This window comes from Diplotaxodon limnothrissa, linkage group LG16 (genome assembly GCF_057381915.1).
Source record: "Diplotaxodon limnothrissa isolate DT_005_m linkage group LG16, D_limnothrissa_male_GT1.1, whole genome shotgun sequence".
Taxonomy (NCBI): domain Eukaryota; kingdom Metazoa; phylum Chordata; class Actinopteri; order Cichliformes; family Cichlidae; genus Diplotaxodon; species Diplotaxodon limnothrissa.
In genome coordinates this window covers 21,656,594-21,758,841 of record NC_140611.1, presented here as the reverse complement: position 1 = coordinate 21,758,841, position 102,248 = coordinate 21,656,594, and the positions used below count along the sequence as shown (strand labels likewise).

At 39.9% G+C, this 102,248-nt stretch overlaps 7 protein-coding genes and 2 pseudogenes across 11 annotated transcripts in view; 7 read left to right on the top strand and 2 right to left on the bottom strand.

Annotated features, from left to right (window-relative positions):
• Positions 1 to 291: 291 nt before the first annotated feature.
• On the top strand, positions 292 to 3,387 carry LOC146616145 (toll-like receptor 8 pseudogene; annotated as a pseudogene).
• A 2,715-nt stretch (positions 3,388 to 6,102) lies between these two features.
• Positions 6,103 to 9,201, top strand: LOC146616144 (toll-like receptor 8 pseudogene; annotated as a pseudogene).
• Positions 9,202 to 10,064: 863 nt separating this feature from the next.
• tmsb4x (thymosin beta 4 X-linked) lies at positions 10,065 to 11,088 on the top strand. 3 transcript variants are annotated; one of them, XM_085375297.1, is made up of 3 exons: positions 10,065 to 10,121; positions 10,551 to 10,664; positions 10,751 to 11,088. In XM_085375297.1, exons 2-3 carry the CDS (start codon positions 10,565 to 10,567, stop codon positions 10,780 to 10,782), a joined length of 132 nt encoding a protein of 43 aa, XP_085231423.1. In that variant the 5' UTR covers positions 10,065 to 10,121; positions 10,551 to 10,564; the 3' UTR covers positions 10,783 to 11,088. The 3 variants fall into 3 exon arrangements, with proteins under 3 accessions (XP_085231423.1, XP_085231425.1, XP_085231424.1); XM_085375299.1 differs by having other exon boundaries at positions 10,074 to 10,106; XM_085375298.1 differs by having other exon boundaries at positions 10,079 to 10,125.
• Positions 11,089 to 22,811: 11,723 nt separating this feature from the next.
• Positions 22,812 to 33,282, top strand: egfl6 (EGF-like-domain, multiple 6). The gene is made up of 14 exons (XM_085375296.1): positions 22,812 to 22,883; positions 22,989 to 23,167; positions 25,874 to 25,980; positions 26,325 to 26,417; positions 26,564 to 26,683; positions 26,788 to 26,907; positions 29,025 to 29,159; positions 29,241 to 29,363; positions 29,817 to 29,879; positions 30,357 to 30,605; positions 31,945 to 32,019; positions 32,278 to 32,373; positions 32,468 to 32,730; positions 32,920 to 33,282. Exons 2-14 carry the CDS (start codon positions 23,094 to 23,096, stop codon positions 33,019 to 33,021), a joined length of 1,620 nt encoding a protein of 539 aa, XP_085231422.1. The 5' UTR covers positions 22,812 to 22,883; positions 22,989 to 23,093; the 3' UTR covers positions 33,022 to 33,282.
• Positions 33,283 to 34,264: 982 nt separating this feature from the next.
• rab9a (RAB9A, member RAS oncogene family) lies at positions 34,265 to 36,356 on the top strand. Its single transcript, XM_085373927.1, has 3 exons — positions 34,265 to 34,421; positions 34,761 to 34,881; positions 34,990 to 36,356. The coding sequence occupies exon 3, from the start codon at positions 35,031 to 35,033 to the stop codon at positions 35,637 to 35,639; it is 609 nt and encodes a 202-aa protein (XP_085230053.1). The 5' UTR covers positions 34,265 to 34,421; positions 34,761 to 34,881; positions 34,990 to 35,030; the 3' UTR covers positions 35,640 to 36,356.
• A 488-nt stretch (positions 36,357 to 36,844) lies between these two features.
• On the bottom strand, positions 36,845 to 38,564 carry trappc2 (trafficking protein particle complex subunit 2). Its single transcript, XM_085374393.1, has 5 exons — positions 38,529 to 38,564; positions 38,166 to 38,302; positions 37,728 to 37,872; positions 37,138 to 37,223; positions 36,845 to 37,040 (listed from the first exon to the last, which is right to left on the bottom strand). Exons 2-5 carry the CDS (start codon positions 38,256 to 38,258, stop codon positions 36,942 to 36,944), a joined length of 423 nt encoding a protein of 140 aa, XP_085230519.1. The 5' UTR covers positions 38,259 to 38,302; positions 38,529 to 38,564; the 3' UTR covers positions 36,845 to 36,941.
• A 207-nt stretch (positions 38,565 to 38,771) lies between these two features.
• Positions 38,772 to 47,718, top strand: ofd1 (OFD1 centriole and centriolar satellite protein). The gene is made up of 23 exons (XM_085374151.1): positions 38,772 to 38,826; positions 38,989 to 39,104; positions 40,075 to 40,278; positions 40,357 to 40,425; positions 40,523 to 40,550; positions 40,641 to 40,736; positions 40,830 to 40,966; positions 41,065 to 41,238; positions 41,615 to 41,721; positions 41,824 to 41,943; positions 42,363 to 42,436; positions 42,521 to 42,612; positions 42,783 to 42,972; positions 43,701 to 43,831; positions 43,971 to 44,082; positions 44,480 to 45,190; positions 45,385 to 45,541; positions 45,642 to 45,733; positions 46,472 to 46,591; positions 46,785 to 46,939; positions 47,060 to 47,233; positions 47,328 to 47,398; positions 47,673 to 47,718. The coding sequence occupies exons 2-23, from the start codon at positions 39,009 to 39,011 to the stop codon at positions 47,716 to 47,718; spliced, it is 3,156 nt and encodes a 1,051-aa protein (XP_085230277.1). The 5' UTR covers positions 38,772 to 38,826; positions 38,989 to 39,008.
• Positions 47,719 to 47,951: 233 nt separating this feature from the next.
• gpm6bb (glycoprotein M6Bb) lies at positions 47,952 to 77,021 on the bottom strand. 2 transcript variants are annotated; one of them, XM_085374096.1, is made up of 7 exons: positions 76,906 to 77,021; positions 54,192 to 54,378; positions 53,326 to 53,482; positions 53,067 to 53,235; positions 52,381 to 52,454; positions 52,200 to 52,265; positions 47,952 to 49,963 (listed from the first exon to the last, which is right to left on the bottom strand). In XM_085374096.1, the coding sequence occupies exons 1-7, from the start codon at positions 76,907 to 76,909 to the stop codon at positions 49,814 to 49,816; spliced, it is 807 nt and encodes a 268-aa protein (XP_085230222.1). In that variant the 5' UTR covers positions 76,910 to 77,021; the 3' UTR covers positions 47,952 to 49,813. The 2 variants fall into 2 exon arrangements, with proteins under 2 accessions (XP_085230222.1, XP_085230223.1); XM_085374097.1 differs by lacking the exon at positions 47,952 to 49,963 and adding an exon at positions 49,972 to 51,787.
• A 22,965-nt stretch (positions 77,022 to 99,986) lies between these two features.
• glra2 (glycine receptor, alpha 2) overlaps positions 99,987 to 102,248 on the top strand; it is a 10,281-nt gene continuing 8,019 nt past the window's right edge. Inside the window, exons 1-2 of one of the 2 annotated variants that reach the window (XM_085375210.1) lie at positions 99,987 to 100,072; positions 100,693 to 100,814. In XM_085375210.1, the coding sequence (XP_085231336.1) occupies positions 99,987 to 100,072; positions 100,693 to 100,814 (208 nt within the window). The remainder of the gene's footprint in view (positions 100,073 to 100,692; positions 100,815 to 102,248) is intronic. The other variant, XM_085375211.1, reaches the window with a different exon arrangement.

The window sequence follows — 102,248 nt, the reverse complement described above, 5'->3', positions numbered from 1 at the left end:
GTTAAATTTAGCAGAAGAAAAAAAATTATTGCTTGGCAACAGACACCCAGTTTTGCTCCATGACTATGTGCTGTTCTAGTGTGGGCAGTACCTTATAATGACTGAGTAGGTAATGTTAATGAAAACAGAGTGTTGGAGAGTTGGTAGAATAACACAGGAGGTCCTGCAGCGGCCTGAGCCTATAGTAGCTTAATTAAGTGATGATTCAGGGTCAGTCCAAATAATTTTACCAAAAACAGAAGCATAAGGTTATTTCATATAAGGGATTTCATCAATTCTCCACAGATTACCAAATGCTGGATGCTGTTGTTCTGTCTCTGTTGCCATCATGAGATCCTGCCGGCTGCATGTAAACCCACCTGGATGACACGGCAGTTTCCTTGTGATGTCATATCCACCAATACCTCTGAGGTCAAATTTGACTGTAAAGGGCGTCATCTAGAGAAAGTACCAGAAGGAATAACCAGTAATGCCACGGATCTAGACTTATCTGAAAATTTTATTAAGCGTATTAAAGCTGATTCACTTTCTAATCTGCTGAAATTGACTCAGCTCAATCTCAACTTTGCAAACAAGCCCAAGAATGGTTATGGCTGCAGAAAATTGAACATTTCTGCAAATGCTTTCAAAAATCTCACAAAAATCAAGCAACTGGAACTGAGCGGCAACTGTCTGACTGAAATTCCACGCAATCTCCCCCACAGTGTGGAAAAACTTGACCTAAACATTAACAAGATTAGTTTGGATGAATTGAACAACAGTTTTATTGGCTTAAAAAACATAACAAACCTGTTACTATCTAAAAACTGCTACTTCTGGAATCCCTGTGGGAAGTCTGTTGCTATTATGGAAAAACCCTTTCAAATACTGGACAAACTGCAGGTTCTTGACTTGTCTTACAACAACTTAACACACATTCCTAAAGGACTACCCCAGTCAATTACAATTTTAGGTCTGGATTCCAACAAAATAGAGAACATATCTAAAGATGATTTCCAGGGGTTGCTAATTTTAAAAGTCCTTGATATACAAGGCAACTGTCCAAGATGTCACAATGCTCCGTACCCTTGTGTTCCTTGCCCTAACGGTTCTATTGACATACATCCTGATGCATTTCAAAGACTGACACAGCTTGAGACACTGAACCTGGGAGGAAACTCACTAAATTACCTTGATCCCTCTTGGTTTCAAAGTCTAAAGAATCTTAAAGAATTATTTGTGGCATTTAACTTTTTACAAAAAGCTGTAACTGGTAAGGACACACCAGTTAAAGCTTTCAGTTATCTTCACAGGCTAGAAAAACTTGACATGTCTTTCAATTATGCTCTCGGATTGTACCCAGAAAAATTAACACTTTCAAAAGACTTTTCACAGCTCAGGTCACTGAAAACTTTGCATTTGGAGGCTTTGGTATTCCAGAGAATTGGACCAGACACACTCACGCCTTTACGCAATCTAAAAAATTTATCTGCTTTGAATTTAGGCACTAACTTCATTATTTATAGCAACTCTACTTTATTCACCAATTTCTCCCACTTAAAAATGATTTATCTAGCCGAAAACAGGTTATATCCCACAACAATAGAAAGTCCACCAACTCTAACAGACAGATACAACCAGAATTCAGACCTTTCTATTTCACCGTCAATAACAGCTACTCCAAAAGACTTTAGCTACGAGATATCACACAGCCTAATAAAGCAAGAGTGCTTTGACTCTGGACGAGTGCTCATCCTCAGCTCAAATAATCTGTTCTTCATTTCTCCAAAGCTATTTGAGGGATATGGAAATATTTCATGTCTCAACCTCTCAGGAAATGGATTTTCACAGGCACTTAATGGCACAGAATTCAAGATGTTGCCTAATCTGACATATCTGGATTTATCTTTCAATAAGGTCGATATGGCCTATAACAACGCCTTCAAAGAACTAAAGAAATTACAAGTACTAGACCTCAGTTACAATCCACACTACTTTAAAGCATTTGGGGTAACGCTTAATTTAAATTTTACACAAAATCTACCTGTGCTAAGAGTCCTTAATATGAGTCATAATGAGATTTCCACACTGACAACAAAAGAGATGTATAGCAAATCATTAGCAGAACTTATATTTACACACAATAATTTAGGGAAACTTTGGAAAGACAGGGATAGCACATACAAGAAACTTTTCACTAATCTCTCTAATTTGACAATTTTAGATATATCCTTTAATGGCATTGCAAAGATTCCAGAAGATGTTTATGAATATTTGCCACGTAACCTCACCACACTGCGCATAAGTCATAACTGCCTCAGCGATTTTAGCTGGGACAAACTGCCTTTCCACCAACTACAGAGTTTAGACCTGAGCTACAATTCTCTGTCTACTTTAACAACTATTAACTCAAACATCACACAAACTCTGACTTTCCTTGACCTGAGTCATAATCACATTTCCCAAGTGCACAATGGTTTTTTACAGAGTTTGAAAAGCCTCAGGACTCTCAGCCTTAGAAACAACAAACTTACTATTGTCAATCGAACTACCTTCAAATCAGGACCTGAATTTCAGACTTTGTTCCTACAAGGAAATCCATTTGAGTGTACTTGTGATTCCATAGACTTTATTTTATGGATTGAACAGAGTGATGTAAAGATCCCAAGACTCACCACTCAGGTGACATGTAACACACCAGTGAACCAGAGGAACAAAATACTGATACGTTTTAACATTAGTCAGTGTGTAAATGCGGAACAGGCAAAGCAGATCTACGCTCTAACAACTTCTATCATTATTCTTTTCATGATTGTTTCAACAGTTGCTCACTTATTTTACTGGGATGCTTCCTATGTCCTACACTATATGAAAGCTAAGCTGAAAGGGTACAGATCCTTGAACTCGCCAGATACTATTTACGATGTCTTTGTGACATATGATACAAAAGACCCACACGTCTCTGAATGGGTGATGAGCAATCTGCGGGTGCAACTGGAGGAAGAGGGAGACAAGATACATCCACTGTGTCTGGAAGAGAGGGACTGGCCCCCAGGAGTCCCACTGGTGGACAACCTCACCCAGAGCATCCAGTACAGTCGCAAGACTCTGTTTGTCTTAACAAAGGGCTACGTTAAGACCGGTGCTTTCAAGCTAGCAATGTATCTGGCCCACCAAAGACTGCTGGATGAAAATGTGGATGTGATAGTACTGCTAATGCTGGAGCCTGTCCTGCAGCATTCTCACTTTCTGCGCTTGAGGAAGCGACTGTGCGAGAGCAGTGTTGTAGAGTGGCCGCGAACAGCAGCCGCAGAGCCCTGGTTTTGGCAAAACCTGCAAAGTGTCATAAGAGTAGATAATCAAGTGATGTACAACAAGACCTATTCAAAATACTTCACCACCAAATGAAGAAGGATAATAACATGAGCTTGTTATATAACCAGTGCTTTTATATATCATTTCTTGTTTGGTCTTTTTAAAGTGTTTCTTCTTTGACTGAACTGTTTTTAAGAACTAATTTTCTTATAGTTGTTGAGTTATTGACTTATTCAAAATGCTTCACCACCAAGTGAAGAAGGATAATCATCACTTATCTGCCTGGGACTGATTTGTAATTCTAGTCTGCAGACAATAACATGGTCCTGCTTTAAAATCACTGTTCTTTAGAGCAATGCTTATTTGGTTCTTTTAAACGATTTCTTCTTTGTCTGAATCTAATAAGAAAACAATAAAAACCAAATTTTCTTATATTTGCTGAGAAAGCATAATAAATCTTGTGTAATCTGTCTGCAGTGCATTAATAAAAAAATAAAATAAAATGTGTGGCGTTTTGCAGATGTAGCTTTTCAAGGTTCAAGGTTCTTTATTTGTCACATGCATAGTTATACAAGTATAACACACAGTGAAATGTAGCCTGACACGCTCCTCGACATGTGCAAAAATTGGGGGGGGGGGGGTGTAGAGGAAGAACATTGTATATATATATATATATATATATATATATATATATATATATATACACATACATATATATATACATATAGTATATACACTGGGTGAATGTGCAGTAGTAGCAGCATTTTATACTCTAGTCTCTGGTTTCTGTGTTAGAAAACATCTGTGCTGAGTGACACCAGTACCAGGTTTAACAGTTAACAAAAGAGAAATTTAGTACAAAAGTGACAGATCCTAAATTGCAGTCCATTATTAAAAATCCATATCGACACAGTATGTGTAATATAACTTGCATGCTTTCATCTGTTATTTCACATTTGGAAATTTTTGAGATTGTCCGTAAGGTGGTGCAAGTGACACAGTTTTAATACAGTGCATTTTGCAAATTAGCCCTAAATTCAGTGTCCCACTCAAAAATAAATCAGTGTGTGAGGCCATATATTACTAATGTCATATTAATGTCTAAGAAATATGTCATTTTTAAACTCCATATTACTTCACATAATCTGAAGAACTGACTGGCACTATGCACTGTTGCTGTGTTTACTGGCATTCCAGTGTTCATCTTGGCTGACAAATAAACTGGCATTTTTGAAGGAGGGAAATGAAAAAGATGCAGTTCTTCAATTAACGGGCTACTTCCCTCACACAGCTTATCATGTAGTTTTAACAGGGTGTTTCTTTTTTATTTGTCTTGAAGGGAACAAACAGGGTCATCTGTAACGAAATCATTAATAAAAGACAAGAAACTTTCAAGTCTTACAATTGAGAAAAAAAATTGAAGCACACTAGCATAATTTTCCAAATTGTCATTCAGGGATCAATATAGTGGAGAAAAAATGGTGAGTTTTATTTTGTTTCTGTTCTTTATATTAACTTACATTTTTACATTTTATTAAATTTCTGATTACCTTTATATGCTATAATTTCTTTTATCTGTATTATTTTTGATTATTTTTCTAGTTTCAGGATTTTGGTGACAAAATGTTTCATAGATTTATTTGATTCTAAAAACCTGTACAGTTGACTTAATTTACTTTGGAAATGGCCTTTGGTATTTGGGTTTTTTTGGTATTTGGTATTTGTTGGACAATTACATTAAAATGTACATTAAAAATTACTCACAAATTACACAAACTGTTCAGTAATTTTAATATTTAATATTTTTCCCAAGTGTGACAAAAAACAGGAACAGTCTTTCCAGCTACAATTTGATTTACGATTTATTGGCACCTGCTGGGTAGAAGTGATGCCATACTTACATACAATTTTCTTCAAGCTTACTTTGTAACATCAATGGGCCTCATTCACTTACACTATATATCCACAAATCTTTTATTCCACTGTATTTTTTGTGATTAAACCTGTTTGCACTTGAACAGCTTTAAAACTGCCCAACAGCAAGCGTTCAAACAAAAGAGTTGTTGTTTTCTTTTGGCCATCCAGATCTCCAAATCATCATGAGCCAAAAAAGAAATGCCTTTTATCACAGTTAAATAAATAACAATTAAAAATAAACTGCATATAATGAATGTGGAATGCGAGTCGGCTTCATATTTTATTTCAAACAAATACTATAATATATAATAGGCATCTTATTTTATCTTATCAATATGTTTTCTCTCAAAACATCTCTGTAGTTCTTGGATGTCATGACTTACAGTCTAATTGGGCCAAGAACATCTTTTGCTGCAGTGAGTGTATAATCTGGGGCTCACAGATCAAAATATTAGTCTGAACCTTGAAGTAATTTAGAAAGGCACAAACTCAACAAAATTAGAGCAAGAACCCAAACAAGCAGACAAGACTCTATGACCAAGGACTAGGTAAAGGAGGGAGGGTAAACTAGGCTAAAGAAGCAGCAGCCATTTGCTGCTACTGTACTGCTTGAGGACTGAGTGGAAGGGAGAAATATGGAGAGGCCACAAAACAACAAACAGGACAAGAGAAAATACTGAGAAAGAGTAGAGACAAACTTTATGCATGCAGAAATGCAAGGCTAATAAATAAATGGGAAGTGAAAACAATGTAATCAAGGAGAAGCGCTAGTATGGCACGAGGGGTCCTGGAGTAGCTTAACTGATTCAGGGTCAGTCCAAATAATATGACCAAAAACAAAAGCTTTAAATTATTTCAGTTAACTGATTTCATCATTTTTCACAGATTACCAAATGCTGGATGCTGTTGTTCTGTCTGTGTTGCCATGATGAGGTCCAGCTGGCTGCACATAAACCCTTCTGGATGACACGGCAGTTTCCTTGTGATGTCATATCCAACAATGCTTCAAATACGGTCAAATTTGACTGTAAAGGCCGCCATCTAGAGGAAGTACCAAAAGGTATAACTACTAATGCCACTGATCTAGACTTGTCAGAAAATGTCATTAGGAGTATTAAAGCTGATTCACTCTCTAATCTGCTGAATCTGGCACATCTGAATCTCAACTGGGCAAACAACACCAAGACTGATTATGGATGCCGAGCACTGAAGATCGCTGAAAATGCTTTCAAAAATCTGACAAAACTGAAGCAACTACGACTGAGCGGCAACTGTCTGACTGAAATTCCACGCAATCTCCCCCACAGTGTGGAAAGACTTGAGCTAAACATTAACAAAGTTAATATGGATAAACTGAACAATAGCTTTATTGGCTTGCAAAACATGAAAATGCTGTTGTTATCTAAAAACTGCTACTTCCGCAACCCTTGTGGGAAGTCTGTCGCTATCAGCGAAAACACTTTTGCACTACTGAAAAAACTGAAATACCTGGACTTGTCTTATAACAACTTAACCCATGTTCCTAAAGGACTACCCCAGTCAATTACAATCTTACGTCTGGATACCAACAAAATAGAGAACATATATAAAGATGATTTTCAAGGGTTAGAAAATGTCAAATTCCTTGATATACAAGGCAACTGTCCAAGATGTCACAATGCTCCGTACCCTTGTGTTCCTTGCCCTAACGGTTCTATTGACATACATCCTGATGCATTTCAAAGACTGACACAGCTGGAGACACTGAACCTGGGAGGAAACTCACTAAATTACCTTGATCCCTCTTGGTTTCAAACGCTAACGAATCTTACACAATTGTTTCTGGAATTTAACTTTTTACAAAAAGCCGTAACTGGTGAGGACACATCGGTTAAAGCTTTCAGTTATCTTCACAGGCTAGAAAAACTTGACCTGTCTTTCAATTATGCTATCGGATTGTACCTAGAAAAATTAACACTTTCAAAAGACTTTTCACAGCTCAGGTCACTGAAAAGTTTGCATTTGAATGCTTTGGTATTCCAAAGTATTGGACCAGACACACTCACACCTCTGTACAATCTGAAAAATCTGTCTCATTTGTACTTAAGCACTAACTTCATTATTCACTCTGACCCTACCGTGTTCAGCAAGCTTTCCCACTTAAGAATGATATATCTCGGCGAAAACAGGTTATATCCCACTACAGTAGAAAGTCTACCAACTCTAAGAGACAGAAATAATGAGAATTCAGAAGTTTCTATGTCACCATTCGTAAAACTCACTCCAAAAGACTCAATTTATGAAGTACTACACAGGAATACAAAGCAAGAATGCGCCAATTCTGGACGAGTGCTCATCCTCAGCTCAAATAATCTGTTCTTCATTTCTCCAAAGCAGTTTGTGGGCTATGGAAATATTTCATGTCTCAACCTCTCCAGAAATGGATTTTCACAGGCACTTAATGGCACAGAGTTCAAGATGTTGCCTAATCTGACATATCTGGACTTATCCTTCAATAGGGTTGATCTGGCCTATAACAACGCCTTCAAAGAACTAAAGAAATTACAAGTACTAGACCTCAGTTACAATTCACACTACTTTGAAGCATTTGGGGTAATGCTTAATTTAAATTTTACACAAAATCTACCTGTGCTAAGAGTCCTTAATATGAGTCATAATGAGATTTCCACACTGACAACAAAAGAGATGTATAGCAAATCATTAGCAGAACTTATATTTGCACAAAATCATCTAGGGAAACTTTGGAAAGACAGGGATAGCTCATACAAGAAACTTTTCACTAATCTCTCTAATTTGACAATTTTAGATATATCCTTTAATGGCATTGCAAAGATTCCAGATGATGTTTATGAATATTTGCCACATAACCTCACCACACTGCGCATAAGTCATAACTCACTCAGTGATGTTAATTGGGACAAACTGCCTTTCCATCAACTTCAAATTTTGGACCTAAGTTACAATTCTCTGTCTACTTTAACAACTATTAACTCAAACATCACACAAACTTTGACTTTCCTTGACCTGAGTCATAATCACATTTTCCATGCAGACAATTGTTTTTTAAAGAGTCTAAAAAGCCTCACGACTCTAAGCCTGAGTAACAACAAATTGACTATTGTCAATGAAACTACCTTCAAATCAGGACCTGCAAACCTGACTCTGTTCCTACAAGGAAATCCATTCGAGTGTACTTGTGATTCCATAGACTTTATTTTATGGATTGAACAGAATGATGTAAAGATCCCAAGACTGACCACTCAGGTGACATGTAACACACCAGTGAACTTAAAGGGACAAGGATTGATACATTTTAGCATTCATCAGTGTATAAATCCCAGTCAGGCATTTCAGATCTACACTCTAACAACTTCTATCATTATTCTTTTCATGGTTGTTTCAACAGTTGCTCACTTATTTTACTGGGATGCTTCCTATGTCCTACACTATATGAAAGCTAAGCTGAAAGGGTACAGATCCTTGAACTCGCCAGATACTATTTATGATGTCTTTGTGACATATGATACAAAAGACCCACACGTCTCTGAGTGGGTGATGAGCAATCTGCGGGTGCAACTGGAGGAAGAGGGAGACAAGATACATCCACTGTGTCTGGAAGAGAGGGACTGGCCCCCAGGAGTCCCACTGGTGGACAACCTCACCCAGAGCATCCAGTACAGTCGCAAGACTCTGTTTGTCTTAACAAAGGGCTACGTTAAGACCGGTGCTTTCAAGCTAGCAATGTATCTGGCCCACCAAAGACTGCTGGATGAAAATGTGGATGTGATAGTACTGCTAATGCTGGAGCCTGTCCTGCAGCATTCTCACTTTCTGCGCTTGAGGAAGCGACTGTGCGAGAGCAGTGTTGTAGAGTGGCCGCGAACAGCAGCCGCAGAGCCCTGGTTTTGGCAAAACCTGCAAAGTGTCATAAGAGTAGATAATCAAATGATGTACAACAAGACCTATTCAAAATACTTCACCACCAAGTGAAGGTGGTCTTGTTTTAAAACTATTGATTTATGCATCATTGCTTGCTTGGTTCTTTTAAAACTTCTCTCGACTTATAAACAAAGAAACTACAAAACTTATTTGCTAATAATTGCTGAGAGAGCACAGCCTACCGAATATTTGTAAATGTGAAACTGTTATGTGCTGTATATTATCAAATAAAGCCTTTTCAAAATGTGTTCCATTTTGTGGATGTAAATTTTGGCAGACTACCATTTGGTTTTTGTATAAGAAAATAAATATTTTATGGGTTACAAGTTGAACTTATGCACAGCCTACTCTTTCATTTGGGTTTTTACTGACATTTTAGGACTTAGTAATTACTGTTTAGGGGGAAAAAACAACAACAAAAATACAAATTCTTGAAGCCAGGGAATCTGCTACACCACGTTTGGTTAGTACCTACTTTGTCCATACGGTGTCACCACTGATTCAGTTTTAATGGGAGTGCCGTTTGCAAATAAACCCTCAAGTCATTGTTCCACTAACTGTCGGCTACATTTATTTTTCCTTACAAGAGCAAACAAGGCGCTGTAGTGATGCAGACACCTTTTGTAGAGTTCGGAGAAAATCAATAAACGACGTTAATTAAGCTAATGGCACACAGCTGTTGCTAATGGCCACTCGATTTGAATGAATGTTCTGAGGTGTTTGTTTGTTTTTTGTTTTTTTTACTTGCGCTATGGTTTCGGGATATCAGCGTTTGTTTTCAAGACTATATATAAGATTAAAAAATGTTCACTTTTTCTTTTTTTATCGTTTGTATCGAAGCAGCCTTGTCGTGACGTCAGAGGCTCATTTGCATACGGTATTGTATTTATTGTGTGATTGAGGCTGACGTTAGCACTCTGCTCCTGCAACAACCGGACGCGCAGCCTGTGATTTCTGTGAGTCGTGCTCTTGTAAGTAAGTTCCCTTTTTTTTTGTTTCTTGTTAAAGTTGACCGGCGCTTAAATTTAGCTTGATGTGCCCTTATTTCCTCTGGTTTCAGTTTCTTGGCTCAATGACTACATCATGACGTTTAACAAAGTAAAAGTGTAAATGACCTAAGCTGCGGAATTTATGAGCATACTGCTTTGTGGGGGTTTTTTTTATTATTATTTTAAACACGAATTTGTAGAACGCCTGTTTAAAATTAAAGTTCACTGTGGAGTGCATTCGGCGTAGCAGCATCCGTACTTGAAAGTGTTGTGTGCATCGAGATCGCTAGCGACTGTATGAGTCCGGGGGGGGGGCGGTATTCAAATTCTCAATGCCTTGAAATTTAACTGTCTGACTACACATGCTCGGGTGTGCTGATTAGCCTAATAAGAAGGGTCTCTTTGTTTTAGAACCTTCTGCAAACATGTCTGACAAGCCTGACGTCACTGAGGTTACAACCTTTGACAAAACCAAGCTGAAGAAGACCGAGACTCAAGAGAAAAACCCACTGCCAACCAAAGAAGGTAGGTACTACACCGTCTGACTTTAATCCAGAGCATGTCTGCTATGCTGGAACTCTGAGACCCTAACCTTCTACCTCCTGTTGCAGTCATCGAACAGGAGAAGGCAGAGTCATCATGAAGACCAGGCCTCCTACGTGCTGTACATTTGACAAGCTTCGTCTCTATCAAAATGCATTTCAAGTTTCATAACCTACTTGAGAAATGGCTGTACAACTCACACTATTCACTTGGCTTGACCCTCTGTACAGTATGGCAGTGTGGCTTTATGTCACCTTTAGGATCTGGTCATCTGTGTGCATCAATGAGCAGGGGGGAAACAACTGACAAATCTGCACTTGGCAATTTGTAGCCCTACTCCGGTCACCTGTAATGCTCACAAGCAAGCTGTTGTAAAACCTGAAATGCGCAAGATTTGTTTAATATGCACAATAAAAAAAATGTAAATTTCACGTGCATGTGGTGTTTTGGTTTTTGGGGGGGGTGGCGGTGTAACTTTTGCTCAGCCTTGGGAGCTAACATTGAATGCCCTTTTATCCTGAGCAGGTTTGACTGGATGGAAGCTCTCTATAGGCGTTTCAGCTTGTCTGCTAGCTAAACTGAATCTGTACCAACAGTTGGAACTAAAGCTTGATCAGCCGGTTCCTTTTGAGCACCGGTCCAACAGAAGCTGGTAATATATTGGCTCTGTCTCTTTATTTATTATTATTTTTTTTAATTTAATTGTGCATCTTAAGCACTGCAGAAATTGTATGTCATCCCAGTGGGCTTCAAAAACACAACTTTACAATGCAGAACTTTTCGGAAGCCTTCGTCAACATCCAAAAAAGCCAGTTATTCAACCTTGTGGTCTGTAAAGGTGTTGTGCAAAACATTGCTGCCCTATCTGCCACAATTGTACTCAAGACTAGTCCTACATAGTTCACTTTTTTGGTTTTTCTACCTTGCAGCTGCACTAGGCCCCTGTGTTAAAGTATGCAATAACGCATCCAAAGCCACTAGCTGATGGACTAGTTCCTTTAAAATGCCAGTTTGGAATAAGAGCCATGGCTCTCTATTTTGTGACATGCAATTGAAACTGTCCAGTTATTTACACCTGCAGATGCAAAACTCTAAACTTGTAGGTCCAGTTACTAATCTCTACCTTGCAAGAGAAGTTTAATACCGGTCTGTGCGAAATGGGTGTTTGAAATGAAGCTGCTGCGCCTTGAGGTGCACATGAAAAAGAAAGCTTTAGGATCTAACAAATTCTACATTTAGCTGGAAACCATATTCAAGAACCCTTAATCATGGTGACGGTGTTTAATGTGTTAAACCACAGTACTGGTGCGGCAGGTGTATTTGGAGATTGTCACCTCCAAAAAATGTAAAGGTGTTTTTTTTTGTTTTTTTTTTGTTTTTGTTTTTTTTTTTTTTCTCAAATTAACTGAACTAAAACAAAAAGGAACTAATTATGCTGTTTACACACATCAGTTGTCTCTTATGTTTGGAAAGTGGTTACATAATGCAATGTGTCTACAGACCATAACAGCTGTGCTGAAACAACAATAGGCTTTGCTGGGGGATTGGCACAAGTTCATCCGCTTTCCCATAAGGCCATATTCAGGCTACATTTGTTTTTAATAAGGGAACAGGACATGTTAGTTTATTTTGTATTTGCTGTTTTTAAGGAGCTCATGTAGACATTTGTGATGCCAGGCCCTCCTCTTCACCATCTACCATCTGTATGTGCAGTCTGGTCTGACAAGAACTCTGTGTCCTATAATAGTGTGTACTGTGAGACAGACCATATAGAATTTATGGATTTCAAGACAATACTCTGTCACTGGACTGTTTCATGTTTTTCTTTTTTTAAACTTTCTTAGACAGACAAAAGTACTTTATAGCGATAAATTGTAAGGGTTTAGCACTAGATCGAATGTTGGAAAAATACAAAATGTGTCCGTTTAATAAGGAAAGCACCATATTTATGCGATAAAAATCTAAGTCTTTCTATATTTTTACTAATTCTGCCTTTATGGTTCTGGTTTCCATGACGGTGTCTGACAAGTTGAGACCTGACGAAGTCTTTGAAAAGGAATGCAAGTGACATGAAATGGCTGATTGAGTTGAACTTGGCGTAAGAGACCAAACTGCCATCTGCCACTGTTGTGATGGACACCCTCTGAAATGGCTGTGACTCAGGGGTAACTGACAAAGAACACAGATATCCCTGAGACTGCTTATAGCTGCATACTGTACATAATGTGCTAGGAGGATGAGACCACTCTGACAGTGTTCCTGCTCCAGTAGCTGTATTGTACAGTGCCAACGACTGTATTGTACTGTTGGACTGAGTGGATATGAATAACTCGACAAAAGATATGCAGGATTGTACAGAATACACAAAAAATAAGCACATCTTGCCCTTGTCTCATATAGCTGGAAAACATAGTATCATGAAAGGGAAAAAAAAAATCTGTTTTATAAAGATCACATTTTTTTTCCTATTTTATTATGAACTGTGAAGTCTACTTTCAGACAAATATGTTGTATTTATGCTTATTTTACAACTAAGCAGCCAATTCCATTATCAGTGCAGTCAGAGTTGAATGACTTTATTTTTGTGTGTAACTGATGCACACATTTGTCTCAAATGATTCCTTTGATACATTTTAAGAGACGCAGTGTATGCTGCTGTCCTTTGTAAGTCTATATAGGCTGATGAACCTCGAAGTAATGGCATGGGAATAATCACACCTCAGACAGTTACTAAACAATGAGACATCACAAGGGAAATAAAGCAAACCCCATGAAATCATTTTACTTGTCTGAACAGTGGACTGGTTTAATTTTTGGAATTTAGGCAAAGCACTTAGCTTTTACTTTAAAAAATATTTTTCAGTGAATATATAATATTAAAACCAATGTAACACAAAAACAACACAAATAATGAACACCCCTTATTTGTATCACTTAGGGAATTATCACCTAGGTCCCATTGTGTTTTTAAGAGGAAATGCTAAAATAGTGAAACAAGCCTGTTCCTATAAGTTTTATTTTTACATTCAGGAGGAAGTGACAGAATTTCAGCTGTATGGTGAGACTTGTTTCTGTGTTTCTGCTGCTCACAAAAAAACCAGTCAGGTTTAAGACTGAACTTCTACTTTTCTCTGTGTTTCCATGGCAGCAGATGAGATTTTCCACTGTGGATCAAACAGTGTTGTTCAAAGCTCTAAATCTATTAAATTCTCAAGAGGAACTAATTTTTGAAAAGTATTGCTTGATCAGTGCAAGCAATTGTGATTTCAGGAATTATCTTGTTCATGTATGATGGTTTTGCTCTATGTGTTGTTTTTCACACTACCCAAGCTTTATTTTACCTTTCTGTTTTTTGCATTAATATCAGAACTGAAAATAAATGACCACACCTGGAGGTTTTTATTGTGGTGTACCAATAGGTTATAAAGGATATTCCTGTAGGAAATGAATGCCCAGCTAGGAATATAATGAGTCGACTCTGTTGAGAACAGCTGCTACGGACAGCAGACATAAAACAAGACAAACTCAACTCCACAGTGAAATATTTTCTGTTGTGTTCACAGCAAACGCTCGACTATCTTCCTTCAGGCGATGATGTAAAAATGTGTCTACATGCCACAGCATGTCTCTCATGTTAAGACACAGCCTTGCAGTTTTTTAGGGCTTCAGGTATGAAGCAAAGCGTAAACACTGTTTAGCACAGTTTAGCACAGTTTACCGTTGCGCTCTTATGTAATACATTACCTACGTACACTGCTGTCAATATATAATTGTGTTGTATTCCACCAGATGAAGAAACAAACATGATTTATTTCGGAATAATGATAAAACCTATTAGCAGTCAGGAAGACAAGCTTACAGGCAATAAAACTGTTTATTATTGTCAGTATGGCACAAAGTAAAAAGAAGGGTTTGGAAAAGTCAGCCATAAAGTGATATTATGAGCATATTAAGAGTTAGCCATTATTTAAAGTAATTTAGATAGTCCCACAGTAGCACCAACCTAGTATTGTTTTTTGAATTATCATGGATGTCTTTCTCTTCTGGCAGAATACAGATACTGGCAAACACAGCAGATAACACCAAAGTATCTGAATTGTTTGATTCATTTTCTTATACTGTTATTTAATATCAGAAAATCTACCAGTATAACCGACAGAAGACGTTTTTATTTCATTTTTACCATTGACTATACAAAGCCGAAGCTGGGACAAAAGAGTTTGGTCATCTGCCTCGTTGTGTTGTCAATTCAGAACGCATAAAAGAGGGGACAATTCTTCTTTGTCTTCTTTTTTATACCCGTGGTGGGAAAAAGCAGTTGTGTGAAAGGTAGACACAAAAGCTGAGGGTGTGAGCTGACCGAGGCAGTGACACACAATAATGGTTCTTGTGCGTGACAAAGACACCCACAGAAGCAGTCTTGTGCTATAGCTGTAATCAAGAGAAGATATCTGTCTGCACATCGAACAAAATAATTGATTAACAATGTTGTGGAAATAGCTAAAATATCTTGCAGAATTTTAGAGGAAGGTCAGGAAAAAGAACGACTTTTTACTCATTTATTTGAAATCCTTTTGAAATAGAGCACATAAAATGGCAAAGAGTTAAAAAAGGGTATTGGGATAGTTTACAATTTCTTATAGGCTTTCTATCATTAGTTTGAGTGTATGTACATGATTAGTGAAGCACACAGACTCCGTAACTGAGTGCAGGTAGTTCAAATGTTGCAAAAATATTAACTGACATTATATTTAAAGATTCTACAAACAATTAAAATATACAGGTGGGAGGAATGGAAAGGAACACTTATTGATAGCACGAGTGAGTAATCATATGACACAGCAAAATTAAAAATCATCAGAGGAAAACCTAGAGGTTTCTCCTTTATCAACAAGAACAAACTAACAATAGTATCACTATTCCAACCCCCAGTGCCTTACCCATCCCCTGACCCCTGAGATCAACTCATTTCTCTACTAGTTCAACAGGCCTGTGTACAGATATCAACCAACAGTTTACAAAGCAACGACATCATATGACAAATGTATGCTCAAAATAAGGAACAGGAAGTTGAAATTAACCTGCTGGCAGTTAATACATCCAGCAGCCTATTTTAAAGTACTGAGGTCAAGAGCTGTCAAACCAATGATAGATCAAAAGCTGTCAATCCAACTGGTGAACAAGCAAACAAAAACCCCCTTCAAAACAGTTAACATTTTATTTAATTGTATAAGTGGTTTCAACCGTCTTCCCCACAACTGCATTCTAAATGCTGCTAATATAGACATCTGTAAAGTAACTTCTGGTAGATAAGTAACTTCTAAAACAGATGTAAAACATCAACACTAAAATGACCACAATATATTAATTTGTTATTTCAGAACATTTAAAGATAAATACAAATGTTTTAGGCTGAGCTGCACAAAGAAAACATAAAACCAGCTCTAACTAACTAGTGACTATGCTAGCTTGCAGAATAGTGTCTGCAAACAGATTTGGTGCAGAGATGTAGGGAGTGTAGAAGTGATTCAATGTGACATGTGCATGCAACCCTGCAGCTGTAGGAGAGTCAGCCTCTTGTGCATAGTAGCTCACCAGATGTGAGTCTGTCACTTCAAATGTCGCCGCATTCAGCGGCACTATCCTCGTGGTAAATGCTTATAAACAGAAAGATTTCACTGTGGTGCCAGTTGTGACTTTAGCCCCACCAGCCCTATGTGACATAAGCAGAATAAATGAACAAGGTGAGGGTTTAGGCTACTATGATAACTGTAATCAAGCTAACTTGTGGTTACAAAATCATGTGCAACATCTGAGACAGGAAGTGAGAGGACTAAGTATAGAGTGAATGCCAGTTTGCATGTTTTTAAAGAGGGAGACAGAAGTTTTGCAGCACCAATAGTGGGATGTAAGCAGAGGAAGTGAGTGTTTTTGTTCAAGGGGCAAAAAAACACAACAAAAAGCAGTTGTAGTCCAGATGTCTGCAGATGTGTGGCCCGTCATGGACCAGCTACTTGATAACACATAAAAAAGCAGAGTAAGTCCCCTGAGCTCCACATACCAACTTCTACGTCTTACACAGTAAATTAAGCTTCTGTAACTTACATTGTAGCTTTTTTAACTGGTGAGATTCGCATTTCTCTGAAATGGTTCAAAGTATGCTTCTGGAAACCTGCAAGGCACCTGTTATTTTGTGTCTGTGGTGACATTTGATACTGGCCAAGCAATCGCACTTTAGGTGGCAAAGAAAGATCACCATCGAAGACAGAAACGTCTTACCATACCCAAACTGTTAAATCTCCTTCGCATCCCACGTTGGGCAATTTATAGCTGTGTTAAAGTAGCTCAATTGTGAATTTGTCTGAGTTTCAAAGGTGTGTGACAGGATGTGGTTAAAGAGCTGCAGCACCAAACTGAGGAAGCAAAACTCCACAGTTGAGTTAACTGAGCTGATGGGCTTAAAGCATAAATACACTAATATAGTGTTGGAATAAAACATAAGCTTCAACTGACCTGATTCCTCTTTGCTGAACTTTGTAATTATTGTTTGTAAAACAGGTCAGTAGCTATAAAGTATTATAATTTTTAAAAATGTGCTTGTTTGCAACTTCGACATGGGCTGTGAACACTTCTGTTCTCTGTTCACACGAGGTTTAAGACAGAGGCATGTGCAGTGACTTAAAGCCATTTAAAGTGATGCCATCAGGATGTTTACTGTGTGCACTTCTATTTTATACTCTCTACCATGTCACAAACTGCCCCAAATGTCAGACAGTCATAAAACTATTATGTCCAGGTCAGTGGATCATACCAGGAAGTACAATGATCTGTGAAAAGTAAAGTCAAAGTTGATAACTCATTAGCAAAAGCTCAAATGTTTGGAAATTCAGACAGCATCTCTGAGGAATGTGCAAAGTGTTCCTATAGCGGATGCACAGTAAAGTGGCTAAATGCCTGGATCGATATATTGATTTTTCAAAAAGCCTCACAGCTGTTTTAACATTTGTGACCATGTCATATACACACACAAACTCTCAGGAAGTTTAATGTATAAAGTACATATAAAGTACAGCTATGTAGAAGTTATAACAGCTTGTTGAGAAACAAGGCATCTGAGGCCATGGCATTCAGATTTGGTCTAGTTTAATCTCCCCTTAATTAATATGGATAAGCTCTGGTTGTGTGTGTGTGTGTGTGTGTGTGTGTGTGTGTGTGTGTGTGTGTGTGTGTGTGTGTGTGTGTGTGTTTTTGAGTGTACAGCTCAAAGTGGGTCTGAGGAAGCTGTCAAGACAAAGCAGGGTTTAAGTTTTTGCGCTGTAATTTCCGACCTCTGCTATTTATGACAATGTCTCTCTTCCTTTTTTCTCTGTTTCTAGTGGCCTGTTTCCACGTCACGCTGTGCACCCCTGCAGAGGAATCTGCATTTACATAGAGTAACATACAAGCCTCACCTCTTTCTGCACATATATCGAGCACTATTAAAACATTTACCACTTAAATGCTTAAACGGCTAAAAAAAAAAAAGGGAATGAATGAAGTCTGCATCAAATGAATGTGTGTAACAATTATATTATATACAAGCCCCCAAAACTATAATTATAAGTGTGCTTAAAAAAAAAGAAAAGATCCATGACTGGATTTTTATTATCCCTGTCTTTTCTGCATACGTACAGCAACAGCTTTAGAGCTCATTCTAACCAGAAACAGGAAATGAAATCTGGTTGTTTTCATTTTCATAGACTTTTGCTGATAGCAACAAAAGTCTGTAATAACAGCACAGCCATTTTTAAGGTATTATCAGTGGCCCTACCATAGTGCAGGAACATTACAGCTTTTGTACAAAGACATAGCAGGAGGTAAAAGTGATACTGCAGCATGTCCTATCATGTTAGGCATGCAGTTTACATAATCACTACACCAAGGTGAGGCTGTTGTCTTCTTAGGGTACATAGTTGTGTAATTATATCCAGCACAAACCTCCACAGTTAAAAGGAATAAAGGAGAGCTTTAAACTCTGACCTTTAGGGTCAAATGATTTAACAGTAAATTAACTTCTTACTAGCTTCAAAGAATAATGCAAAAAATGGATATAGTACAAATCCGTATTATCTTGACAAGAGGTAACTATCATATTAACATGTGCCTTTGACTCCATATGTCTCATATTACAAAGAGAAAACAGCAAGTATGACCTAGTTTTGTCAATGGAGTAATGTTTAGGGATTTTTGCTTAGAAAAATCTGTTGTCAGGGGTATCACAAAAATAAATAAATAAACACAGCAAATGCATGAGTTATTTTAAAGTATCGAATTATTATTTTAGAAGGTTAGAAAAGGCAGTTTAAAACAGTGTTAAAATATAGTTACATGGCAGGAAGTGCAAGAGGAAAGTTCCCCATTAAGTAACCACAGATTTTGAAGAACAACTCAAAAGAACATAATGCAGCTTCTGCAGGCACAGTACAGGTACATACAGTTTTCATTCTAATGTTGTATGTGGAGTCGGCATCTGCCAAGGAGTGAGAAACACTGAGAAATGAATTTCCTACATGTCTGGCAATATGCAAAGCACCTCCATCAGGTCTGCAAAAGACTGTGGCAGACTTACTATTCCACTGCAATGTTCTGAACAGGCAATCCCATTAATAAATTATGGTAAGTCGCACACACTGACCCTCTTGAGACATCTGGTGCTACCCATCAAGCCAGCCTGAGAGCATGGCACAGCTGCGTCTGCTCCTGCATTACCGCTAAAAGGAGAACAGGAGGTGTCCAGCTGAGGTCAATACTTGCATTTACCTCATCCTGCTAATCAAATTGAGGTGCATGAGTGAAAGTGTCTCCCAGACAGCTTGAATTCCCTAGGGTCTGTCTGTCTAGTTGTACTGGGTTCAAACTCCCTTAACATCAGTTCATTGTTTATTCTATATGCAGCCATCATTTTAGGGGGAACACCTGCACCTAAGATCTTCTGTCTGCAAGTAAAAGGAGATTTCTGTCAGGTCGCAAAACAAACAGTGCCATTAAATTACAGCTGCAGCAACAAAATATCAGAGGTGGAAGTTTCTTTGACTAAATGTTTGAGTTTCTTAAGCTACTAGTTGGAATGTGACCATCAGCAATACCTCCTAGATTTGTTGTATTAGGTTTCTACTCATGCAAGGTGATACTTTATGCACAAGCTCAGTATTAAGTTTCAAATTTATCACACTAGCCCTGCGAATAATAGGTTCTCTAATCAGAACTCTACACAGCCTGTCAAAATGATTTCTCAAGATCGCTTCGTTTACTGCAGGGGGAAGTAACAGTTCCCTTCCTGAACCGTGGCAGAACTTCACAAGTTATCAGATTTGATGAGTTTTAGAGAGACCACACTATAAAGTAAGCAGCTAATTAAGCTATTTTAAAAGGAAGCAAATGTTTGTTTTTAAACATGACTCATATATAGACTCTGGCCAAATCTGGACAACAGCGCTCAAAGATGTATTACCTCAAACTACATTAGCGCTGTGGCAGCGGCCCATTTCTACAGCAGTTAGTATTGTCTGCAGTGCATTCATTGCTCATGGCATCTTCCACTCAAGGCAGGATGTGGTTGTGTACACACATCACTTTCAAAATAACTCTTCAACAGCCTTGTCTCTCCTTTTATAGTAAAGGCCGTGCTTATTGCACCATAGCCCACAGTGAGGGACTCACTGGATGAAATGTGCGTGCCCACATAGAAGCAGCTGATTTTCTCTAAAAGTGGCATGTATCTTACAGGCAGAGGGTCAAACAGGGGTTTGTTATGCCCTGTACTAACAGCACTAAAAACTTCTAATGAGAGGGGAGTGCTGGCCTGAGAGGTTTTTAGGAAGTTGGGAGGTGCACTTCCTGAAAATCACCGATGCTGAAACAAGGTTCTGCATTGCATGAAGCAAGATTACAGAACCACTTTTAAAACACTAAGAGACAAACACATAAACAAAGACAATATGTAAAAATAATTCAGGTCTTTATTTTCTGTGCATGATCTAACACATGCGTTTGAAATGATCAAATTAATGATATGCTGCAGAGATGGTCCTGTTATTAGTAAGAGGGAAAGATGAAACTCCTGATCAACCGATAACTGTCCCTTTTTTTTTAAAACTGCCTTAACTTTGTATAATGCATCTTACTTCATTCCAAATCATATACAAACAGAGACTTTAGGTAATGGTTAAAAAACAAAGGAACACAGATAACGCATTTTAACTTTCTGATTACAACAGTAGACATAGGAACTTGTCATCTTTTTTCAGTTCCTGCTTCTTTATATTAGTAACTGGCTCCACCTTCTGGTAAAACCTGTGTACCTGAAGAAAGGTTTCAATTTTATATCCTATAAATAATATTGTCTATACTTGTAATTTTTTTAAAAAAGGAAAAAAAATAGCCAGTGTTTGCAGGCCTTATAGTAGTTTAGTATAATTTCAATAGCATAAATGCGCTGTTATTATGTAACAGCGTGGTGTGTTTTATTTACCAAACACAAATGAAGCATTTTATGTGTTTTTGTTTTTTCTCTCTCTCCTGTGTTTTTCATGATAAATATATTCACATCCAGCTTTTCAGAGAAGTGTTTAAAATTTCAGCCCCTAAACTTCCACTAGATTAATTTGGTGTCTTGGGCTAAACTTCAGAGTTTTTGCCAAGACAGGTGAGGGCGCTGTTGTCACGGAAATGCCCGCTTTATCAAATTAAACACAGAGTCAACAGAACAGCACCAAAGAAATAGCACTAATGTCCTGTATAGCACGCATGGCCTACATGCCTGACATGTGAGTCACATTTAGAGTCACATTTCACACTACAAATGAAAGGCAGTGTGTGTGTGAGAGTGTGTGTTATTGGACAAGGTCTAATCATTAACTACTGTATCCACTGGAGCAAACTGCCAGGTCTTCTACTCTAAGCAGTCAGTTCCAGATTGTAACTGATCATCCATCAAGCTTATTCATCATACTTGGACTGAACTTTGTGGAATTGATCACAATCAGGGGACGCCATCAGTGTGCCAAATTTCAAGCCTTTTTTTTTTCCCTATACAGCAATAAAGAAGAAGACTGTTGAAGAAGAAGAAGAAGAAGAATGATAAATGATGAGGAATGATGAAGAATATGTATGAAAAACTGTACTGGTTCCTATCCAGCATTGCTACTTGGCCTCTTGTTAATCTTGCGTATCCTCTACTCTGTAATGGATTGTTGTTTACATAGATATGTCTATGTTAAACAGCCACGCTTACCATGAATGTTTATTATTTTCATAATAAATCTATGCAACAACTGGAGAGTCCAGACTGAATTTATTTTACCCTTCTCTCTATGCAAGCTAAACGAGCTATAACATCTATTTAGCAAGCTGAAACGTTTCTCCCTCCTGACATGAGTACCAAATGTCTGGAAAAATAATCACAGGCTTCTATTGTTCGACCACAGTATTTAACTGCACACTTCCTTCTCATCTGAAAGCTATTTCCATTGCAATTTTCAAATCATGTTAAACCTCTTTCCCCGATGTGACTCTGAGCAAAAATCTAAAGTGTAAATAAAGCAGATTTTGGATTTACAAGAAAAACAAACCCCCTCAAATGAATTTCAACAACAAATGTAAACTAAAGCCTGAAGCTCCAAAAGGAACAAGACCTTTTCATTTCCAAGCAAGCAGACGAGCAGGACCAGATGTTAGAGCGTACCCTGAGAGTGTGCAAACTCATTAAACACTTTTATGGCTGAACTTGAAATAAACGTGTGTGAGAGAGCAAAGCTTTATGTGCTACCTGAGAGCAAGACACCAAAGGGTACAGAGCTGCTAAGCACAAGCCTGTGCATGTCTGAGTTTGACAGTTATTTGATACAGTTGATTATTAAATAAAACAGAATCATAAAAAGCAGCTAATGCACGTAAAATTCATCAAGGAAAAGAAAAATAAAGTTCATTTGATTTTCTTTTCTTTTTTTTCATTTGAGCTTCTGCAGGGTTTGAGTAAAGAAAGGATTACCCCTTAACATTTTCCCCACCCCCCTTACAAACCCACTCCTACCTCCAGAAGTCACCACCTCATCCGTCTCAGTCCAGTGTCATTTCACAGTGACAGCCAACCTCTGGAATTTCAGTGCAGAAGAAAGAGAAGCAAATCATGGGGCACAGAGTATAGCAACAGCATTGAAAAGAGTATGACAGAGATATTTTTTCCCTAGAGGAGATTTTGACTTTGCACTCTGGAAATACATGAAATCTGGTGTGTCTTGTGAAAAACTGAGACTTGTTTCTGTCTAGGCAATTTAATGAGCGTAATCCCCCTGGGAGGAATAGTCAGAACGCAGAGCAACCAAAGTCAGCCCCGTGGGAAACAAGGCGTTACGGCTGCTCACTGTGACAGACATGCAGCCACTTACTTTGGTCGGTGCTCTTTTTCTCCTGCTCCACATCTCTGCTGGTAGCACAGACGCCTATAGGTAAGTCAATCAAGTCGAGCAACAGGCCGTGTGATGTTGTATGGTGTGCTTCTACTCTGAAAAATCTGCAGCAGGTGAAAACTTTGCTAAGTCAAGATTCAAAAATAAGTTAAAGTATGATGTCAGACAGATGTTTACGTACCAAAGAATTCCAATCACATTTCAGGAAGGCTGAATGCCAAAAATAACACAGCAATGTTAATTATAGTATCGGATAATATACAATTCAACCTGCTTCCTCTTAAAAAAGGTGGAATCTCTAACAACTGGAATATTAGTTTCTCCACACACTGTTATTTTAAGTGGGGCTTAAGGAATAACATAAATCCCTCTATTTTGCAGTGTAGAATATACATAAACCTTTAACAGTCGAAACTGTTATTTTGAAAATATGTACACACAACCTTGCCCCTGCTAACAGAAGACTAAGAGAGTGCAACTTCTAAATATGGCACAGCAACTGTTAATAACTGAAGAGCACCTGTCTCTCTTAGGAGGCCGTCTCCTGTGGGCTATTCTGGTTGATTTCTATAAAGACACGGATTCCTCTTGTCCTGCCTGGGATTTAAGCGTTTGGCTGTCAGCCTAAAAGCAAAGCTAACGATGCTGAAAGGTGCAGTCAGATTTGAATGCAAGATTCTGCTATTTTTGGAATCACTTGCTCAACTAAGTTATGGTAGAAATGTTAATCGAATTTACAAGTTAAAATGTACACATGCAATGTAATCTATATGTACCACAGGTTATTTTGAGCACACCGCTGACTCTTTAACCACAAGTCAGAATAACCTTCCAGTTGATATGCATCAGCCTCCAGAAACAAGACAAAGATCAAAGCCGATTTTTAAAAGGAGGAAATATAGTGTGAGGGTGCCAGTGTCTGATTAGTATGTTTTTCTCCATCTGTAGCCTACATCCTGTCAGCTGGCTGTTGCACCATGGGGAGCCCAGCTTCTAGTGCTAAGCAAGCCTTGTGAGGAGACACTTTATTTAGGTTGCTTGTTGTTTGGACCATAATTAAAAGTGGATGCCAGAATGCCTGCAATTGAGACATCTCAGTTAGTGTTAGTGCTTCCTGACATGAGATTTTGTTTAAAGGCTTAATTTGCTTTATATATATATATATATATGTCAGTAATTTGCACCAGAGGTACACTTCAACTGTGAGAGACAGAATGTGAAAAAAAAAATCCATGAATCCACATGGTAGGATTTGTAAAGAATTTATTCGTAAATCAGGGTGGAAAATAAGTATTTGGTCAATAACAAAAATACAACTCAATACTTTGTAACATAACCTTTGTTGGCAATAACAGAGGTCAAACGTTTACTATAGGTCTTTACCAGGTTTGCACACACAGTAGCTGGTATTTTGGCCCATTCCTCCATGCAGATCTTCTCGAGAGCAGTGATGTTTTGGGGCTGTCGCCGAGCAACACGGACTTTCAACTCCCGCCACAGATTTTCTATGGGGTTGAGGTCTGGAGACTGGCTAGGCCACTCCAGGACTTTCAAATGCTTCTTACGGAGCCACTCCTTTGTTGCCCGGGCGGTGTGTTTTGGATCATTGTCATGTTGGAAGACCCAGCCTAGTTTCATCTTCAAAGTTCTCACTGATGGAAGGAGGTTTTGGCTCAAAATCTCACGATACATGGCCCCATTCATTCTGTCCTTAACACGGATCAGTCGTCCTGTCCCCTTGGCAGAAAAACAGCCCCATAGCATGATGTTTCCACCCCCATGCTTCACAGTAGGTATGGTGTTCTTGGGATGCAACTCAGTATTCTTCTTCCTCCAAACACGACGAGTTGAGTTTATACCAAAAAGTTCTACTTTGGTTTCATCTGACCACATGACATTCTCCCAATCCTCTGCTGTATCATCCATGTGCTCTCTGGCAAACTTCAGATGGGCCTGGACATGCACTGGCTTCAGCAGCGGGACACGTCTGGCACTGCGGGATTTGATTCCCTGCCGTTGTAGTGTGTTACTGATGGTGACCTTTGTTACTTTGGTCCCAGCTCTCTGCAGGTCATTCACCAGGTCCCCCCGTGTGGTTCTGGGATCTTTGCTCACCGTTCTCATGATCATTTTGACCCCACGGGATGAGATCTTGCGTGGAGCCCCAGATCGAGGGAGATTATCAGTGGTCTTGTATGTCTTCCATTTTCTGATGATTGCTCCCACAGTTGATTTTTTCACACCAAGCTGCTTGCCTATTGTAGATTCACTCTTCCCAGTCTGGTGCAGGTCTACAATACTTTTCCTGGTGTCCTTCGAAAGCTCTTTGGTCTTGGCCATGGCGGAGTTTGGAGTCTGACTGTTTGAGGCTGTGGACAGGTGTCTTTTATACAGATGATGAGTTCAAACAGGTGCCATTCATACAGGTAACGAGTGGGGGACAGAAAAGCTTCTTACAGAAGACGTTACAGGTCTGTGAGAGCCAGAGGTTTTCCTTGTTTGAGGTGACCAAATACTTATTTTCCACCCTGATTTACGAATAAATTCTTTACAAATCCTACCATGTGAATTCATGGATTTTTTTTTCACATTCTGTCTCTCACAGTTGAAGTGTACCTCTGGTGCAAATTACTGACCTCTGTCATCATTTTAAGTGGGGGAACTTGCACAATCGGTGGCTGACTAAATACTTTTTTGCCCCACTGTATATATCTTACCTTTGACTTCTCTTTTTCCTCTGCAAAGGCACTACAGGCAAGTCCTTACTGGAAACCAACCAGGTGTGTGTCGCTATGGTAGGAGACTGGAGTGTTGCTATGGCTGGAGGAAAAACAGTAAAGGGCAGTGTGAGGGTAAGAACAGTATGCATTCAAAGGCCAGTTTATAATCAGTAAGATAAAAATCATTAAGGCACTTAAAAAGCAAGCAGGCTGAGACATTTAAACTAACACGAAAAGCTTTCTCAATAAACAAATATTTAGAGAGAACAAGCTTTACTGCCAAAAAACTGTATCCTGACTATTGTTAGTCTTTTCATGGGGGATATTTTTCTAACCCCCAAAAATGTGGAGGAAATTACATTCTAGATTTAAAAACCTTGCCTGTACAATAGAAATTTGTGGTTTTGACTGCAATCCATCATTTTCCACCACTGATATTTCTGGTGGTATTTTCTTCATCTTAAATGTTTTACCAGCCCAGTGTGAGCACGGGTGCAAGCACGGAGAGTGCGTTGGCCCCAACAAATGCAAGTGTTTTCCAGGATACTCCGGAAAGACATGTAATCAAGGTGGGTATTTGAGGTCATTAAATAATGTCTGGAAAGCAAACCGGGTACACAGACTAATTTATGGAAGGATTCACTTTTCCAGAAAGAAAATGTTTATCTGCTCGATTGATTGCTTTACAAAAAGTAAAGATCTTTCTTATTCTTAGACCTGAATGAGTGCGGCCTGAAACCTCGTCCATGTGAGCATCGCTGCATGAACACCTATGGGAGTTACAAATGCTACTGTCTCAACGGATACACCTTAATGGCCGACGGATCCTGTGCCAGTGAGTCCCAATGTGGATACATACACTGAGTGGAAATGCAGAGAACAGCTGCATATCAGGATGCATATCTGATAATTTGTGTTATTTTGTGTTTGGACATGTAGATTCTAGGACCTGTGCACTTGCTCACTGTCAGTATGGCTGTGAGGAAGTACAAGGAGAGATTCAATGCCTCTGCCCATCTGCAGGGCTGCAACTGGGGCAGGATGGAAGAACTTGTGTAGGTGAGCGGTAACAGATCATACGTGCAGAAAAATGAATGTTTTAAGAAGTTAGTCTTATACAAACAATGTGTTATATGAGGCAACAGCCTTTATATGAAATAAGAAACACAGAGACTCTTTCTATGTCACACAGATTGAAGGTAACTGCATACTGGACACACTGTGTGAGGATTATATTACATGGTTTTGGCATGTTTTGCTTGTAAATCAACTGAATGCAATTTAGTTATATATCTTCCAACAAAACTGCTTGAGCTGTGGCTGCACCAGTCTGTCATGATCACACAGGGGAGGTCATATACAAGTTCAGCGGCATTAAATTTCACGACTGCCACGAATGCAACACATTCAGAAACAGATTTACAACAAAAACATACTTTTTATTCCAAAAGCAGCCAAATTCTATTTTTACCACATGTACTGTACAAAAAATGAATTCTGATGAGACACATTTATCCTGATTGTATTCAATGTGACATTCCATATACTTTATAGACCCCAACTGGCTTTAGGTCCACACTTTCAGTTGCTAACCACAAATATAGTAGAAACATTTTAAGCCATAGCAGTAAAAGACAATCATTTGTCAAATGTAAGCAAAAGCAGAATAGAATTGCAAATAATTTGCAGAATGTCTATGCCCTATATTTGATTAAACATAGGGTATAAAAAATCTAATGTAAAACATTTTGCTTTTAGTTCAATTTTGCACACTTGCCTGAATTTTGGGGAATGAGGTTTTACATTAATTACTATTACAATTTAAAATAAAACCCTTCTTGTGCATATGTCCTGTTATGTTGAGCTGTTAATAATTATATGCTTATTCACCACAGACTGCTGCTTAGCTGCTTGCTGAGCTCCTAATCAAACACAATTCAGCAATGCTACAAGGCTTTGAGAGTTCCTATTTACGATTATCAAAATGATAAAGCCCCAAAAACAGTAACTAAATCTATAGAAATAACTGGTAACACACCCCTGGCAAAGCAAATAGCGAAGAGGAAGTGTTATTGACCAGAAGGTACTGGATATGACTGCATGTGAAAAGGTTTTCGAAGGACTCTATGCAGCTTTGAAAAACTAAGTATGCCCCATTATTAAGTGGCTTTTTTCATATGATTTTAGCAATCTCTCACATCATTGTGGAGAAATTTGCTACTCTTCTTTGCAATGTTGCTTCTGTTTTTGCACTGATCTCTTAAGATCACTCAAAATTTCATGTAGATTGACTTTAAATGGGCCATTGCAACACGTTGATTCTTTTCTGTTTCAGACGTTTTGTTGTAGATTTGCTGCTGTGCTAAGGATCACTGTCCCGTTGCATGACCCAGTTTTAGCTAATCTTTAGCTGTCGGCAGATGCCCTCACCTTTGACTCTAGAATACTTTGGTATACAGTGGAGTTCATGGTCAACTCAATGATTGCCTTTTGCCCAGGGCAAATGATTGCAAAAAATCCCAAGTCATCACCCCTCCACCATTGTGCTTAGCAGTTGGTATGGAGTCTTTGAGCTTGTATGCTATGGTTAGGTTTCATGAAAAATAGCACTATGCATTATAACCAAATATGTTCACTTTTGTCTGATCTGTCCAAATAAGATTATTCCAGATGTCTTGTGGTTTGTTTTAAACCTAAACTGTGCTGCCATGTTCTTTTTAGAGAGAAGGTGTTTTTTCTTGGCAGCCATCCCAAACAAGCCATATCTATTTAGTCTTTTTCTCATTTTAATGTTATGAACTTTAACATTTAACATGCTCAGTGAGACCTGTAGCTCTTGGGTGTTTTGCAGTTTCTCCTACATTGAACCATCTGATCTTGGGGTAAATTTGCTTGAACATCCACTCTTAAGAAAACAGGGGCATTCTGTTAACACACACACCTGAATGGTCCAGACCAGCAAACTGCTAAACCATCTGCTTTTATATCAGTGGTCACATTTAGTGATGAACAATTAATTAAGTGCATTTGATTAACAGCCTTTGGCTGCTAGTTACCCTCTTGATTTTTATGGAATCGGTAAGGGTGTACTTAGTTTTTTCACAAGACTACAGAACTCTTGATAATTATAAAAAACATGGGCTCTTTATTTTTTCTCCTGCTTTGTTTCTCTTTAGATATTGATGAGTGTGTAACTGGGAAGAACCTCTGCCCATACAACAGACAATGTGTGAACACCTTTGGCAGCTACTACTGCAAGTGTCAGGAAGGCTACGATCTGAAATATGTCAACGGCAAATATGACTGTGTAGGTAAGGTATACATGATCATTAAGGGGAGTCATCTCCTCACTTCAATTCCTAAAGGTACAAATAGGCTTCTTCCAATTCCAGACCTTGATGAGTGTGCAGCCGGCACCCACAAGTGCAGCCACCACGCTGTCTGTGTGAACACTCAAGGATCCTACAGGTGCAGGTGCAAGTCTGGCTTCAGAGGCAATGGCTTTGAATGCTCTGGTGAGATCCGAGATTCGCTGCAGAGAATTACGAATAAAATAATTTTAGCAAAGCCTTTCATTTCTACTGAGATTTGTCAAATTAAGGCATTCACGCTTGATTTAAAAAACAGACGAGGGTAATCAGTCAGGTAGGTCAGGAGAAGTTTTACAGCCACATATTTCATTTGGACTCTTTAAACATCTGCAAACAGCAGTCCTGCCAAGGCTAGTTTCCTGCCTTCAGACTCCCCTCCTCTTCACAGATGTTAACACCAGAGAGGCACAGATTGAAAACACACCTGTGTAAATACGACACTGCATTGTAGCTAGCCAACTGAAAAAGGAGAAATAAAGATAGTGCTGTACTCTTTGAACCAGACCCAGATAATAACAGGTGAAATCTCATGCAGCCAAATAACAAAAAAGAGGTCAGGGCTTTCTGCGTAAATGAAAATGCCTTTATTTTCTGTAGTTAAGCCGTTTTATCAGAGTTCGTGGGATGGAGAAAAAGGCAGTGCAGATGATTCCCTGAATGGTGAGATTGTATAGAATCCAAGACTCTGTTTCTGCTATTCACTCCCTGCCCTGCAACCCCATTCACTCATCCCTTCCTCTTGTCTATATATAAGAGCACCTCCCCCACCTCTCTCCCCTGCTCATGGCTGAAAATGTATGTCCATAGCACCCGCAGTCTGAGACCTTAAATCCTCAGCATGGCCTTATACAGTAAATTGCTTGAGCATTTAAGAAACTAATTTAAGCTATGCCCGCTTATGTCTTATCTGCATGCAGTAGGAGGATCTGTTGTCTTAGCATGTTAGTTTGTTACAGCTCTGCTCCTGTGGAAAGCATATTATCAATGGCCTGGTAAGTCAATGCAGGGAAATAATAAATAAGAACTGCATCTGCAAAATACATGACAAACAAGAAAGACATCTGAAGTCAAATACTATGTTTGTCAGTCATGATTGCAGAGCCATATGTCTATTCTGATTCCTCTTCCTGCCTGCAGCCATCCCAGACTCCCAGGTGAAGCCTAGGATTCTGGGAGGTAAACTGACTGACGAGGACATCAAAAATGTAATCCTCGAACCAGTCGCAACGCCACCTCCCAACATCCCCCTGCAACCTTTTGACTATGACGGGGAGGTCTATGTTGGCACTACGACTAAAGGAACGCAAGAGGAGGGATTTCCTGAGGAAGAAGAGGAAGAGGTGGAAGAGGAAGACAACCAGCTCAATCCAAGAGGAGACGTTTTCAGTAAGGGGCATATTGTTTGGCAGCGCTATGATAAATGAGTTCCACTATTCTGGGTGGTCTGCAAAGTAAGTAGTAACCATAAACAGACTAAACAAACTCAGTGTGATTCAAAAGAGACTGTCCCCTCATGTTTACATGACATCTGAATGTAATTATGGATTTTCAGCTGAAATAACTGTCTGAAAGGGCAGCTCTGGATTAAGGCCTTGACCAAAGAAGAAAAGGGGGTGTTGCTTCAGATCTGCTGTTAACCTCAAACCCAGAGTTATCCCAGTCTCACTGACTTATCTATAAAGGATCAAAGGCACTATGATGATTATACTGGTATAAATAAAATAAATTGTCAACTTAATTTTTTTTCTCAAAATCCTTGAATTCTTACTTACTCTGCTATATTAAACTATTGGTCACAACAGACTGAATGTAAATTCCCAATAATAACCCAACACTGTAAAATCAAGACTTACCAGCTTACATTTAAAACCTTCAAATCCCCATGAATGAGGTTGTCTTTCACTGATAATCTTGAATTTTATGGAAAGATCAGAGCCTGTGTAAGAACTCAGAAAGCAAGAGGAGACAGGCCCCAAGACATCCATCACCTCCAGGGAGGAATGTTAGTCTGCTGGCATGTGAGAGCCCAAGGATACAACTCATCCTGGGCCTGCTTCCCCATCCCTCAGGTGGAGGGGGAGGCGGGATGGGAATTTACAAAGCCCCTAAACCTTTTATTATGTTTTCCCCAAAACAGCTGTTGTGCAAACAGACTTGCCTCCTTGTAGGAAGGTCTGTCATCAGCACTCTAGACTTCTCTAAAACAGGCCTACTCTGACTGAGCAGCTTCAATAATCCCAGCTGTCACTCATCAGACTGTCTGTGGCTGCATTTCATGGGGGTGATTTTCTGCTAGAGCTTTAAATTGCTTGGAGGGGATATATGCTAAAGTTGTAGCTCCATTTTATGGTATGAGTGACAGCAGGGCAGGTCTTTACCTGTTGGTTAAAAACCCCTTTCTACCTGTCATCTTGAAAAATCTCTTTGCTGTATTATTTATGCATTAAGTTCTTTCCATTGCATATTTTTTAAGAGTAGTATCAGAGTTGTGTCAGTTTTTGCACTCATTATCTTAGTCTAGTTCGAGTCTAATACAAAATCCATCAGGAAATCACGCCATCAGCTAAAGTTGAAAGGTATAATCTAAATGAATTTAGGATTTAGAGCAAAACTTTTGAACCAATGAATACCAGTTTAACTTAGGCATGCCTAATAGCTGAAAGCTTAAATGTGTATATTAAGATGAATTCACTCCATTTTTTTTTTATTTAATCTCTAAACACAGTATCAGAGGACTTTGAGTCAGTGTTCGGACCAGCCACAGAAGTCGAAGAGATCCACATAGCGCCAGCTCAAGAAGGTAATCAAAAAGTGTGTTCATGTTTCATTGTTCCCAGGAAGTTGATTTTGTTCATCACATTGCGTTTTCATTGAGAGAAAAGTTTTGTCAATAATTCAAGTGACTTCTTTAGTCTCAAGACCAAAGTCGTCCAGATGAACAGAATTAATTTTCTGGGATTTCCTTACCTGGATGATTTAGCATATATTAAGACGTGTTATTGTTGTATAATCGCTACTCAGCTAATTTAAAAATGTGTTCCTAACATTTACTTTCTAGAGTATTTCATGGATTGCAACTTTGACAAAGGGGCGTGCGAATGGATCCAAGACAAGTCTGATGACATGGACTGGAGTGTAGCATACCATGACAATGGTAACGACCTGATGAATGTTACTTTTTCAAAGGAGAGGTATTCATTTTTGTGCATTCAGATACTGTAACTTACATCAGCTACAAACCTTCTCAGGTGGTGAGTACTACATGGCTTTGAGCGGGCTTGTAGGGGAGCAAGAGGATGTGGCCAGGTTGAAACTGCTTCTTGGTGACCGGTCCCAGTATGGCAGCCTCTGCCTTACCTTTGACTACCGTGTGGTTGGCCCTGATGTGGGCACGCTCAGGGTACTGCTGGACAACAATGTTTACCCAGTATGGGAGCAGAGTCAGAGCAGGGAGCAGGGCTGGCAGACTGAGTTTCTCACAGTAACCTGGAAGGAGAAGGCCCCAGAGTCTGTAAGTCATTTACACACATTTTAGAACATTATATTTAAAATCTTCTTCAATACTTGTGGCTAGCTATGATGGGATCTTGGCCTAAAAAGTAAATTCCTTTGATGTTCTGAAAAGGCAGCCATCACATTACTAATTTACTACTCAGATCAACAACCTTAATGTACAACTGTATGTCGGTTTGTGTTTCAGGCTATCTTTGAAGTTCAGCGCGGGAAAGGTCTTGGAGGTGAGATTGGGCTGGACACTGTTGTGCTGACATCAGGAACGTGTCAAGAGGATCCAGTCTTTTAAGAACATATGCCTTGACATTTATCCATGTTATGGTGTGTTTCTTGTGGATTTTTTCCCATTATTCCCTCAGTGCAGACACACAGTCTACAGGGAACAATACATAAACTAAGTGCAGAGAAATTCATGTCATCACAAAGCTGCTACATAGAAGCACCCTGCTATAGTTTTTTTGTGATTTTCAAAATCATCTTTTATGGTACAGATAACTCAGATCTCAGGAAAAGGTGAAAATGCTAACTTTGTTAGTCTGGTCCAACAGTATTGTGCTTAAACCTTTGTTATGTTTGCAACAATGCATTTCTGAAGTTAATAGTTAAAAAGTTAATAGTCCACAATATGTAATGTGAATTGTTAGGTTAATTATATCTGCAATTTTAATTGATCAACGTTTTTGAAGGCTGTTTAGTTTAAACAATTAAAAAAAAACTATCAGTGCATACAATTGTGTAAGATTTGCTGTATTATTATACCATGTTATTACATTAAATGTTTTTTTCTAACTTCCTATCATTTATTTTTTTCCATGTACAGATTCCATAATGATGATTATTTTACAGTACCAAATGTTCAAAAGGTTTTGAGCTGCAACTAATTTCTTTACAGTTTGCTTCAGGCTCTGGCTACTTTTTTAAAACAAATTTTAAGTCCAGACCTTGTACCTAACCATTTTTAATCAGTTACAAAAACACATCATCTACTCCCATATATTTAGTTACATCTATGAAACGGACAACGCTAACACGGATTAACGAGCATACAATATAATTTTAACAAAGTTATTCCCAAAGAACTATTATCACAAAATCCGGCATAACCCAGCAGGGGGTGTAGTGTCCTTAAAAAAATGCACATTTTCCTAGTAAAATATAAAGAAACGAGAGCCCCAAACTCCTATTATCTACTGCAGGTTTCTACAAACTGGGTAAAAGTATTGTGTGGTAACAGATGACAGCTACATGTGGCCCTCTGTTGGTGTAGCTTAACTACTGCAAAGATGTTGCGGTTAACTACCGTAAAATAAAGCGATGTTACGGCTTACTAATCTCACTCAAATAAAGCAAAAACACGAATGACTTTAAAGTCTGTGATATTTTGAACATTAAGAGTCATGTGTACGCTGTGATAAAATATTAATGTACATGTTGTATAAGTAGTGGTGGCCTGAGAGCGTATCTCGGCGCTCGTTGGTTGTTTCGTCCTGACCAGATCACATGACCCGACGTTACCAGCTTGTTAGCAGCTAGCTACGTTAGCGCCAGACTTTACCAGGAAACGGAGAGCCCTGACGTTACCTCCAGACACGCCAAGGGAAGGAGCTGCCAAACAGATGTATTAAGATCATTTAAGTTATCTGGTGGCTTATTATTTTTATTCAACAGCTGCCTGGATCTAACTGTGAGGTACGTGACTTACACTCTTATCTGCATGAAAACCAGGCTAGCTGATCTGGTACCCTACATTAACCTAACTCCAGCTGTTATCTTGTTTTCCTTCTTCACGATAGCCAGCTCAGCTAACTAGCTAACTGGCCGGTAGTACCAACTTGGTGACTCTGTTATGTTACAGCACGTTAAAATATGTTTCGTATTGTGTACCATGTAACTACAAGCTAAACTTTAATACCTTGTTTGCATCTTAATGTAACGTTATCGCATGTTTGGTGGCAGATAATACGTTATTGCAGTGTACCTGCTGTCCCGGGCCAACAGAAAAACTGAGCTCTTATCTCTGTATTACAGCTAGCTGAACGCTACCTGAATGGCCTGACTCTTCAACATTAAAGAAATGAGCATGTGACCAGGGACTGGGATTTAACAGCACATGATCCAGACCAGTGGATGAGCTCAAAATCAACCTAGGGTGAGAACAATATGTTTTCAATACCACACTTCTTCTTGCTGCAACTTTTTTTGTGTGTGTAATGGTGTACAAATACTAACAGTATCCATCACACACTCTTTCTACTAGGTAAACTATTTCAAAAGTGGTGGATTTGGGAGTAAATAGCCATGACAACAAAGACATCCTTGTTGAAAGTCATTCTGCTCGGTGACGGTGGTGTAGGAAAGAGTTCCATCATGAATCGCTACGTGACCAACAAGTTTGATGCACACCTTTTCCACACCATCGGGGTTGAGTTCCTCAACAAGGACCTGGAGGTAGATGGCCACCAGGTTACCCTCCAGATCTGGGACACAGCTGGCCAGGAGCGCTTCCGCAGCCTGAGGACTCCTTTCTATCGTGGCTCTGATTGCTGTCTGCTCACCTTCAGTGTTGATGATAACCAGAGTTTTCTGAACTTGGGCAACTGGAAGAAGGAGTTCATCTACTATGCGGATGTCAAGGAGCCGGAGAAGTTCCCGTTCGTAGTACTGGGCAACAAAGTGGATGTGACGGAGAGGCAGGTGTCTACCGAGGAGGCGCAGCAGTGGTGCAAGGAGAATGGTGACTACCCCTATTATGAGACCAGTGCCAAGGATGCCATCAATGTAGCAGTGGCCTTTGAGGAGGCAGTGCGTAGAGTGTTGGCAGTGGATGAAAGAACGGACCACCTCATCCCTACAGACACAGTCAAGCTTCACAGAAAGCCTCGCTCCACTGCCACTTGCTGTTCGTAACACCCAGGAGTTATCACCAACATGAATTCACTATTAGGCCCATTAAATGAGGATGTAGGTGTACAGTTCTGTAGTAACATCTTATTTAAACAAATTACGCTACTGTTATACTGTTGATGGTTTGATAATGCAAAGTGTTGGATTTGTTTGGGGGAGAAAAACAATGAAAAAACACTAAATTAATGCTAGTGGCATTACAAATACAATTAAAAGCACTTGACTCAACACTGCCAAAGGCCATTAAGTCAGGCTTACGGGAAAAAAAACAAAACATTTTGTGTTGACCCAAGACAACTTATAGTTATAAATTAGAGTATTTTTCAAAAGGTTAAATGATTCCATTTTTTTTTTATTTGTTTAGATATGTGCAACCTGGAGAGTGCAATTACTGTAGGGCCTCTACACTCCACTCCCTAATATTGAAATGCAGAATGGTGACATGATAGTAATGAAATAACTGCAGAATTGAAATAACATATATCTACCAATAAACTTATTTCTGAAAATTATGAGGTAGCTAAGGAAATTCTTTGTATGACTAACAAATGGAAGCTTGTTATTAATGCACATTTAGGTCTTGTTTGTGCACATTCTGCATTGTGGATAGATTATGGCTGTGTGTTGAAAGCAATGAGGGATGAATTAATTCCCTGAAATATTAAAACAGATTTAACATGCATGGCATTTGGAATATTTCTGTTTCTGGAAACTTTTGTATTTTGTAAGCTCTTTTTATCATTGGAAAAAAACATGAATCTAACTATAAGCAGAATAAATAATGGAGTAGTGACATTTTTTTTCATTGATGGGATTATTTAGCTAATGAATGCACTTATTTTTTAAATATATTTTCAAGTTGAAAGTCTCCCCATAGTTATTTAAAACTGTGAACCATATGTTTAAGTGTCTTTTTTTTTTCTTTCAAAGTTGTACTACTGGCATGCCAAGTGATGAATAAACCCCCTGAAAATTGCCTGTTATGCATGTTTTGTAGACTGGAATCTAGCTGATAAATCAGTTTAATATTTCCTGTGAACGTATTGGACTATGCTCTGCAGTAACTCACAGATATTTTCTTTCTGGATATTTTTGCAGTGCACATGAAATTTGAAGCCATAATGTTACACAAAGCAGCCACATCCACTCTATTAAAAAAACAAAACAAACACGCACAATGCAAAACACTGTTTATACAAATCCACTTTTGTTCTGAACACATTGAAGATTTTTAAAGAAGAACAGAAACAACTGTATTAACTATATACAACATAAAGACACTATTGAAATTTTTGTGTGAAGTGATTAACTCAGGAGATGCTTCTTCCCAAGGAACTGGACTTTCCTCTCAAAAGCAGTTGAGCGGATGGGCGCGTTGATTTCATAGAATGGATTCATTGCAAACTGAAAGACAGAGCAGGATAAGATCAAATGCTAAAAGCAAAATATACCAAATGTCACATCATGCTAAGATATTCTTATCACCTGGATAACGACTTACCTTGATGTATAAATCATAGACGTCGTTAAAAAAGTTTTTGATTCCATCTTCTTGTCGCATGTCGTGCAGCATGATGAATCTTATATGTGTTGCAAATAGTTAAAGAAAAGGAAGACATGCCCATACACTGAATCTGCCCGGAAACAATGATAACAAACTCATTAAGTCCCAAAATAATCACACTGGTGGCCCTGATTTCCATATTTATATTACATGTTAGATCATAGCTTTAAATCCCAATGATTTAAATGAATTAACATGTTTTTTAAGATGTAGATTAATAGAAGATTCAAAACTTGTGCTTGATTTTGGTTATTCAACTTGCTGTTTCGATTACAAATACTGTGTATAAACTACACCACTGAAATGAGATTATTTAACAAACTTACCCCTTTCATAAGTGTACAGCCCTTTGTTTTCAGCTGGGAGTTGTCTGAAGGTGCTATATAAATAAATTGCTTGCTCGCTTGCTATCAGTCTAAAAACAGTAATATCTTAATTAATGCTGAGCAAAGAAAAAATGTGTTTTCATCGGGCAACTGACACAGCATCAGGAAATAATTATCACATGAAACAGAACAAAAGGATATGTCCTGCAGTGACAAATGCAGAAACAAACCACTCGTTGAATTTGTCCACAGTTTTCAAGTACATATTGTTGGACAGCCACATATTTTCATCCACCAAATCCAGGGCTGCATGTGCAATGAACTGGTTTAGGTGACGATGATCATCCTGTAAGTATGATGTAAGTAAATGTAAGTAAGAACAGTTGTTTCATGATTTAATTAAGAGGGGGGCAATTATTTTTTTCCACATAGGGCCAGGTGGGTTTGATTAACTTTCTTTTTTCCCTTTAATAAACAAATTAATCGTTTAAAACTGCATTTTGAATTTACTCAGATTAGCTTTGTCTAACATTGAAACCTGTTTGATTATTTGAAATGTGTAAGTGTGTCAAATACACAAATAGAGACAAATACTGCGCTGTAGCTCAGTAATTGAGTGATTAAATTAAGCGAGGTTACCTTTGATTCGGGCTTCCCAGCTGGCAGGAACTCCATCTCAAACACAGGATTGTCATGATGACCAACCATGACAAAGTAAAAGCTTCCAGACATCGTCTTCTCCTCTCAGCAAAGATAAACTGATCTGAAATTAATCCCTCCACAACGAAATAAGCAAACTTATAAGTAGAAAATAGTGACAGCGTAACCTAAAATGACTGTAAACCCTCTGGATAGCAAGTTAGCACTAACCGCGGAGCTCCACGGATGCTTAAAGAAACTACATGACTATTGTAAGACCAAGATAAGCATTATATGAATAGAAACAATAGAAAGGTATGTCATATATCTGTTTTTAAAGGAATAAAACCGGTGTTTGTTTACCTGTTAGTTGCGTTTCCTGGATCGCAAGAACAGCAGTCGCAAAATGATGACATAATAAAGTAGCGAAACTTTTTTGTACTAAATCTTTTAAATGATAATTATTTTCTAACGCACTTTTAGAAACAATGCTATATGAAACACTGAATGCATATAATTAAATTATAATAAATACATTTTTGGTTTTTCGACGTGACGTCATAATTATGCGCATGCACGGAACCAAGCTTTTCCGTTGACGGTGGATTTAAATGTTTCAAGAACAAGAAAAGAGACGCGAAGGTTTGTGGTCGTCAGGCAGGTGAGTATTCTTCTTCTTAAGATACACATGGTGCACATGTTGCGAAGATAGAGGAATACAATTTTGATAACAACCAATAATACTTGGGAAAGTTTTTGAAAGCGAAGGTTTTTATTCTCACACTCGTCGTCCAATTGTCTGCTTCTGTTTGTTTTATGTCAGGTCTCGCAAAGATCCCAGCTATGTCCTCCTCTAAGGAAGATGCGTTATCCCCTGACGAGCTGAGGAAAAGACTCTATCAGACTTTTAAAAGTAAAGGAGTTCTTGATACACTCAAGGTAAGCAATGTTAATAACGGTGCTGTTATTATTATACATTGCTGTGAAAAAGTATTTGCCTTTCTCGATTTCTTTCACATCACCATGGAGGACTTATAGTGCACTCTTATTTGCACAATTGTTAAATTCATCCACATTGAAAGGTTTTTAAGCATTTATGGACTGTTTACGGTTATGTCAAAGCAATTAGAATTTAACATTCATCTGGCATTATTTTGAGGCATCCAGAGGTGGACTTCCTGGCAGGTTTCTCATCATCGTCCTGCTGCATAACCCAGGTGTGCTTGAACTTCAGGGCATAAACTGATGGCCAGACATTTTCCTTCAGGACTTTCTAGATCATAGACCATTACACTACCACCACCATGTCTGTTGGTATGATGTTCTTTTTATGAAATGCTGTGTTAGTTTTAAGCCAGATGTAATGGGACTCAAACCTTCCAAAAAGTGAAACTTTCGTCTCATTATTCCGCTTTCTCCAAAAGTCTTGAGGATCATCAATACGTTTTTTTGGCAAATGTGAGCTGAGCCTTTTGCTCAGTGGTTTTCTCCTTGGAACTCAGTGACATCTTGAATGAGTTGTCATTTTGCTTTTAGAGTAATTCTGGTAGGCTGGGCATTCTTCAGAAAGGTCACCACTTTTTATAGCTCTAACAATTGGATAGTGAGACTGGCTTTAGTAGTGGTGATGTAACTCTTTCCACACTGATAGCGTGTTGCATGATGTGTTGCTTTTTGGGATCTTTTAGCTTACTTCACTTTGTGAGACAGCTTCTGTTTGAGTGATTACTTGATTCAACAGGTCTGCCAGTAATCAGCCAGGGTGTGGATAGTGAAATTGAGCTCGACTTTACAAAAAAAGGTGTTAAATTACAGTTAATCAAAGGGGCCAAATACTTTTTCACAGCACTGTAGCAATGTTCAGTGTTTGGTCTTCATCCTTCTCTTTGACTATTCGGATCTTATTTAGGCACAGCTGCGAAATCAGCTCATCCAGGAGTTAAAGTACCCAGCTTTGGCAGGCCAAGAACCAGTTCCCAGGCCAGCACATGTGAAACATGAACCCATTTTAGTTTCAGCCTGTAACAGCATAGTGGCAGATCATCTCCAGAACTCTGGGTATGAGTACACACTTTCTGTGTTCTATCCTGAAAGCGGATTATCTAAAGACAAGGTGTGTATGACTTTTTATGTACATGTAGCTTGAGGTGTCAAGAAGATGGAGATGAAGGTCTCTGATCTACTTTTACAGGTTTTTACAAAAGAAGACCTTCTTCAGCTTCTTAAAATACGCCCTGAATCAAACCTTTACAAGTCATTGGTATTTATAATTATTTTGAACCTCGAACATCTTTTTGATATAAGTATTAAGACATAGTGTAATTACTAATAAAAGCGCCATTATTATTTTCTTACAGTCTTCAAATAAAGAAAACCATGATAGGGGTATGTACAGTGTCCTGTTCCTTCTACTTCTAATAAAACTGCTTTTGTTCGAGAGTCTCTCCAGTGATTTATTATGTCTTTATTTACCAGGGTTCCTGATCAGCCTTCTAACACAGCTAACAGATCATTATACTCGGAACCTGTGCCACGATGCCGACACTCAGACAAGTTATGGAGAGTCTCTTGGTATGAACTGATGTCTGACGGTGACTGGCCTTTTTATATTCATGCCCTCCAACAAAGAGTTTTAATGTGTTCTCCCTGTCTTTCCATTCACAGTAGAGAAGATGAAAACAATAGATCGGGAATACGAGGGTTTGGGGTACAATGAGGACAAAGTGTTTCCATTACAGTCAAAACTGTCTGCGTATAGAAAAGACATTGAAGTGCAGATGGAAACAGAAATGAACTTAAAGGTACACACTCGTAACAAACATGGTTTATTTGGTCACATAGTTTTCCTCCAGGTTGGGTCGCCTCAATGTTGTCTTTTTTTCTTCATCTTCTTTTGTAGATAGAACATTTTAAAGAAGTTGAAATTGCCAAGGTGAGGATGGAAGAAAAATCCAAATTTCATAAAGAATTTGAAAGGCTGAAGCAGGAGCTGGAGAGGACTTATGAAATGAAGACAAAGGCCCTGATGGAGCGAGAGAAAAATGCTATTGATCGGTTGCAAAAACAGCAAGAGGTAAATGGCTGCTACAATGAGGTGCTCTTTTTCTCATATAAACCTTGAACATGTAATGTAAGATTTCAAAGGTCTGACACCCAGATGAATATTTTACTAATAATATCACCTTAAAGTTCTGGTGTCAGTTTGAGGATTCTGGCCTTCTTACCTAACTTTCTTTTACTGGCTATCACTTGATCTTTTTAAATTGTTCTCAGTCCTCAAACCTTGCTGCTCATTTCCTGAGCTGTATGTATGATTTGGCATCAGGCTTCTATATCCCACTGCAATTTGATTATGGGTGGTTCTGAGCATTACAGTTTACATTCAAATTATTTCTCCTTAAATTTAAGATAGACTAATTATCTCTTATTTCCACTTCGCTTCTCTATAGATTGAAGAAAAGAACTTATACATTGAGAGACAGTCAGTGCTGAAGGAAATTGAAACACTACGTAGCAGAGAAAATGATCTGAGGATGAGAAGAGAAGCCTTCGAAAAGTAAGAATTTTTTATGACTATTTATCTGAGTGAAATGATGCTGCACTCTTCCATTGTGGTCACAGGTTCATAGTTATTGCTGTTGTCTTTTTATGGTAATAGGACTTGTCAAATCCATGAGGAGAAGATCAAGACAGCTGAAGAGCTGCTGAGGAGGAGAGAACTGGCTGTGAAAACCATGGAGGACACGTATGACCAGAAGCTGAAGAATGAACTTTCCAGGTACTTGCTGTCAGTACTGTGTGTATACTATACAGTATACATTATCATCATTATCTGTGACATAAAAATCAATACAGTAATCCTGTTGGTGAATTTCAAATATTTTCCTGCTAAATAAAGCAGTAAATATATCTCAATGACACTGAGTTAATTAATGTACCAACCTTTATTTAACTTAAGTGATTTTCTTTTTATCAAAAGAATAGAGCTATCAGCAGCAACAGCAATTAATAGAGTAACATACACAAGAGGACTTTACCATGTATTTGACAGAGGACAACATTGCTTTTGCAAATCTGTAGTTGATCACTAGGTCGAGTATTTGCTTTGTGTAATGTAGAAAGAACAACAAGTCACATTGTCTTGTACTGTTTAGTTTTAGTCCTGCTTTTAAATGTCTCATCTTGTCTTTAAATCAGGTATCAGCTTGAACTAAAGGAGGACTACATCAAGAGAACAGAAAAGCTCACAGAAAGTGAGAACAGAAACAAAGGCAAGTATGTCAGTCAGTGAAGGATTTATGACCAATTTTCTGTTGCCTGTGCTTTGTCTGCTTTCACATCTTTGTATTTTTCAGTGGAAACTGTCCGTATCCAAAAGGAGTCAGCTGCAATTAATGCCAAATTGGAGGACCACAGTAAAACGTGCTCAGAGCTGAAGCGGCTGCAGGTAAAGACCCAAATCCATCCATCCTTGTTAACTTCACCCTTTTCAGTGGACGTGAGGCAAAATGATAAATAATTATATTAGCATTCAGTTTAATTCTGTGATAAATGCATGCCATCCAGTGCGATTCGGTTCCCATGCTTTTAATATCCCTCGCGGGATTGTTTTTCCAGATCGAGTTAGACACAGCACAGCAGCAGATTTCTCTGCTGACTCAACAGAAGGAGCTGTTAAGGGAAAGAATGGAGAGCATGAGTGACTACCCCCGCTTAACAAAAGAGAAAGCAGAGCTGCAGGGGCAGCTGCAGCTGCTAAAGAAACAGCTGGAGGAGGCCCAAGAGGAGAAACGGCTTCTTCATGCAGGTAGAGAGTGGTGGTTGCTCTCGAGTGTCTACCAGGAGAGTGTCCCTATTCAGTTAAAAACATGAAAAACACAATCAGGCATACTCTGTTTATAATAATGCACATCTGATTATCTTATAGCCTGGGACTATATAACCAGATTTATTGTGTCTAAAATGCAATCCTAGTTTTGGTAAGTCTGAATATTTGCAGTCTTTGCCATAAGCGAGGTTCTTGAAGTTCCTGTGTTGCATTCAGAGTGCATGAGTATAGGCTCATTGTGAACTGTGTAAGGTGCAGTGTACTGTGAAGCATTTTTGGTAGTCTTATCCCACTGCCTCTGGCTGAGCTGAGTCTTCTTGAATGTGTCTCGCCTGCCAAAGTAGGGCCTCTGTGTCTTGTTTGTAGCTTTGCAGACAGCCAATGAGGAAAGGGGGATGAGTGAATGGGAGCAGAGACAGAGGTCCTTTTACCCATGGCAAAGAAAATCTTACCTCTCTCTGAGGCTTACAGTATTCATCTTGTCTAAAGATGGGGCAAAGGAGCAGTGGGCCTCTCTCCTCAATGCTAACAAAAGGCAGTGACATGATAATGGGCCCCATGTGCTGTAATGTCATGCTGGTCAAGAACTGCTCCATACAAAACCAGATGCTTTTTCATCTGACAGTTTTCCCACTGAAGACAAATGCATTGGGGGAAATGAGCTGTACTTTTATGTTATGTTTTAAGTCGTATATATCCTGTCTCAGATTTGGGCAAACCATCCAAAGAGCAACTATCCTTGCAGTTGGAGCTTCAGAGGCTACAGAGTGCTCGCAGATTGGATGCGGAAGAATTTGACAACCAGAAACAGGTGCTGCAGGCACAGCTCCAGAGTGAGGTCAGCTACATCACAGCTCCTTGCTGTGGGAAACAATTTTTCTTCACCTTGAAGAATTTGTGTTCGCAGTATGCCCTCAAATCTCTGGTTATCAAAAAATATACATGTCGTTCACTTTTGTGTCCATTTTTTTCTGCAGATGGAGCAATGTGCCCAGTTCAAAGCTCAGCTGATAGAGTGTAAAGAGAAATCCCAGTGGATGGCTAACCATGTTGAGGACATTAAAATGCAGCTTCACCAAACTCAGCAAGGTACACTTTGATGTGGCATCCCTGTTAATGTGGCTAATCACATCAGATGATCTTGCTTTAAGTACAGTTGACTTTATTTTTGCTTTTCATAAGCAGGCTTGCTTTCTTTTCTAGCTCATACAGTTCTGTACACAGTTACACATTGCACATATTGATTCATCCTTTTATTTGTATTTTTGATGGTCTTTATAGAAAACTGAGTAAAAGCAAGAAAGAAATCAACACTCTAGTCTTAACTGCCTATTTCTGGTGTAGCCCCATGTAATTATTTCTAATTAGCTTTGGGGGGGTTTTCTGATTTTTCATGGTGGATTGTATTCTGTAGTAGTACTCAACATTCATCGTGTTTGCCTTTCCCCTTTCTCTTCCTTTTGTGCGACTCATGTGATCCCGGCAGCTCTTGAAAATGAAGTGCTGCGTAATCCCAAACCATCTCTTGTTGATCGCTCTGTACTAGAGCTCGGCGCTGACAAGCTGGTTCCTCCTGACATCTATGTGGACAGAACTCTGCTGAGGGCCAGGGTGGGTTATGATGTTTGTGAAATAGATGGCAATCTGGGAGGAAGCAAATCGCCTTGGAGTGATGTACCAGATTCTGATTTGGAGTTGGTAGCTGAAGCTAAGACTCGGATCAAGGAGCTGCAGAGGGAGGCTGAGACTTTAGAGGAAGCTTACAGGAACTACCAGCAGAGGGCAGTGCGCTCCACCATCTCACACATGCTTCCCCCAAGACCTCTTTCCCCACAACAACCACATCCTTCTCATTTCCCTGACTCTCCTCTTAGAAAACACGACCCTCTCCGTTCACACAGTCACTTAGCCCACAAACCAAAGATCTCACACAGACCACTGTCTCCTCAGTCTATCCAATCCCCCTCCAATGGCACCAGAAAGACTTTACCATCTGCACAATCAAGAGTTACCTTCTCAGAAGATCATAACCAGCCACAGGCCACATGTTTTGTTGACCACAGTCTCTATTCGCTGACCGAGCCTTTGTTCCTAAAAAATGGAAACGCTCCAGATGAAAGCTTGGCTCTATCCAAGCACCCATCCCCTACAACACAATCTTCCTTCAAGAATAATCTTCAAAGAGAGCTTACAGAAGGTAATATGTCAAAAAACTGAATAATGATTTATGTTCTCAGTGCTTATATGCTGCACACATGCATGTAAACTGTATATTTTCTATGGAAATTATTTGAAAATTCAGGTCAGTCTGTCCAGATCTTTACACATCAGTCTCTGAGCACGTTTCTACCTCAGATGTGTTTTTTAATATTAAGTCCTTCCTTCTGTTAGGGCCAGTCGTGTCTGCAGTCCTGCTTCCACAGCTGTCGTCTGACAGGCAGCTCTCTCCTGCCCTCCACAATGAGGTGGTGACCTCAGAGGACTTGTCCTCCGAGCTCAGTCCACCTCGCAGTCCTCAGCTCAGGAGCACAGCACGCGACCATTCCAGGTATCATCTGGCATCACTTTCAAGGACAGTGCAGTGTTTCGCATACATTTTATGATGAGACAGTGAATACCAATGCCTATGTTGCCACTGTGTCCTTCAGTCCACCAAAGCTACAGCAAGTCTTCTCCAGCTCAGAGTCTTCCCCACAGCCTGAGAAGATAAGCCTTGAAGATCTCACTGGAGGATTATCAGGTACTCAGTGTTGTTCATTGTTGTTAGTTGATTTTTGTTTAGTATTTTCCCCTTATTGTTTAAAGCATAATCAAATAGAATGTGGTCATGTATTTCTGAAGCCAATGTTTGCAGTGTACGTGACTCATACAACCGACTTTGAGCTTCAGCAGTCTGGTCGCGTCATTGCTGTTGAGGAAGAGGTTCTGGGCCATAAATTGTGATCAAAGGGGAACTTTTAAACTGTTAGAACATAAAGTTCTTTTATAGTAGTGCTTCATGCTGTTTGACTAGCTACAAGACATTCAGTGGAGATGACAAGTTCCCTGGGGATCTATTGTAGAAGTATAGCTCTCCTCTTATACTGGAAAATCTTCACTGTATCCCAGGATAAACACTCATAGTTTATGTGCTGTTTATTTTAATTCCATGACTGCTGTGCATGATGCGAATGCTGAAAAGTGTGCTGTGTGATTAATTTCTGTTTGCTCCATCTGTCACTAGAATATATTTCTAGAAAATGATTAACTATATGTTGATAGTGTTTAATCACTAATGTAACAAAATGTGTAATGTATCCAGTATGGAGGCCTAGAATTTTTGGATGGCTGTTTTTTAATGAGTGTGTGACTGGCCTTTCAGTGGCCCTGCACAATGGTGAAGATGAAGGACCGCTGATTATGTATTCTGTGCTGGTCCTCTGGCCCTGTTGCATTATGGTGGGGCATAAAAGATCTCTTTGTGCATGTCTCCCTCCAGAGCCCGGCCACATTCCAGAGCTTCTCCTGGACACTGCTGTCCCTCTCTCCGAGGAGGCCCCTGCTGGCCCCCACCCACAAGACCTCCCAAAAGACCTAATAGACTCACAGGGCCAAACGGGTGAGTCTTAGTTCTCTCATCAACGATTCATAATCTTTCTTGACTTCCAATGACAATACAAGCCTTTTTTTTTACTGTACATCATAAGTCAAACTGTAAAAATCAGTTGGCTCATTTTGCCGCCAATTTTCAGTAAACTGCTCTTTAAACCCAAAGGATCAAATTGACAAAGGATGACTCATGTTATTTCTAGAACTCCCACAAAGTTTGGTTGAATCTGAAAAGGAAGAAGATGAAGAACAAAGGTGGGAAAGAGAGCGGAAAGAAAGGGAAGAAAAAAGACAAAGGGAGCAGGAAGAAGCCAGAGAGAGAGAGCTGCAAGAACTTGAGCGACTAGAGAAAGAGATGGTAATGATTATCTTAGACCCACTTCCTGCAGAAATCCTTTTTATAAGCTAAACTATCTAAACTTCTCATAAAGGCGACCTTAAATGAATGTTTAATGTGATAACATCCCATTCTAATCAGCTTTTGCAAGAGGTGGAAAATCCAAAACAGGAAGAAGAAGAAGAAGAAGAAACCGGGGTTAAGAAAGGAGTAGATGAAGAAATCAGTGGAGAGAAATATGAGTCTAAAAGTGAAAATCCACTGGACAAATACATGAAGATGGTCTTGGAAGCAAGAGGGAAGCAACATGCACAGGTAAGTTGCATCCATGTTTGTCTGAGGCTTCTGTACAAATGAAACAGGAGACTCTATGCAGACTGGAGTTCTTTGGGATTGTTTTTTTCTACAGAGCTCTCGAAGAGAAGAGGCAGAATATGCAAGCCCAGAGGCCAAGAGTTTGACTGAGGATAAAGAAGACAGGTAAATTAAAACCGTTGACTTGGCTAGACAAACTATTTCCGCTTTCTAATTCAAAAGCTGTGCAGGACTTTAATACATACATAAGCCTCTTTCAATAACATTTAATTGCTTTTGTGGTTTATCATGGTCGTACTTTATACTTGAGGGGTTTTTTTTTTTTTTTGTTCTGGATTCATGTTGTTAATTTTAAACTGTTTTACTTTTTTTTTTTTTTTTTTTTTATTTTTAACTCTGTCCCTCGAGGCTTTCACTAATAAACTCAATTTTGTTTCAGCATTGCAGCATATTCACACAAGGATGAAGATGATGATTTTTGGTGAGCTGACCATCAGTTTGTGGCATCATAATCTGAAGTGTATAAAAACAGATATTTCAAGAATTTACTTATCAGTCCTACATGTTTTCTTTTTTGTATGAAATTCAAATAAATGCATTTTTTAAATCTGTATACCAATCAATTCTATCATGCAAAGAACAAAAGCACCACAATTGGAAGAACGTTTTTAAAAAAAAACATTTTTATTTATTTTCATAAAAACAGTCAACAGGCCGGTGAAGTTGTTTCATAAAGGGGTTTCCAGTCAGACAGGATGGTTTTTGTTTGTTTTCTTTTAACTGATTACTGTCCTCCTGGTGATTGATAGATAGCCTTGTATTTACTTTTTTGGTTCATTTAACAGGAAACACAACATACAAAGACAAGATGTGGCGTACATTACCTTCATGTACATCTGTCATCTATCCGCTCGACCACACCTATTGCCAGTCCTACATAAAGCACTGTAGGGTCTGTACCACTGTATCAAACAGATACTGTTTAACACTGGCATTCATACTTTGGCTGAATTTACCATTTATAATTTTATACAACTGTTTAAAGGACTGTTGTTGTGGCTAATTGTTGCTTGACAGTTGGAAAGTTAAGTATCAGTTAATCATGAGGAAGCCCTTGACATACATAGAAAATACAGGCATACTATCAGGCAACAAAACAATAAAGTATACTTCTCAAGTGATTAAAAGAACCTAAAAAAAAGATCTATAACTAATGTGCTACATAGCTTTATATTCTGTTAGAAAAACAGGAAATGGGCAAACACTGCCAACTACTGAAGTCAGTGTACATAACTGTACATCACAGGTCACCACAGAAGTGGTCGTCTTTATACAACAAAGTAACATCTCGAATTATCCCTGTAACTCAGCTAATAAAGATTACAAGTTGTTATTTTAACATTGTGAAAATTGCACATTAATATACAATTATAGAAAATTGTGAAAAAAGGTAAGAAATGAAAAAATTTGACCTGTAATAAATTTAACTGAACTTCTTCAGTTCTGTTTTCAAATTGTAACAAACACATGTGACATAGTTATGCTTATCAATAGGATTTCCGTTAAATCAAGTCATTTTTGATCATATTGTGCATGTTGCAGATAATCACTGCTATATTATTAGCCATCACAACTCTTCATTGGCAATTACTGATGTTTTTGTTTTTTCCCTCCTATGTGCCTAAATGAATACGTACAGGTCAGAGTAAGTTTTTCTTGTAGCATTATCCAAAGTCTATAGTACTGTGAATCAGTTGAACTGTTGTGCATGTGTGGGGGTGTAGCTACACAAACCTATCTACTATATCTTTGAGACATCTTTTTACAACTGGAATTGGTTTATTTTACACCTTGCAATGGGAATTGTTTGTCCATAGGCTCTAGTGCTCACCTGAGGTAGAGGTAATGTAGGCTATGACTTAAGTAGCTGTACAGGAAAAATCCATAACTAATGAACAACATTCAGACAATCACCAACTGAGATGGAAATGCAAGTAAATTCATAATCATCAAGGATTATAGATTTATAGTGCATGTATTACCAACTATTTTATAAAAGAATCTGGTTTACTTTCCCTAAAAAGGTCAGTATGGTGTGATGCACAACTCTGGATGTAAGGCTGTTCATTTGTATAATACATCTGCAAAACAGAACAAAAACCAAAATGTTTCATCTTCCTTAGCTGAAAACTAAAGAAGGATCGAGCAAGACTGTGAAACACTGGTGTGCTGTGTAGGAATAGTGCAATGTCACAAGCTTCACCAGCAAAAAATACAACAAAGGTTATAAAAACACACGAACATCAGAACTCAGATCACTCTTCCCTACAGAAAATGAAAAATAAAAATTAGCATGAATGAAACTTCACAGAGCAGTTGTGAAACAATTAGTGCAGAAAGCAACACTGATGCATTAGTCTGTTAGGAGCCTGGTTAGTACTGCACAGTGTCAGTTGGCATGTTATTTTAGCTGAGAGTCGCCTTGGTCCAGAGGGCCCACAGTGGTTGGCCACAGTGTCTGTTATTGTAAGTATGTGTGCTTATGTATGTGTGCGTGTGGATTGTAAGCTTGAAATATCCTTATGTGTAGGAATTGAGGCATTCCTTTGAGCGTGAGGTGATGTCCTGCAGCTCCCGCTCTTCCTTCATTTTGATGTCGTGGTAGGCATGCATATGACTGGCATCCTTAAGGTAGGCCCAGTTTGCTGAGAGAATCATGAGGAAGTGGATCTGGAAGAGAAGGGTGAGGTGGATGGCCGGTGAGCATGTCAAAGATGCAAAGCAAGCTACAGGAGTCAGAGCTACAGTACGTACATTACGGACATACACGAACGTAAAGTTATGCTTTTTTTTTTAACAAAAAAAGGACACTGTGGAAAAAGAAATGTTACGGGTATTGTAACAGTGCTGTTACAATCATTACTAATACTCGGCGTTATTACCTCGCTACACACAATACTACAGAAATGACACTTAAAAGATGAGGTGATGAGTGGAGGAAGATAGCGAGAGGCTGTACATGCAAAATGAGCAGAGCTGTAAAAGCTTAGGTTAGTGCAAAGCACAAGATTCTGAAATTTGCAAATCTGAGCTGTAGGATATATAATAAATAGACCAGGTGGGGATTCTTTTTGTAAACAAAGATTGTTTATTTTATAAAGAAAGTAAAAGCTACAGTCTTTGAAAAACTTAGGAGAAATTTAAATATATGAAATATGGAGTATAAGTAACTATAAACAGATCAAAGTATCTGAAAACTGTAAGCATGCAGGCTCAGTGTTAAGATAAAAACAAATGGCTCTTTAATGGCACTTTGAGAAAGAATAAAGGAAAATGTATGAAACAAAACGCCAACTTCGTAGCTGGGGTAATATCAGGATCAGCTCTCATAGAAAAAAAAAATACTGTACTCTAAAATAGGATCATTTCTCTTTTTATAAAATACATGGAATTAATCCGAGTAATAGGGCCTCATGCAGATCTATATGCACGGTACTGGCCTAACCCTTTATTTCTGCTACTTTCCATATGTGCAGTTACTTTGAATTCTACAATACACAGCTGGTTGTGGTAATACTCATCAGCATAACACATTGAATAAAACATTTTAGTTCAGTTTAGAATCTAACTCATGACCCAAAAAATTAATAATACTGAAGGTTTTCCGTGTTTCACACATCGGTTCTGAAAGATTTTAAGGCTAAGCAAATAAACCAAAGAAATACAAGGACAAGGCACTTTTGCCGCCATCACAGCTCATTTTACAGATTGTTTGTACTAAAATCCATCCACACCAAAATGCTAATCTGTCAATCAAAAAATATTAAGCCTGAGAACACCTTCAATATTCGTCATCAGATGCCCACGTGTTGTACGTCTATATGAGCCACGTGCAGTCTAGTGTATTTATCAGATCTCAGAATGGCAGCTTTTTTAAAACCTGCACACTTGTTTTACAAGTGTCTCAGGAGTTGAAGCTCGCCAGCTAATGGAAGGTGAATAACTGCATTCTTAATGCTGCGTGTGTGTCTTTTTTTTTTTAATCTAACTTACTCATGTGGTTTGTGCAGGCCAAAACCACCTTCACAAATTACAAATATAAATAACACTATTGTGGATTTCTAGCTGCGCACATTTCTATTTAAAAAAAATAAAATAAAATAAATTCTGCTGGTGACATATTTCAATAAGTAAGTATAAAGGAAAGCAGAACAAACCAGTCAACTAAACACCATCATCCCACTCTGAAGACAACTCTCATCAGGTGTCCTCAGACGAGCATTATCCCTGGATACCAAATGCTAAGAGAAGTATACAGTCAGCTATTTACATGTCTTGTGATTACTAATGGAGAGATGTTGATTTTTTTCTATTCTCAGATTTTGTTGTTTTTTTTTTTAGTTCAACTGTTGTCAGTGGCAACGGTGTCTACTCAGCACAGCCTTGAATGGTGCACTGTGTTCCTAAAACGGTTTAAAACTTAGTGCAGCAGTCTTCTCGACTCTTAAACTTCAAAACAGCAAAGTTATAAGTAGTAGCCATCATGTAGATCAGCTGGTGGAAGAGAACAGAAAAGGTGGTAAGAGTACATGCCAGTGACCTCCTCGTCACTAATATTGTGACAAGTTAGTAAAGTGGCCAGTAAGTTTGCAGCAGTAAAATGTTAAAGATCATGAAGTATAATTTTATAGAATTCTAACAGTTTTTTTTAAAGTGTCATTTCTAAAAAAGAATCCTAATCATGGCACAAAAAAGCAACTGTTCAAAATAGGGTCATGTCCATCTAAGCTGAGGGTAAACAGCAAAATGAAGTTGGAGCTTTGGAAAAGACTATGTTATCATCATTGGTTTGGCTACATTAACCATATGGGAATGAGAAGAAAAGCACTGGACACATGACCTGCTAATACAAACCATGTGAAGATGGACTAAAACGTGAGGATGGAGAGACCAAACGGAAGCTTACCAGAGCGATGACAGTGGCTCCTGCCCCGGCGCACGCTACGATGTACAGGTGATAAGACAGGTAGAACTGAAAAAAGACAGGCAGCGTTAACAGTGTTTAGTCTTCAATAAACAGAATCCTATGTCACCCTGCTCTGTGTGCCACTTCCGGGATGAGTGATGTTTGCACAAGCACGCCTTACCTCATTGGTGTTGCAGATGTCACCTAGCGTTGATCCACAGGCCTTGCCTGGTGTGGCATTCCACGGGATAATTCCTGTTGTCATAAAATTAAAAAGCACCTTTACACCTGCAACCAATAGTAGCCTTGTCTCATGCAAATCATGATCAAACCTAAGAAACACAACGCCGAGCTGCAGTACTACTAAGCTGATAACAATTCAGTGTTTCAGAGACATGCTCAACTTTAAACATGAGGATTTCCTCACCATCATAAGAACTGCAAAGACAGCAGTCATTAGGCTCAACTTGTGCACTTAACGTTATAATGGAAACATATTATAACCCTGGGGGTAACCTACCTAAAATTATATATAAATTATATAGTTATCATGTGCCATTTGAGAGTATGTATAAGTAGGCTATATTATTTTATGCATTTATTTGTCTATTAGTCTGAACTTTGTAGACTAAAACAAAAATAATAAATTTGGCTCATTTTTTATCAGTACTGTCCTCTTACCTTTTTCATGTAAATAACTGCATAAATGAACCTTGTAGGACCTTTTAAATGATAATGAGGCCCCACACAGACCTGATTTTCTTATAAGGAGTAACAGTGGTGTGTATAATACGGTATTGGTCTGTATACTAACAGGAAGCTATTCACTGAGTATCTCAATGAAGAAAAACAGTACTGTTCTCTCACCATACTGACGGGCATCCACGCAGATGGAATCAATGTTTGTGAAGTTGGCCATTGGAGACTTCATGGCAGCACAGGTAGACCACATGTTGTAGAAGAGGAAGACGGGCACAGCAGAGAAGCCAAACACACCAAGCCATGCCACACCCAGGATGTATGTGAGGAACACAAACTAAAGACACAGGAATGTCACAGTGTCATTAAACCTTTTTTAAAGTGTGCTCTATTTAAAAAAAAAAAAAAAAGTGTGGTATTTACATACCATTCCACTGATGCATCGTCCACAGATGGTGGTCTTGAACTCGCTGTGCAGTTCCTTGACTGCGCTAGTTGTATAGAAACCCTCAGCAAGCAGAATGATCCCATAGAGGAAGAAAAATGAAGCAATGCCGTAGATGATATACTGCATCAGCTGTATTCTGTTAAAGGAAATATTACATATGAGTTTATTTGTGCCAATAAAGCTGGGATAAGTTTCAAAACGTTGGCCAAAACCGGCCTTTAAAAAAAAAGAAAAAAAAGAAAAGAAGCTAAAAATAGTTCCATACAATGCATATGCATGTATTCTATACAGAGAAGGTTCATCTTTATTGTTGTGACAGACAGTTTCTCAGTGTGGACAGACAATAAGCCCAAATGTGGAGACAACAGGTGATGCGTGTCTCTGCAAATCATCTACCAAGAGACAGACTGAGGACGTCTTAAATTAAACAGTGCACTCTAAATCCACCCAAACACAAAACATATGTGCAGTCCTGTTTTATGTTATTCGTCTTTTATTGTCAGGACTAATGGACTGCATTGTAAAAAAAAAGGGTCCATATTAGGACTGCTCTCATGGATAAGGTAAATGTGGGAGACAACGTCATCTAAAAATAGCCTACATAAAGTCAACCTCATTAAAAACGCTATCCATCTTATGGTTTGGACTTGTGTTTACTGCAATGCTTATGCAGAGACACTTTTACCAGTGAGCATGACGTACAATACATCTGATATTAAAGGGGAAATAATATTAAAAGAGAAAAAAAAAAATCAGACTAACTGCCAAGTAAGTAATCCATCTGTCAGACTCTGGCAAACATTTGATGCAGCTATTTAGAGCACACAGAGTATGAGGCCACTTACATGTCAGTGAGCATGGCATTATCGCTGGTGACCTTGGAGAAGTGGTTTTCCAGGATGGTCACAGTGCCAGTGAGGGCCACATGGCCACATCCACAGAATAGGGCGACACCAGAGAAGCAGAGGATCGTAGCCACCAGAGATGCATAGGGCACGCCGCCTAAACATTTGATGCAGCACTCAAAGCAACCTGTGCAAAAAAAAAAAAAAAAAAGAAAGAAAGAAAAGCGGGTGTTATTCAGCATCATGTTTTATTCCAAATCATTTCACTTTGAAAGGCAATGAAATGAATTAATGTCAGCATCAGACCCCACTTCCATAAAAGGGAGCGTGTTTCGCTTGTGGAATACGAATCAAAGAAAAATTAATTATGAGATGATTCGTTACATTAATCATCCATTCATCCATGAAGCCTATCCCAGGGCACATTACCCAAGAGGCAGCGCATACTCTGAACTTATTACTGGTCTGCCACAATCATTTTGTAATCAATTACAATTTAAATTTTCTAAATAACGATGTTTCATCGTCATTGCTACAAAAGGAAATGGTGCAGGCAGTCCCAGCACATCTGTTCAAAACAACTTTCAAAACATGTTCTTGTGGTTAATGCACTTCCTTCAAAAACAACTGCAATCCAAAGCACATGAGGAAAAGGAACAGTTTGCTCGGTGCCACTGAGGGGTTGTTTTTTTGTTGTTGTTTTTTTAAATCTGCACTGCTGTAACGTTTCAGTTGACAATTCATCACTTCACTCACAGGCCACTAATGGCTATCCAGCAGGTCAGGGCGATGCATGTGTATCAAGCTTTAAAGGAAATCAATGGCAGCTAAACATGAGGGAAATGAAGTGACCTAGATGAGTCTGTTTGATCCTATGTGCTCTTGTGCCTTGTGAAACGGAGCCCAGTCATCACAACACACTGTCTGTGGAAAAACGCAAACAAGCCGCAGCCTTTTTACAATCAGATCCACATGTGTATGACAGGATGTTGTACAGCCACAGGACATCCAGGTCACTGTCTGTTCATGTTTTGAATCCCACACCTGGGCCTATGCCTGATTTCCCATCTTTATTTAATACATTTAACGCTGTTAGAAAGAATGTTTTTACAGTACCGATCACTCATTGGGCATCAAGCAGCAGCAACTAACCAGATTAGTGACTTGCTGATGAAACCAGTAAAATATTTAGCAGCTAACCAGTCAAATTTTTCTGGACATCAAACCAGATGTAGAAGGAATTTTAGATTTATATGTCAGGTAACCACAGACACATGTCCATGTTGCTATGTGTCCAGTGTTAATAACAATAAGCAAACTGCACTGTCACAAAGTCCCCAAAACAACAATTCTGTATAAACTGTATTAACACGGTCTACATTTAGATGATTAATTATCTTCACAACAATGTCCATTAAATAATACCAATACATCAGTTGACCAGTAGCATTGGACTGGCGGATAATTAACTTCCAAAAAATACATCAGTCTTAGACCATATGTTGCCTAGAACGTATCAGTATCAATATATGCAACACATGCTTCGGGGAAACTGGGTATAGTGTCACCATATTGTGTGTGGTACATGGTTGCCCTGATTTCTTTAAGCACTGTTTGCAGATCTATTTTTTTTTTTTTCAATATTAACATTTCAATCAAATTCATCAATTATACTGGCTAATCAGAAGGAAAAAACAAAAACAAATATGCCCTCTGCCCTACAATCATCAGATTTCAGTATTTGCATAGGGAGATAGATATGAACAGGATAATGGCATGATGGTAAAATGAATATTGTGCCCAGGCAGACAAATCTATCCACTGCTGCGAACACAACACCAGCTCTACAACGATCTACAAAAAACAAGCTAGCATAAAGCTATAACCTCACACCCAGAATGATGTTAAAGCTTAGCACATGGTGACCCCAGCCAAAAAACACAGTCTACTCGTACTCATTTCTGCAGTAGAATTGCAATTGTCACATTTTTCTGCAAAGTGTTCTTTGGGCTGGTTTTCACCAGTTAGCTTTCGTATTTAAGCTAATACTTATAAACGATAAGAAAGCTCTTATATGTGCATTCATTAGAATAGGGATTTATGCCAGTCTGTGAGTATCTGTTAACTGTAAACATCCAACAACAGAAAGGCAGCAGTAGATGAGGTGGCAGAATAGGTCAGCTGCCAGTGGGAAGGTCACTGGAGCAATCCCTGGCTTCTCCAGTCCATATGTCAAGATTCTGAACCCCGAGTTTCCCCCGATGCATCCATTGGCGTGTGTGAGAATATCAGAGAGAAAAGTAAGAAACGCTTTGAGTGCTCAACTTGAGTAAATAGGTGCTATATAGGAACCAGTCCATTTCCTTTTTTATCTTTTTCTTGAGGTAAGAGACCAAATGTCTATTGGGATACTGAAAGCTGATTTGTGTCCATGTGCTTTGCCTTCCTTGACAAAAGAAATTTACAGATATATGGCTGCTAGGTCAATACTTTTGCAGTCAGACTGTTTGTGTAGTACAGGGCGATTAAAAACATTTCTATCCCACAGTGAATGAATAGGAGTTGCCATGGCAGCATGTTAACCACAACTCAATGAGCATACCCCACAGCAGAGTCGCTAGCTTCCCCCATAGCCCACATTTCTGTAATGAAAATGTCAGGCAGGGAGAGTGGGTTGCTGGGAGTCAGATCACAAAGCTCGACAGGATATTGAGCCCAGCTGCAAAGTAAATACAGTCCACTTAAATAAAGAAGGAGAGGGTACTGTCAGGTAGCTCTGACACACTGGGAAATGTTGGCTAAAAATCAACTTCCCGAGCCCCAATCAAGACTACGCAAGTCTCTATTCACAACTATGCACCACCCTATTCTTTTGTAATGTTTACAGTTCTGTGGCATGCAGGTGTTTCCAAGTGCAAAACCAACTAAATACTAGAAACAAATTGACAAAAGTAGTAGTAAATGCCATATTGTGAACCTTTTTCTCCCCATATTAGATCAAGATCTGGCAACATACCACCAGATGCCATGGTATAATAGTTTTATTAATTGCCTTACTAGATCTGAAAATGAGAAGAAAGTCCAAACACATAAGGAAATCTGAAATTATAAAATGCAAAAAATCATATAGGCATATCATGGCAATCTTCAGTCAAATTAATATATGCAAAAGGTTCATATTAACCTGACATGGCCAAGGCAGGAATCTGCTTATCCAACTAAGTGCAATTAAAGAGAGAAAATCTACATTATACAGTCTGTTTAATCACTGTCCTTAAGCAGCTATCCAACAGAACTGACAATGTTGATATGTTTAAGCTATCACTTAAGTTATGCTTAATATGCGATCGTGGCTCAAGAGTTGGGAGTTCGCCTTGTAATCAGAAAGCTGCCAGTTCAAGCCCCGGCTTGGACAGTCTCGGTCGTTGTGTCCTTGGGCAAGACACTTCACCCGTTGCCTACTGGTGGTGGTCAGAGGGCCCGGTGGCGCCAGTGTCCGGCAGCCTCGCCTCTGTCAGTGCGCCCCAGGGTGGCTGTGGTTACAATCTAGCTTGCCATCACCAGTTTGTGAATGGGTGTGTGACTGGATGTGTAAAGCGCTTTGGGGTCCTTAGGGACTAGTAAAGCACTATAGAAATACAGGCCATTTACCATTTACCATTTAATAACACAATGAATCATGGGTGGTATTTACACAGCTAAACTACTTAGGTTGTCATTTATGTTCTGTCTGACTGTTATAGTGCTCTATTTCTCTATTCACAAAGGCTTCTGTCAAAGCTTTACTTATTAGACAGAATCCTGAGATAGTCATTCCAGGTCAAACTGTATAACAGCCTGTTAGCATTGTTGACGCAGTAGCACAGCATCAGTTCAATAATGTATATACACTCACCGGCCACTTTGTTAGGTATACCAATGCACATTGATCCAAACATCTAATCAGTCAATCACAAGGCAGCACCATGTGGCCATAGATGACCTGCCGAACTTCAAACTGAGCATCAGAATAGGGGAAAAAAGGTGATTTAAACGGCTTTGAATGTCACGTGGTTAGTGACTGGTCTGAGTATTTCCCAAACTGCTGGGTTTTCCCAAAACCATCTCTAGTGTTTACAGAGAATTGTTTGGGGGGAAAAAAATCCCATGAGCAGCAGTTCTCTTGGCAAAAGTGTCCTTTAATGTCAGAGGTCAGAGGGGAATGGTAAGACTGCTTTGAGCTGATAAGGTAATAGTAACTTAAATAAACACTCTTTAAAACCAAGATATGCAAAAGAGCATCTCTAAATGCACAACAGGAAAGCATGGCTCTATCCTGCCTTTTGTCAAAGGTTCAGGCTGGTTTTAGTGGTGAAATATTGTTGGTGATATTTCTTTTATCTGAAAAATGCAAGCCAATGGCATGCAAGCAAGCATCCCTGTTCGTCATCACTGGAGATTTATGTAATCACTTGTTATTATACACCTAATTCATCCTGCAGAGTGGGTAAAAATGTGCTATGGAAATGTGAATTCATATTGTTTTATTTTGAGATAACTATGTGGAACTGCTGTGGAAAATAAAATATCTCGGTTAAAGGCTTGAAACTGAGTCTGCTTAAAGGACATTTATGCTGCTAAATATATAGTAAAATGCATTTTAAAATGTAACCACTTAATCTATTAAGAAGGCATTTCATGGTGGTTAATGTTAACAGCATTTCCAAAATATCTCTAAGGAAACAATGATACTGGAAAATCTATTATGAGCTTTCTCAAGAAGTAACAACCATTAAGTCGGGCAAAGTAAACAAGAGTCTCACTATTTTTAGATGTTAAACAAGTACTTGTTTTCCTTTTGTTTACTGTCACTAGTTAGTAACCAAGATTATGATGGAGATGCGTGTTGTGGTGTTCAAAGGTTTTGGTCAACTGTACAAACAATAGTTCTTGGCTGGGAGCAAGAAGCAGTACTTCTTCATAGCTACAACTCCTGTTTAATGTTATTGGACAGTTTAGAGGATCATTGCATCTAACTCCATGAAAGAAGTCCAAAGGCCAACAAACGAATCACACAAAACTTTACAGAGTTCTGTAATCTGTGTATCTTATTATAAAATAGATTGTTATCTGAGAGTACAGTGCGGGATTACATTGAATACAAGATGTTACAGGATGTTGCAAATCCCTGTGTTAGCTAAAGTCCTCCTCCTCCACAGGGGGATAACAGTAGGAGCTGGTGACTCTCTAAACAACAAGCTTGTAATGAAGGGATCCCACTGGCTCTGGGTGGATGACTTTAAATGAAAATCACATTGGACCCTTTTCCTCTGATGACTTTCACATGCTCCTGCTCCCTGACTAATACTCCTAGTTAGGCATCCAACCACTTCCTCTCACTCTATTGTCCATCTCTTTGCGACAGCAGTAGTAGTCTGGCCTTACAACAGAAGCTATATTTGACACATTTGTATCACGAGGATACAGGGAGAAAAAGATGTTTGTGTGATTTTTCTTTTAAAGTGTCTGTGTGGGTGACATTGTGTGAGAGAAATAGAAAAAAAAACATGAAAAGAAAGAAAAAAGAAAGCGAGAGTCCAAGAAGGCTGGATACAAAGAGCCAGTGTGTGCAGCCCCAGACTGTCCATCACACTGGACTCTCAGGGGCCATTCAGAATAGCACTAAACCACGGCCTTGCTCTTCCGGCCCACAGGCTGCAGGCCCAGGACAAGCTCACCACTGAGCTCCATCCTGTGTGCCCCTCCAGCACTGTACACAGCGTAGTCACAATGGGCCACAGCAGCCGCTTCACACTCCAGGAGGATCCTGTTTGTCAAAGCATCTCAGATTGTCAGCGTGTGAATGAGATAGCGTTTTAAGACCAACATGAGTTGCAAAGCAAGCTGGAATCTGAAGTTCTAACACACCGAGACGAAGACAGACAGAGACATACGGCTAATGAGAGTAAAGTGTGGAACTGCTTCTGGGTCCAAGACCTCCAGGGGTCCAAAAGCACCACAATTTACTAGGTGTCAGTTTTGTTATTTTGTCTTTTTGCTTGGGCGTTTTTTACTTCATTTTTTGAGCATTTCATTCCTTTGTTTGATAGCCAGCAGTAGCTCGAGACAATAAATGAGAAGAGAAAGAAAACTTGGGTGTCTCACTGGACTGGCAGATTCACAGATTACCCTTCAGGTTGATTCTTTATTTTTTTTATATTTTTTTCTTATTTCATATGTTTGTTTTTGTTTTTCTGGAGTTGGATAACAAATAATTTGATCACTTGTAAATTTTGTTAAGGGATTATAAAGGGCAAAATCTAGTTTCATCAAATTACCACATACCAGTAGGCATACAGGGAGTAATATCATTACCAGTCTTTCCTTTATTTATCTGTCCAATGAAGTTACCACACACTGCCCACTGAGATCTGAGTCATCACTAACCCCTTCAGCTAACCTTGCTGCATCACTGCCACCCTCAATCCCTCAGCCACAGTCATCAAGCCAACATAATCATAATCAAAATCTTTAGCTGGGATGCTTGGTAAATGTGGAATAATGCCTATTTTCTGCTTTAGCTGAACAGAGAAATGTGCACCACATGTGAGCGGTGTTTTGGAAGACTTTTCTTTTTTTTTGGTACATACCAGACACAAACACAGTTGCACCTATCCAAACAAAGAATAACACACAGCACAAGCATAAACAAGCACTGCATAATCATATGCACATAGAAAAGTATGCATATGATATACAAGCAAAACCCCCACAGAGATATAAACATACTTGGATACACACAATTTATAGTGAACAGTTTGCAAACCCTCAATTTCTTCCCAGTTCCCCAAACAACAAGCTGGCTTCCAGCTCCATTAAAAACACCATCCAGTTTCAATTTAAAAAAAGAAGAAAAAAAATCTAGGCTCATTGCTAACAGATGTGTTTGTTTACAGCTAATGCTAAGTATTGTTGTTTGTTGCTCCATTGGGGCAAACTGCCAAAACACCACTTATGAAAAAAGAGTCTTATTTTTCCACACTCTCTGCTGAGTGGAGCGATAGTTAAAATTGCTCTAATGGCTATAATGGTAATTCTCAAGAGATGAGGGAGCATGGAAATTCGTTAGAGGTGGTCTCACTGTGCCGATTTCAGAAGAGAAACCTAAAGACTGATTGCAATTCCCCTGACTGCACATGCTAGGGGAGACTTACAAACATATAGGATGTGTTCATTAACGCTAACAGGCAGTGCTGACTGTAAAGGCTCATCATTTTTTATGTACATGTGGGGAGAAGGGAAATAAGGAATTCTGGGAAGCTCTGTCATCTAACTATAATGTCATTTGTAGTGTCATCAGTTTGAGTCTCTTTTTCTTCATTCTTTAACTGGGTTAAAATAGCTAAGCTATGCATCAACCAAAAATACTTTAAAAAAAAAATGCAAAGGCTAGTTCTTGTTTCTAAAAAAACATGATAATTTGAATCTGCTTGCAAAGCTACTGACCTCATCACATTGTCAGCAACCTGAGACATATGACTGTATTTTTTTTTTTTTTAAATTGCTTGTCTTATTTCACAAAGCGCGACAGAAAATTCAAGGAGTCCTGTTGATTCCTACAAGAAGGTGATGAGCAAGTTAATGACCCGCTCTCTCTCCCCCCTTTAGTGTACAAACTACTCAAGGCTATTGATGTAACACTGCTAATGTCAGGTTCATTTATCTTTGTCCTCGCCCCTCATCCGCCTCATCCGCCTCATTAATCATCAGTCCTCCCCGAAAACACAACTCAAACGCACCCTGTGACGCTAGCGTGATGATGACCTGCGGCAACACATTGTCCCTCCTGCTGCAGGAGTGGAGTCTGCTGAAAGCAGCCCACTGATTTAAACTAATTAGATCACACAACATGCACAGGCAATTTTGCAAATGAACTGAAAACTTTGGTTCAAACAAAACAGTGAAGCATGGATGTTGGTCTAAAATTTTAAAATCCCCCAAAGAGCAAAAGCTGAAACGAAACCAAGCATGCTGGAGAAGGTTAAAGCCCCAGCAAACACAGCAATGAAAAGAACTGAACTGGCTCTTTGTAAGTGCTCATTGGTACCTCTTTTGTCCTGCCTCTGGTCTTGGTTTTCGTCTGATTGAGTTTCCATGGTTGTTTTTCTTCTACCCAGCAAAAATGTTTTTTTTTTTCTTCTTCTTCTTTCAGCAGATTCTCTCTTCCTTTCTCCCCCTGACAGTCTCGTTTCTCGTTCTCTTTCCTTCCTGCATGGCTCTGCCTTCTGTATCTCCGTCTCTCACTTGCCTTGCTGCTATGTTCCATCGTTTAATTGTGTCCTGCCTTGTTAAGGCAACTCTCCACAGTAAATCACAGCTTTTGTTTGAGATCTTGTCAGGTAAGCACTTTCTTGAGCTTACTACATGCCTTCCTTGACCAAAACTTTTATATATTCTCTTTGAATAAATCAACAGTTTCTTAACCGACAGTTAAATTAAAGTTTCCTCATAATGACACAGAAATCTTTGCCCATGCCATGAACACACTCCTCATTCTCCTCCTCTTGGGCATCTCTGTCTCAGAAAGAAAAGCAATGGGAGGAAATCTGGTGACAACAAGAAAGTGGAAGTCACTACTTTAGCTGTGGGTGAAAACTATAGCTTAGGCTGAAAGCATATATGCACACAGTCATCTTTGTCTATCTCCCATGTGACCAGAGTCCAAGAGAGGGCGAGAGTGCATGCTGTGTGGTTGTGTTGTGGTCAAGGGTAAACCCTTCATCTTCTGATTTGCACCATATGCCCTCTTTCCTGCAGCATACATTAGCAACCTCTGACCGGTCTCTTCCCTACATCTGGTGGTTTCTAAATCATAAAGAGGACACATGAAAGGAAGGCACGTCTACATTTCCTACACGGGGACGCAGAGCATCCTCTGGGCTGATAGAGACAACAGAGGAAACAGCATGTGAAAATTGAAGAAACAGAAAATCACAAAGAAAAAAAAAAGACCTGTAAAAACTTAAAGAGGGAGAAATTAAAGCCAAGACGACGACACCATGAGAAACAACTCATGAAAATAACAGGGCCAGGCCAAAATGAATGATGAGAGATGACCAGAGGAGACAGTGAGGAAGATATTGGCTGTGTTTGTTTGGCAACAGCAGGCCGAGAAGCCCCAGGGGCATGCTAATGAGAGAAAGGCCTTTCAGCTGAGGAAGGGGGGGCTGGTGGAGTAGAGTTGGAGTGGGGTCTTCTCACGGATACCAGATCTCAGAGATGAGGGGGAACAACAGGGGAGGGGAGCCTCGGGGGTCAGGGAAGTGAACTTAGCAGGGATCCCACAACAACAAATGCTGCACTAATCTTCAAGCGTTTTTACCATCAGCCCCATTAAAGCAAGAAGAACCAACATGTTCCTTATGTTTGAAGTGTTTGATCTCTGCATATGTGCATTAACAGCTGATTCAGTGGATTCCACACTTGTGATTCACATTAGGTATAACAGGAGCTCAAGTAAAGCATCCAGTGAGCCTGATTATGTGCAGGACTAAATGTACTGGAGTGGTCGACACTGGATGCTTCATGTTACTGAGAAAAAATTAAAAAGGTCAAGATCAATCCAGTGATCCATCTGCAAACCTTTAAGAGTGTTTGGACAACAACATGTTTATATCATTTGTGTGAAAGGAAATTTAAAACATGTGATCAGAACAGGTCAAAATGTGCTTTAGGACTTATTTTAATAAATTCTCGATTTTAGTACCAAAAACATGTGCCTTTCATTAAAAACTCTGACTGTGAATAAACTTTTGTTTTGGCATAAAGATCATAGTTATCACAGCAAATGCATCCATTACTTGGGTGAAAAAGTGCTATCGGGCAAAAAGTAGTATAAATAGTATTTACTGACACATGTCTTTTGTAATGTTTGTTTGTTTTTTGTTTCTTTTATCTAAAGCAGGACGAAAAAAATGAAGCAAAGTGCTAAAAACTCCAGCAGAAATGAACATATCTAAATTCCATCTTTTTGAAAACTGTACTCACTCATTTAAATTTAATTATAGCTTAAAGTTATGTACTATTGGGGACATGGCCTCTTCAATAGGAGGATACCAAAACAGACAGTACGTGTGAAATCTAAGGAAGCATGCTAACCAAGCTTAGCTGATAACTTATCAAATTTGGTCACTTGTGGCTCCGAAATGGAGCCTAGATGTTAAAATAGAGGCTTGAAATACAAAGATGGTGTGCAAAGGTCTTGAGGTTCACCTCATACTTTTACATTTTGCTTCCAAGGAGCCAGACGTTGTCGTAATTTTTAAAGTGGTCTTGAGCCATAGTTCTTCAGGCCTTCTGAAGGCTTTTCTTTGGACATTGTCTGCACTTTTTTCACTCATTTTCAGTCCACTCCTTGTACCTGAGCATTTTCAGAATGTTGACAGAGAACAGAATAAATGACAACCAACATCCAAAGAAGACATTTGAATGTCCTTAAAGAAGCTGGGAGAACTGGGCGATGACCAGTGTTAAGGTGCCATAAGGTCATTTAGTTTGTCCACCAGATACCGGTACTGGAATTATGACATTACAAAGTGAGTGAGATACGATTAGTATTACTTAAATACTGCAGTTATCATCAGAAACGATATAGTGTCAATCCTTTGAATGTTGACTGGTGGTGCTTTTACAGCAATTAAATTTAAAAAAAAAATGTCATGCAAAGTAGAACTCAGTATATGAGCTGAACCAAATGAATAAAGCCCAGAAGAAAGGCTGCACTCAGTTTTACCTAAAATACTAGCAGGCTGTGGGAATAATCATGTGAAAGCCTGAGTGCTGCAAGCTCAGATTCAGTGTGGACACAGCGCCACGCCCCTACTTGAGGACACAATCTGAATGATGATGAAGCTCATACAAATGTGGGAGGCTTCATTGTGGGTCAACCTTTCATGGTGTGAGACTCGGATCGTGAATGCTCGCCAGTGTTCAGTCACCCATGAAGACCTGCATCCCTGCTTGGCTCACACTATGGAAGGAGTTCTCATGGAACCAGGTCTGTGCCCAGGCTCAAGCACTACTTACACCCATCAAAGGCCTGAGAAAGCAGGCTCACCACACGAGAACAGAGGAAGACAGTTTAAACCAAATGGGCATGTGGCATCAACTATGTCAGAAATAACTAACTGTGAAGGTTAACATCTGTTGTAAAGGTGAAGAAAAGCAAAACCAAATGGCGAGCTGGTATTTTGTGGTGCTCATGGAAAAAACTTCAACAATCAACATCTTTAAGCTTGAGATTCTTGTGAACTTTGTTTTGGTCATTTGTTGTAGTCAGTGAGTTTCTCTTTTCTAGTGGCATTAGTGACCTAGTTTTAACCGCAGTCCCTCTTCGTATCTCAATCTGGTTTGTATGTGTGCCTTTATGTATGGCATGAATCCAGGTTATTGATTGGTACAGAAGCATGGCACAGCAAACCCATTATGCAGATCCATTCATTTGTTTACTGACCCATTTTCATCTGCTCTGGGAGTCTACAGAGAAACAAAAGCCATACAAATTCTCTGACATTTACTGAACAATCAAACATATGATTTATTTGAAAATCCAAAGTTTTGTATCTAAAAGTACATCTGCTCCTGCCATATTATGATTACATGAGACAATTCAATCTATATAAGGCTCTGAGTTGTTTTACTACTACTACTTCTACAAAAAAAAAAAACCTCAGTGGAAAAAATGATTTTAACCAAAACTCATTATAGAAAGACATGCTCTCCACAAAACAGGGAAACCACAGTGTTTTTTTTTTTTTTACTTCCTCTTGGCTTTTTTGAACAAATGAAAATCAATTTTTTCCCCCCTAATAAATTCAGTGTTTGAGCAGGTTCAAATTTGAAAGTTATCAAATTCTTTAATGGTGCAATTCTTAAATAACATCTTGGTCTTGGATGTTTTCTGTCATTCCAAATGTCTGTAGTAATTAGTAAGATCCAAAGACAACTTGTGTCTAGGGCTTTGTATCAATTAATCCTTTGATAATAATCCAAATCCTGGGGTTTTTAAATGTCAGAAATGGCACCAATCCATAGGTTCCTTTAAACACAATGACTGATAAACAAAGATACTCTGCAATCTCATTTAAACAGCGTTTAAGATGATATTCTTACCAGATGTTGTTGAAGTTGAGCCTTAATTTGTTGACCTTATGAACACAAGACTTCGTTTCTGTAACCAACCATTACCAAACCTCAAAAATAAGGTCTTAAAACCAATCCCTGCATTCATTGGTGGTTTAAAAATACCATCCCATGGACCAATGCATTGTTCCTCACGCAGGAATTCCACCACAAGAATACAGCTGTTCATATTTTGTGCAGCACGGTAGCAAAAACTCAACCATGCCATTCAATTTATAACACTGTCAGAGACATACTTAATATCTTGGTATAAATGCCATCGTACAGATTCCAGATTTATTTTTTTTCTCTCTGTATTTATTGCAAGCAAACAATGTCCATTGGTCTTTGACTCAGCACTTCTCTAATTGCATGTTTGTGTTACTATCGTGTCAGGGCTGGATATGGAGCAGCACTCACTCAGAGAAGCCTGGCAGCCATGTTTTTCCTCTAAAAGTGACTACACAACCCTGACTCTCTGGCACCTCCGTAGCCTATGTGGTTTTGGCCTAAGTGTTGGAGGTAGAGTAAAAGACACAGATTCTTTGTATTATCCAGGCTTTCTAGCGTACAGTACTTTGGCTACCGTTATCTTGGCTTGGCCGCACAGACAACAATTTCCATACAGTATCAAATCCTTAAGAATTTTATAATTTCAGTCTGGAGTCAAAACAGTAAATCAGTGCCAGGAACCTTAAACCAATGATAAAATGATACAGAAACACATACACATCATATTTTAACGATATGTGCTGGCATTACTGTTTGTTCTTCTTTCAGCGTGCACTAAAACTTTTAATGATATCTGTGGTCTGGAAGAGGCTTTGCTATCTTTGTGTTCTGCCTCAATCAAGTTATGAACCCAGTCAACCAACAAGAGGTATGTCCAGTCTCAACTCCAACCTCCATTATCTAGTTTCCTAGACGGATATTCCAGGGAGTAATGAGAACACCAAGAGTTCCCCAGAACATTTTTATATGACAAAAAAGTTTTAAAAAGCTGTTGAGGTTTTCCATGTTTTCAAATGATACAATAACAACACCATTAAGCAATTTGCTTTGACACTAAAGTAACATTTTGTTTAGTGCATGCCTCTCATTACCTGACTCCTCGGGAGGAGGTGAAACAAGCTGTTGTGATTTAAGAAATAATCATTTTAATAGTTAAATTCAACTCAATGTAATCTCAATGACATAAATTGATGTTAGCATTAGCATTAGCATTATAACATGGTTGAAGGGTGTTTTTCCCAGTCCGTCTTTACTTCTTTTTTTAAATGTCAATTTATTGGCTACTCTAAATGCCGGTATTAACAGATTAGCAAATAAATAAATCTGTCAGGCTCTAATTCGAAGTGCTTTATATACGCAAAAATCTGAACTATTCAGAAACTAAAAATTACAAGAGGAAATTACCATAGAAATCAAGACAAAATAAAACAAATAGAAAAAGTTAGTTGAGGACCAAGAGCAGTTGGTAGTAGTAGTTCAAGATGCCCCAGTAAAAAATAAAATAATGATTCTAATCACAATATTTGATCTACTTTTCAAACTAATTTTGATTTCTGCCAAACCTTAAGTAAAAATGTCTACATGTTTAGTTGTTAGCTACTCCTAATCAAGTCTTCCAGGCAATCTTTTGCTGCCATTTGCTGAAAATGGCAGTATGCTAGGGCAGAAAACCACAACCAAAATCACTGAGCTCATCACTTAGGCTTGAGCAGCAGCTTCTTTAAGATTCTCCTTATAGACTAAATGCAGTTATGGCTCCAAAGGTGTATACTACTAATCTTATCGAACCAAGCTAGTTGAAAGGTCCATTAAACTGCGCTAAGATTAAAAATAAATCCCACAGGACTTCTCTTAGGGGTGTTAATCCTTTAAATACAATGCCTATCACTGTAAGCATGTTTATATTTAGCCTAGAATAAAAACTACTAAGATGCTTTCTTTGTTACTTAAGTGACTAGACAGCAGTTAAGTTTAATTATAAGGAAATTAATATGGTAGTGAAATTCTGGAACAATTCTGCTGATGACTGATGATACTGATGATATTTCTTCTGTTTGTTTATTTTGTATTTGCTGTCATCTGCATGTGTCTTTGTACCAGGAAATAATGAAATCCCCGTTATAAAAAACCCCCAAAACGTTTCATCTCTGAACATTTAGTCAGTACACAAAACATGCAAGACATAAATATTAGCCAGACATTGGCAAATATCATTTTATTTGTAATATGTAATATAATATAATTACAAGTAGTATAATTGAATTATATGAATTACATTAAAATAAATGAAATTATTTTTCCTGAAAATGAACAAGCAGCTACAGTTATTTTAGTTATTGACGATCAGATGCATGACTAAACTGACAAAGGCATATCTTTTGAGATTAATGGAAAATGCTGATGCACACAAAATTTAGAGTATTACTTCAAAGGATATTTGTCAGGAAAATCAAGCCCATCTTGTAAGGATGTCTAGAAGCAGCAATAGATTTTCCCTTTTGATGTTTCACGGTCCATATGTCCCTCTTAAACTGGTGAGGACCTGACAACACAAACGTTCTCACACTTCAGCTGCTGTGATGCAAATAGCACCGTGGCTGGAGACTTTCGTATTCCTACTTGTTGCATAGAGCATACGCATATGAACACACGCACATGGACACAATAGAGACATAAAGAAACACGAAGACAGCAGACGAGACTCTACAGCTATTTCTGGGGTTGCCTCCTGTGCACAGTTCCTACCCTCCTCCGTGTCTCCCCCGGCGGCTGGGACCTCTTGATTTGCATCACTCCCACCAATCCTATTGTCCTCCGCCTCATGCTGCCAACCTCCAACCCCTGACCCAAGACTTTACCCTTTTCAAACTCTCTTGCTTCGCCCCCTCCAACCCTTATTAGATGGAACCTTCTTCTTTCAGCTCATTCAGACCCCTTCATGTCAGGATTCACTGTGAGCACTATGACAACAGAGAAGCCAGAACACATACTACTTTAATACCATTGTTACATGAGGCTCCTCCACTGTCTCAAAGTCCCACATCCTAGGCTGAATCCTGGAAGGATGTGAAAGTTGGTTGCAACCTGAATCTGATACTTCCAGCCCCGCAGAGATGTGTTCTTCCTTATGTGGGCTAAGTGCTTAACAATATGCAGTAAGTACAGAGTATCACAGGAAAGGAAGAGAAGTTAATCTCTCTAGTAACTGTATACACTCCATTCTTGCTGACCTCTGTGAGCAAGGGTCAGTCCATTACTTTATTGCTTTAAGCACTAATTAGCAGTTTTCCACCAGCATCCTGCAACATCCTGTTGATCCAACTGGACATTACAATGCGTCTCAGCGTATTATCTATGGCACCATTTGTGACGCTATCTTATTATCTGTGAGTAAACACTAACCATTTCCAATGTTTTATCCCATGATTATGTTTTGCTCTATGCAAACCAATAATGCATAATGCTTTGGTAACTGATCATTAAACATATTGCGCTTTTCATTTCTATAACTTTGCATTATTTTAGAGATTAATAACTGTCTAAAGTGCTTTTCTTGTACTTTTTTGGCACCTTGTTTTTGGAGATATGAGAGCTCTCAGTGCAGCAGGAAACCAGACGAGTTACTCACATGTTATTGAACACATTCAAGTCAAATTACAACAATAAAAGCAGAAATATTGGCTATGAAAATGCAACACATATAAATGTGATCCATGTGACTAGGGGGTCTAGTTCCAAATATGAGGCATGTTAAGCATACACCAAGTATTTCATAAACTTTTCACACATAAACACATGAGATCTCATAGGTTCAGTTGCTTAAAGTTTACTCTGTACATTAAATAGGATTTTTTTCCAACATTGTTTCCACTTTCTGCTGCTCTATGGTTACACTACTGTTTTCCCATACGGTAGAGGCCAAAAGCTAAGATGACTTATGAGACCTCTCAGTGGTGTAGCTATAATATTCATACAGCGAACTGATCTCTCCTCTGGTCTGCGTGTGGTTATAAGGTCAAGCTGTTTTTCAGACAGAAACATCTGGGATTTCCTCTACCCCAAAGCTGCTGTTCTCTATTGTTTTTCCACATATAGTAAAGCTACGACTGGCTTCTTGAAAAACAATGAAATGTGCACATGGTAAAAGACTCAAGTTGTGTAGTTCAAGTTAAATTAATGTCAAATCTAAACTTCAGTAATTTAGTCAAATTGAAATCCATCTTTTCAAACCTTCAATCAGTCTGAGTGTGAAAAGAAAAAGCCTTCCCCGACATTCTCCCCGAGCTACTGGGTTTCCTGCAGCTGTCGCTTCATAAAAGATCAGCCATAGCTGATTTTCATTTGCTTGGCAGAAGTGCCTCTTCCCATCTATCATGCCTTTCTCTGGAGGATAATAAGCAGACAATGCAAACTCTCACTTGGAAATCTTTCACTTGGTCAGGAAAATGATTCCTGGCAGTAAAGAATGACTCCTCTTATCACATGTGGCACCCAATCAAAACAACATTAGCAAAGAGGAGTCATGTGCATCTCCTGCATCTTACATGAAAGCAACAAGCTTTGATAATCAGCTTGAACAAGATTTTCTTCTGCAACAGCAGCACGATGGAAAAATCTTAATACCGGTATATTAAATATGACTTTACACATAATTCTAAAAGGCCAATAAAAAGTCATAAAGGATTGCATGAGTATTCATTTAAATTCCTGCTTAATTCATCCCAAGCGCAGCACTTGGCTGCATCCCAGTGGTCCCAGGCTGTCTGGCAAGGCTCTTCATATGGTGAGCATTTCTCATTGGTGTGCTGGGGTACCCCAGATGCTTTTGTCTTACGGTTGTTTAGCAGCTGCGTAAAAGCACTGAGGACAAAGGCCTATCTGTGGAGGGTTGAATACACTCAGTGGGCACACAGCCAACAGCTCAACCCTATAGGCTCCCACAGTTGAAAAGCGGACTAATATATTCAACTCTCACTCCTGACAGATGATCTTACGGTGAAATTAGCTGGAGGCACCTTTATTTCTTTTCAATTCATCTAAGTAGTTTTACATTTAAACCGTGGCCCACAAAAGCCTATTCCCAATTGCTTTCCAAGTTTAAGAGAAGTAAAAACACTGAAAAATGTAACCAATGTCATACCTCTTCACTAAGTTCCACAAAATTTGGTTTGCTAGTTTTGGCACAATCTAGGCAAGCAAATAGCACTAAAACCATACATTGGCTTTTCCCCCAAGTGATAACCTCTGTAGGTTGAAAATCAAACCTAACGCAGTTCCTCTAATGACCACAACACTGGCTCAAAAAGTCAACAAATGCAGACTTCAAATGTTAAAATGGCCAAAGTTACAGCATTTAAAAGCAGTCAATAACTTGAGTTTTTCATGAGTTAATTTCTAGTATTTTATTAGTTGTTATTTAGGATTAAAATTATCAGGTATGTGTGCCTGTGCATGGCATCCATATGGTTTATGGAAACAGCTCACCAACCAAGCTCACTAGCTAAATGATAACTTCACCCACTCCTTCAAATATGGTAACTTCTGGCTCCAAGACAGCAACTGTGAGGGTTTTAATTACAGAATCACTAACTAATGGGTGTTTTATAGTGATCGCTCCTTGGAGAGAACATAGAAAAGGAACTTGCACTTAAGTGTCCTTAACTGGTACACTTTCTAACACTTGCTAACTCAAATCTTTTATACACTCAAGATATAGATCTATCTATATATATCTATATATAGATAGATCTGAAGTTCAGTCCCCCACTGCCACCTTTCAGTTAATTGTACTGGTTTGGACAAATGGAATGGAAATAGTATTCCAAAGCTACAGCAGGCTAAGACACTTGTGATCAACCAAACATGTCTACATAGTCCAAATATCTTATTAAACAAGATAAATTTGTTTAAACCACAAACTCAGTGAGCCTGGAAAAATCCAACATCTCTCAAAGGTGGAGTGCTCAAAGTAGCTATGGCACCTGAAAGCAAACTGTTTCTAGCCGTTCCAAATTTCCACGAGCAATGTTTGGGTGAGAAGTCACACTTTAGAGACAAGACAAGAAGTATGGGTTTCACATGCTGTTTGGAAAATGTTCATGCCTGAAACATTAGTTAAGACAAAAAAATAGCCCTCTGTCAAAACAACTCAAGACAACCGTGTTTTGCACGCATGAGCCCTCCGTTTTGTATGTTTGGCATCTCCATATTTAACTGCCAATACAGCTTCTAAAGCACAGACTGAATTTGTCCTTTGAGTTCATGTCCTGCTCTAAAATTTCATTTTAGTGATCAACCCATGGCTCCAAACACCGAGCTCATTGGTCACCGTTCAGAGCTAGCGTAGATATCTAGGCTTAGTCATACTATTCTGTGTAAAGTAATCAGTCACCATTCCACCTCACTTGCATTACAATCAATTCACTTTTTTACCCATAACTCGCATTGATAATTGATTATTCTGGGAAAGCATTGTTGACTATTTCAATTCCCTGCTCATGTGACACATAGAAAGTGTATCAAACCACATGCAATGAGTGTTTTTGTTTTTAATGTGCTGTGGAAAATGTGGCCATCTAGAGCAGTATGGTGTGGTTTACTGTAGATAGCAGAAAATGCTGCACTGGGGCCAAATGCCTACTGGATCAATGAGTAAATGTTCATCAGCTGCAGCGTCTCTTTGCTTTCCCCGAGCCATTATCTCCCAAAGGCCTTCTGGAACAGTCATCTGACTCTGAACAAAACACTGATACAGATTGCTACTCCACTGGCAAATATCTCCTCTACACTCTGCATACATGCACTAATGCCAGCATAATGCATTTCCAGTTTAACTTTGTTAATCATGGGTGTCTTTCTGAAGTCTAGCAGAATAGATAAAGGCCAGATTGTATCCTTGGCATATTTTGTTTCCAACACTGTTGCTTGTGCATATCTTAAAAGCTGTTTCCCCCCCTGCACATAGAGAGTATTTTCAATGCCATAGAGTTTTTAAAGCATATGGCAGAATGACACACACATACACTTGCCTTCCCCTTCTGTTTTACTGTGAATAGGCTTTTAGTAAAAAGTGGCGAGGGACATGCTTGAACAAGGATCCCCACTCATGAACGTCTATTCTTAACATCTAGTGTCACAATAGTCAATGGCTCTCTTTGTAGTCGAAGGACTTATTAGCGCAACAAATTAACATGAGTGCCTGGGCTAACCTGGCTGTCAGGAAGCAAACTAAAAGCAACTAAAAAGGGACATAAATGGGTTGAAGATGAGAAGAACTGGAGATATCAGAGGGCACAAATTAAACCAGGAAAAGGGGACAACAGATGGAGTCTTGGTTGCACTAAAAAGGCATCTTTTGTGAGCTTCATGGGCCTCAACCGCTGTACAATTACCAAAGATGCTCAGTCACATGCGTCGCCAAATGGAAAGCAGCCCAGAAATCATGTAACTATGACAGCAACTGCCTCATTATGCAGGGTATTCACAGTAATTAAAGATTGAAAGCTGAAGACAAAGGGATATTTAATTTCTGATGGTGATATAAAATGTGGGATTAGTTGTAATGTTTGAGCAACAAACTTTATATAGACTGAGCTGCACTTCAGACAGTGAAAATCTATGGGAATTAACAGCAGAATGCTTTGGCTTACACAAGCAAACACAAAACAGCAAAGTTCAAATTTGCTCTCAGCACTCTTTGAACATCTTTGCGGTGACTCATTCTCACAGTCCTCTGGGGTTTTTTTTGGGGGGGGGGGTTTCTGTGCATATCTTGGGAATAGAAGGATGTGTATATGACCACCACCACGACCGTGACTCAACTAAAATTAGGGGCAAAATAGAAATCTAACTTTCTGTTATTGCTCAACCATCAGTTGACAAGTTTCTGGTTCAGAAAGTGCAAAAAAACATCTCTGCTGGCACGGGATTAGTAGTTTAAGGGTCTTTTCCCTCCTCAGACTCCGGACGCAAGGTCACAGCGCACACAGTTCACCACATGGGTTTGTGACAGTATGTGTGACACTGCTGATGTGTAATTAGACACTTTCCAAACAGCATCCTAGGTCTGATGTAGACAGAGCACACACAAGTCACACCCAGCTCCCGTGTTTTTGGGTCATCAAAACACAGGATCGATTCTGTTTAAGCCTGGAAACTTCCTGAAAGTGTTAAATGTTCATGTGAGTCAGTGCAAACTGAGCCATGAAAGTACAGCAAAGAATTTAACTAAAGACACATTTAAAACTGTCTGCTATGATTATCTCTTCTTTTCTTGAATTTCTCAATAACAATGACGTAACATTTGGATCTGTTTAGCGACCAGCCTTGATGAACTTTTCCACAAGGCCTCCACAGTGAAAACAGGACACGGAGACTAGAAGCTTCACAAGTTTCCACAAGAAGGAAAAAAAAAAAAAAGTTGCTTTCTTTTTTTTTTTTTTGCTATCAGGATCAGGCTCCAAGAAGAACAGACACTGTGTTATGTTAATCAAATAAACTGCAAAAGCAAAAATGTTTTTCCAAACATGTCTTAAATCCGACCAGTAAATTTAGTGAAAAATAAAAATAATCTTTGCTTGACATACTTGTTCACAATAGCTCAAGGCCTACAATCTGCATTAAAGAAAGTTTACCGGACATTTATGCATGACATGCTTTTCTTGCTAAAAACAAGTGCGTGTTCATCACATGCGTGATAGACGTCTGTCATCTTCATGCCAGCACTCTTCTTTTAGATGTTTGGCTCAATGATAAATAATCAGCAGAGCCAACACTACAGTTTCTTCCTGTTTAGTTATCAAGGGAGCTAATAGCAGCCAACTACTGCTCGCTGGGGTAATAGTCACAGAACTAACACCAAGAACTTATCAAGTTATTTGCGGAAAATGTCTTCCTGTCTTCCTCTGAATAGAGCTGGAGGAAAGCCAAGTCATCCTCCCACAGTCTTCACACAACCCAGTTCACTGTTAAAATCATTCGGGGGCAAGGACAGAGGAGGATCTCTCTGAAAAACATGTCAGGTGGAGTTCACCAGAAAAACCAAATTAGACATTTAGTTACACAACCACTCTATGACCGCTACACTCCGTAGTCTTACACACATTTGGTTCATGATATCTATTCGAGGCTTTTTACATGTGATCCTTTTTGTGTTTGCAATTCTTCTTGACACGAAACAAAGCAAATCACTGAGAGGAGCACAAAGCACTTCTCTGATTCAACCAAAGGGGACTTTTTACAGCATCTAACAAGTCTCCAAATCAATCTCCTCATGCGCACAACAGGCTGTCGTGTATTTTCTGAAAGGGCCACAGAGCATATTTGAATATAAAATGAGAGCTTTAGCTAGTGGACAATGCATAAAGGTTGATTGCCATGCAGAGTAATGTCCTCTGTGAGACACTGAATAAGGGTCTGTGGGGAATTAGTTCACAGGGCATCCGCTAGGCAACTTGCAATTCAGTGAACTTCTCTCTCTACATTAAGAGCCACTGAAGTCGCACAAAGGAGCAGCTCCAAATTAGGAGCACAAAGGCGCTTCTGTGATAGCTTCATAGCGAATTAATGAGCACTGATACACATTCTCACACAGTGTCCTTCCCTGGCCTCAGCTGCACTGTGACAAACAACACATGGTATTAAATGTTACACAGACCCAATCCAGCAGCTCAAAATGGCATTAATGGCCACAATTATTTAGCTGTTTAATATCCAGCGCAGTGCAAGCTGAGAACATTTCATAACTAACATTTAATTGTTTTGGATGTGTTGCCAATTTATCACAGTTTTAACGTTATTAAACATCCATGGCATGAGCCCCTCATTCCTCCCTGGAGCCCCGCACCCCCAGGTTGCGAGCACAGATGGCAAACACTTGGTACCGTCTCAGCTCAGCCCTTCAGATAGCAATTACAAGCTCTGGCACAACACAACAGCCGATCATGGAGCGTCTGACAAATGCAATATGCTGCTTCCAGTACATTTTAATCAAGCTTTGCCAGTAAAACACGCTGAGCTGTTTGGATGGGAGACGGGACAACAATGACAACCTTTCACCTCAATCAGCGCAACGTGATCAATCACCGCTGACCAATGTGATAATCGAGGACTGATAATGAAGGGCGTGGCCAAGTGAAAACTTTTAATCAAACGTTTTCCCCAAACAGTTCAGCCTCTGTGGCCCTTTTTAAAAAAAAAGTTAAAAGAGAAACAGTGAAGGCAGAAAACTGAACTGGACTTAACACCTCCGCAGACTCGCTCAGAGTTGACTGCAGGAATCCTGACAGTCCTAATCTGTCTAATCGCTTTCCACAAGTTGCTTCAGCAGGCTGCTCTAATGCCGATTCTCATGCAACCGGGTCAGGTAAACAACGTCCTTCTGTGGCACTAGTAGCAATAGTAAAATTTCACTTATGCGTACTTTTAAACAATCCGTGCACCTCGAAAGTTAGAGCCAAGTGTGATCTATGCTGTCATCACAAAAAAAAAAAAAAACAACAGGCGTTCATTACATCCGTCGCGAACATCTGTTGGTAAAACTTACCCATTTTTCCAAGTTTTCCTTGGTTGTCTGAAGTTTCGCTATCAGCTGAAAGTTGAGCCCCAGCTACACTGATGTTGCGTCCTGGGATGCACACACTGACCGCCTGGCTGCTCCAAAACTCAAGGCTGTCCCTCTGGAGACAGCCCGGCTTACGTCACCACAGAGGGGATTACTGATGGGAGGACGGAGTTCACTCAGCCTGCCCCCTCCCTCATCTCTCCTCAGTGCAGAGCATTAAAAAAAAAGTTAGCTCTTTACTCTCGGTGAGCAATTTTATCTTGACGTATTTGTGCGCACAAAGCCCCATATTGCGCATAGTGGATGGGTTATCGCCAACGCTGTCGATTAACTGATTAAATAAATAATTCAATCATGATATCAACCTACTCTTGAGCCCCAAAATACAGAATAACGAGCTATTAGGACGCATGAGTCAAAATGAGAGGCCAGAGGTCACCAGAGGGGAGTGATTTCCTCTCCCGTACCCTGTTACATGGCTAATCGCTTGCTTTACAGACAAGGGTACTTGTAAGGTTCTTGAAGTATACCCCTACGAAATCTAGAGAACCCATGGTCTCTTTAAAGCTAATGGGTAGTTATTTATATCTTTATTTGGGGGAGAAGATAAAAAAAGAATTATGATTAGCTCACTGACGTAAATCAAATTGTTCTAAATGAATGTTTTGTGCATCTTTCAAGCCAGCCCTGTGACACAAAAGCATTTCCGACTTACCCCAACACCTCTACTAAAAGACAAGAAACACCCTAATTTAGTTCATCTATGGCCAAATGCATATAAAGCCTGCATGAAGAATTAAACATTGTATTTGTTTTGCAACTACGCTTGGTTGCGTGAGACTTCTGATTTTAAAGACACAGGGTCGGCTCAACATCAGTTCTGTGGATGGAGATAAACGGTGGCCTCTCAAAAAGACAGGGCCTTTAAAAGAAACAAAACCATCACCATCACTCCAGCAGACTGGCATCCGGTTTCCAAGGAGGTCTGAGCAGCCCCTAATCCAATCCAGTCTTTTCATTGGTGGCCAAGTGGGCAATTCTCAATGGTTTGTTTCATGGTAAACAGGGCATCTTCCCATCAAGGAAAACAGAAAAGTAGCCGAAAGGCAAATATTTAACTGGTCAGCTTCACATCTACAAGGAAAATATCATCCTTCTTTTCTCACTTAATATAATTTATATTCAATTCACCATCCACTTTCTTTTTCTAAAGTGCACATTTACTGAAAAGCTCCACTAACCTTTAAATTTTTTTCTTTATGCGTGCACAGTTATGGTGAGTAGTTCTTCAGCTCTACACAAAACATTTTTGGCTGATATGACATGAGTTTATTGTCATTAATCTGCATCATCATAAACGACTAAAGTGCCCCGATCACTTTGTGTGTGTATGGGTGGTGTGTTTGTGTGTTTATCTGTGTGTACATGGGCTGCACGTCAGTGAATAGGTGATCTGCATGGGAAACTTCCAGCACTGTGCTGGCTGTTACAGCAGGCACAGCAGCTGGCAGACAGTATGCCGGCAACTGTTATTAGGGCTGACTGTATAAAAACAAAGCACACACACACAATGCCCTTTTATTTGACATTACAGCCATGCCACTAACAAAGTGATCCACACACCATATAAAATTTGACTTTGTAGGTGGATGATGTAATCTTCAGAAACCCTTACTGTTTATTGGGTTGTTTAACATCTCCTATTTCTGAGGGGGTTGTTTCGTGAATACTAACTTGGGCTAAGCACATTTTAATTTGAAGTTACATTCTGAAAATACTTTGAAAGGTAATTTGGACATGAAGTAGGTTTTTCTGTTCAGCACCAATGACCTGGATGTGTGACAATAATACCTCAGATATATGTTACAGACAAAACACTAAGGTTTTTCTAACCAGCAAGGCAATGTAAGGAATTACAGCCCAAAACCCAAACATTTCTTAAATCTTGAAGCAATTTTCTCTGCTCTAATTTATGTTTTGTTCCTAATTAAGGATAAGCACAGTGAAACAGGGCTGATAGCAGTCAGCAGAGGCAAATTGAGGTAATCCTCGAGCGTCTAATTGCAAATAAAGAAAAGCTGCTGAAGCGCTGTACCAAACACAACAGCCACCATGGTTACAAACCGCAGATAAAATGGCAGACACTGTGAATGAGCTCAAAATGAGAGGCGGTTTAAAGTGCTCCAAGAGTGAAGCTGGCATCAGATCGCCGGTTACATGACTTGGTTGAACAATCTGGGTCTGCAAGGCGTTCCTTAATGTGTTGAATAGCACAACTTGAATGGCAAAACTCCCTGCTCAAATTTTCAAAGGATTACAAAGTTTCCCCTCTGTGGAGAAAGACAGTCTGGTAATGAATGTTTGGTTAAGACAGTTTAATTGATTACGTCAGTTTTTCCAAATTCTTTTCTGAAGTTATTCAGCTGGTGAGTAAGCTTTAAACATTCAATTCCAGCATACACTAAAAAAAAAGGCTCAATAACATTAGTGCACAAAAACTTGTTCCAGCTGCAGAGTTTTGTGGACTAATCTGCAGTATATGGACACACCTGAGTCTTTTCCCAGAATAGTCACGCTTCAGCGAGCAGATGAAATTTAAGCATTTTGAAAGTTACACAGGATCTGTTTTTCAGCATGTTCACTTTAAAATGGTTTGAATGTCTGCACCATTAAAGTGCAAAGTATCAACTCCAATTTGGATTGGTTTATGTCAGTGCTGAAAGAACCGTGTGTGAGACATAATCTATTTAACACACTAAACGTTTTACTGTTAGTTCATGTATAAAAGACGGAGAAGGGTTTGCATATCACATGCTGAAGACTAAACTGAACACAGAGACCGACAGCATTGTTGTCCAGTTACTCTTTGAAATTTGGGCGCTGTGTGTCATACACAGTCCTTTCAGTGCTGACACAGACTGAAGCGAAGACTTGGCTCTTGACACAAAGTGTCTTTGAGCCTTAAAATAAAGACTGTTTCAGCTGTTGATAATGTTGACTGAACTCTCTCTCTCTTGTGTACTCTATGTAGCTGTGCACTTGGAGTTCATGTTTTGGAATAAACGGAAAGATTTGTTACTCTGGTGAGAAATCCAAAGATTCTCCTTCCAGCTGTGTGAATGATGTTAAAGCTCTGTTCGCTTTAGAAAGTAGATACTCACAAACTCTAGTGCTGTTCCTCAGACTTTAACCTGGAACTGTAGTGAACAACATATGAGGTTTTAGTGTGGAGTCAACATCTGGTTTAGTATTTGGAAAGCAGTGGAAAATAATGTTCCATTGCCATCTGAGGGAAAATACGGAGGAAGAATGTTGTTTACCTCTACTCGCAAAATGCTTTCAAGAGAATCTAATCTATTCAGCTTGCCTATAAAACTAAATCCCACTTGCAAGTTGGAAGCATGCGCACTTAGAGAGAAAGCATGGTTCCAGCAAATATGCCCATGCGGGCCCACAGTGGGGACAATCCCGTTTGTTTGTTTTGCTTTTTAAGTGTCCCAGTGGGTAAAACTACTGTGGGGCCTGCATGGCCTAACCCACAGGTGGAGCAGTGAGGTACTCATGTAGGCTAACCCATGTGGGACCCATAAGAATTTTGCTCTTTTGGGTCGTCATGAGTGTTTTCATTATAGGCTTGCCCACAGAAAAGCCATATAAGGGGGCTAAAAGGCAACACTTCTGTGGGCCTTGTATGGGTGATGAGCCTGGGTTTTCCCTGTCCACACAGCCCCACAGTTCAGCCACACCTACCTACTGTGGGCTCACATAGGCATGTTTGCTGGCAAATTATTTAAAACAAGGAAACATGATACAGAGACACGTGACTTATGTGTTTTAGTATACGTACAAAAATTTGAGGGTGATAGAGGTTAACTGATTCAACAAACAAATCTCTTGGGTTGTCAGGAAGAGTATGTGTTATAAAAATCCGTCAAATCAAGTAGGGCAGCCTACGCCTCGAGGTTGCTGACATTTTATGCCAGTATTTGGGTTCACTTGGTGTATTGGTTTACACATTTGGCTAACAGCTAAAACATCCCTAGTTCAATTGTGGGAGGAGTTACAAATCCTTTTCAAGATGGACATCCAATATAAAAAATCTGTCATATGAAATATGCTGAGCTACCTGCTGTAGTGAACCCTTGAGAATAAGAGGGCAACCAGAAGTAGCTTTAATAGGGCCCACAGTGATCCCACGTGTGCCCCAAGGGGTGAATGTTTGATGGATTTTTATCCAGTGTTTTTATTTTAAACCACAGTCCCACGTGACCAGACACTTTCTGATTATATCTTGATCAAGTTTAACAAAATAAAGGTCTTGTCTTGGGAGTGTTTTCTAAGCATATCAGTCTCTGCAGGAGGCTCTGCAAACACAATGCATCACCAGTGCTTATGAGCCAAAATAGACAATGGCGGTGACCGACCCCAGCAGGCTGACGGGAGTGAAGAACATGTAAGCAGCAGTGAGCTCATGTAATTTATCGCTCCCGAGGCCCCAAGCCTGAGGGTAGCCACAAAAACAGCTGGGAGTAGAGCAGGAAGTTAAACCCAGGCTAGTTTCGCTCTAAGCCCGTGTGTGGAAGGAGAGAATTAAGAAACAGGCAGGACAAACTGTGTTGCATCTGCTGTCCTTGATTTGTGGTGGTGTTAGAGGGTGAGAGGAGTGGCTAGATTTAGTAGACAGCTTTAACTCAGGGAATGGAAAAACCAAAGCAATACACACACCCTCGTGGCTCTGCCTCCAGAGATAATTGGGTCACTGTGGCTCAACAGCATTCCTCATAAATTAACTACCAGCTGTATTTTCTGATGTTCAAAGCTTTTTAAAAAAAAAAAGATTGCTGCACATATGAAATAGGGATAGCACAATTATGCCAGGTAAGAAGCGCAGACAAGCATAAAATATGAGACCTATTGATTCTGACATGCAAACAGGACCTTAATACTGATGGAAACTGTCGCTGAATTTCTCCACCGCTCCCATCCTTTCTTGGCAGTAATGGCCATGGACAGGAGCAATATCACAGCATATTTTTGTGAGCTTTAGACCACATGTTACATGCTATTTGAAGCTCTTTAAAAAAGAAGATTTGTATAGGTAAACCTTTGGATTTCTTGGTAGCTGGGTTGATGGCGACATAGACGACAGCTTAACCCAAGTCTATACAATGCTGCCATCTAGTGCGTTATTTTATGGTGACTCAGAGACACAAAGTACAGAAGAAGAAGCCAAAACATAATGTAGAATTTCTCCTAAATCTTGACATGTCCATTCTCCTTGTTGTGATAAAAATCCTCATTTGTATAAACTCAGCAGTTTATGGGCTGCCCCTTTTATTTATTTATTATAACTGCTTCAAAAAAGGCATGAACCACAGAGAAGACATCCGATTTCTTAAGTTTCACATTAAAGTCTGTTGTTTACAAAAATGTCACACTTGACAACAAATCTGTCCCCTGTCTGCTGACTCATTTACTGTGAAAGTCTCTCACAGTGAGCTTGAGTTTCGGGGTCCCGGTTCTGTGCGTGCTTGTCACTGTCCCACTGATTTCCTGCAGAGAGGAAAGTGCTTTTATTTCTGTTGCACGATCAAAACTGTCTGGTGAATTTTATGCTGCAGCTTCACACCGGGATAAGTAAACAAATAGTCTGGTTCACCGTTTAACTGTGTCATTGCTCAGTGTCTGATGTTGTTGGAGTGCATGTTTTATACACCGAAGTCAAGGCAGCTTGACAAGTAGGAGATTATCTAGATAACAACGTGGCTTTAGATGTCACTTATTAAGAAAATAATAAAGCACAGACAAATAAGAGTTAGCAAGAGTTAAACCTCATTAATTTCAGTGTTTAACTCCAACAGTGTTCCTCATTAGTTTGATTGTATAATAGAAGCAGACAGCTGCCTTTAGAAATCACACATATACAGCCCTACTGGCCATTTATCATTCGTTTATTAGGCATTTTCAATTAACACATTACATTAATAAGATTTCTTTTTCCCATCACAAATATTGAAAGTGAAATTTCTCCAGAGGACTCCTGTTATGTTACTTGACAGATTAAGTTGAGTGCTCGAGTTTACCTGAGGGAAATTATCAACTCATTGGATAACAGGCGCCTTATGCTACTTGAATTGTATCACCTCCAAGCAGCCGCTCTCCTGTTGTCTCCCCTGAGTCTGGAATGAAAGCATGTAGTTTTGTGCGGGCAAGAGTGCGTGCTTCACATCTCTGTCCTGCTCTTGAACTCTTCCAAAATAGATTAAAAATAATAATAGCAATAATAATACAAATCCATGGAATAAGAAGCTGAAACTGGATTGTGAAATGCCAGCATTTAGTTTTACGTAAAATATTAATTTATATGTAAAGAAAATACCCAAAAAATACACAGGAAAATAACAGGTGATAGACTATTCAAAAGAAAGTTATATCCAACCAAATGTGTAAAATGCAATCAATAAATAAAGGAAGAAAAAAAATGGGTATTGGATGTGATCATTTTTCTCACACTTGGATGATTCAAACAGTGTCAGCTGCTACATTTGATCAAAGCCCATCTGCTGCCAAATTGTTTCAACTTCTTTCTTTTTAAATAATTGATTGCTTTTGTGATTACGTTTACATCTTTTATGATCACTGCAGATTATATATATACAATTTTCCTCCTTCCTCATTCGAATAAACGGCCCGTGGTGTATCTTTGAAACTATTGCTGTTCCCAAAGGCAATCATGCCAGAACTCAATTGCAGCGTCTTTCGAGATTTATATTAAAATAATGCCTCATAACACCCTGCTGTATTCAACAAACACAATGCCACTCCTAATTAGAGATAAATAGGTCTACATTTTCTCATATGTTATTCATCTGCAGGTTTGGTGACCTTCAAATGGCAATGTGTCACTCTGGTTTTGTATTTACCTCAACAAACGAGACACGATTCTCAGAAAAGCCATCAGTGCTGTGATTACTTCTTTGCCAAACGGATTTTCATCTGAAAGGTCTCCGTGACGTTACCGCAGCGTTTATTCTTTGGTTTGGTTGGGGAAATCAATCAATAATCTATTACATTAGAAAATACTTCTTCTCCTTTATTATTACAGTAAATCAATATGCCAGTGTTTGCATGAATTTGATTTGCATACTCTGTAAATTTGCCACAGTATGTTGTTTATGTTGGTGTTTCTGGGGGTTTTGTATTCTTTCCAGCAGCTCATCTTTACCATGGGAACTTCAGGTTTCATATGATGGACACAATAACACAGAAGATTGTGTGTATTATATATCTGACTTATTAGTACGGAGCTGAAGCTTTTGAATGTAGCTCTCTGGCATGCTTGAGCATTTTGACCCAAATTCCTTTGATTTAAATATGGTAATTTGTTATAGGAAGTGTAAAGAGTAAATTATCTAATCTTACTTATCACGCCTAATGCATGCATTTATTTTGCTGCCTAAAGGGCTTTTTTTCAGGATGTTTGTGCTCCTGAATCATTAACTATTATATAACTACTCTAGAGAGGGAACATAGCGAGCCTCTGCTCAGTGACAGAGGCCAGTAGAGTGTCATTACTTTCCCTGGAGGCCCTGTTTCATTAGAAAACAGACCCATCAGACTGCCAGCGGGGAGCGAGTTCATCACTGAGCCTCTCCCACATTGATCCACACTCAATACGGCCACAGAATGAGAAATGTACGCTTCTAAGATGTGTCAAACCTTTTTAGACAATTTTTAGGAAAAAGGTGTCATGCTTTATCTGTGCTTTAACTTATTTTATGTCACTGATGAACATTCAGAACAGTTTGTCATTGTTTCGGCTCACCTCTACACCTGTACACCTTAATCGGCATGCTGTTGATGAAGCTGTGGCATTCTCCGAGCTTTGTAGGAGAAAAACAAAAGAGATGTTTTGGGGTCAGTGCTCGTGTATTTTCTGTGCAACACTTTTAGGACAACAGCCACAGAGGGAAGATGTGCTGCTGTCAGGCAAAGCGGCTCTCATGACACCATCACTCGCACTGTTATCAGGAGGTTCTCTCCAAATGTCCTCTTAACAGCTGAGACTCAGGTTATTACCTTAGAAGACATAGCACAGAATGTAACTGTAAGCTCTTCATATAAAATATTCTGTGTGTACAATATTAAATATATGGAGAAGAGTACTGGTCAAGTAAAACAAATCATTTAATAAACACTATTTTAATATTTCTATAGATTTATGCATGAATTATTTAAAAAAATATCTATCATTAATTCCTTGTGTGTTTATTTTACTTTGTCAAATAACCCAAAGTATTTATTTATTTATTTATTTATCACATTTTACCCCTACTCACTTCATTAAATGTAATTATTTTTATATTTTATTTTAATGTTCATAGATTTTTATTCTAGTATGCAAATGAGGAGGCTCTCATGAGGTCAACTTTTTAAATTTTATAACATGAATTGAAATTGACTGCCTCCAGTCCAGAGATTGTTAACAAAGTAATCACTCAGATAAAATAAATGACATGTGAATAAATAAATGTGCACATGAAGACATAAATATCAATGTCATAAGTGTCTGATAAAAACAAAAATGCCTAAACATGTTATTTAGAATAATGTTTTAGGTTTTTAATGGCATATTTATGTATTCACTACAAGATATTAGCTATTTTTGATGGGCAGTTTTGATCCTCCATAGAGCTTCTCCTGAAATGTAAAATACTCTTTATTGTTTCATTAAAATTATATATTTATACATTATTAAAAAGGGCTGGAAAGTTTTCTCCTGGGAAAAAAAAGAACAATAATCAAATACTGATCAACTCAGTACAAGATGTCTTCAAGATAAAGAGAAAACTATCATTTTGCAAAGTGAAGGTCAAACATTGTAGGGTGACAGTAAACAATAGGTATGTTTAATTCTGTGGCGCATCCTCCCACAAAGTGGGCAATATAATCAAATTATTCCTGCTAACATTTGCACGATCATTGTACTCAGTACTCGCTTAAAACAATTCATAATGTGATTTCTGGGGAGGTTACTATTTTAAAAACACGCCTGACCTTTCCGTCTTCTCCTCCATCTGGTAAAGACAATTGACTGATGCCAAATTAAACTGTGCTTCATTGTCTCTCCCCAGCTTAATGAGTGCAGCTACAGCAGATCAATATATCATTTGTAAAGTAAAATCTAATTGGAAATTGTTTCCCATTTGCTCCGAGACACAGAAACCAGACCCGCTGGCTGGATTTTGGTGAGACGAGGCAGGCAGAGCCAGAGGGTGCTTTTGGCAAAACCAGATAAGAATAATTTGTTATCTTCCTCATAACGACAAATCAAACAGATTCCTCTGCTTATGTGGTTCCCTCTTCCCCAGTATACGGGCTACTGTTTAATTGTGTTTGCCAGCTGAAACCCTCTCAGCTTTTGAGGTTTCATTCGTCATCAGAGAAATACAGCTGCTCCAATCCGCTTATCAATGTGTGTCTCACTGATGTTTCCATGGAAACTGTGTTTACTGCCTCACAGTGTGCTAAAAATGGTTCCAAAGTGATAACGGTGCCAGAGTAGTGAAAGCGGTGTAAAGACGTTATGAACAATGACAGTCATAGACGTTGTGGCATTATAAATGTATACGTGTAAGCCATTGTTTATTGTTTAAACACGATCAGGGAAAAAACCTCTTCTATCGTGTTCTGAATTTCAAAAATGTCTCATCTGCCAATTTTAATCCTACTGATTATTTCAAGATTTGATAAAATGGGAAAATGCAAAAATATCCTTTTTCCTTTCTTCCTCTTCATCACTGTCTCCCTTTTCCTCTTCACAAATCTCACTGGCAGCTCTGTGGAGGTGCTAAATATCTCAGCCAATGAGTACAATTTAGACATAGAAATTACAAGTTGAAATTGAGTTTGACCTTGTGGCAGTCCAAACCGAGTGTGAAGTCCAAATAGGGGAATTACAGAGCCTAACTAATGTCATTATTTTCCCTTTCTTCTAATAATAATATGGATTTTTTTCTCTGGCACGTTACCAAAAACCTGATCTTTTGTGACCCAGATTATGTTTTGGTTTCTGCAGCTGTGGCTCTCATTTCATCCTTATGATTATTCTCCACAAGTGACTGACATGACTACAATTTTCCAAGCTTTGCCTTTTCAAAATGTAGTGCAATTTAAATATATATATATATATATATATATATATATATATATATATATATATATATATATATATATATATATATATATAAGAAAATCCAACAAACGACTTATCCTCGTAATTATTTGAATCTAATTTTCTCTAAAACATCACTGTAGCGGTTTCCCCCACATGCACGCACAAACACTGTGAATGCTGTAAGATTGCTTTTGAAGAAGACAATAGTCATGTGTTGTAGATAGAAGAGACAGTTGGAGCACTGTTCCCATGGCAATGGGTTTAGAGGAAATAACTTTGCATTCATCAAGTTTAAAGTATTTTTTTTTCCTTTTTTCTGAAAAACTGGAGAGAAGCCGACTTTCTGCAAAGCTTGATTTCTTTTTTTTTTCTTAAAATTTGTCTTTTCCCTTTTATATTTCTTCTGATTCCATCAAACTTCTGCTTGCTAAGATCCATTTTCACTTTTCACTCTTTTTTAACCATGAACAGAACAGATAACATTTAATTTGTTATTTAGAGCAGGATCTGGAAGAATGTAACTCTGGGGTTATGTTTCACATGTGATTAATGGTTGGGAATGAATTAAAGTGTAGGTAAAGATGGCACTGATAAATTTCAGACCATATTATGAATCTTCTCTCACCGGCTTATGTAACACTTCCAGATCAGGCCCATCACTTAAACTACACAGCAAATTCAAAAGTGTTAAATGTTTTGGTGTTAATAGTCTTCTTTCAAAAGTAGAGTTAATTTTACTCTAAGCAGAGTCACATTCTTTTAATGTAACTCTGAGGTGTAAAATGATAGTAGTTAAAATCGAGTGTTAAAAATGAGTGTTTCTATTTCAAATCTGGAGGTGTTACAATGGAAACATTAACTCTTGACCTCTTAACTCTGAACTCCTACAGGGGCTATGACACCAACAGAGTAAATTCACAGACTCCGCCCCCAGCACGGCTCCAATCGAAGCTGAAGTGAAGCTGTTTCAGAACATTTTGCTCTACATATTTGAGTTGTTTGCCCTGCTTGGTAAGTCATTTTTTCAAAGATTGTTTCAATTATTATTATGAGCTTTTACTTCTGTGGCTCTTTGGAGTTGAGACAAAGCTGTGTGAAAGGCATTAGCCATGTTGCTCGCTGATAGCATAATATTCTGTTTTAGCTAGCTGAAAGGTATTGTTTGCAGGCAAATACCACAGCCTTGAAAAAAAGCTTGCATGTGAATTTTCAGTCAAACTTTTGGTCAAATACGCCTAAAACAATGTCTAGAATGTGAAATGTTGGTATAATGGTGCTACTTGAAGCCTGAAAACGATCGCCCATAAAAAAAAACCGAGCAAACAGCAGTAGCAGACGTCCTGACTGGATTCTACGTTAGCATAGATCCCTCCAGAGTTTTGTGCACACGGTTTAGGTAAAAATTAAAAAGGTTGAGGTTTTACATTTAGTTCAGTATTACCTGTTGCCTGTGTCCTTGTCTTTTGGGAAAATACTTTACACAAGTAGTGGCTCAAAGAGGATTCCTTTTTTTTTTTTTTTTTTTACTGTGCTGCAATTGTTTACTGGATTATTTGTGCCATTAATTAGTGTCAACTAATTTTTATTCAATCTCCGCACAGGATATGCTTGTGAAGATGGAATATGGGGGAGAGCAGAAGTGCGTTGAAGTTCCACAAAGGGATGAATGAAGGACATGCATATTGTATTGAAGAAATAAGTGATGAGATGCTGTTATTTGCATTTACCAGCTCAGACCTTTTGATAAACAAAATTCTAATGAAAGTGAGAACATGTACACTGTTACGTCTTTCAGAAAATGTTTTGAAATTGTGGTGCACAGTTCAGAATAAATGTTTTTCAAAAACCATTGCGTCTTTTTAGTAAATGTTTATTTCCAAAAGAAATTTCTAGAAGTTCAGAACAGTAAAATTCCCGCTTTTTAGAGTGAATTAGAAGATAACTCTTACGTGGTTAAACTAAAATACTCTTTGAGAGTTAATATATAAACTCTTAACACCAAGTGTTAAATTATCAACTCCAGACAGATTTGGTGTTTAACACTAAATCAGAGTTAACGTACCAACTCTCCAAAAAGAGTTAAATTAACACTCTCTGGTGTGGACCCATATAGACACTTTAATAGTGTTGAAATCAAATCCGACAGTGTTAATTTGGACATGCTGGATTTGCTGTGTAGTATCATCTTTTATTCCATTAGAAATAAACGTCATAGATTGTGACACTTAAAGTACATTCTCTTAATAATTTCTAACTAATGACTTGATTACAAAGTGAATATCTTCCACTTAACCATTTCAGGACCTGGAGTGTATCCTGGCGGTAATCGGGCAGAGGCTTACATTCATGCCAATTTAGAATCACCAGTTAACCTAGCGTGCATGTCTTTGGACAGATGGAGGAAGTTAGAGTATCCAGAGAGCAATCGCCAGGACAAAATGCAAACTCCACACAGAAATGCTCCAGCCAGGATTCAAACCCAGGCTCTTCTTGCTGTGAAACAGTGCTAACCACTGCACCACGTTGCGTTTAAATTACTTATAAACTGTAGAGCAGTTTTAAATAAAAGGTGCACCATATAAAGCTTTTATTGAGTGTGATTTATTAGAAGGCATTCACAAAGCATCAAGAATAGATGAGTTCAATTTGGAATAATAAAGCATACCTGTCCTATCATTTCATTTAGTAACAACAGAAATACATTTGCAGTGACAGCTTCATGTGGGACTTAATGCTCTTTATAGATTACTATTAACACAGTAATAGGATAGGCTGTGTAATGCTTTATATGCCAGATATGACGGTGAGTGAAGAACAAATGAGATTAAATAAAGAAGAAAACTACAAAATGTGGATGATGTAATGAACTCAACATAAAGGTTTCTTCTGCATCTTTACATCCTTTATAAAGTAGATCAGCCGTAGTTTGTTTGAATACATTGTTAGTGTGCATATTCTGTCATGGATTTTAAAGCAGCTTTCGGGTTTTGGAACATGTGAGAAAATTCTTTAAAAAGTGTGAGGAATTGGCTGTTAACCAAACCCCGTCCCTAGATTAGTCAGGACCTTGATGATTGTTAGCAGGCTTTGTCATTGATTTATAGAAGCTGCATTATTTATTTCCCACTGTTTTCCTGAGTTACTTGCGGTTTGTTCCAGTCCTACTGTCACGGCTGCACAGCAGTCGTGTGGTGAATTGAGAAAAGGATCCAAGATGCAGGCACTGACTGGGGTGCGAGTGAAAATTTATTTGCAGAGGTGATAAAGTGACAAAACAGGAAGAGCAGAGCGGGGAGTAAACAAACCTAAACTGGGAAAACTAAAGAACAAAACTTAAACCAGACACTCACGGGAGGAGGAGCGAAATGCACAAAGAGAGATGGCAGAGAGACGCAGAATGAATACCAGGTAACAGAATAATGCAGACTGACATGGAGTTAAACAGACGACGCGACAGAGAGCACAGGAAAACACAGGGCTTAAATACACGGGGAGTAATCAGGGAATGGGCCACAGGAGGGAGACACAGCTGGGAGCAATAAGGCTAACGAGACAGGGGAGAGGTAAAACTGAACACACTGACATGAGACATGAACTTTCAGAATAAAACAGGAAACTAACAGACAGAGAACCAGACCGGACACTGAACTTGACAGGCAGACTCATGAGCAGACACAATAACACCATGGACAGACAGAGGGAACACAGAGAAGTGGAAGCAGGCAGGCAAAGAACAGAAACCTAACAAATGGCAAAATCACAACAGAATACACACTCTGAATGAACAAAAGCATAAGGAACACAAAACACTGAGTCCTCAGACTCAGGACCATGACAGTACCCCCCCCCCCCTCAAGGGCTGGCACCAGACAGCCCAACAGAAACACAAAAACGGACCAAAGCCAAAAAAAACCCCCACGAACCAAAAAACAGAAAACGACCCGACCAGGGCGGGCGGTGGGGGTCCAGGACGGAGGGACATAGTCCGAAAAGGCCCAGACGGACAAGGTCAGGGGGCCGACCCGGAGGCCAAAACAGTTCAGTTCCGGGGGCCGACCGTGTGAAAGGCAGCAGCAGTGGGGCAGGTCCGGAGGCCGGCCACGCAGTAGGCAGTGGTGTGGAAACAGTTCTGGGGACCGACCGTGCAGACGGCAACAGCGGCGTGGAAACAGCTCTGGGGGCCGACCGTGCAGACGGCAACAGCGGCGTGGAAACAAGTCCGGAGGCCGGCCACGTGGAAGGTAGTGGCGGCGTTCAGGAGGGCGTTCAGGAGGGCGTCCACAGTGGCGGAGATGCCCAACAAGCGGCCTGGCAGATGACCGACGATGTGGAGGTGGTAGTAGGGGACCTGAAGGCTGCGTGGCCCCTGCAGCCCCAGGCGAAGCGGAGGCTGGACCAGGCGAGGCTGATGACGATGAAGCAGTGGCTGGACCAGGCGAGGATGAGGATGCTGAGGCTGGACCAGACGAGGATGCTGAGGCTGGACCAGGCGAAGCAGCTGATGAGGATGCTGAGGCTGGACCAGGCGAAGCAGCTGATGAGGATGCTGAGGCTGGACCAGGCGAAGCAGCTGATGAGGAAGCTGAGGCTGGACCAGGCGAAGCAGCTGATGAGGAAGCTGAGGCTGGACCAGGCGATGAGGAAGCTGAGGCTGGACCAGGCGATGAGGAAGCTGAGGCTGGACCAGGCGATGAGGAAGCTGAGGCTGGACCAGGCGATGAGGAAGCTGAGGCTGGACCAGGCGATGAGGAAGCTGAGGCTGGACCAGGCGATGAGGAAGCTGAGGCTGGACCAGGCGATGAGGAAGCTGAGGCTGGACCAGGCGATGAGGAAGCTGAGGCTGGACCAGGCGATGAGGAAGCTGAGGCTGGACCAGGCGATGAGGAAGCTGAGGCTGGACCAGGCGATGAGGAAGCTGAGGCTGGACCAGGCGATGAGGAAGCTGAGGCTGGACCAGGCGATGAGGAAGCTGAGGCTGGACCAGGCGATGAGGAAGCTGAGGCTGGACCAGGCGATGAGGAAGCTGAGGCTGGACCAGGCGATGAGGAAGCTGAGGCTGGACCAGGCGATGAGGAAGCTGAGGCTGGACCAGGCGATGAGGAAGCTGAGGCTGGACCAGGCGATGAGGAAGCTGAGGCTGGACCAGGCGATGAGGAAGCTGAGGCTGGACCAGGCGATGAGGAAGCTGAGGCTGGACCAGGCGATGAGGAAGCTGAGGCTGGACCAGGCGATGAGGAAGCTGAGGCTGGACCAGGCGATGAGGAAGCTGAGGCTGGACCAGGCGATGAGGAAGCTGAGGCTGGACCAGGCGATGAGGAAGCTGAGGCTGGACCAGGCGATGAGGAAGCTGAGGCTGGACCAGGCGATGAGGAAGCTGAGGCTGGACCAGGCGATGAGGAAGCTGAGGCTGGACCAGGCGATGAGGAAGCTGAGGCTGGACCAGGCGATGAGGAAGCTGAGGCTGGACCAGGCGATGAGGAAGCTGAGGCTGGACCAGGCGATGAGGAAGCTGAGGCTGGACCAGGCGATGAGGAAGCTGAGGCTGGACCAGGCGATGAGGAAGCTGAGGCTGGACCAGGCGATGAGGAAGCTGAGGCTGGACCAGGCGATGAGGAAGCTGAGGCTGGACCAGGCGATGAGGAAGCTGAGGCTGGACCAGGCGATGCTGAAGCAGATGCTGGACCAGGCGATGCTGAAGCAGATGCTGGACCAGGCGATGCTGAAGCAGATGCTGGACCAGGCGATGCTGATGAGGAAGCGGAAGCTGGACCAGGCGAGGGTGATGAGACTGCAGCTGGTGATGAGACTGCAGCTGGTGATGAGACTGCAGCTGGTGATGAGACTGCAGCTGGTGATGAGACTGCAGCTGGTGATGAGACTGCAGCTGGTGATGAGACTGCAGCTGGTGATGAGACTGCAGCTGGTGATGAGACTGCAGCTGAGGGCTGGACGGGCTCCTCAGGCCCCCCAGCTGACGAGGCAGAAGGCTGGACGGGCTCCTCGGGCCCCCCAGCTGACGAGGCAGAAGGCTGGACGGGCTCCTCGGGCCCCCCAGCTGACGAGGCAGAAGGCTGGACGGGCTCCTCGGGCCCCCCAGCAAAAACAGTCTCAGAACCAGTGGGCACTAAAGCCCCTGGCACACACAGGACAGAACCAGCAGGTGCGGAGACCTCTGGCAGAGACAGAAAAGAACCAGCAGGCACACGGGCCTCTGGCAGGGATGCAACAGAACCAGCAGGCACACGGGCCTCTGGCAGGGACGCAACAGAACCAGCAGGCACACGGGCCTCTGGCAGGGACGCAACAGAACCAGCAGGCACACGGGCCTCTGGCAGGGACGCAACAGAACCAGCAGGCACACGGGCCTCTGGCAGGGACGCAACAGAACCAGCAGGCACACGGGCCTCTGGCAAACACATGGCAGACTGCAGCTGCACAGAGCATTGGGTCTGCTCAGGCAGCGACGACCGGGTGTGGTCCTCAGCTGGCTTCTTAACCGCCAGGGGTCCTGAGTCTGCTGGGGGCTGAGACCCAGCCTCTGGGGAGGCCCTGGGGCGAGTAACAGTCTCTAAATTAGCCAGTTTCTGAGAAACTAGAGTGGTTTTAATGCATTTGTCTCTCCGCTCAAAATGGGTGCTAGGAACGAGATTCAAAATGGGTGGCACAGACACAGCCTCCAGTATGGAGGGAACGGGTGATCGGGCTAATGGCATAGATGCAGGCTGGGCTAATGAACTGGCTAAAGGCTGATGTACTGGTTGAAGTGAGACTGGAGTTGGTGGTGGAGTGGATGAAACACAGTCAGCTACTGTTATGGATGTTTTGAAAATGCCAACTTGTGAGAGGTCAGTTACCACGAAGGTAGGTAAACGCCGTGTACTGTCTTTACCCTCCCCATGAACGGCCCCAGAAAACACAGTCCCAGAAGCACCAGCGTCCTTAAAACTCACCACAGCTGGTCGCACAGGAGTCCCTGAATCCGGCTGTGGGGTGAAGCGTCGGTGGCGCGAATGTTTCCTCCCCACCGCTGACGGCTCCGACAGGCAGGGAAAAACCTCTGGGGGGTCGGGCCGTGAAACCTCCGGTGGGTGAATCTGAGACGGATGCTTTGTGGCGGTCGTAGTCCATTGTTGCTGGGCACAATTGGCTACTTCCCGAGCTTGCACCGCTTCCTGGGCTTTATGCAGCTCAGCGATTAAGTCTGTAAATCCCCGGACCTGGTAGAGATAGGGATTTCCGGCCAGGATTGCCTCAACGGCATTTATCCCCACAACTTTCGCTCGTGCATTGGAGGTGTGGGTTACCCAGTCCACCAGGCGTAGGGCATGTGTGAGGTCGCTCTCCCCGGCCAAGACCGCTGGATCCATCTTGTGGTCGCGTCGTACTGTCACGGCTGCACAGCAGTCGTGTGGTGAATTGAGAAAAGGATCCAAGATGCAGGCACTGACTGGGGTGCGAGTGAAAATTTATTTGCAGAGGTGATAAAGTGACAAAACAGGAAGAGCAGAGCGGGGAGTAAACAAACCTAAACTGGGAAAACTAAAGAACAAAACTTAAACCAGACACTCACGGGAGGAGGAGCGAAATGCACAAAGAGAGATGGCAGAGAGATGCAGAATGAATACCAGGTAACAGAATAATGCAGACTGACATGGAGTTAAACAGACGACGCGACAGAGAGCACAGGAAAACACAGGGCTTAAATACACGGGGAGTAATCAGGGAATGGGCCACAGGAGGGAGACACAGCTGGGAGCAATAAGGCTAACGAGACAGGGGAGAGGTAAAACTGAACACACTGACATGAGACATGAACTTTCAGAATAAAACAGGAAACTAACAGACACAGAGAACCAGACCGGACACTGAACTTGACAGGCAGACTCATGAGCAGACACAATAACACCATGGACAGACAGAGGGAACACAGAGAAGTGGAAGCAGGCAGGCAAAGAACAGAAACCTAACAAATGGCAAAATCACAACAGAATACACACTCTGAATGAACAAAAGCATAAGGAACACAAAACACTGAGTCCTCAGACTCAGGACCATGACACCTTCAGAGGAGGCTGAATCTACGGTGGAGTTGGTTTAAACACAGAGGTCACCCAAATGGACTAAACCATCTGCTGCAACAGCATAGGGGAGAATTATGTTTCTGTTGTTGTTTTTCTTTGATATAGCCATTGTCCCCACTTTGCCTTTGAAATGTTTTCTCCACTAGAATACAAAATATTTGTTTAGGAGAGCCTTATTTTTGAGTAGGTTTGTTTAGTTTACCGGCTTATTTCTTAAACAAGTACAGAAATAAATAACTATTTTTATGGTTATGTATGTTGATATTATTATTAATCTTTTTGGGGTATAATACAACCCACATTTTGAAAGTTATACTTGTGCCTGGATATTGATTGTCCTTAGAACGGATATTTTTAACATTACTACCAAGAAAGCTCTGATTCCCTTTAATAGTGTGTTTATCTGAAATATAGCAGTAAAGGGTGAGCTATAATGTAACCAATCACATTAAAGCATCTGCTAAAAATGTTAGTGCTTAATAAAGAAAAAGAAACAACCGATATAGGAAAGGTTTGGGAAGTGTGGACGTGAACTCGAGCATGAAGACATGCTGGGCAGTCGTCAGATTTGGGGACCGCTTTGAAAGAAAATTCCAAGGTAAATTCAGATGTGGCCCAGCTGTGACAGAGTAAACCTTTCTGGTAGTTTTACATCAAGACACACATGATGAGAATGAGACGAGACGTGACACTGGTTCAGTCAGAAAGACACTGATGCTTGATAATGGCAAACAATGTTACTGTGGGCTGTCAGCAGTCTTTTGCCTCTTTGTATTTCTTCAACATTAAGCAGTATTTAAATTTAAAATTCCCGACTGGGGCAGGAAACATCACAGACAAACCTCTCCGGAACAGTATGCTGCTCAAATTGATTCTGAATGTGACAAGCAAGTCATCTTTAATGCATTCTTCCATTTGACAGGCTGCATGCTAATCATTTTAATATTTGTGCGAGCACATCAAATCTTGTATTCTGCCAGTGAGCTTTTAACTGTATACCTTTACACACACCACTAAATGGCACATGTCATAATGACACTATCTCTGCCACAGAAGTTTTCCCACTGAGAGAATACTGAGAATACTCAGTAGAGCACTCATCGGTTTTCTCCATAAATATCTTTTTTTAAAGGCAGTGAAAAGGAAAATTTGATTGAAACCAGTTAAGCAACTGAAATTGCATTCAGTCTTCAATTTATTCTTGCATCATTTTGACAGCAGCACAACCAGTGTGACAACTCTCGGAGAGACAAGCCTACAAGCCAGAAATAGATAAATTATGAGTTTGTGTCAACATGGAGCAGACATTGGCCAAGAAAAAAGTACATGTAGATGAGCTGTTTGATGCTCGGGTGACTGCACAGAAACTGGAACTCAGGGGAGATGTCCCGACATGTAGATCTAAGTAAAACACGATGGAGTCACTGTTGCTTAAAAAGTAATTGCTTAAGAAACTGAGCAGCGCATTCGATAAGATGCGTACATCCTGTAGAAACATTGTGGCATTTTATTGTTTCTTTTAATCTCTTTAAATGTGTAGACATGGAGTGACTGTGGAGGATGGATGGGGGTCTAGACTGTGGATCAGTGGGTCTTCAGTGCTCAGTGATGGAGAAAGGCTCTCTGGCTGTCAGTGTGCTCCTACTGATGAAGCAACGCTGTGATTGACAGATGAGTCTTAGTGAAGACCACCACTGCTCTCTTCACTCAGCTTGAGGGATAACACACCCTATAAGGAGGTGCATCCTTATGAGAATTTAGGCTTTTTATTGGCTTGGGGTTCATATGAATCCATAGCTGTAATACCTAGAGAAGAGTAAACATTGTTTCATGTGACCGCGTTGCAGACAAACTGTTTGCACTGTATAATCTAAATGACTTTATCATTCTCTTGTGTGGAATGTAGGAACCTCAAAATAGCTTCATTTCGCTGTGAGAGAGAGCTTATGATAATTGTGTTGGGTGTTTTGGCACTAGAGAATTCTCAAATCCTTGCTTGTCTTCAAGAATCCCCTCATTAAATCCTTTGCATTCTTCCTCCGGCATGTTGTCTCTCTAAAACAGCTCCAGCCACAAGTTACCTCTCCGTATCCCTGCTAGGCCCCGAGATCAGCTCCATGAGTTGAATTATAGAGCAGAAAAGTCATTAAGTGGGATAAAGATACAAAGAATCGATGAGGCAATGGATACTCCGAAGCTCCCACTTGTCTTCAGTCCAGTGCACATGAGCATCAGGGTGGTGTAAAGTCTGCTTGTTGTTTCCAGGTGAGCTCTCCAGTCAGTCTACAACTCCGCAGTTACTGATGAGGATCAATAATGACCACCTACCCAGACAACACAGAACTTGTTCTTCCTAAATAAATAGTTGTATGGACAATAATAAATGTAAACAAGTAAACAAGCATTAGTTTTGGCTGCAATTCTATAGGAGAGAGATTATAAAGTTGAAGCCCCTTCGTTTAATTTCATAGTTATAAATTGTGCAGCAAATCCTTATGGACATCACAATAAAGCTGATGATGTAAAACCTCTAATTCCCCAAAGAATAACAGGCAGCAGCAACCAGTCTTTGTTGTTGTGGGTGGGAAGCTTTAAAATAGCGCCTGTCCCGAGCCTGTAATTTTTAATAGCTATGTGAAAACTGCTGGATAAATGAGACCGACAGGCATTTCTTGTCTAAAGGATTGTCCTGTTTTATTCACAGAGAAAGGCCCACATCTCTCTCTGTCTCACACACACACTCTCTCGCCTCAGTGACAAGCAGATCTGACTTGTTGGTCTCCTTTAATTATGTGACCCACCTGGGCTGAAGTCTTTCCTTATGGAAACTAATGGCCAATTGAAGCTCTGGTTTGGTGTCATTACACAGACATGCCAAGTGCACCTGTCTCAAAGATGGGAAATAAAGGGCGTGAGTGCAAAGACGATTTTGGCTCTTACCAGAGAGAAATGTATTCATTAGAGAAAATACCGGGTTTTATAGGTGTTATTGCCTTGAACCAGACACGCTCACAAGTGGAGTTATCCACATAAATGGTTGACACAAGACAAGACAAACTTTGTTTTTTTGTTTTTGTTTTTAACTTGAAAGTATTTATGAAAAACAGTACATGTGCCAGTTGTTCAATAATTCATGCAATCATTCAGTATTTATAATACTTCAGAACAAGCCATACGCAAGACCTCTGTTGATACATCAATGTTAAATCTGCAGACTATGGCAAGCCATGCCTTCCTGAGCATAAGATACAAAGTGACACTTTTATGACAGCATTAAAGGGGTTGGCGGTGGGGTGGGGTGGGGTGAGGGGAGTGACGGCTTGACCTGAGAAGGGCTAAGATGATCTGTTAACTGGTTAGTAGCCAAGTGTCGGGCTAAAGTGCAATAAGCGTGTGATGTGCTGGCAGTAATCCTACAACAGGAGTCCTGCACTTGGCTTGAAGTGAATGAAATATTTTCTTTTCTCACTAAGTTTAGCTGCTTCCTCCTCACCACATGCCTGTGCGTTCATGTGGAATGAGTCATTCATGCCTGTGGTCCATAAAGCCTCACAGCCCACTCACATCCTCAAACTGCCAGGTCCCTATCCACTCTCTGCATCACCACCAGCAGCTTATATACATATATATTGAACAGTTATCACCCAAATCTGTGTGGCGGCCTTCTAAACCTCAGTTCCTCCACCCTCAGGCTACAGCCACCCTGTAGTAGCCTTTATTTCCTGCTGTCTCCGTCTGTGTTTGTCAGTCAGCTTCTCTTCGGTCTCGCTCTGGGAGGCCAACCTTTCAGCATTTCCAATGATGTGCCTTGGAAATCTGTTTCCAGGGCAACCGGGGTACCAAATACTCTCCCAGCAGCATCTCGCTGGTGCGTCCTCCTTTGTTTACACTCTTGATATCTGTGAGGACATAGGTTGCTCTAAACACATTTGGGTGGGAACAAAAAAAAAACAAGAACACTGCAAATATATAGACAGAAACGGAGTGAGAGTCACACAGTCAGTTTTATGTTATACACCCACAATATGTAATATGATAATGGCAGCCCTGAAGAATAGATCTGCTTTGTAATAAATCAGATCCTAAGTAGATGTCGATTTAACTAGAAGCCCACACCACCGTTCAGCTTAAACGCCGTGCATCATCTCTAGAAAACACAAGAAATGTTCTAAAACCAGTTGATTCTTACGCGCAGCTGCGCGCTCCCAGAGTTCCCCCATTAAGCCGATCTCGTGAGGTAAATGCTATCATTTAAAAGCGTCGTCATTTAAAGACAATGGAGACAATGTCTGAGTGTCTTTCAAGTGATTACCTTCCTCGTTTATTTGACTTATTGAAAACCAACTCACGTCCGCCACTTTTAAGCCTTGCGCTTGCGCGTAACTCAACCGGGAGCTGTCCAAGTGCTGAAATGAGAAAAAGGCGTTCCTCTCTCATTCCTTGACGTTCCCCCCACCTGAGAAAGATCTCACTTCATGAGTAACAACGCAAGCCAACGGGCTGTTCTTCTCAAAGCCCGCTCTTACATCTCAGCCAGCGCCACCGAAGCAGAGCTTCCAGCTGATGCGTCTTGGAGTTTCAGCTTCTCTACGTCTGGCCACTGGACTGATGTCTCTTCACACCTACGCTTCGACAAATCTGTTTTCGGGAGTTTCATGAAACCGCGTTGAGGAATGTCTCCTGTATATTCCTGTGACAAAAGAAGACCCAAACGCCCACGACTTAGTCCGGAAAAAAGCGGGGTCCCTATCTGGATTATGTGTTTGACTAATGTAAACATATGGAAGAAATAGAAAAGTGAGCACATGGGGAAACCACCAGGAATGAATCGCTCCCTTATTAAGGTTTTAGCAGCTTTATTCATATATGTGATGGAGACAAACAACTTCAGGTAGGCGAGTCTATTTATCAAACACGTTTGATTCAATATCCGTGAAACACTTTGTCTCTTCCAAGTAAAGTTTGGAAATTTAGATGTTAGAAGTTTTCGATGTTAGGGAAACGACATGAAAGCAGCGACAGTGAAGAAATTTCTGAACAAAGTTGGTAATTGAATATGATGTGCTTTTATTTTCAAAACTCTTTCTTGATTAAGATTTTAATCATCGATTGTTTTGTCGAGATTATTCTCTAACTAAAATATTATTAATACAAATAATATTCGTATTGGGAAATTTGGTTTGTACTTAAATGGTGACAGAGACGTTTACGCGTGTGATGGTATTTTCCCTTCCCCTCTGGCAACTCAACATTGCGTTAAAACATGGCTAAAGCGTGGTGTGGTATCTGTGCGTGAATCTTTATCAACAGAATAATCCTTTCTTAGAGGAGAAGCCCACGACGTCGAAATCCCATCCGATACGTTTGTGCGCATTAACGCATTTTTTCTGGTTTCGCTCTGCGTGCCCACCACTGCGAGGCAGCTGCTAGGGGAAAGATAAGGTTTAACTCCCGATTCTGAGCTCTGACTTGTGTGATCCAGTGATTTTTCTCACCATGTGTGCGTTCCAGAGTTGTGGACGCCAAGGAGCACGATTCCAGATCATCCTCCAACCTGTCTCCATCAGACTTTCTGGACTCACTCATGGGTCGCACGTCTGGGTATGATGCGCGAATAAGACCGAATTTTAAAGGTTTGTTTGTCACGATCTTTATGTTTTAACATAATCTCCACACGCCCCACAAATTTCTAGAAACACAGCAAGTTGGGCATCTTTACTTATATGATTCACTAAAATGACTCAGAACACACAATCACTTCAGTCATCAGTAACATGATTGTTCCGGCTTGAATGAAACCACAAATTAATTCCTCACTATAACATTGCGTGCATGTTTTCATTTCCTGAAAATGTGTAAAGCAGAATCCCCATCAGGATAACATCATTTAAAACGGATGCTTGTAAATATCTCCGTCACAAAGAAACAAATTGGTTCTTGCAGTAGACAAGGATGCCACCATGACAGGCCAAATGATGGATGGTGCCCCCGTGGCAAGGCTGCAGGCTACTGACTTCCTCTGTTGTTGTTGCTGCTGTGATGCTGAGGACAGACACAGCATCACAGCACTGGAACAGAGCTGAGTGAGAAGATGCTAGCCCAGCGGCGTTCAGGCCCACTCCAGGCTGGGTCAGGTGGACAGGGACTTGTTGGATAGCTGAAGCAGTCAGACAGTACACCACAGGAGCTAATCAGACTCAGAGACACATGGCCCAGATCTTTCCTTCCCATTTGAGGCAAAGGGAAAAAAATGTTTATTGCTGAGATGGACTCAAGATAAGAGGAAGATAGCCTGCTTAATACCAGCTGGCATTTTTTTTTCTTTTTTTTGCCGAGGGATGATGCATCACTTCTAGCCTTCAAAAAGAAAAAAAGCCTGATTTTATGTTTCCGGTTATTCTTTATTCTGATCACACACACACACACACACACACACACACACACACACAGTTCTGAATGCACACGCATACATTTTCTGGCAAGAACCCTCCCCCCCAACATTTGCATGAGCTCACTTCATCGTAAATAGATGATTTTGCTTCTGAACCTGCTAGTCACACTTTGAAGAGTGTTGAACTCATTTTCTGAAGGTTGCCCTAGATTTCCTTTGCGTGAGTTTTGTTGTCAGCAGCAGGTACTGCCATATTTTTCTGCTTCCACTGTTAAATGTAGCAAGCTAACGACAAACTGAGGCAAATATTAATACCAAGCTCCATGCAATATTGATGAAGAAAACACAGGGGAAGGGCACTAGGAAGGGCTTACAGCTCCACTTATCAGAGAGAAAAAGAGAGAGAGAGCGCGAAAAAAGATTTGCTTTGACTTTAAATGGCACATAACCTGCCAAGCCTCGCAAAGAGATTTCAGCTCAACCTCTTCTATACAGAAAAAGATGACACTATTCATCAAAGCATGCCGGGCACTTCTTACTCACAGTGTTGGAGAGAAACTGCTCAGATTTGATACAAAGAAGAAAAGATTGTTGTAGAACTGCAACCAGAGAGTGTTTTCACTTTAAAAAAAAATACTCTAGATGACTTTCCCAGTTGATTAGAAATTAATTGTTT

Excerpts from the sequence above, each read along its gene's own strand:
- egfl6 (XM_085375296.1), top strand. The coding sequence starts at position 23,094 with ATGCAGCCACTTACTTTGGTCGGTGCTCTTTTTCTCCTGCTCCACATC. Across the intron at positions 26,418-26,563 it reads CGGAAAGACATGTAATCAAG|ACCTGAATGAGTGCGGCCTG; the intron begins GTGGGTATTTGA and ends TCTTATTCTTAG. Across the intron at positions 26,908-29,024 it reads GGATGGAAGAACTTGTGTAG|ATATTGATGAGTGTGTAACT; the intron begins GTGAGCGGTAAC and ends GTTTCTCTTTAG.
- trappc2 (XM_085374393.1), bottom strand. The coding sequence starts at position 38,258 with ATGTCTGGAAGCTTTTACTTTGTCATGGTTGGTCATCATGACAATCCT. Across the intron at positions 37,224-37,727 it reads TGCATTTGTCACTGCAGGAC|ATATAAGATTCATCATGCTG; the intron begins ATATCCTTTTGT and ends TATTTGCAACAC. Across the intron at positions 37,041-37,137 it reads TCTATGATTTATACATCAAG|TTTGCAATGAATCCATTCTA; the intron begins GTAAGTCGTTAT and ends TCTGTCTTTCAG.
- gpm6bb (XM_085374096.1), bottom strand. Across the intron at positions 53,483-54,191 it reads AATGCCATGCTCACTGACAT|AATACAGCTGATGCAGTATA; the intron begins GTAAGTGGCCTC and ends TTCCTTTAACAG. Across the intron at positions 53,236-53,325 it reads GACGATGCATCAGTGGAATG|TTTGTGTTCCTCACATACAT; the intron begins GTATGTAAATAC and ends CTGTGTCTTTAG.
- rab9a (XM_085373927.1), top strand. The coding sequence starts at position 35,031 with ATGACAACAAAGACATCCTTGTTGAAAGTCATTCTGCTCGGTGACGGT.
- tmsb4x (XM_085375297.1), top strand. The coding sequence starts at position 10,565 with ATGTCTGACAAGCCTGACGTCACTGAGGTTACAACCTTTGACAAAACC. Across the intron at positions 10,665-10,750 it reads CCCACTGCCAACCAAAGAAG|TCATCGAACAGGAGAAGGCA; the intron begins GTAGGTACTACA and ends CTCCTGTTGCAG.
- ofd1 (XM_085374151.1), top strand. The coding sequence starts at position 39,009 with ATGTCCTCCTCTAAGGAAGATGCGTTATCCCCTGACGAGCTGAGGAAA. Across the intron at positions 40,551-40,640 it reads TAAAGAAAACCATGATAGGG|GGTTCCTGATCAGCCTTCTA; the intron begins GTATGTACAGTG and ends TTTATTTACCAG. Across the intron at positions 45,191-45,384 it reads TCAAAGAGAGCTTACAGAAG|GGCCAGTCGTGTCTGCAGTC; the intron begins GTAATATGTCAA and ends TCCTTCTGTTAG.